Source organism: Eleutherodactylus coqui, chromosome 9 (assembly GCF_035609145.1).
Source record: "Eleutherodactylus coqui strain aEleCoq1 chromosome 9, aEleCoq1.hap1, whole genome shotgun sequence".
NCBI lineage: Eukaryota > Metazoa > Chordata > Amphibia > Anura > Eleutherodactylidae > Eleutherodactylus > Eleutherodactylus coqui.
The window spans coordinates 160,760,468-160,868,063 of record NC_089845.1 but is presented as its reverse complement, the minus strand read 5'-3'; the positions used below and the strand labels follow the sequence as shown (position 1 = coordinate 160,868,063).

Here is a 107,596-nt window from a genome sequence, read left to right as displayed (position 1 = left end):
TAGAGCTTCCATGCCTGCCCATATCACATCTTTTTGCCAGGCTACAGGCGGCACAATATGTTGTTAGTGCCTCCAGCCCCCCCCCCTCCCACCCATATCACATCTCGTATCCAAGCTAGAGGCGGTACAACAGGGATTAGAGCCTCTATACCCATATAACATCTTGTATCCAAGCTAGAGGCGGTACAACAGGGTACTAGAGCCTTTATATTCCCCCTCTTCCCCTGTATCACATATTGTATCCAAGATAGAGGTGGTACAACAGGGTACTAGAGCCTCCATGTGCATATCACATTTGTATCCAAGGTAGAGGCGGTACAACAGGGTACTAGAGCCTCCATGCCCTCCCGTATCACATCTTCTATCCAAGCTAGAGTTGATACAACAGGGTACTACAGCTTCCATGCCCGCCAGTATCACATCTTTTATCCAAGCCAGAGGTGGTACAACAGGGTAATAGAGCCTCCATTCCAGCCCGTTTCACAGCTTGTATCCAAGTTAGAGGCGGTACAACAGAGTACTAGAACCTCCATGCCCTCCGTATCACATCTTTTATCCAAGCTACAGGTAGTACAACAGGGTACTAGATCCTCCATGCCCAACATCATCACATCTTGTATCCAAGTTAGAGGCGGTACAACAGGGTACTATAGCTTCCATGCTCGCCTGTATCACATCTAGTATCCAAGCCAGAGGTTGTACAACAGGGTAATAGAGCCTCCATGCCTGCCTGTATCACATCTTGTATCCAAGTTAGAGGTGGTACAACAGAGTACTGGAGCCTCCATGCCCACCTGTATCACATCTTGTATCCAAGTTAGAGGCGGTACAACAGGGTACTAGAGCCTCCATGCCCGGCCGTGTCACATCTTGTATCCAAGCTAGAGGAGGTACAACAGGGTACTAGAGCCTCCATGCCTGCCTGTATCACATCTTGTATCCAAGCTAGAGGCGGTACAAAATGATACTAGAGGCTCCATGTCCGTATCACATCTTGTATCCAAGGTAGAGGCAGTACAACAGGGTACTAGAGCCTCTCTATCCCCTGTATCACATCTTGTATCCAAGGTAGAGGCGGTACAACAGGGTACTAGAGCTTGTATACCCCCCCTTCCTGTATTAAATCTTGTATCTAAGCTAGAGGCAGTACAACAGGATGCAAAAGCCTCCATGCACGCCCGTTTCACATCTTGTATCTAAGCTAAAAGTGTTACAACAGGGTACTAGAGCCTCCATGCCCACCCGTATCACATCTTGTATCCAAGCTGGAGGCGGTCCAACAGGGTACTAGAGCCTCTATGCCTGCCTGTATCACATCTTGAGTCCCAGCTAGAGGCGGTACAACAGGAAACTAGAGCCTCCATGTCCGTATCACATCTTGTATTCAAGCTAGACGCGGTTTAACAGGGTACTAGAGCCTCCTCCCCCCCCTGTATCACACCTTGTATCAAAGCTAGAGGCATTACAACAGGGTACTAGAGCCTCCATGCCCGCCCGTTTCACATCTTGTATCTAAACTAGAGGTGGTACAACAGGGTACTAGAGCTTTTATACCCCCTTCCCCTGTATCATTTCTTGTATCCAAGATAGAGGCGGTAAAACAGGGTACTAGAGCCTCCATGTCTGTATCACATCTTCTATTCAAACTAAAGGGCAGTACAACAGGGTACTAGAGCCCCCATGCCCGCTCGTTTCACATCTTGTATCTAAGCTAGAGGCATTAAAACAGGGTACTAGAGCCTCCATGCCTGCCCGTATCACATCTTGTATTCAAGCTATAGGTGGTACAACAGGGTACTAGAGCCTCCATGCCCACCCAAATCACATCTTGTATCCAAACTAGAGGTGGTACAACAGGGTACTAGAGCCTCCATGCCAACCCGTATCACATCTTGTATCCAAGCTAGAGACAGTACAACAGAGTACTAGAGCCTCCATGCCAACCCGTATCACATCTTATATCCAAGCTAGAGACAGTACAACAGGGTACTAGAGTCTCCATGCCCACCCGTATCACATCTTATATCCAAGCTAGAGACAGTACAACAGGGTAATAGAGCCTCCATGCCCCCTGTATCACATCTTGTATCCAAGCTAGAGGCGGTTCAACTGGGTACAAGAGTGTCCATGCCCACCCGTATCACATCTTGTATCCAAGCTACAGGCGTTACAACAGGGTACTAGAGCCTCCATGCCCCCTGTATCACATCTTGTATCCAAGCTAGAGGTGGTACAACTGGGTACTAGAGCTTCCATGCCCGCCCGTATCATATCTTGTATCCAAGCTACAGGCGTTACAACAGGGTACTAGAGCCTCCATGTCCCCGTATCACATCTTGTATTCAAGCTAGAGGTGGTACAACAGGGTACTAGAGCCTCTATGCCCCCCGTATCACATCTTGTATCTAAGCTACAGACGGTACAACAGGGTACTAGAGCCTCCATGCCCCCCGTATCACATCTTGTATCCAAGCTAGAGGTGGTACAACTGGCTACTAGAGCTTCCATGCCCGCCCGTATCATATCTTGTATCCAAGCTAGAGGCGGTACAACAGGGTACTAGAGCCTTTATGCCCCCCGTATCACATCTTGTATTCAAGCTAGAGGCGGTACAACAGGGTACTAAAGCCACTCTACAAGGGGCCGGTTCTCCACGATAAATCCTACTTTTGCTCTGATATTGGAATCACTTACTTATATCATTGTTGCAATCACAGAGAAAGTTTCACCCATCCGACAACTTTCAGTGGAGGGAGGTTACTGACAATGCGTTTTTAGAAGATGATACATTTTCTCTACAGCGCCACCTAATGGAAGGCGGTATTCCTGCAAATCAGTGTCAGACCTTTTAGTAAGCCTTGTAACAGTGAGGCGGGGCTCAGACGGTCGGACCGGATTCTGCATGCAGGAGGCACGCAGTGGATACCGGATGGGAGCCCGGCCTGCGTACTTGAATTTTACGTTATGCGGATAGTCACGGCACCTCACCGTCGGTCACGCAAAGTACAGTTTTTCATGTTTGTATTTCCTGCAGTGTCGTGGGTACTCACAGCCCATACGCAATGTTACTTGTGTGTGGGCTGCGGATCTAATGGTTTCCATTGACTCCAAGGGAGGAAGTCTGCGCTAAAATAGAGCGCGCTCGCAGAATATGCAATTCATATCCACAAGTGTGTATGAAAAAGCGAAAGTTTATGCTTTTTAATGCCTGCGTTTTGCCGCGGATAATCCACGCGGATTCCGCAAGTGGAATCCACCCGTGTGAGCCGGCCTGACTGGAAGTTATAAGCCAAAGCCAGAGCCTTCTCTAGAAGGAAACGCTAAGCAAGAGCAGGAGGCGGTTTGGGCTTTTCGCTCCAGTATGGTGGTGACTGCATGAGATGCGGGTCGGGAAGGGTACGGCTTCTCCTGGTGAGGAGACTAATAGAGGCTCCTCTGCAAAATGTATGCAAATCGGAGATGGAAAGACCGCAGCCAATCCAGCAACCTACTGATGAGATGCAATCACCCCGGGACAGTCTGTCTGTTCACGGTTGTCTTTTCCTTTTGGAGAAGACTCCGGCTTTGGCTCATAATTCCCGGTCATTGTTACAAGGCTTATTAAAAGGTCTGACACTGACTTGCAGGAATGCTGCCTTCCAATAGGTGGCGCTGTAGAAATATTGTTCCATTTTCCCATTAACATATTTCCCAGTGGAGCATGGATGGCCTTATAAGTCTCCTCATACCTTCTAGGTCCTCTCCCTAACGAGAACCCATACCCTTCCTTATGCATTTGCTCAGGGAAGTAGAACATATGAAACTTATCATGCGGGACCTAATAAACGGGACTGTGGCTGCAGGTTTTTGGAGAGCGGAAAAAGTACAGTAAAAACCGCAGAAGCGCAACCTCTGATGCACAAAAACACACCGCAAATCGGCGCACAAACACACATAAGCTCGTGTGGGTCCGGTCTTGCACTGCAGTTGCAGCTCCACAGTTCGGGTTCGGTCGCACACGCCACAAGTATGTTGTGGATTTTGCAGCAAGTTTGGCTTTTTTATTATTAAACCTCTACGATCAATTATTGCGCTTGAAGTCTTTGTGTGGCCGGTAAGGGACCTTTAACTCAAGATGGACGAGGCCTCACAACGCACCGCAATCCGCAGGAAATTCTGTACCAAATTCCACAAACTTCCTGCTGAAAATGGCTTAAAACCTGCCAGCAATTCTGCACCAAAATCTGCAGTTGGACGTGCTGCGTCCTGCGACGTAATAACATCCCATGTGATTCTAGAAGTTTATTGCATAGTTGAGTTTGACTGAGCTCGCCACAACTCCCGAGGATCCCGAGATGAAGGCTGTACCTGCAGGATGGCCTGAGTTCAGGGAGTTATGAGAGCAGCACCAGGAGCGCTGCACTGAATCACCAGCAGGAAATGTGGCAGTTCTCTAGACCCTCCGACTGCACTCTACTATGGAGCTTGGAAATAGGAATAGTCGTTATAATGGCGCCATCTCATGGACGACTCTTGTACTGCAACTTCTTTAATGTAACTAAACTATTTAAAACGTCAGGACATGCCTGAAATACTGATCGTGGGGTCTGGGTGCTGAGACCCCACCGTTTGCTAAAACAAACAGAGAAGCGCTTGTTTTTGCGCTGTCACCTTTCGTCTATTTCTGCCTTTGCTCGGAGGAGAAAGGACGCATTCACACGATTGAGAAAATCACATGAGATTTTTGCGTGGCAAGATGCACAAATGTCGCACAAATATGTTATTGGACCACACCGGTACCGATCTGATGACCTCGTTGCCAGGTGCCAAATTGGTAGATATGGAAGCCTGCGATGAGGAGATTTTGCTAGCATTATCTATCAATAGCCTGAAATCACTCCATGTTATGTCAAGACACCTCCAGTGAGAATCAATGAATTCTACTTTATTATGAACATTGCCAACTCTTATACAGAAAGAAGAGGGCGTATCCAAATGTTGCTTGGTACAAAGATTAGTATTACGTAGCTTACTGTTACAAAGGTGAAAATACTTATTGATCATAAGACTTATTGACATCTACCAAATAGTCTCAAAGCTCTCAAGGCCCGTCTCAGACATAGAATTACCTAAGTCAGGATATTGCTGTTGCATTAGACAATAGTTCTAGAATAATTGTGTGTCTTCTCTGTTAACATAGCTCAGCCTTATTTAATTTGTCTGTTGACTTCTTATCTTAAAATCCTAGTTCCTGACACTACAAAGCATAGGTTTTAGTCTTCTATTTAAGAGTCAATAGTCCAATACAAGGTAAGAAGCAAACACTTATTGCATTCTGAAACTTAACACTTTATATTCCATGACATTTCCCCCTTTTGTTTCTTATCTTGTCCCAGAACAACAGTAAACATTTGAGGTACTTCAGTCCATCCTAGCGATGTCTGCCAGCCTTTATCAATAACATTTCACTATTCTGACCAATACAAGAATAATCATAGCCGGCTGAACATAAGAGCTGGGCATACATACCATTCTGTGCCATCATAGTGGGTATCACCTTTTTAGCAGATTTTGCCAATATGTGGCATATACAAGATACTACACAACAACCTACTACTACAAAAGCAATTACTATAATAGTCACAGTGGTAAGAAGAGACGTGATCCAAGCAATCCATTGTCCACAAATGTCCTCCAACCATGATGTAAATGGATCAGAAACACCAGAATTTTTTTGAAAGTTCAATAGATAGACTTAGTAGTCTGTGCAAAGCTTTAGTCACTGATCCGTCTGGAGCCGTGTTGTTGGGATGTAGGTGTAGCATGAATCCCCATTCATCTTGCAGACTCCTCCTTTCTCTGCTAGGAACATGTCCAAAGCAAGACGGTTCAGGAAGGCCGTAGAGGATGTTGGTCCTAGTTGTTCCACTAATCCTTGTATGACATCTCTGGTGTAGTTTACAAATCTCTGTTGATTATAATGTATATAATAAATCCAATCAATATTTTTATTAATTGTGCACCAAGGACAAAAGACAGATTAGATTCCTCCTGTAATCTGGTTTCACCCCGGGGTACTCTTATTCCATCAATATAAATACCTTCATCACAAGATCCGCCAGGGAGATTACATGGCAGTCTACGCAGAGATTCTTTATGTCCTGGTGGGGGTGCCTTTGTGTGTCCTGTCCACCCAGCTGTGAACAGGTGAAAGGGGAGGAGTATCTTTTGCAGGTGTGCACTTACCTTTCCAAAATGTGGGCAGGGTTGCACGCATCCTACTATCACCACAAATCCACCAGACATCCTGCAATGGAGGTAACATATGTTCGAATTGAACCCGTAATTGCTGAGGAAAGTATAGGCCTAGACAAGGGGCTGAATCAAACAGAATCTCATAAGGACTGAGACCTGTCTGTTTGGTGAGCGTGTGTCTTATTGACAAGAGAGACAAGGAAAGACACTCAGGCCAAGGTCTATTCAATTTAGTCATTGCTTTTAAAATTTTATCTTATTTATTTATTTTTTTTCTCTGTTCCCATTCAGCCTCTCTACTCCCCCACTGCTTTGAGGATGGTAGGGTGAGTGGAATGCCTGTTCTATGCCTAACATCCCTGCCATCTCACTAAAGGGAGCACCAGGGTCACTCTCAATGGTTTCTGAGACACCAACCCTACAGACCACTTCAGAAAGAAGCTTTTTGGCTGTATTTTTGGCATTAGCCGCAGAAACGGAGTAAATCTCCAGCCAGAGAAGAGAGCAATACATACAAGGACGTATTGAAACGGTCCAGATTTAAGGAAGTTGTATGTAGTCAATCTGCAACCTCTGGAAGGGGTACAAGGTCCTAGGAGTGTGTTTAAAAGGGGTTTTCACAGTCCTACCTGAGTTGGACAATGCACAAGTCATACATCCCTGAGTATAAGAGGCAGAAACTACCGAAAAACCGGGAGCATACCAATACCTGGAAACAAGATCACACATTGCAGTTTTAGAGGCATGCATGGGGCCATGTGTTATGGAGGCTAGCACTGGAAACAAGGCTCTTGGAAGACAAGGCTTCCCGTGAAGTGTCCACATGCCACTGGAATCTGAAGTGGCTCCTTCTGCTTACCAACCCGACACTTCATGGGAAGATGCTTGCTTCTGAGAAGACAAAAAAGATGTTGTGAGACATTTAGCGATGGTGACATGTCATCTTCTTCTTGGCAGGTGGCCAAAACTGCCGGTGTGAAGGGCAGCAGGGCTGCTTCCTTGGTTGCTTGGTCTGCCAAGGCATATCTAGAGTCTGTGTAAATGTTAGCTGTCTTGTGCCAGCATACAGGCGTGTGTAAGGGCCTGCAGTTCAGCTTGTTGGGCTGAGACGTGTGCAAGTAATGACTGTTGATGAAGGACAGGGGTCTGTGTGGTGACCGCATATCCAGTGTGAAATTGTCCATCTACAGCATACCTGGAGCCATACCTGGATGGAATCAAAACCAGAAGTTTCCATCTGCATGAGCTGGGCGCAGTTGCGACATTCTTCTTGAGTCGCTTGGTCAGTGTCATCCTGTTCCGGTAAAAGAGTAGCAGGATTCAAAGTCTGACAACGGGTGATGGTAACGTTGGCAGGCATCAGGAGGGCACATTGGAGTCTCAGGCAACGGGCTGCAGACAAGTACTTGGGCTGAACTTGTCCTACATCCTGGAGACTGCCGCTACTGCTCGTAGGCAGGAAGGTGATCGTCGGACGACGGGGTCTATCCTGCTGGAGTAGTAGGCTATGGGTCGTTGGTGCCCTCCGTGCTGCTGTGTGAGGACTACTGCTGCGTGTCCATTGTTCTCATTGCAGTAGAGCCTGAAGGGTTTGTCGTAGTTGGGCAGGCCCAGGGCTGGGGCTACCAAGATGGCTACTTCTGTAAGTTGGAAGGGTTCTTTCTTGAGACAGTCATACAGCGGCTACATCAGCTGCGAAGCAGTCACAGTCCATGGTCTACAATAAGAAACAAGTCCTAGAAAGGTATGTAGTTTAGAGACAGAAGCGGGTACCTCAATGTCCATAACGGCAGATTTACGGTCCTGGGTGAGATGATGAGCTCCTGACATGAGACAATGTCCAAGAAAAGTCACAGATGAACAACAAAACTGGAGCTTCTTCTTTGACGCCTTACATCCATTCTTTATAAGGAATTGAAGATAAATTGAAGCTTCTACACATTTGGCTTTGTCTGGAGCACAGAGCAAAAATCATCAACGTATCATAACAAAACAACAGCCTGTGATTCAGGATGCCAGCCTTCCAACACTTGACCCATGAGCTGTGAGAACAGGAAGGGTGATATCTGAGCTCCCTGCAGCGTCACAACCAAGGTATATTGCTTGCCTATGTGTGTGAAAGCAAACAAATACCTACTGTCTTTTATACAGAGGGATGGAGAAATACATGGCAATGGGACTCCTGGTTCCAACCTGACCTGAACAGGTGGTACTGCTAGTCTGCCTATATCCGCTGTTCCCTCACTCCAAAGGCGAGGCTGCAACTTGTTGTAAGCATTGTTCCAGCTCCTCCTCTGACAACAAAGGTGTGCATACGGCTATAGGGGTTTCTGAAGACTGACAACATGCAGCTAGTATACAGATTTCTTTCTCAGCTAACTGACCCGTGATTTTACCCAACCCATCCTCCCTGAACTCTAAGAGGTGTGGATTTTCTGCAGCAAATCCGCTCCTAATAGGTTGAGAGAAGTGGTTTCACTAACCAACAATCGAGTAGTCAGAGAATAATTGGTTGTGAACTTCACTTCTACTGGCTTAGACAAAGTAGTATCTTTTGGTGTTTCATCTACTCCTACACATAAAAGGCTTTGTTTACTGACGTCACTCTCTTTGACATGTCTGCTGTGTATTACACTAGTGGCTTCTCCTGTGTCTACCAGAAAGGGGAGAGGACCTTCTAAACCTACAGTCAGAGACAATAGGTACTGGGCCCCTTCTGGATTTGCTAACTTGCAAAGGGCAGACGTCATCAATGAGTACAGACACTGGATTACCTGTTTCCTAACGGTCAGAGGAGGACGGTCTGGATTTGGACTGTCCATTCTGACTCTTAGGAGGTTCCCTACATTGTCTACGCATGTAGCCCTGTTTGCTACAGTTGTAGCAAGTGATAAGTTTACAAGTACCGTGGTACAGGAGCCTAGCTCCAAACTGCTGACAACTTAAAGAAGAGCCTGAGCCTCTAGAGTACGCCATTCAGGACGGGCAGCTTCTAGTTTGTCCTTCTTTATAAGACCTCCCACAAAGGCTTGCGTAAGAAGTTGGGCATGTGCAGGGACATTAGGACTGTATCCCAAGTCCCTCCACACTACCAGAATCCTAGACAAACATTTTTCTGCTGATTCTGTCTCCTCCTGTCTAACATCATGTAGGGTAATTCCTAACTCTGTCATATGCTTTGAAGCCCAGTCTTTCAGATGATGTGGGAAAATAGCCCCTGAACCTGACACCTTAGGGTCAGATGGTGGATTAAATTCCTCCATCATCAAGGGGAAGAAGAAGGGATCAGCCTTATGTCTGGCCACTTCTTCTAGGTCTTTATAACAGCAGTCATAAACTCCTGCTAACTGTAGACAAGCTCTATAGAACCCCATGGGTTGTTTCTCAGGATCTGACATTGTTAATATTATCTTTCCTATTCTGTACTTACTGACACCATCATTTTCAATTCTTTCTTCTATCCTCCCTTTAGCAACCAGGTGGGCACATCTGTCCCAACCTTCAGCTGCCTCCAGGAGTTTAGCATCTTTAAAACTACCTTTATATTCTATCATTGCATTTGACCACAGACGGGGACTAAGGGTCCCATGTCTGGTGTCCTGTTTCATGATAGACATCAAAGTCTTACATTCTTTAGCTATCTCTTTACCTTCCATATTCCTTACTATGTTTTTGGCCATTGTCCATTCTGACTCATCCAAGGTGGCTTTCTTAGACCATCCATTAGCCATGTTTCACTGGTAATCTATATGGGTTTTTAATAACCTTTTTCCTCCTTATTTGAGGAGAGGGTAACCCCATCTGAGGATATCATGTTGACTATGGCAAGAGATTCTTGTCACAAGTCAGACACTTTTCCTACAGACAACATACAGTACAAGTGTCCCCGCTGCGTGACTCTAAAAACTCAGACTTCACAGTGCAGGACCCACCTAAACCATCGGTCCCTCATCAGAGACCGGAACACGTTACCAGTAGATTAAGGAACTTAGATCATAGAATATCCACACTAGGACAATTATTCAACCTATTGATATTATTATGGCCTTTAAACACACTGAGTTACACATTCATTCCAACCTAGACAGCAAGACAGCTTATTTGACATCGTTCTTTGTCATATAAAATAGACCGAGTTTAGACCTTAAATGAACCACTCAATATAAATGAACACACTTACCCAACTTTGACCAGACAGAATCACAGAGACACAATGAGGGATAAGAATAACAGTTTCTTACCAGCCGTCTTTGTCCTGATTATGGGTCCGTGCATTCTGTCAGTTCGAGAGTAAGTCGGGTCAGAGGCTCCAGTCACTCGGTCCCTGCTTTCGGGCGCCAGCTGTTATCGGACCACACCGGTACCGATCTGATGACCTCGTTGCCAGGTGCCAAATTGGTAGATATGGAAGCCCGCGATGAGGAGATTTTGCTAGCATTATCTATCAATAGCATGAAATCACTCCATGTTATGTCAAGACACCTCCAGTGAGAATCAATGAATTCTACTTTATTATGAACATTGCCAACTCTTATACAGAAAGAAGAGGGCGTATCCAAATGTTGCCTGGTACAAAGATTAGTGTTACGTAGCTTACTGTTACAAAGGTGAAAATACTTATTGATCACGAGACTTATTGACATCTACCAAATATTCTCAAAGCTCTCAAGGCCCGTCTCAGACATAGAAATTACTTAAGTCAGGATATTGCTGTTGCATTAGACAATAGTTCTAGAATAATTGTGTGTCTTCTCTGTTAACATAGCTTAGCCTTATTTAATTTGTCTGTTGACTTCTTATCTTAAAATCCTAGTTCCCGGCACTACAAAGCATAGGTTTTAATCTTCTATTTAAGGGTCAATAGTCCAATACAAGGTAAGAAACATACACTTATTGCATTCTGAAACTTAACACTCTATATTCCATGACAAATATAAACAGCACATCCTACCTTTGGTCCTACCTCCCTTGGGACGCCTCGCCTATTGTTTTCAAGGACCCCCTGACCACAGTTACAGGTCCTCCCGAAGTTCAGACCAGGCAGATTACAGGCTGCCGCATTAGGTTAAGTTCACAAGGGACGGACACGCTGCAGAATTTACGTAGCGCAGTTGATAAACTGTCCTTAAATCTGCACAACATAATGTTGCAATTTGTTGCAGATTTCGTGGCGTTTTTCTCGGCTATTGGCGCATTTTTCCGTTCATTTACTTCCCTTTTTCTCTGCATTATTGTAGGAACAATGTGAATTTACATGCGGATCGGCACTAAAACCCGCAATGCAACCAACCCTCACGGAAACACTCGAGGATTTGGCTTTTATGTTACCTCTAAGTTAAGTTTTGCTGCAGAAACGTGCAGAAAAAGCTGCTTATACTTTGCTGCTCTGCAACATTAACCCCTTAACCCTTTGCAATCCAATTTTGGATTCAGGGTTTCCTAGGGGGATTTTCTCTTTCCGCCATTATACAATGGCGCCATCTGCGGGCTAGAGCCAGTACTGCGGTATGGGACATACTGGAGAGGTCCCCGACAACAGAGCAGCCAGTAATATACAGTAAGAATACCCTGCTGGACGTCTTCCGACATCGGAGCCGCACAGGCTTCAATCAGAATGTCTTCAGATGTCAGACAGTGGATTGGAAAGGGTTAATGACGTGGCCCTTTTTTTGTTTCCATTTTTGTTCTTTCCGCGTCTTTTTAAAAAAATCGTAAATCCTTGATTTATCCATCCACGTCACTGTATGAGGGCTTGTTTCTGCGGGACGAGTTGTATTTTCTAATGGTGCTATTTAATGTACCATATAATGTACTGAAAAACATTTAAAAAATTGTAAGCGGTGTACAATTAGAAAAAACAACATTCCGCCATCTTTCGGTGTGTCTTGTTTCTCCGGCGCACAAACTGAAACAAATATGACCTGATCACTTTATTCTCTGGGTTGGTACGATTACTGCGATACCAAACTTGTATAGTTTTATTTTTCCTGTAGTACTTGGATTTTTTTTTCAAAGACATTTATTTTTTGAAATTTATTTTCTGCCGCTATCTTCTGCGCAATAACTTTTTTTTTCCGTCAGCATAGTTGCGCGAGGGCTCATTTGTTGCGGGACGTCCTGCAGTTTACATTGGTACTATTTTGGAATACAAACAACGTTTTGATCGCCTTTTAATGCATTTTTTCTTGAACACAGGGTGACCAAAACGTACATTTCTGGCATTTAGATTTAGATTCTTTTATTATAAATAAAACAACTTTTATTACTTTTTTTTTTTAGCCTTAGTAAAACTTTAATTGATCTTATTTTTACGTTTTTTTTTTAGTTCCCAGAGGCGACAACAACTTGCGATGGTTTGATCGCTCCTGCAGTATAATGTAATGCCATAGCATCACATCATACTGCGTTCGAGCAGGCATTATATCAACTCACCCCACGGGGATGGCTTGATAGGCATTCTGCCAGGACAGGCCTGGGGCCTTTTAGAAGGCTCCCAGCTGCCATGGCAACCGTACATCTCCCTGCGATTTCATCATGGGAGGGGGGAGGGGGCGGCATATGGTACCCCTGAACATCGTTAGGGGGATTTAAAAGGTTAACAGTTCCGATCAGCCGCGCTGCTAATTGCAGCTATTGCCGCCGGGTATTGGCTGTAAAAAATAGCCGGCGCCAGCGCTGTATGAAGGGAGATCACCCCGCGATCTCTCTTCATACATACTCCGACCGCACAGGATGTAACTGCATGTCCCATAGCGGGAAGGGGTTAAAATCTGCTCCGCAAGCACAATTGCGCAGTGCATATTTTCTGCTCCATGTCCATGAAAAATCACTAAAACTCATTCAACTGGGATTCAAAATGTTTTGGGTTGCATACAAGAAAATCTGCAGCGGACATTCTGCAGCGTATCCGTCCCGCGTGAACTGCAGCCAGTCGCAGCATCGCTGGGAGCATAGCGCAGATCGCTTCCTCCCCCTCTACAAAGCACATACTATCCTGCTCTGTACAGTGTATGTACCGTGGAGAGGGGCAGGAGCTGATCAGAGATGCTGCGGCGTCTGGAGGTAACTGCACTGTAATCACTATCACTGCATAGAACTGGTATCTGACTATTACATGGTGACGGCAATATCTAGAACAGAGCTGCTGTATCTGAGCCCGCAGTGTTATAAAAGCCGTCTTAGCTGTCAAAAAATGTGTGTGTGTGTGTGTGTGTATATATATACACTACCGTTCAAAAGTTTGGGGTCACATTGAAATGTCCTTATTTTTGAAGGAAAAGCACTGTACTTTTCAATGAAGATAACTTTAAACTAGTCCTAACTTTAAACAAATGCACTCTATACATTGCTAATGTGGTAAATGACTATTCTAGCTGCAAATGCCTGTTTTTTTGTGCAAAATCTACAAAGGTAAATAGAGGCCCATTTCCAGCAACTATCACTCCAGTGTTCTAATGATACAATGTGTTTGCTCATTGGCTCAGAAGGCTAATTGATGATTAGAAAACCCTTGTGCAATCATGTTCACACATCTGAAAACAGTCTAGCTCGTTAGAGAAGCTACAAAACTGACCTTCCTGTGAGCAGATTGAGTTTCTGGAGCATCACATTTGTGGGGTCAATTAAACGCTCAAAATGGCCAGAAAAAGAGAACTTTCATCTGAAACTCGACAGTCTATTCTTGTTCTTAGAAATTAAGGCTATTCCATGCGAGAAATTGCTAAGAAATTGAAGATTTCCTACAACGGTGTGTACTACTCCCTTCAGAGGACAGCACAAACAGGCTCTAACCAGAGTAGAAAAAGAAGTGGGAGGCCGCGTTGCACAACTAAGCAAGAAGATAAGCACATTAGAGTCTCTAGTTTGAGAAACAGACGCCTCACAGGTACCCAACTGGCATCTTCATTAAATAGTACCTGCAAAACACCAGTGTCAACATCTACAGTGAAGAGGTGGCTGCGGGATTTTGGGCTTCAGGGCAGAGTGGCAAAGAAAAAGCCATATCTGAGACTGGCCAATAAAAGAAAAAGATTAAGATGGGCAAAAGAACACAGACATTGGACAGAGGAAGACTGGAAAAAAGTGTTGTGGACAGATGAATCCAAGTCTGAGGTGTTTGGATCACAAAGAAGAACGTTTGTGAGACGCAGAACAAATGAAAAGATGCTGGAAGAATGCCTGACGCCATCTGTTAAGCATGGTGGAGGTAATGTGATGGTCTGGGGTTGCTTTGGTGCTGGTAAGGTGGGAGATTTGTACAGGGTAAAAGGGATTCTGAATAAGGAAGGCTATCACTCCATTTTGCAATGCCGTGCCATACCCAGTGGACAGCGCTTGATTGGAACCAATTTCATCCTACAACAGGACAATGACCCTAAACACACCTCCAAATTGTGCAAGAACTATTTACAGCAGAAGCAGGCAGCTGGTATTCTATCGGTAATGGAGTGGCCAGCGCAGTCACCAGATCTGAACCCCATTGAGCTGTTGTGGGAGCAGCTTGACCGTATGGTACGCCAGAAGTGCCCATCCAACCAATCCAACTTGTGGGAGATGCTTCTAGAAGCGTGGGTTGCAATTTCACAAGCTTACCTCAACAAATTAACAGCTAGAATGTCAAAGGTGTGCAATGCTGTAATTACTGCAAAAGGAGGATTCTTTGACGAAAGCAAAGTTTGATGTAAAAACAATGTTATTTCAGATACAAATCATTATTTCTAACCTTGTCAATGTCTTGGCTCTATTGTCTATTCATTTCACAACGCATGGTGGTGAATAAGTGTGACTTTTCATGGAAAACACAAAATTGTTTGGGTGACCCCAAACTTTTGAACGGTAGTGTATATACAAACACTGGTTGTCAAAACCGGACATCAGTGTGTGGTTTTATCCATCTAGATGAAGTCGGAAGGGATGAAACTTTCTGTGTGCGATTGTAACGCTGTGTTAGGTGATTACAATATCAGAGCAAAAGGAACATTTATTGTGGAGAACTGACCCCTTGTAGGAGGCTCTAGTACCCTGATGTACCGCCTCTAGCTTGGATACAAGATGTGATACAGTTGGGCATGGAGGCTCTAGTACCCTGGTGTACCGCCTCTAGCTTGGATACAAGATGTGATACAGTTGGGCATGGAGGCTCTAGTACCCTGGTGTACCGCCTCTAGCTTGGATACAAGATGTGATACAGTTGGGCATGGAGGCTCTAGTACCCTGGTGTACCGCCTCTAGCTTGGATACAAGATGTGATACAGTTGGGCATGGAGGCTCTAGTACCCTGGTGTACCGCCTCTAGCTTGGATACAAAATGTGATACAGTTGGGCATGGAGGCTCTAGTACCCTGTTGTACCGCCTCTAGCTTGGATACAAGATATGATACAGGTGGGCATGGAGGCTCTAGTACCCTGGTGTACCGCCTCTAGCTTGGATACAAGATGTGATGCAGGCGGGCATGGAGGCTCTAGTACCCTGTTGTACCGCCTCTAGCTTGGATACAAGATGTGATACAGTTGGGCATGGAGGCTCTAGTACCCTGGTGTACCGCCTCTAGCTTGGATACAAGATGTGATACAGTTGGGCATGGAGGCTCTAGTACCCTGGTGTACCGCCTCTAGCTTGGATACAAAATGTGATACAGTTGGGCATGGAGGCTCTAGTACCCTGTTGTACCGCCTCTAGCTTGGATACAAGATATGATACAGGTGGGCATGGAGGCTCTAGTACCCTGGTGTACCGCCTCTAGCTTGGATACAAGATGTGATGCAGGCGGGCATGGAGGCTCTAGTACCCTGTTGTACCGCCTCTAGCTTGGATACAAGATGTGATACAGGCAGGCATGGAGGCTCTAGTACCCTGGTGTACCGCCTCTAGCTTGGATACAAGATGTGATGCAGGCGGGCATGGAGGCTCTAGTACCCTGTTGTACCGCTTCTAGCTTGGATACAAGATGTGATACAGGCAGGCATGGAGGCTCTAGTACCCTGTTGTACCGCCTCTAGCTTGGATACAAGATGTGATAAAAGTGATCATGGAGGCTTTAGTACCCTGTTGTACTGCTTCTAGCTTGGATACAAGATGTGATACAGGCGGGCATGGAGGCTCTAGTACCCTGTTGTACGCGTCTCTAGCTTGGATACAAGATGTGATACAGTTGGGCATGGAGGCTCTAGTACCCTGGTGTACCGCCTCTAGCTTGGATACAAGATGTGATACAGGCGGGCATGGAGGCTCTAGTACCCTGTTGTACGCGTCTCTAGCTTGGATACAAGATGTGATACAGTTGGGCATGGAGGCTCTAGTACCCTGGTGTACCGCCTCTAGCTTGGATACAAGATGTGATACAGTTGGGCATGGAGGCTCTAGTAACCTGTTGTACCACCTCTAGCTTGGATACAAGATATGATACAGGTGGGCATGGAGGCTCTAGTACCCTGTTGTACCACCTCTAGCTTGGATACAAGATGTGATACAGGCGGGCATGGAGGCTCTAGTACCCTGTTGTACGCGTCTCTAGCTTGGATACAAGATGTGATACAGGCAGGCATGGAGGCTCTAGTACCCTGGTGTACCACCTCTAGCTTGGATACAAGATGTGATGCAGGCGGGCATGGAGGCTCTAGTAACCTGTTGTACCGCCTCTAGCTTGGATACAAGATATGATACAGGTGGGCATGGAGGCTCTAGTACCCTGTTGTACCACCTCTAGCTTGGATACAAGATGTGATACAGGTGGGCATGGAGGCTCTAGTACCCTGTTGTACCGCCTCTAGCTTGGATACAAGATATGATACAGGTGGGCATGGAGGCTCTAGTACCCTGTTGTACCACCTCTAGCTTGGATACAAGATGTGATACAGGTGGGCATGGAGGCTCTAGTACCCTGTTGTACCGCCTCTAGCTTGGATACAAGAAGTGATACAGGCGGGGATCGAGGCTCTAGTACCCTGTTGTACCACCTCTAGCTTGGATACAAGATGTGATACAGGCGGGCATGGAGGCTCTAGTACCCTGTTGTACCGCCTCTAGCTTGGATACAAGATGTGATACAAGTGATCATGGAGGCTCTAGTACCCTGTTGTACCGCCTCTAGCTTGGATACAAGAAGTGATACAGGCGGGGATCGAGGCTCTAGTACCCTGTTGTACCACCTCTAGCTTGGATACAAGATGTGATACAGGCGGGCATGGAGGCTCTAGTACCCTGTTGTACCGCCTCTAGCTTGGATACAAGATGTGATACAGGCAGGCATGGAGGCTCTAGTACCCTGTTGTACGCGTCTCTAGCTTGGATACAAGATGTGATACAGGCAGGCATGGAGGCTCTAGTACCCTGGTGTACCGCCTCTAGCTTGGATACAAGATGTGATGCAGGCGGGCATGGAGGCTCTAGCACCCTGTTGTACCGCCTCTAGCTTGGATACAAGATGTGATACAGGTGGGCATGGAGGCTCTAGTACCCTGTTGTACCACCTCTAGCTTGGATACAAGATGTGATACAGGTGGGCATGGAGGCTCTAGTACCCTGTTGTACCACCTCTAGCTTGGATACAAGATGTGATACGGGCAGGCATGGAGGCTCTAGTACCCTGATGTACTGCCGCTAGCTTGGATACAAGATGTGATACGGGCGGGCATGGAGGCTCTAGTACCCTGTTGTACCACCTCTAGCTTGGATACAAGATGTGATACGGGCAGGCATGGAGGCTCTAGTACCCTGATGTACTGCCGCTAGCTTGGATACAAGATGTGATACGGGCGGGCATGGAGGCTCTAGTACCCTGTTGTACCACCTCTAGCTTGGATACAGGATGTGATATGGCTCCGTATGGTATCCTGCAACATCACTCCACATTTGTTGTAAACTAGCCTTGGCAGTTGGCATCCAATGCATGATCTATTGGTGATAAGTCTGGTGACCGGGCAGCCACAGAAGTGTGACAATGTTGTGGGGGCTCCTGTGACCCCCTTGTGTGTGCGGCCGAGCATTATCCTGCTGGAAGCCGCCATGAGAGGAAGACATGTGGCTGCAGGATGTCCTGAACATATCGCTGAGCTGTCATTGGCCCTCGTACCACTACTAGGCGGGACCGACTGTTGTATGTGATGGTCCCTTCACCACACCAGCAGGGGGCAGTGTGCCGCTCTATAGCAAATGCAGGATTATGGCGCTCAACCCGAGGTCTACAGACACGAAACTGGATTCATCAATGAAGGCAACCCGGTTGCCCTCCACAGCGTCTAGTTTCATCATTCATGATATCACTGCAAATGGAGGTGACGGTGGGTGTCAGAGGCTGTACATGTAATGGCTTAGAGCCTGAAAATGGTTCCGACAGACTCAGGGATGCATCGATGCCCCCTGTCTCTGAATGGTGGATAACGAAATGAAGCTACTGGCGCTTGTCGGTCGATCAGACGCTCCTCTCTACTGGTGGTCTGTAGGGGGCGTCCTGAGCCCGGTCATCCTGTGTGCCCCCATCCACTGGTCTCAACACCTCCTAACAGTCTGATCAGATGCTCCTCTTTACTGGTGGTTTGAAGAGGGTGACCTGATCCAGCTCACCCTGTGTGCCCTCATCCACTTTTCCCAACACTTCCTTACAGTCTGGTCAGATGCTTCTCTCTACTGGTGGTCTGTAGGGGGCGTCCTGAGCCAGCTCACCTTGTCTGCCCCCATCCACTGGTCCCATCACCTCCTAGCAGTATGATCAGACGCTCCTCTCTACTGGTGGTCTGTACGGGGCGTCTTGATCCAGCTCACCGTGTGCCTCCATCCACTGGTCTCAACACCTCCTAGCAGTCTGATCAGATGCTCCTCTTTACTGGTGGTCTGTAGGGGGCGCCCTGAGCCCGGTCACCTTGTGTGCCCTCACACATCCACTGGTCCAAACACTTCCTAACAGTCTGGTCAGATGCTCCTCTCTACTGGTGGTCTGTAGGGGGCGTCCTGAGCCGGTCACCTTGTGTGCTCTCATCCACTGGTCCCAACACTTCCTAACAGTCTGATCAGTCACCCCTCTCTACTGGTGGTCTGTAGGGGGCGTTCTGAGCCGCGTCACCTTGTGTGCCCTCATCTACTGGTCCCAACACCTCCTAACAGACTGCTCAGATGCCCCTCTCTACTGGTGGTCTGTAGGGGGCGTCCTCAGCCCGGTCACCTTGTCTGCCCCCATCCACTGGTCCCATCACCTCCTAGCAGTATGATCAGACGCTCCTCTCTACTGGTGGTCTGTACGGGGCGTCCTGATCCAGCTCACCCTGTGTGCCCCCATCCACTGGTCTCAACACCTCCTAACAGTCTGATCAGATGCTCCTCTTTACTGGTGGTCTGTAGGGGGCGCCCTGAGCCCGGTCACCTTGTGTGCCCTCACACATCCACTGGTCCAAACACTTCCTAACAGTCTGGTCAGATGCTCCTCTCTACTGGTGGTCTGTAGGGGGCGTCCTGAGCCGGTCACCTTGTGTGCTCTCATCCACTGGTCCCAACACTTCCTAACAGTCTGATCAGTCACCCCTCTCTACTGGTGGTCTGTAGGGGGCGTTCTGAGCCGCGTCACCTTGTGTGCCCTCATCTACTGGTCCCAACACCTCCTAACAGACTGCTCAGATGCCCCTCTCTACTGGTGGTCTGTAGGGGGCGTCCTCAGCCCGGTCACCTTGTCTGCCCCCATCCACTGGTCCCATCACCTCCTAGCAGTATGATCAGACGCTCCTCTCTACTGGTGGTCTGTACGGGGCGTCCTGATCCAGCTCACCCTGTGTGCCCCCATCCACTGGTCTCAACACCTCCTAACAGTCTGATCAGATGCTCCTCTTTACTGGTGGTCTGTAGGGGGCACCCTGAGCCCGGTCACCTTGTGTGCCCTCACACATCCACTGGTCCAAACACTTCCTAACACTCTGGTCAGACGCTCCTCTCTACTGGTGGTCTGTCGGGGGTCCTGAGCCCGGTCACCTTGTGTGCCCTCACACATTAACTGGTCCCAACACCTCCTAACAGTCTGGTCAGACAATCCTCTCTACTGGTGGTCTGTCGGGGGTCCTGAGCCCGGTCAGCTTGTGTGTCCTCACACATCCACTGGTCCCAACACCCCCTAACAGTCTGGTCAGATGCTCCTCTCTACTGGTGGTCTGTCGGGGGTCCTGAGCCCGGTCAGCTTGTGTGTCCTCACACATCCACTGGTCCCAACACCTCCTAACAGTCTGGTCAGACGCTCCTCTCTACTGGTGGTCTGTAGGGGGCGTCCTGAGCCCGGTCGCCTTGTGGGCCCTCACACATCCACTGGTCCCAACACCCCCTAACAGTCTGGTCAGACGCTCCTCTCTACTGGTGGTCTGTCGGGGGTCCTGAGCCCGGTTGCCTTGTGGGCCCTCACACACCCACTGGTCCCAACACCTCCTAACAGACTTGAACTTGTGATTGTCTGATCGCTTATCCAGTATAATGCAATACTATATATTCATAGCCTACCTATTAAAGACACGTGACACGTGGTAATAGGCGATTCTTTAATAGGAAAACAGTCATGGCGGTGCAGGGGATCTTCAGAAGGCCCTCGGCTGCCATGACAACCGAATGACATCACCACGATCTTATCGCGGCAAGACAGTTGAGGACTGGGGCGTAATTATAGGGGATGCAGGGGATGCGGTTGCACCCGGCCCAGGAGCCTTAGGGGCCCGTAAGGCATCTTTTTTCCATATAGGGAGCCCAGTACTATGAATAAAGCATTATAGTTGGGGGCCCTGTTACAGGTTTTGCATTGGGGCCCCGGAGCTTCAGGTTACGCCTCTGGTTGAGGACATCTAAGTCCTGATCAGAACATTTAAATACCACTGTCAGAATTATGGCGAGGTGACGCTACTAGCACCCAGCTGACCAACAGCGCTGTGCTCACTAGAGGGCGCCAGGTAGCAGGTGAAAGGCTGTGCTGAAGTTGCAAGGCATTGGGAGGGGAGCGCTATATATGCTGTATCTGCTGCTGACGAGTCGCCATCCGCACTGATGTGGCAGATTTTGATTCTGTTTCTTTTGCGGAAATGTTGTAGATTTTGCTACATATGAAGAGAACCGATCAGATTCCATCCATGATATAAAAGCTGTGATATACGCTGCGCTCACATACGGTGTTTTATGATTGTGGCAGGCACTAGACTAGCGCTTCTCAATTGTTAATCCTCAAGCTGTTGCAAAACTACAACTCCCATCATGCTCTGCAGATTGGAAGCCGTAAAGTCCAGAAGTTCCCAGCAGGCTGTATAGGTTATAGAACTGGACCTGCTTATTTCACAAATGACCGCTAGATGGCGCTATAGTAGATGAAATGCTCAGCTTTCCACGGATGCAGCAGGTGTTAATCAGAGAATTGCGCTAAAATCCAGAAGAACCTTCTTTCTTTTAGGGCTTATTTACACAAACAATATTTTCGCGAACGTTTTGTGCGATGTGCTCAAAACTCGCACGAATATGAAATCCATTCTGTTGAATGGATCCGTTTACAGGCGAAAAAAAAATCGCAGCATGTTCTATCTTTGGGCGTTCCGTCGGAACGCCTCACCCATTGTTTATAATGGGACCTTAAAAGTCATTGAATGACACCTGCAGTCAACGGTGAATCACCTTCGATGCAATCATGCGTGCGAGGATCACAACTTCACAGAAGCAATGCGTTTTTTTGTTTTTTTTAAAGGGATTTTATTTAGCCAGGAATTAACAAGCATATAAACACAAATAGCTGGCAGCACAGGTGTCAGGTCAGCAGGCAGTACATTGCATGAAAAACAGGGTAGAGGCAATCTTCGCCTGCGTACATACGTATATTTCTTCTTGGCATGCTATACCTGGCTAGTACTTTTTTATTTCTTTCGTCCCCCCCCCCTTCCTTTAAACTCTAACTTTATCAGTTATTACTGACAACAGTTTAACCTTTGAATAGATCAATTGTGGTCAATCAGGAAAAAGAAAAGCAAAAACTTAAACTTAGACCCCCCCCCCCCCCCCGACTCCCTGGCGCGACTCTCTTTAAGAAAATTTGTGGGAATAGAGGAGCAAAAAAGAATAGTTTTCTGAGCATTGGGTTTTAACGTAGAAAGCAGATTGAGCAGGTGTCTCTCTTTTTATCCTTCTCTCTCCCTCACTCCCCCCCTACCACCTGGTTTGGCTCTCCCGACGCCGTCGCGGGGCAACTTACCCAGCTACCCCAAATCTTGTAGAATTTTTCAGGGCACCCCCTGGCCATGTACGTCAGTTTGTACATTGGGATTTCGGCGTTAACGACCCGGACCCATGCGCTCCTAGTCGGCCTCCCGGGGTGTTTCCAATTAAGTAGAATCACTTTTTTTGCATAAAAGAGAAGCAGCTTGTACAGTATACGTGTTGCTGCCGCCACCGGCAGGTCTCCCACGAGCCCAAAGAGGCACGTTCCAGGATGCATGATCCTCGGTGCCCCTAAATGAGTTTCCATGAAGACAAGCACTTCTCTCCAGTATTCCTGTAGGACCGTGCACTCCCAGAACACATGCATGACCGTCCCATCCGCCACCAAACATCGTGGGCACGTTGCAGTTGGGAGCAGGCCCATTGTGCACAACCTGGAGGGGGTATAATATATGCGGTGCAGAAACCTAACTTGGATGAGCCTGTCTCTAGCACTAACCAGGGGGGGACCAGATCCACCCAATATATCCTCATCCTCCCCTGAGGTCAGGTCAGGGATGTCCTCCTCCCATCTCTGTACGGCCCTCTCGCCTAGCGGGGCCAGGTGTTGCGCTGTATGGGCATAAAAACTCGACAGCGGTTTGACAAGATTGCACATCTGCGCCAGGCTCTCCAGTCGCGTCATGGATAGCGGGACAGACAAACCTCCAAACTGAGCCCTGGCCACATCTCGCAATTGGTAGTACCTAAAGTAGGAGTTTTCGGGAAGGCCATGGGCTATCCGTAGCTGCATAAAGGTGCAGAACTTGCCCTCGCTGACTATGTCAGAGAGGACATTGACGCCCCGGCGTCTCCAGAAGGCGGACTCCGGGAAGCTCTGGAAGTGTGGCAGTTTGGGGTTATTCCAGAGGGGAGTGTGTGGAGATCGCGCAGTCTCCTCTGCAGTGGACAGTCTCGTGACCCGTTGCCAGACCTCCAGCGTCACCAGCATGGGAATGGGTAGAGGGACGACCGAGGATGAGGGGCCGCTCAGTAGCAGCCCCCGTAGGTTCTGTGCAGGGTCCACAATTCTACGTTCCAGGCCCACTGCTGGGTTGTAATTTGACGAACATAGCCACCATCCCGCGTATACCAGTTGGCTGGCCAGGTAGTAGTAATAGAAGTGCGGTAGGGCCAGTCCCCCTCCGTTCGACGGGAGGCACAGGGTCTCCAATTTAATCCTGGGTGTAGTGCCCCTCCACAGTATGCGCAGCACAATCCCGCGGAGCTTAGTAAAGAATTTTTTTGGGACTAACATAGGGGAATTATGCAGTATGTACAGGAATTTTGGTAGTAGTTTCATTTTTAGCAGGTTTATTCTGCCCACCAGCGTAAGCAATGCGGTTTTTAATCAAAAATGCACCACATCGCCGTGAAAGTCGTAGGTTGGTAAGAGCGGTATTGCGTCTGAGAAACTCGCAGTGTGAGTAGACACCCCGGGCCATCCGTGTAGCGTAGACATCCCGGGACTTCCGTGTAGTGTAGACACCACAGGCCATCCGTGTAGCACAGACACCACTGGCCATCCGTGTAGCGCAGACACCCGGGGCCATCCGTATAGCGCAGACACCCCTGGCCATCCGTATAGCGCAGACACCCCAGGCCATCCGTGTAGCACAGACACCCCTGGCCATCCGTGTAGCGCAGACACCCCGGGCCATCCGTCTAGCGCAGACACCCCAGGCCATCCGTGTAGTGTAGACAACACAGGCCTTTCGTGTAGCGCAGACACCTTGGGTCGTCGGCGTAGCGCAGACACCGTGGGCCATACGTGTAGTGTAGACACCACAGGCCATCCGTGTAGCGCAGACACCCCGGCCATCCATGTAGCACAGACACCCCGGGCCATTCGTATAGTGTAGACACCACAGGCCATCCGTGTAGCGCAGACACCCCTGGCCATCCGTGTAGCGCAGACACCCCAGGCCATCCGTGTAGTGTAGACAACACAGGCCTTTCGTGTAGCGCAGACACCTTGGGTCGTCGGCGTAGCGCAGACACCGTGGGCCATACGTGTAGTGTAGACACCACAGGCCATCCGTGTAGCGCAGACACCCCGGCCATCCATGTAGCACAGACACCCCGGGCCATTCGTATAGTGTAGACACCACAGGCCATCCGTGTAGCGCAGACACCCCTGGCCATCCGTGTAGCGCAGACACCCCTGGCCATCCGTGTAGTGTAGACAACACAGGCCTTTCGTGTAGCGCAGACACCCCAGGCCATCCGTGTAATGTAGACAACACAGGCCATCCGTGTAGCGCAGACACCCTGGTAAGTACACGGGTAAGTACAGTAATGGTTGTTTTTGGGGATCCCATAGATTTCAGTAGAGAGGGCCACATCATGTTAGGTCACCTCTTCTTGGGGGTCCTAGAGGGAGGGGGGCTGGCCCTGATATCATGCACATACTAATGACATATGATTGGGGCGCTGCGCACGGCCAGGGATCGCATTATACTGCTGGCCATGTCTTCATTGTTGGTTTTTCGGATCCTTTGATGCTCCTGATCTCAGTAATCACCGCTGATCTCCGGCATTAAGTCTCAATGACAGCATTATGTAAATCCATCCAAAATCCGCCCGCTGCCTCCTTCCACTGCTTGGAAGAGAGATTCCGAGAAAGTCTCAGCTAAGGAGCCTCAGAAGACGTCTGTTCTCTATGGGGGAGGGGCGACGGGCAATATGTCCCATCCTGGCAGCTGAGCCTCCTTATTGACCATGACCCCATAAGGGACCTTTCACGCGGGACGGAATCATCCGCAGGACGCAGCGCAGATGTGAAGTTTGTCAATTAGTGGGGATCTTGTTGCGTTTTTAACTGCGGAATGCGTTCTGTGGATCTTTTGTGGAGTTTCTTGCGTTTTTCTCTGCAGACTTTATTTACGCAATTCCATCCCTCGTCTGTTAGACATCCACACAACAATTCCACAAGTTGTCCTTAATAACACGGCAGGAAGTTCTTTCGCTACAGAATCAAATTTTGCGCCTTTGAAGTAAAGATGCGAAAATTTTACCAGGTGCGCAATTCAAGCCCCGTAGGGATAACGCTGTGCCGCAGAAATGTCCGTGCGGACTAATTCCACCCCGTGTGTAATGCGATGATTGTGATGTTCCGGTTCCTGAACTATCATTCCTTTATTTGGCTCACAGAGGTGATTGATACTGGGGGTCCAACTGCTGGGATCACAAGAACAGCGCCCCCAGAGTGAATGGAGCAGCGGTGCACGTGTGTGACCATCATGTATGTGTCTGGCAGAGGTGACCAAGTGTGCCACTCAGTTACGTCCATATTCAGAGAATGCAGTGATGGTCGCACATGCACACCGCTGCTGCCCACTAGGGGGACTCAGGGACCCCCGCACCCTCTATTACAATGTAAACAGCACAGCCGCTCAGAGTCTGCGATTGACAGGGACAGCGCCATTTTGTAAAAGCCTCCTAGAGGCTGTGTGTGTGGAGAAGGACCTTTGGGCACGCCTAAGGCTAATTTCACAGGAACGTATTTGCAGAGCCATTTCCACACGTTAAAAAATCGCATGTATAACGCGACCGAGCGAAGCCTTTGATGTGACTTCAGGCGAACATGTTTTTTTTGCGCAAAATATTCGTGGGACCAAAGATGGGATCTTTCTCGGATGTATCTTTCATACGGGGCGTGAAGAAATGGGTCTGGACTTCTCTTTGGCCGTGTTACGCAGAAAGCTGCTATAGACTTCTATGGCAGCAGAAAAAAAGGGGGAGGAGTTACCCAGCGTACAGCGGAGGGAAAAGGAGAGAGCTCACCATACTTAGGCATTTAATTGCCATTGGGAGCATTTCTTGCGATCGGTTCAACGTGTTTTTTTACATGCACACTGCGCAATTACGAACGTGAGGCGAGCATGCTAAAAATTCATTCATGCGTAAATACGTTCCCTTAGGCTAACTTCACTCAGGCGAGGGCGATATTAGACCGTGAATCACAGCGCAATATCGTTCTCGCCATGAGAAATCCCTGAGGATGCGAGGCGTTTTCATGTGAGAACAGCCTGGCATGACTTCGGGGATGCAGGGAACGTCCGAGGAGACTCGCAGAGTTTCTACCATTGTCTTCAATGGGAGACCTCGATTTGCAGCACGTGCCCCTAGAACCTGGTGCGGTGCTGCCGTCAGCCCCATTGAAGACAATGGGCAGTGTGATGCGAGAGCATGCACAAGATAGCACATGCTGCGATTTGAATCCCGCATCGCATCGCGGTGCCATGCAGGAAAACATTTTGGGGTCCAACCATTGCGATCCCTACCAATTCCAATATCTGTGCACCCCAAATCCTCCATGAAAATGGAGCTGGAGTCTGCATGTGTGACCACAGCTCCATTCACGCAGGATGATTGCCCAAAGCATCCATAGAAGTGAATGGCATGATGGTTTCATTCTCATGTAGGATTGGTGGCACACAGATCTCTAGATCTCCGGGGATCTAGGATCAGAACCATTGGCAGTCCACATTAATCCTCCATCCAGTGGATAGCAAATAAATAACATTAGTGGGAAAAAACCCTATAAAATTCTCCCAGCCTTGGTGGATCTTCTCTCCTCACTGACAACCAGAACGTGACAAATCCTATATATTTGAGTAGAGGTTGTCAGCTTTCCTGCCTAGTTCAGGAACGAAAATGTCGATATTCAGCTACCCGAGAAAGCTTTTTGGCATAAAAATGTCACATGACAGGGATGTTCCTCATCTCATTTTTTCAAAGGGAGGGGATCCAAATTTGTTGGTGCTGACGGCACGATGGACCGTTGAGGTCTATGACTGTCTGCAGTAGCCTATGATGTCCCATGAACGGGCTGACTGCAGCCTGTAAACAGAGACGCAGAGCTGGAGCTATATGCACACACGATGGATGAGTAAAGGCTAGTTTATTGTTTTGGGGCACGACCAGCAGGGTTTAAAAAAAACAAAACAGCCCCTTCAAGAGAAGTAATTAGGGTGGTGAAAGAGTTATCGGAGATATTCATATTTTTCTGGCAGCCACCACTAGCAGGAGGTGAGTGCAGAGTTTTACAGCTATTGAACTTAATGGGAGTTGTATACATCTGTATGCAGTGAGCTCCCCCTAGTGGTGGCTAAATGAGACAGAATGTTATCACCATCAACCCTATGATAATTGGGCTTATACTCCCAAGCATCCAAGCAACTGAATGGCCTGCTCAGCTGCAATGACTCCTATTGTTGTACGAAATCTACATGTGAGGCAGAGTAGCTACACAGATAGACAAGGCAGTGCAGACACATGCATATTTACTTGCATAATTGCAGCAATTTCCATTGTATACCTAATGCTCTTCTGGTGTTGTTATGGTTACATTTGGGGGGGGGGGGGGGGGATACCTTAAGTCTGATTTTACAATTGAGTCTCATAATTTGTGAGGGAAATACAATTGGCTCATAATGCCCCAATCTGATTGGTCCTAAACTGCAGTCACGATTGCTGAATCACTCAGATCTATTGCATGAATGGGAACATGTACTGAACAATATGTTTCTGCATTATCTAGTTTTGAAATCCATGACTTCTGTTGTTTTTCTACGTAACTCATTGCAATTCCAAGCTGTTTACAAGGGGGCCAAAACATTAGTACCCAGTAATAACCTAAAAACCCTTTATCACCCAGATGAAGCATGATGGCCATGCCAGTTCTCTGACTACCTGATGCACACTATTTACTGGGGGAGCAACTGCTGACTAGCACAGTAGATGCTACTCTGATTGGCTAATCTAAGCAGCAAGTAGCGTCCTAGACGACCAATGCAGTACCATTGCACAGTGTGCACCAGGTAGTCAGACAAGTGGTGCAGTCATCTTGGTTTGTTCCTGGAGGATTACTGGGGGATTACTTTAAGTAATAAAAACTACATGAAATAGAAAAAAAATAAAATAAGTGATACTGTATAAAAATAAAAAAATAAAAACAAAAAACAAAAATAGAAAAATATAAAATAAAATAGCGACAAAAATAAATGGAAACATACTGAAATAAATAAAATGGCAAAAGACGCCGTAAAAAAGTAAAAAATAAATAATAAGAAAATATAAATACAATAAAAAGCATAAATATAACTAAAATAAAATAGAAAAAGATACAAGAATGAATGACAGAAAAGATATAAAAAACTAAAATAGAAGAAATATAAAAAAATTAATAGAAAAAAACAAAAAGAACTATAATAGAAAAAATGCAAAGATGAATAATTAGAGGCAAAACAAAAATAAATAGAAAAAACACAAACATAATAGAACAGCAAAAAACACAACAATTAAATAGAAAAAAAAATAAAAGCAAAAATAGAAAATAGAAAAAACACAAAATAACATGAATAAACACAAAATAAAATAAAAAACGTACAATAAAATACTGTAGAACAGGTACAAAAAAAATGAGAAGAAAAAAATGCAAACAGAGGAAATACAAAAAATATAATTGAAGAAAATACAAAAATAAATTATAAAAAGGGGTCAAACGAGTTGAAACGCTCTCTATGCAGCTGTCTACTTCTCAGGTAGTCCCTGATGGAGGACGCTCATATAATTTAACGGTCTCCATTATTCAGACTTCCTAGCGCTGGATCTTTTCCAGAGCAGCTTTTGGATGTCAAAAAGTGAAGAACAGAAAAGAACGGCTGATGTTCCCATGTTTAATTCCTGACTATTAATGGAACCAAAGCTAAACACGGATGATAAATATTTGTCTTCGCTCCTCTCCGCTCCGCGCCTGCAGGTGATAAATGCTCCATCATTTGGCCAAAAAGCGAAAGTTTGAAACAATAGAAACAGAAGAGCAGAATGTCAGAGCCCCTCTGCCGCTTCCTTCTCACCTGCAGCAGTAATTACTCTTACTTATGGGCATCGTAAGAGGATTACAGCCCTGAGCTCATGTGGGAGCCAAAGCCGGGATGAGAAGATGTGGATACAAACCTACTAATTAAGGAGAACGTTCTCTTATTCGTCAACTTAATACAAATATTGCAGACATAACACCCCAGAACCACTTCAGAGATTATCTCAACTACTAGCTAATGGAACAGTCATTATTGTTCTTATACCTTTTATCACTAGGCAATTATATTTAGTCTGGACTCAAGGGCCATCTACATAGAATCGTGACTGATAGGGCTATATATTGGGATGATCATATTGACTAGTAGGGCTATATATCGGGATGATCATATTGACTAGTAGGGCTATATATTGGGATAATCATATTGACTAGTAGGGCTGCCTGCTCGAAGTATAATTGTAAATAGTAGGGCTGTCTTATTTACTGTACATTGAGTTTCATCTTAAGTAGCACTCTATTCGACACTGTGTATCATCTTAATTAGTAGGGCTGTCTACACTAAGGCCTCCTGTATACGGGCGGAAATTCCATGGCACGATTTCCCGCAGAATTTCCGCCCGTGGAAGCTGCCATAGGATTGCGTTAGAAAACGCAATCCTAGGCAGACGGCTGCGATTTGTCTGCACAAAATCACGCGCAGAAAACGAATCGCGGCATGCTCTACTTCTGTGTGAGCTCGCAGAGCCCCGCATAGAAATCTCACTCCCCGGACGCTGACTCCGCTCTGCGCATGCGCCGGCACATCAAACAGCCGGAGCCGCGGAAGCAGGTGAGTGACGCGCTGGTCTCTGCAGGGGCTGGCGTCAGGTCCCACTGCGAGAATTCTCGCAGTCGGATCCGACCCGGCCGTCTGCAGGCGGCCTTAATGTCATTTTGACTAGTTGTCTTATCTACAGTATATTCAATTTCATCTTCACTGTTGGTGGTAGCAGCATTGAGTTTCGACTTCACTGGTAGAGCTGTGCACAATGAGTATCATGTTGACTGTCTGTGTTATCTATAATCATTTTAATGCTGACTAGTAGAACTACTGATGTAGCCATATTTACCTTGATCAGTATTGCTTTCTGTGACAAGTTATCTTAAGCCATTAAGAAACTATTGTTATCTTATCTTAACACAACAAAAGCCACTGAAAAGTAAAGGGTAAATTAACTGTGGCACAGAAAGTTATCATAACACATTACGGGCTCTTTCCCAGGAGTGTAGGCATTTTTATGTGCGCCTGCCGGCACCATAAATACACGTGAACTGGTGCACAAATCTAACTTTTGTGCACGCATTCAGACGGCATGGGCCCAATGCATATATGTTGAGGCCACAATGCCGTTGCCTCCCCTTCCCTCCACCTCACGGCTCACCTCCTCTCTCCTTCCCTTCCGCTGTTTGCAATGGGAGTGGGCGGGGCAGGATGGAGCTAAGCACCCACCCCTCCCTGTCCCTTGTATGCAGCCAGCAATGGGAGGGGTGGAGCTAAGCTCCACCCTTGTCCCACCCCATCCCAATGCACACAGCCAGAAGGGAGAAGAGAGGAGGAGAGAAGCAGGAGGGAGTTTAGCAGTCACGCTGCTAAACTCCCTCCCTTCTCCGACCGCTGTCATTAGCTCCCATAGGAACCTATGCAGCGGCCAACGTATCCTGGGGACAAAGATAGTTCCAGGACTATCTTTGCTGCCCAGCGTAAAAGAACCCGGCGCTATATTTGCCGGCCCGGCACTTTTACGCCGTGGGAATATGTCTGTGTGATCTGATGCATTGGAATCCAACGCATCAGATTGTAGCTTATATCGGCTGGCCGTGAAAACGGCTGCCGATATACGCTCGTGTGAATAAGCCCTAAGAGCCATGTTAAACTTTGCAACCTGGGTATCAACACTGACTAGTAGCGTCATCTTCTTTGCCTATCTTCTAGACTAGTAGGGCTATCTAAATTCAGTTTCATCTTAACTAGTAGAGATGTCTACATTGATTATCATTTTGACTAATAGAGCTATCTGCATTAAAGGGGTTGTCCCGAGGCAGCAAGTGGGTCTATACACTTCTGTATGGCCATATTAATGCACTTTGTAATGTACATTGTGCATTAATTATGAGCCATACAGAAGTTATAAAAAGTTTTTTACTTACCTGCTCCGTTGCTAGCGTCCTCGTTCCCATGGAGCCGACTAATTTTCACCCTCCGATGGCCAAATTAGCCGCGCTTGCGCAGTCCGGGTCTTCTGCTCTCTTCAATGGAGCCGCTCGTGCAGAATGCCGGCTCCGTGTAGCTCCGCCCCGTCACGTGCCGATTCCAGCCAATCAGGAGGCTGGAATCGGCAATGGACCGCACAGAAGAGCTGCGGTCCACGGAGGGAGCAGACCCCGGCGGCCATCTTCAGCAGGTAAGTATGAAGACGCCGGACCGCCGGGATTCAGGTAAGCGCTGAGCGGTTTGTTTTTTTAACCCCTGCATCGGGGTTGTCTCGCGCCGAACGGGGGGGGGGGGTTAAAAAAAAAAAAAAAACCGTTTCAGCGCGGGACAACCCCTTTAAGTATCATTTTAACTAGTTGGGTTATGTATATTCATTTTGATCTAGACTAGTAGAACTATCTACACTGAGTTTCAACTTAAATAGTAGGGCTATCTGCATTGAGCTTAACTTGATTACTACAATTATCTAGGTTGATTATCATTTTGACTAGTAGAACTTTCTACATTAAGTATTACCTTGACTAGTAAAGGTATCTACACTGAGCTTCAACTCGACTAGCAGGCCTATCTACTGTACTTTAATTTTCATCTTGACTAGTACTGTTACCTACATTGGACTTGAACATGACTAGTATATATTCAGTTTCACCTTTGCAAGAAGAGCTGTCTACTGTATATATATATATATATATATATATATATATATATATATATATATTCATTTTGATCTTGACTAGTAGAATATCTACATTAAATATCACTTTGACTAGCAGAGTTGTCTACATTGAGCTTCAACTTGACTAATATTGCTACATTCTGTTTAATTTTTGCCCATAGAACTACCCGCTGTACATTGAGCATCAAATCGACTAGTAGGACTATCTACATAGAATACCATCTTGACTAGTAGCTAGAGATGAGCGAGTATACTCACTAAGGCACATTCCTCGAGCGAGTAGTGCCTTAGCCGAGTATCTCCCCGCTCGTCTCTAAAGATTCAGGGGCCGGCAGGGGGCGGGGAGCGGCGGGCTGGGAGGAACGGAGGGGAGATCTCTCTCTCCCCCCTGCTCCCCCCCCGCTCCCCGCCGCACCTCACCTGTAGCCGGCGCCAGCCCCCGAATCTTTAGAGACGAGGGGGAGATACTCGGCTCTACTCGCTCGAGTATTGTGCCTTAGTGAGTATACTCACTCATCTCTATTAGTAGCATTATCAATCTACTGGGTATTATCACTATCAATATGCTGTTTGTGTCTATTGACCCGACAGGTAATGTTATCACCACTGGATTTGATCTTCACCACTAGGGTTGTCTGCATTAAAATACAGTTGATCTGATATTAAAAAATCACCGTCCTTTTCAAAGAAGAGAAATAATTTATTGCAGGTCAGTTTATACACATCAATTAGCTTGTGGATAAATTGTTTTTCATTAGAAAAGAAATAAAATCCCAAAATGTAAAAAAAAACCCAAACTACAGTACGACTGAATTCTCGCTTTATATCTCCATGTACAATAGGTCGTCTTTGGAATGCATCTTGTTCTTGTTTTGGTCTTTATCACCAATTCAGAAGTGTCTCGTCATAAAAAGTCTTCCCTCATACAATACTTGATTCATTGTCCAGTCATGTGACCCGAATGACCACACTATATAATACTGCTACTCTGTAACGGCAAGCTGACTATTGCATTAGAAATTGCTGTGATTGTCCCGGAACCCTTGGAGTTTTTGTGTATACTCAAGATATCCATGCTCGTCGGGTCAGGTCGCTGCTTTCTGAAGATGCTCCTCATGGTAGACTGAAAGTTGTTGGTGACAAAGCAGTAGACTATGGGGTCCATGCAACTATTCAGGCTGCTCAGAGTCACTGTGACATGGTAGACAATGAGTATGACATCCCGAGACATGGAGAGACTGGCACAGAAGACCACTTGGCTAACATGTATGGGTGTGAAGCACACTGTGAATATGATGAGCACGGTAATGAGAAGCTGTACAGCCTTCATGCGCCTCTCCCGGCTTTGGTTCATGAGGGTTGACCTGGACAAGGCCCACATGATCCTTAGGGTGTAAAAAGTGATAATGACAAGCGGCACAAAGTACTCGAAGACAGTCAGGGTAAAGAGCTGAAATAGGCAACACGATTCATGTCTGATGGTTGTGGTCAAGATGGTGAACGTCACCACAACGGCAAATATCCATATAAAAATACATATGCATTTAGCATAGTTGGGATTCCTCCACCTACGCGATGCCTCCACCTGCACGATGGCCATATAGCGGTCAACACATATACATGTCAGGAAGAGAATACTACAGTACATATTCACAAAGTAGGTGAAGCTGTGCACAAACGAGCAAGTTGGACAAGCCTTAGCGCTGTAGTACATGACAATACGGGTCGGCAGAGAGAGGCCCACCAGGAGGTCCGTCACTACCAGGTTGATGGTGTAGATAACTGATGTGGTCTTGGTTTTGGTTCGGAAGCAAAACACATAAATGGCCAAACTGTTTAATACTATCCCCACGAGGAAAATAAGGCTGTTAATGATCAACAGGGCCACCCAGAGCGAGTAAAATCTGTGGTGTAATGTCTCATCTAAGTCTGCCAGTTGGTTCATTGCTTGTTTCTGTGTATTGGCATGAGACGTGTTCAGTTCATAGTCAACAGTTGCGTTGTGGTGGCCAGATGTTTGGCCGAGTAGGCACTCCATGGTCAGTCCCCCAAACCAACCTAAAAAGAGAAGAAAAAGTCAGGCTGGGTTACGTCTGCATCCCTCATATTCACCACAAATAACCTTTTCCATGATTCCCTTCCCCCCACTTGAGAAATTAATAGGCTGAGGAGAGCATGGCCAAACATATTAAAGGCTCCTGAGCACCCAATATCTCTAGAACCGAGGAAATGAGTACTGGTTAAATGCTATCTAAGGCATTAGACATTGACTCACATGATAGCCATCGATACGTGGCACTGCAGAGACAGTCTTTGCATGTAGGGACACCTTTGACACCCTACTATTGGAGTATGAATTGAAAAGCTTTATTGTTCACTATGACGAGTCCAGTGCCCTTTCCTATTGGTCAACAGAGCCTTCATGTCACCTCCCTCAGTCAACAATATTTTATCTGTTAGAGCAGCAGTTTGTGCTCCAAAACTGTTCATCCTACGCTAATAGGGGAGAAGAAGCCGCAACCATAGTCACTCATTTTGGAGCCTAAGAGGACTTTGTCTGGTCAATCGGTCACCTAACGGTATACTCAAACCTTCCTCTCAGTATTTTACTCCATAAGTCATGCCTTTTTGTCTTCTGGGCTTACGAGAATTATTGCACAAGAGTAAGACAATCTTTTAATAAGGTAGATGCGGCCGTCAGTGTGGATGTTAGTTATGGGATTCACACATTTCAATGAAAGAGTAGTCAAGTTTTGTGGCCTTAAGGGAAAGAAAGTACCTTATGAGATAGACGAGGAGCCAATGTAGTCAGTGGAGGTTCGTTATTGCATATATGATAAGTTGCCAAAGATGAAATCGGGCGGCAGAGATTGATACGGTGGAACCTTCATGAAGACAACAGTAGAGTCCCAATCAAGGGTTGGGTGTGCCTGCAAACAGAGAAGGTCAACAGATTAAATTATTATGCCAAGTATAGTGCCAGATCCGGAGTGAGATGTAAGGATTCAGAGAACATGCTGGAAGACACTTCCGAGGAATATGGTGAATGAGTCTGCAGATGCCAAAATACCCTTCCAGCGCCAAAAGAGCATCATTTTGGCAAAGGCAAGGGAGGCATGTTAGGGGATACCTGTTCTGTTTTTTTCTATATATGAAAACGTAGCCTGTTGAGCTTCCCTGTAGAGTGCGCCACCGCACAGAAATAGGTAAAGAATATGTACTGCACATCGACTACACAGTATACGTTCTTCCTAACACGAAGATCTATAGAAGATGTATATCACTATGTAGTATACAGGGATGTTAGGACTAAGGCTAATCTCACATAGCCCGCTTTTTACCATGATTAGCGCAGTGTTTCAAATGCTGCCCTAACCGCGGTGTAACGCTCCCATTCATTTCAATGGGGCTTCGCAGACCAGAACTCCAACATGATATTTCTAATGCTACGATTTTCGAACACAGTCTACTCTATTTTCATGCACTTTAGTGGTTTTAACGCACCTCATCACCCATCACAATGGGGGGGGGGGGGGGGGCGTTAAGAAATGCTGTCAAGCGCTGTTACATGTGTTTGAAAAATGTTGCCAAAATCACAATGAAATTCTGTGAGATTTTCTGAACACATGCGGGAGATAATGTTCGCAGAGTACAATACATTGGGAGATTTTCACGTATGCTGAATGTATCCTCTAAATGTGATGTGAACAAAGACTATATAAAAGGAAAAGTAGGACAGATGTAAAATATGCTATACAACATTCATAACATTGTTCACAGGGGGCAGTATTATAGTAGTTATATTCTTGTACATAGGGGGCAGTATTATAGTAGTTATATTCTTGTACATAGCAACAGTATTATAGTAGTTATATTCTTGTACATAGGAGGCAGTATTATAGTAGTTATATACTTGTACATAGGGGGCAGTATTATAGTAGTTATATTCTTGTACATAGGGGGGCAGTATTATAGTAGTTATACTCTTGTACATAGGGGGCAGTATTATAGTAGTTATATTCTTGTACATAGGAGGCAGTATTATAGTAGTTATATTCTTGTACATAGGGGGCAGTATTATAGTAGTTATATTCTTGTACATAGGGGGCAGTATTATAGTAGTTATATTCTTGTACATAGGGAGCAGTATTATAGTAGTTATATTCTTGTACATAGGGGGCAGTATTATAGTAGTTATATTCTTGTACATAGGAGGCAGTATTATACTAGTTATATTCTTGTACATAGGGGGCAGTATTATAGTAGTTAGATTCTTGTATATAGGGAGCAGTATTATAGTAGTTATATTCTTGTACAGAGGGGGCAATATTACTTTTTTTATGTTGATCTTTGATATTTTTCATTCTGTTCACATCATTATTTATTTGAGTAGCTTGTTCAGCTTTCTACCAGCCTCCCTGCTTTGCTCTATGAAGCTCTTAAATCTTGTGAGTCATTTCTGTCAGATCGCTTCATGTATCTGACAATATCTTGTTAGAACATTTGCTCAGATCACCAAATATGGCTGCACTGAGGGCTCAGTTGCCGCTTTGCGCATGAGGGAGCAAGGTTAATATTGTTGCAATGATAAATTTACAGTAAATGATTACGGCTCACAGTTCTCAGAAATCCCTCATTGCGCTTTACTATTACGTCTTGTAATGATGAGCAGCAACACACAGAGTCTGCAAGATCACAGGCAGAGCATAATCTAGTTTATATATCGCTAATCCATAAGTCCATTAGAAAAACCTCCATATGAAGTCAAAGTGGTTGTATAGTTCCATATATTTCTATGGCTATGGTTGTAATAGTGCACAGTGATGTGTTGTGATAATAGTGGTATATACTATAGCCATGGAGCCTGAGCATTTAGAATCTGTGCAACTTTGCAACCATTTTTTTATTGTTTCAGTGCAAATAAAAATTATGAAGTGGCTTAGCAATTAGTGTTGGTTACAACTCTCCCACCATTTTTCGTATACACCTCCTATGCAGACATATGTGCTTTTACATGGATATATACAGTTACATTCAAAATGATTCAGCCCCCATTGCAAATGAGGTTTGCCAGATGTTCAAACGTTCAGCTGCTTACAAAAAACAATCAAACAAGAAAAATTTGAATATCGAATCCACATAGTATAACAAGGTGTTTCTCAAAACTTATCACAAAATTCCACTTTTACTGACTACTACAGTAGCCAAAAGTATTCACCCCTGAATAGAATCCCTCATAAGAGCACACATTTGTAAATCAGGTCTTGTCTCAACCACACCTGATGCAACTATTCAAGAACCTCATTAGTTGCATCAGGTGTGCTTGAGATAAAACACATCAAATACCTTGATTGGCGAGGGCTTGTTTACTGTGATGTTTAATTGCATGTTAGAAATATGGCAAGAATATAAGTCAAGAGTGTGATCCAAAACATTAGAGGGCACTACCTGGATGTGGCAGACATGTCCAGGGCTATGGATCAGCGGTGTTGCTGGAGCAGGAAGGATGAAGCAGACGCTGAAAAGAACCCTCTGCCTACAATGAAGCATGGATTTCAGGAAATCCTAGGAAAAAATGTCATGTTTTCTGTGAGGAAGCTGAAGCTTGGGCATCATTGGACCTTCCAACAGAACAATGGTCCCAAGCATACCTCAAAGTCTACCAAGGCTTGGCTTCATAATTAGTCCTGTAAGATTCTGGAAGTGGCCGTCAATTACCTGGCTTGAAGCCCATAGCAAATCTTTGGTGAGATGTGAAGAAGGAGGCTGCAGCACACAAACCCAAGAATACTAGTGACCCAGAGGCCATTGCGAGTGAGGAACAGGCTAAGATTCCTCAGGAATGCTGGTAGAAGCTGCTGTCTGGCTATACATCATGTCTGCAGCCGGTCATAACAGCAAAACGGGACCTACTACCGTGTTTCCTGATAATAGGCCCTACCCTTTTTTTTTTTTGGGGGGGGGGTTAAAATATAAGCCCCCCCCAAAAAATTAAGCTCTAGCTACACTACATGAAAAAAAAACAATACTCGCCTCCAATGGATAGCGCCGATTGCATTAAAATGCAAAAAAAATCAAAAAAGTTAAAGATTCAGCTGCCCTCATGGATCGGATCCATGAAGGCAACTGAAAATACTCCCCCCCCCCGATTTCTTCCGCGCTGGCGCGCCAGGCAGCATTATGTCAGCTGCATGCGCAGAAGGCCGGGAGCCCCAAGAAATTTGAGATCTCTTTGCTCCCGGCTACTGAAGGTAGCCGGGAGGCAGGAGATGTCACCGGGGAATGCGGTGACGGTTCCCTGGGCCCGTGATTTCCACTATCCAATGGACAACGTCGATCACGTAAAAGTGAAAAAAAAAAGTTTAAAAAAGTTAAAGCTTCAGCTGCCCCCATGGATTGGATCTTTGAGGGCATCTGAAAATTCTCACCCCCATTCTCTGTGATGTCCTGCAGTGATCTGTACCTGCAGCGGGCTTCTGCGCATGCGCTGATGTGGTGTGCAAATTATAAATCTTCCTGCACCCGGCTGTCAAAGATAGCCAAGTGCAGGGAGATGTCACCTGGGACCGCTGTATGCGGTTCCCGGTCACATGATCACTGTTATCCATCGGATAACGATAATCATGTAAAGTTAAAAAGGGTAAAAAAAAAATGTTAAAAAAGTTAAAGTTTCATCTCCCTTTACGGATCGTATCCATGAGGGGAGATGAAATTACATGCCCAAGATTCCCAGATTTGTCCCCCGATGGGATCTTTAGCCGCAGACTTCTTCCAGCTTTGGCGCATGTGCCCATCAGCATAGTGGCAGACGCATTCGTAAAAGTCAAGGATTGCCCAGGAAATTTAAAATCTCCTTGCTACCAAAGGTAGTCGGGAGCCTGGAGATGTCATGGAGGGCCGTGGTATGTGGTTCCTGGTCATATGATTACTGTTATCTAATGGATAATGGCAATCACATAAAAGTAAAAATAAAGTTGAAGTTTCATCTCCCTCACAGATGGGATCAGTGAGAGGAGATGAAACTTCTTACCGCAGGCCTCCACATTTGAACCCCAATGCAATACTCCCCCTCGGACCTTCCCCGGCTTCTGTGCATGCTCCTGTCGCCAAAATGCTGGACACATGAATAGGAGCCGGGGAGCCCAGGAAATTTAAAATCTCCTTGCTCCTGTCTACCAACGGTCGCTGAGAGCCTGGAGCAGTGACCGGTGGGCTTGCTGAGCGGTCCCTGGTCACGTGATAAAAAGGTATGGATCTTCCTTAGGCTGGTCTCACACGACCGGATAGAAATTGCATATTCTGCATACGTTTGATGCATGGTGATACGCAGAACAATCAAATGCATTAGATAACACAATTCCACTCACATTAGAGGGTCAGAATTATGTAATCCGCTCGCAGAAAACAGATTGTGGCATGTTCCATTTTATCGCAATGATTCTCCGCTCATGGACAGGTGCCGGCGCGATTCACCGGCGGTTTTCCGCCGGCGAATAAACTGCCTTGGACAGGGGGCCTAAGTGAATCCTGCACTGAGCAGGGGGGTCGGACTCGATGACCCTGGAGGTCCCTTCCAACTCTACCGTTATATGAAGGATACCTGGTTTTATTGGCCCATGTACCCATCCCAACCAGCCTCTGTAATTCCCCCTGTCTTTGGAAATACCACACAGCTTACATTATTACTTTTATCTAAGATTTAGGGAATTCCAAAGGGGGGGGGGATTATTTTTAGGGAGTCAATTTGTTTTTCTGCACAAGTGACCAATGGGGCCTGGAATTTATTATAGTTGTGCCCTGAAATCCAACGGGTGTTCCCACTTTATAGGCCTAGCCATGTGTCAAGTAAGTAGATTAGGGACACAATGGGACACATTTTGGGATAAAAGTCTTCATTCATATGTGTGCTGTACAAAAAAAACCTGTTTTTATAATGACATAATTGCCTTCTGCTTTGCTTAGATTCATTCAAAAACTGTCGCGCCAAAATATGTAGTACACCCTTAGGCCTTAGTCACACGGGCGTTTTTTCATGCGATTTGCGGATCGCATGACGGATGCGCATCCGCAAATCGCATGACTGATGCGCGCAAGTCGCCCGCAAATCGCCCGAAAATCTGCTCCTAGCCGCGTTTCATTAGAAACGGGCTGGAGTTGTCCAGCGCATTGCATTCAATGGAGACGGCAATAGAGCCGGCTCCATTTAAAGCAATGCGCTGCGGGCGAGCCAGAGATGAATTGTCGGGAAGGGCTTAAATATATAAGCCCTTTCCTGCAATTCATCCTAAAATGTGTAAAAATAAAAAATATATATATACTCACCTTCTCCCGGCAGCTGGAGCTCCGCGTGGCTGTCCTGCAGTGGGTGTGAAGGGGGTGTGAGTCACACCTGCCCCCTGATTGGCTCAGCGCTGAGCCAATCAGAGGCATGTCTCACTCACACCCATTCATGAATTCATGAATGGATGTGAGTCAGACCTGCCCCTGATTGGCTCAGCGCTGAGAGGCAGCAGTCACTCACCCATTCATGAATTCATGAATGGGTGTGTGAGTGAAATCTGCCTCTGATTGGTCAGGGCTGTGACCAATCAGAGGCAGATCATTCAGCAGGCGGGGATTTTAAAGCCCCGCCGGCTGAATAGTGCCGAGAAGCAGTTCAGGAGAACTGACAGCGGCCGCGGCTGGACTCTGGCTGCAGCGGAAAGGTGAGTATACAATTTTTTTTTATTTTAACACATTTTAGGATGAATTGCAGGGAAGGGCTTATATATTTAACCCCTTCCCGACAATTCACCCCGCGCACGCCGGCAGCCCATTGCTTTCAATGGAGCGGCTGTATTGCCAGCTCCATTGAATTCAATGGGCAAACATCGTTCTTCTCTGCCACAGCTGTTACAGCTGTGGCAGAGAAGAATGATTTGTCTTCTATATGTTCTCAATGGGGTCGGCGCTGCTGCCGCCGTCCCCATTGAGCGCATATAGAGAAGAGAACAGGAATCGCAGATTGCAGATAGGTGCAATCTGCGATTTCTGTTCTATAATTTATCGGACGAGCGCATAAAAAGCGCTCATGTGTCCGATACCATTGCAAAGCAATAGTTTTATAAAATCGCCGGACGCATGCGCAAATCGCGCGAAAAACCGCCCGTCTGACTAAGGCCTTAGATGAATGAGTTAAGGGGTCTAGCTTTCACAACGGGGTCATTTGTGGGGTTCTCCATCGTTTTGGCCGCTCAAGGGCTCTACAAGTGGGCAATGGAGCCTAATCACCTTCAAGCTAAAGATCTGTTCTGAAAGCCACTGGCTGCTCCTTTCATTTTGGGCCCCATTGTGCATCCAGACACAAGATTAGGGCCACAATGGGTATGTGCCTGAACACGGGACAAACAGGGATATCCATTTTGGGGTGTAATTTCTTATTTTCATGTGCACTTTTGTGAAAAAAAAACTGCCTTTAAAATGACATATTTGCAAAAATATGAAATTTTATTTTTTCCCCTCTAAATTGCAATAAGCCTTGTAAAAAAACTGTGTTATCAAAATACCCATGACACCCCTCAGTTAATACATTAAGGGGTGTAGTTTTTAAAATGGGGGGATCTATCTTTCTGACATTTATGAGCCTTTGCAATGTTGGCTTGGTGCAGGAAAACAAAATGTTCCTCAAAATGTTGATAAAATCAATGTTACATTTGTACGTCTCCTAAATGGTTTAAAAAACTAAAGTTTTTCCTGTGTGTGTCCAGAATAAAGTAAACGGATGGAAATATATATCTTATCAAAAATGTCCTAATTTTGGCACTTTTAATAAATATACACAAATTCTATCAGACTATTTTTACCACCTAAATGAAGTACAACATGTGGCAAAAAAACAATGTCAGAATCGCTTGGATCTGCAAAACCTTTACGGAGTTATTCTATGTTAAAGTGACACATGGCAGGTTTCCAAAATTTGGCTTTGTCACTAAGGCGCAAACAGGTTTGGTCACTAAGGGGTTAAATTAATGCTGTTTGGGGTTGTATTTACAAAGGGAAGAGGGGATTATTTAGATTTACATTAGGATTTATTCTATTCAGGCAATGTTAAGGTTTTATTTATTCTTCATTGTACCTCGTCGATGTAACTTCCATCACTCACCAGGAGCAGCGCTCTATTAGGGAGCTTTCACACAAGCGAGTGAAATATCACACTCTTAAACCTGCAATTTTGGCCTGTGAGAGCGATATCTTTTTTCGAAGAAAAATGCATTTTGTCGCAACGCTGCGCTTGTGATTTTCAAGCGTGTGAATATCTCAATTTTTTTCAATAGCAAAGATAGAAAAATCGCACTTGCATGCTGCGTGAGCCATGTGAGGTCTTCTGCCTGCCATAGGAAATAATTGGCGATTCTTAAAGGGGTCTTTATTACAATTACAATTTATTTTATTCTAGATTTTAGGCCCAAAACTATATAAAATAAATCTACTCACTGTGGCGCTGGACCCGGTGACGTCCCGTGAGCCGGTCACAAGGACATCTAATGTAGAAGCCCTGAGGCAAGTTTATGGGAGATGACTGATATCGTTCCTGTCCAGCCTTCTATTGGCCGCAGTGGTCATGTGAGTAAACAGCCCATGTGATCACTACACCACTTGTAAGACCGGAGCGTGGCGGGGGAGTGCGCGGCAATGGGAGGTGACTACTGTTTTTTAATTTTCTATGTGATACATGGCCCCCGCTGCCTCCAATGCTTTCTTTATCAGAAAACCCCTTTAAACCAGAATCATAGGACATGCAGCGATTCCTCTATCACGGACCGTGTGAATAAAAAGATTCAAATTCCTGTATACTTTTAATGTGTGAGTTCTGTCCATATGACATTCGGACTGAACTCACCCGTGTGAATGCACCCTTAGGCCTCATTCACATGGATGATTTTCTGCAGCAAAGTTACATGCGCAAATAAATTGCAACTAATAGAACTAGTGCTTTCCAATGGAAGCGTGCATATCAATCATTTATAGCCGCATCTTGGTCTATGTTTTGACTGAAAAACACAGGAGTGTCCATAGATTCCTATGAGAGCTGGAAAAAAAGGGAGGGGAGAGTGATTTCTGCTGCGCCGCTAAACCCAGATGTACTGTGTCCCTGCAGGGATGAAGGGAAGACCCACAGTGGGGGACTCCCTTCACCCCTGCAGCTGGGGACTCCCTTCATCTTCCCGGGGGTTCCCCTCACCTCCCTGGGGCTTCCCTTCACGACAGGGATCTAGTGGACCATGCAATGCTTCCTGGGTAAAAGATATGGAAATAAATGCCAGAAAAATCCTCCACCTATTGGAAGGCAGCTGCCCGGCAAGTCACTGTCTCACCTTCTAACAGATATTGCAACACAACTAAAAATGTGACTCAAACCGGACCAGCAATGTACAGGCAGCTGTTTTGGGATTCCTGTCCCTCATGGCAGTATGATGGCATTATTCATTCACTGATTTGCATATATACTTTTTTGATGCATTAACCCCTTAGTGATGAAGCCTGTTTGCGCCTTCGTGACGGAGCCAAATTTTGGAAATCTGACATGCGTCATTCAACATAGCATAACTCCGTAAAGGTTTTGCATATCCAAGTGATTCTGACATTGTTTTTTGGCCACATGTTGTACTTCATTTAGGTTGTAAAAATAGACCTATATAATTTGTGTATATTTATTAAAAGTACGAATCTTGGAAAAATTTTGAAAAAATTGTCATTTTTTTCACATTTTCAACTGTAATATCTCAAATATGTCCAAACATACTGTACAAATTTTTGATAGGATATGTATTTCCATCTGTTTACTTTATTCTGGATGCACGTTTGAAAAACTTGTTTTTTTTTAACCATTTAGATGACGTACAAATTTAACATTACTTTTTAGCATTTTGAGGAACACTTTATTTTTCTGCACCAAGCCAAGTTTGCAAAGGCTTATAGGTGTCAGAATGATAGATACCCCCCCCCCCAAATGACCCCATTTTAAAACTACACCCCTTAATGTATCTACTGAGGGGGGTCAGGGGTATTTTGACCCCACCATTTATTTTCAGGAATTAATTCAATTTAGAGGACAAAAAAATAAAATTTCATATTTTTGCAAATATGTCATTTTAAAGACCTCTTTTTTTTCTATAGCGCACATGAAAATGAGGATTGACACCCCAAAATGGATCCCCCTGTTTGTCCTGTGTTCAGAAACATACCCACTGTGGCCCTAATCTTATGTCTGGATGCACAACGGGGCCTAAAATGAAAGGAGTAGTCAGTGTCTTTCAGAACATAAATTTTGCTTTAAGGCGTTTTAGGCCCCATAGCACACTTTTAGAGCTCTTGAGTAGCCAAAACCATAGATAACCCCCACAAATGACCCCATTTTGAAAACTAGACCCCTTAACAAATTTATCTAGGGGTGTACTGCCCATTTTGACCCCAAAATTGTGATTTTCATTTTTTTGGCAATTCTGTCATTTTAAAAACAGCTTTTTTTGTACAGCACACACATGAATGAAGACTTACACCCCAAAATGGATACCCCTGTTTGTCCCGTGTTCAGAGACATACCCATTGGGGCCCTAATCTTATGTTTGGATGCACAACGGGGCCCAAAATGTAAGGAGTAGTTGATGGCTTTCAGAACAGAAATTTAGCATGGAGGTGATTTAGGCCCCATTGCCCACTTGTAGAGCCCTTGAGCGGCCAAAACGACAGGGAAGCCCCACAAATGACCCCATTTTGAAAACTAGACCCCTTAATGAATTTATCTAGGGGTATACTGTGTATTTTTACCCTACAATTTTTGAATAAATCTAAGCAAAGCAGTAGGAAAAAATTACAATTTTCATTTTTTTGGCAGTTGTATCAATTTAAAAACAGTTTTTTTTGTACAGCACACAAATGAATGAAGACTTTCACCCCAAAATGTATACCCCTGTTTGTCCCGTGTTCAGAACCATACCCCTTGTGGCCCTAATCTACTTAAAGGACACATAGCTAGGCCTATAATAGAAGGAGCACCCGTTGGATTTCAGGGTACAACGGAATAAATTCCAGGCCCCATTGCCCACTTGTAGAGCAATTGAGCATCCAAAACGATGAAGAACCCCTACAAATGACCCCATTTTGAAAACTAGACCCCTTAACGAATTAATCTAGCGGTGTACTGCATATTTTGACCGCACAGTATTTGAATGAATCTAAGCAAAGCAGAAGGAAAAAATTACGATTTTCATTTTTTTGGCAATTTTGTCAATTTAAAAACTGTTTTTTTGTACAGTGTACATAGGAATGAAGACGTTCACCCAAAATGGATACCCCCGTTTGTCCCGTGTTCAAAAACATTCCCGTTGTGGCCCTAATCTACTTATAGGACACATGGCAAGGCCTGTAATGGAGGGAACACCTGTTGGATTGCAGGGTACAACTGAATAAATTCCGGGCCCCATTGCTCACTTGTGCGGAATAAAAATTGACACGTTAAAAAAATCCCCCCACCCCCCTCCGCGGAGGCTGGTTGGGATGGGTACATCGGGGAAAATCGGGTATCCCCCCTCCTCTCATGCTTTTTGGGGGGTATTTTGTGATGTCAGCGGCAGGGATGGGGTGTAAAAAGTGGCACCCTGTGAGTCTCCGTAAGCTTGCGGAGGTGCGGCGGTCTCGCACAGAAGACGCTAAACAAGCTGCTCCTGGAACTGCAGGAAGGCAAACGTTCCCGGGGCTTCGTGTAAATTACGTATTACAGGTAGCGGTCTGGATAATGCCGGGCTCACGCAGCCGTAGGCGGAATCCGTTTGCGGAAGCCCGCAGAGGATCCCATCTGTGAGCCCGGCTGTGACCCTGCGTACGGCCGCGTAATGTACTGCGCATAACTGCGTACTCACACAGGCGGTCATGCGCAATACACCTTTTTTTTTGTATGTATTTCCCGCACCGTCGCTTAGCGATGACACGGGTACCCGCAGCCCGTACACAATGTAGTTGCGTATGGGCTGCGGGTATATCCGCGACCATGGAGCACAATGGGCTCTATGCTGCGGATATCCGCAGTAAAATAGAACCTGCTGCGTTCTCTTTTCTGCGAATGGATTACGCAATTCCAACCCACTAATGTGGGCGGAATTGTGTAATCCAATGCGATTGATCTGCGTATTACCGCGGATCAGAAGCATGCGGAATCCGTAATTCCTATCCGGTCATGTGAGACCGGCCTAAGGTAGATCGCTACCTTTTTATCACGTGACGGGGCACCACTCAACAAGGTCACTGCTCCAGGCTCTAGGCGACCATTGGTCGCTGGGAGTAAGGAGATTTTAAATTTCCTGGGCTCCCCGCCTCCTGCGCATGTGTCCGGTGTTTTGCTGGTGATCACATGTGCAGAATCCGTGAAAGTTCACGGAGGAAGATCGCGTCGGGGTTCAAATATGGAGGCTTCCGGTAAAAAGTTTCATCTCCTCTCACCGATCGCATCACTGAGGGAAGAAGAAGCTTCACCTTTTTTTACTTTTACGTGATCGCCATTATCCATTGGATAACGGTGAACATGTGATCAGGAACCGCTTACTGCGGCTCTCCGTGAAATCTCCAGGCTCTCGGCTAAGTTTTGTAGCCAGGAGTAGGGAGATTTTGAATTTCCCGGGCAATCTTTGACTTTTGCAAATGCGTCCGCCATTTTGGCGACGGGCGCGTGCGCAGAAGCTGGGGTAAGGTCCGCGGATAAATCCGGGGGCCTTAGGTATGTCATTTTATCCTCCCTCATGGATATGATCCGTGGGGGGAGATGAAACGTAAGGTTTTTTAACTTTTTTTTAAACTCTTTAAAACTTTTTTTTAACTTTAAATGATCACTGTTATCCACAGGATGACAGTGATCACATGCTTGGTGACATCCCTCTGCTCCTGGCTACACATGGCAGCCAGGAGCAGAGGGATTTTGAATTTCCCGGGGCTCGAGCCCCTCTGTGCACGCGCCTGATGATTGCGCAGAGGGGGACTTCGGGTCCCGGAACACCAGGGACATCGCGGAGGACCTGAGGTGAGTATTTTCACCTCCCCTCATGGATCGGATCCATGAGGGGAGGTGAAACTGGAACTTTTTAAAAACTTTTTTTAACTTTTTCGCGATCGCCGCTATCCACTGGATAGCGGCGATCGCAGTCCCCGGTGACATCTCCTCGTTCCCGGCTACCTTGAGGAGCCGGGAGCCAGGAGATTTTGAATTTGCCGGGGATCCCGGCCTTCTGCGCATGCGCGTGACATCATACGTCTGGTGCGCATGCGCAGAAGAGCGGCGACGGGTCCCGGAGAACCCATTCACCGCGGGACACCTCCATCAAGACGGGTGAGTACTTTCAACTGCCCTGATGGATCCGATCCATCAGGGCAGCTGAATATCTAACTTTTTTTACCACTTTTGTTTACTTCATTGCGATCAGCGCTATCCATTGGATAGCGCCGATCGCAATGCCGGGGGGGACTGCCCGCAGCCCAGTATGACAGCTCCATGCTGTCGGCTACCTGTGGGCACCGACAGCATGGAGCTGTCACATCCTCAGCCAAGTGGGCATTAATTCTAAGAGGACGCATATTTCTACGTCCTCTAGGATTAAAGCCCACTTACTGAGGACGTAGAATCCCGATGGCGCCGTCACTAAGGGGTTAATGTATCTTCAGCTGCACATCCATTAGCAAATCATTTTCTGCAATCTTTTTAAACTCTGCTATAATATTTCTATTCTACGGCTCTCAAGGGGGTGGTACCACAATTACAGGTTATTCCCTCTCCACAGTATAGGGAATAACTCGCTGATCAGTGAGGGTCTCACCAATGAGACCTCTGCCGATCTGGAGAGCCTGACTCCCGTGTCCCGCTCACCTGTCACTGTGGGGGGCACTTTTTCACCCCACAGTGACTTTACTCTGAAGTGAGTGCTGGTCAAGTATGCACAGTCAGTGCTCCATTCATTTCAATGGGAGTGACGGAAATAGTGGACTGGCACCGCTCAAGTATCTCGGCAGTTCGCTGACAGTGAATGGAGTGCTAGTGCGCTTGCACAACCAATGCTCCATTCAGTCTTCTCCTCACTGCAGGGGATGCAGTAAACCCACAGTGAGGAGGACAGGTGACGCAGGACCCCCGTTCTCAAGAAACAGCAGTGAGACCCCCACTGATCAGCAGGGTATACCCTATCCTGTGGACAGGTGGTAACTTGTAATCTTGGTCCAACCCCTTTAAAAAAATATCTTTCAAAGAAGAGCAAAGTCTCTACTCCGCAACTTTCTACTATAATATCCACAATTTTATTTAATAAATAATTACCAGCCGCGTGTAGAACCTGCCGCCCCTTTAAGGTCCTGTAGACTGCCGCCTGAGGCAGCAGTCGCAGGTTGTCTCATGATATGGGTGCCCCTGACTGTACCAGAAAAGCTCATCACATAACAATTATACCAGAAGTGGCGTCACATAATAAGCTATTTTTTAATGCAGTATAATATGTAATGCTTACAGTTGGCCAGTAGGAGGCACAAACCAGCTAAGTTGAAATGCTATCTGGAACTAATCAGCAATGTCCTACAAGTATCTGGCAGTATGACCATGGGAAGCCTTGTATCATACAGCGGGGTGAATATTGTGTGATGAGTTGGAATAGTTTATTAAAATCCCACGATTGATACGTTGTTACTGATTCAGCTTCAACTCTCCAACTGAAACCACAAATAATAATACAAACTACAGAAACATCCTAAACAGTGAACCGTATGAGTGACTCCTGGCGGAAGCAGTAACTTATCTGGACAGCGCCACCTTCAGGATAAACAAATCAGTTATATGAGTTACACTTCTTCGCAAAAAGAAGTTGTCGTTTTGCTGTAAAACCCGGCATGCAGTTCCATCTCAGGCAGATCTGTAAATGATGAGAGTTGTGCTGATTAGATGGACGGTCTTGTCACCGGAGGCCCTAAAAGTGGTTCCCCCCTTGGCCTATAAGAGGCTCTCGGAGGCTCCTTGTATGTAGTGACTTCTTCTTCCGCTTGTAGAGCTTGTTGACCACTAGACGCCTCTACGATGCAGACAAGAAATTTCACCCCATTACCAGAGTCTGAGAGGGGCGCATTATTGGGATGTGAGAAGCTGGATGGTCGTATCCATAAATTGTCCCCCACCGGCTGTTCTAACCAGACTGTTAGGAGGTGTTGGGACCAGTGGATGTGTGAGGACACACAAGGTGACCGGGCTCAGGGCGCCCCCTACAAACCACCAGTAGAGAGGAGGGTCTGATCATACCAGCAGCTCCAACTGTTTCATTGTCCGCCATCCAGAGACAGGTGGCGCCATCGTTACAGTCCCCTATGTCTGTCGGAGCTATTTCCAGGTGCTTGGATGAAGGACATGTCATCTCACGGCACCTATTACATGTACTGCCTTTGGAAACCAACCCACCATCGCCTTCATTTGCAGTGGTGTCAGGAATGACAAAATTGGACTGCTACAAAGTGAAACCGAGTTGTCCTCAATGACAAATCCAGGTTTAGTTTAGGAGCTGACGATAGTTGTTTTCATGTCTGTAGACCTCGGGGTGAGCGCCTCAATCCTTCCTTTGCTGTGGAGTGGCACACTGCCCCCTGCTGGTATGATGGTCTGGGCGGCCATCACATACAACAGTCAGTCCCCCCTAGTAGTGGTACAAGGGACCATGACAGCCCAGCGATGTGTTCAGGACTTTCTGCAGCCACACTTGGTCTTCTCATGGCAGCTTCCAAGAGACAATTTCCAGCAGGATAATGCAATTTGGTGACTTCCAACAGTGGCGACCGAGCGCAGACCTTAGAGGGAAAACAGCGGGGAATAGGATGGTAATCATGGTGGCATTGCTGCTACTCTCAGAAGGTAAAATGCGGCCTGGCTTGGCACTGCACAAGGTGGTGATATCCCAGTGGGGCACGGAGTCGGGTAGAGGAAGATTTATTGATGAATAGCTAAGCACTGCCTGTAATTGGCTGAGCGCTCAGCCAATCAGCACAGCCTTTCAGGAGGCGGGGATTTTTAAATCCCCGCCTGCTGAAATTGCTGGACAGCAGTGCAGGGGAGCCAGCTGGAGGACGCGTCTGAGCGGTGGAGAGGTAAGTAAAGTTTTTTTTAACCAGCTAGGGATTATTTTCAGGGAAGGGCTTATATTTTAAGTCCTTCCCCGAAAATCATGCTGCGGGGGTTGCCACAAAACCACTGCTTTCAATGGGGCCGGCAGCAGCACTGACCCCATTGAAAGCAATGGGATAGCATCCTGGACTTCTGCCACAGCTTTGACAGGGGACCGCGGGGATGAAGGCAATTCCTGCCACAGCTGTGACAGCTGTGGCAGAAGTCCGTGATATTCTCCATATGTTTTCAATGAGACTGGCGCTGCTGCTGCTGGAAACACTGAGCGATATCGCAGATTTTTTCTCTGCGATACGAAGCTCTGCTGAAACATCGCAAATGAGTATGAAGCCATTGAAATTCATTGGTTTCATAATCATCGCATCGCAAGGAAAGAAAATCGCAAGTGGGTGTCCACCCTGGGTGTCAATGACATTCAATAAGAAATTAAGGAAAGTGACAATTCTCATCGTCGGTTCAGAATCCAGATTTTGGGCCATAATACTATCAACCTCAAGACTAATGCTGCGGCGCAGCGCCAGATACTGCAAGAATATGTAAACACTATAATGATTCATTTTCTGTTAGATGAATTCCAAAATCTGTGGTGGTTTGTGACCCTGATTCAGGGAATGAGATGAGTACAATATACACTGTGTCAGTTTCCGTCTAATCACAGATGGGTACATTCTCATATTCAGTTTGACATAAAGTCGTTCTGAGATGTTTACACAACAGTCTCACAAATGAGGGTCAAAGAGTTGTCTTCAGTTATTGCATTCACACGTTGTAAATCAGAGCGAGTGACCGCAGAGCGCAGAACGTAACAAACCATATACAGGAAACAGATATCATGGTTTCCAAAAACCCAATATAAAATGCAACAATCAAAGCTGAACCCCCTAGCATGACAAAATTGTGCCCTATCTGTCCCTTTTTGCACACAGGAATTCACCTGTGAGGGAATAGGAGTCAACTAAGGAACAGCCTATAACATTGTCACAGTGTGGTTCGGTCGGCAGTCTGGCCTTTCCGTCTGTCCATCTGTCATTGTCCAGTCAGTCAATCACCAATTCCATCTGAGTAATAGTGGTTCTTGAGGATGAAGAAGAGAAGTGTTGCAGCATGCGGTCGCCGCAGAGGTACAATGTGTCAAGTGTTGGGAATACCTCAGAGTTCCCCTCTTCTCTTACCTGCTGCATCATCCTCTGTAGTGCATGGTCTGATTGGTTCACTGATCAGCCAATCAGCTCAGCCATAACGTGATGCTATATAATCCGACCATGCCCGGTCATGGTTCCGATCATTCTGCTATGTGCATGCATTCCTGACAGAGCTCTGTCTGTCTGGATCCAATGCTGTCTGTTATGTTGCGGTTGCATGCATGCTATACTGAGCTTTGTCAGTCTGTCTAATGGTTCATCTGTTTGCTTGTCTGTCTATGTCTGATCCACCTGCGCGAATGGTTGTTGGATGCCTGATTCTTGCTCTGTTTATCCTATCCCTATGTTGATGGGTAGAGGTCTGAGCCTTGTTCAGTTTGATCTCCTCCGTCCGTTGATAGGTGGATGTCAGGGCCTTGTCCTGTCTGTTGTCTTCCATCCCCTGTCATGTTCCTGTCCTGTTTGTATTTACGATATAGGGGCAGATCAGGTCACTAGGTTCACAATGTAGATGTTACCGTGCGGCGGCTGCTGGTCCTGCATTCACTGCCAGTTATTTGGTTTCCTTCAGCGTGCTAGCATCCTGCCTCTGTTGGTGTCCAGCGTTGTCAGCTTGTTCTGTCATATCTGCCAGGTTCTCCCATCTGCCTCGGTCTGCTTGTATTTTTCTGTTGGTTGTATCATCTGCCCATCCTGTCGGTATTCTACCTTGTTACATCTTGGTATGCCAGTGTCCTCTCTCGGTCCCTATAAAGAGTAGGGACCGCCGCCCAGTTGCCCGCCTGGGGTTAGACAGGAGTGGAGGCAAGTAGGCTGCGACAGAGGGTTGCGGGTAAGTTCTAGGGCAACGAGGGCTGGAGTACCAGTGGGTAGGATACCGTAACATAATAACTGGCCCTTAAATTATCCTGTGGGTTTTGTTTGGCTCTCCAGTGGAGACTATGAGTGTCCTTGCTAGTCAGTTGCAGGAGCTAGTGGGCGTGATCAAGGACCTGTCCGGTCGTATGGTGGCCCAGGAGCAGCGAGCGTTGCTGCAGGTTTCTGCCGCCCCGTCTATCCCTGAGCCCAAGTGTCCTCTCCCCAAGGTATTTTCAGGGGAGAGTAGCAAGTTTTTTGTTTTTCAGCAGGCATGTAGACTGTATTTTCGGATGCGGCCCTGTTCCTCCGGTTTAGAGTCCCAGAAAGTGGGATTCATTATGTCCCTACTGCAGGGTCCCCCCCAGACATGGGCCTACTCCTTACCCGAGAGTTCGGCTTGCCTGCAGTTAGTGGATTCGTTTTTTCAGGAACTAGGAGGTATTTTTGATGAGCCGGATCGGGCGGGGTTGGCGGTGTCACAGCTCATGTCTCTACATCGGTGCAGCAGTGGGTAGAGGACTATTGCTCTAAGTTTAGACAGTATGCTGGTGAAACCTCCTGGAACGATAGTGCCCTCAAAGATGTGTTTTTGTTGGGTCTGATGATGTCAAGGATCTACTCATTTCTCATCTCGCTCCCGTAACACTCAATGAGGCAATGGAATTGGCAGTAAAAGCTGACAGAAGGCTGAGATCTAGAACAGAGGAACATCAGGCCTGTAAAACTAGGGAATCTTCCAGACCCGCTTCCACTTCTTCCAAGCCAACTCCTGGTACCAAGCCTATGGAAGTGGACCAGCTAAGGCCTGAGGAACGGCGACGGTTCTGGATGAGTCACCATGTTTGCTTCTACTGTGGGGAAGCCAGACATCGTGTAGCGACCTGTCCTCAGAGACATCTGCAACAGCAGTCTGAGCTGGCGGTAAACTACAGATCCTAGGCGATTGTTGGGAGGATGGCCTAGGATCACAGGTACTCCCTAAGTTGTTGGTGCCTTGTCAAGTTGGCTTCCGGAATTTTAGTCGATCCTGGCAAGCCTTCATTGATTAGGGCGCTGCCACCAATTTAATTAATTTAAATTTTGTCAGACCTCTAGTGACTGAATTCTCAGCGCTAAAGTCCCCCATACACTTCACTAGCATTGACTCTACTCCTCTGTCGGCAGGAGTTGTCCAATGGAGGACTCCCATTCTGCAGTTCACTGTGGGTGCTCTCCACTCTGAGAATCTGTCCTTCCTGGTGATGGAAAGGATGTCCGTAGATGTGGTGCTTGGTATGCCCTGGTTGGCATTGCACAACCCCCAAATTGATTGGTCCACCCGGGAATTGAAACATTGGGGGTTGTCCTGTCGTAATCACGTAACTACTGTCTCCATGTGCTCAGCAGATACCGTACTTATCCCAAAATATTTGTCTGACTTTCAGGACATATTCTCCAAGAAACTGTCTGAGACTTTGCCTCCTCCTAGGGAGTGGGACTGTGGTATTGATTTGATCCCCGACAGTCCCATCCCTAAGGGAGCCATTTTCAATTTGTCGGAGCGTGAGCACGAAGCCCTTAAGTCCTATATCTCAGAGTCTCTGGCCAAACGACATATCAGGCCATCCAGGTCCCCGTCCGGAGCAGGTTTCTTCTTTGTGGAGAAGAAGTATGGGACATTGAGGCCTTGTGTGGATTATCAAGCTTTGAATAAAATTACAGTGAAGAACCAGTGCTCCTTGCCCCTGATTCCTGACTTATTGAATCAGGTAGTAGGTGCCCACTGGTTTTCCAAATTGGACTTAAGGGGCGCTTACAATCTAATTCGCATTCGAGAGGGAGATGAGTGGAAGACTGCATTCAACACCCCGTTAGGACATTTTAAATGTCTGGTTATGCCCTTTGGACTTTGTAACGCCCCCGCTGTGTTCCAGCGATTTATGAACGCGGTCTTCCATGACTTCCTGGGGGTATTTATGGTCATATATCTGGATGACATTCTGGTGTACTCCCCAGACTGGGATTCACATGTGCAGCACCTGAGGTTGGTTCTGACCCGTTTGCGTGAATACCAACTTTTTGTCAAGACGGAAAAATGCATATTTGGTACTAAACAAGTGTCGTTCCTTGGTTATGTGATTTCACCCATGGAGATTCAAATAAAATCTGATAAAATGGCAGCAATCTCCCAATGGGTCAGACCAGACAACTTAAAAGCTCTCCAGTGATTTTTGGGTTTCGCAAATTTTTACCGCAAATTCATTAACAATTACTCAACCCCTGACCGATCTTACCAAAAAGGGGTCTGACTTGGTAAGATGGTCACCAGAGGCCCTAGAGGCTTTTAGTCATCTAAAAAGGGCGTTTTCCACTGCCCTGGTGTTAGTACAGCCGGACGCGCAGCAACTGTTTTTTTACTGAAGTCAATGCATCCGAGGTGGGGTCAGGGGCGGTTTTGTCTCAGGAGGTCAGCGGGAGATCCGGGTATAGTCCACGTGCGTTCTTCTCACGGAAGTTTAATTCGGCGGAACGTAATTACGACGTGGGGAACCGTGAGTTATTGGCAATCAAGTGGGCTCTAGAAGAGGGGCGACACCATCTTGAGGGGGCTAGACACCCCATTACTCTGTACACTGATCACAAAAACTTGGTATATCTCGATAATGCTAAAAAACACACAGCTCAGCAAGCCAGGTGGGCGTTATTTTTTGCCAGGTTTAATTTCGTCGTGACATATATTCCAGGAGAGAAGAACGTGAAGGGGGACGCCCCGGCCACGGAGTTTTGGGGCACCAGAAAGTGAGACTATGACTCCCGAGAATATCTTGGTACCTGGGGTGGTGGTGGCAGCTGTAGAATCTGACCTTGTCCCTCAACTACAGAACGGTCAGCAGGACGCTCCCTCGGGGGCTCCGGAGGGCAGATGGTTTGTGCCAGAGACCTTGCGTCTCAGAGTCATTGGAGAATCTCACTCTTTGGTTTCCGCAGGCCATCCGGGGGTTCAGGGTACTCTGGATCTTTGTTCTAGACACTACTGGTGGCCAGGCATGTCTCAGGAGATCCGCGACTTTGTTAAGGGATGCTCTGTCTGTGCACGCAGTAAAAGTCAGTGTCGGCGTCCAGAGCGGCCTCTGAGACTGTTACCTTCTCGGCCGTGGTCGCAGTTACCAGTAGATTTTATCACCGATCTACTGGAATCTCAGAAGTACACCACTATTTTAGTGGTTGTAGACCGTTTCTCAAAAATGGTACATTTTGTGGCGTTAAAAAAGCTACCTTCGGCAATAGAAATTTCCAAGATTTTTGTGAAAGAAATCAACCGTCTACATGGGGTCCCTGAGAACATTGGATCGGATCGAGGGGCTCAGTTTGTTGCGCAGTTTTGGCGAGCCTTCTGCAAAAACCTGGGAACGTCGCTGTCCTTCCCGTCAGCATTCCACCCGCAAACTAATGGTCAGACGGAGCAGAAGAACCAGGATTTAGTGCAATATTTACGGTTGTTTGCCAGTGAAAAAGCTCATCAGTGGACCGAATTTTTGCTGTTGGCAGAGTTTGCGCTAAACAATCGCACTTGTTCTTCTACTGGGGTGTCTCCATTCTTTTGCGTATATGGGCAGCATTCTCGTTTCCTTACGGCTATTCCTACTCCATCTGCCTGTCCTGCAGCTGATGTCACAACAGAGGCACTGCGGGGAGTATGGAAGGAAGTACAGGAACACTTGGAAGCGACGGGGGCTCGTATTCAGTTGCGTACTGGGAGGAGTCTGGTAGTGTCTGAACCTTACAGGGTGGGACTGAAGGTATACCTGACTTCTAAAAATCTCAAATTGAAGTTTCCGTCTTTAAAACAGGCGCCGCGTTATGTGGAGCCCTTTGCCATCACGCGGGTAGTGAATCCTCTGGCTTATGAACTTGATTTGCCAGCTACATGGAGGGTTTACAGGGTGTTTCATGAGTCTTTATTGAAGCCTTTTGTCCCTTTCAGGCAGGGATCACCAAGTCTCAGTTCAGTTAGGGAAATAATTCCCAGTTCTCTGTCTGTTTAGCTCATCTTTGTCACATTTGGTGACACCAAGGCAGGGTATCATGGGCTTTACCCTGCACAGACATGACAAAAATAAGTCATATTAACTTCATCTGATCACTCATAGCTCCCGTTTTGGGCATTAGTGCATTCATTGTCTTGGTCTTTTCCCTCTGGTTGTTTGGACTGCCCAGCATCAATGATGCTGAATGATCAAACCACACTTCAGACTGAGCCAAGTGGACTACTTCGGAGGTGCAGAAAAGCTGGCACTGGGTGAAGGAGGGGGGTGTCAGGACTCAAACTGGGAACCTCCTGCACTCCAAGCAGTAGCCCTTCTTATTGAGCCACCAGTCCTGTGAACAGCCTTATTCCCTGATCCCAGTAATCTAGTCCTGCCTCCTGGTCCTGACCCTGCACCTGTTTCCTGATTAGGCTCATTAGAAAAGCCTGACCCTGCTATTGCACCAGAGAGTGATTATTGTGCTTGATTGGTAGTATCAAGCTTCCTCTCCTCACCTGCTCCTCTTCTTCATATGCGACTACCTGCTGACAACTCCTGGCTTCCAATCTGACTACATTTCCAGCCTCATCCTTTTGTACTGCAAATGTGACTACCTGCTGATGACTCCTGGCTTCCAATCTGACTACATTTCCAGCCTCATCCTTTTGTACTGCAAATGTGACTACCTGCTGATGACTCCTGGCTTTCAATCTGACTACATTTCCAGCCTCATCCTTTTGTACTGCAAATGTGACTACCTGCTGATGACTCCTGGCTTCCAATCTGACTACACTTCCAGCCTCATCCTTTTGTACTGCAAACGTGACTACCTGCTGATGACTCCTGGCTTCCTCCTGATTACTCTCCAATCCCACGCAGCTACTACATGAGCACCTCCTATTCAGTGTTGGTAAGATGTTACAGAGGGGATGCTTATGGCCAACTGGTGCAGTCTGACTGCTGTGTACCTGCGACTGGGAGGAAGAGGAGGTGGTGGTACTTGAGGCATGCTGTTTCATCCACTCTACAACCTGTTCTGAATGCTATGGATGTAACACACAGGCAAAACCAATTTTAAGGAATGGCAGCCAGCTTGCCTCACCTCCTGCAGGGTCTCCGTCACCCTCCCTCACTTGGGGAGTCTAGAGGTGCCCTCCTCAGTCAGACTGGAGACAGACACTAATGGGTGAACATGGACCTCAGGCTCCAGATGCCTGATGGCTGCTGCACAGACACTCATTTTGGCTGGCAACTAAATTTCCCCTGAGTGTGGCAGGAACTGATCCTTTTATCTCACTTCCTGCCACATTACAGGTGTTCTCTCTAATCTCTAGTACCTAAATGCCTGTCTACAGCCCTCTGCAGGCCATTATTTCTACTGCAGCACCACAATAGTTCTAAGATTGCCCCCTTGTTACAGACCTGGGTATAAATAGTTGATGCGAGAGATCTCTGTATTGTCCCCTGATATATTATACATACCGGTAGTTATTAGAACGCTCACTTGTTACAGTTCTGGGTATAAATAGATGATGAGGTAGATCTCTCGATTGTCCCTTGATATATTTATACATAGTTATTAGGTCGCCATCCAGCTGTCTTTTCGTCTTTTTTCTGAACTAAATAACGCCAATTTTGATAACCTCTCTGGGTATTGCCCATCTGCAGAACCTTACATTTATCAATGTTAAACCTCATTTGCCATTTTTCTGCCCAACCCCCAACTAATCGAGATCCTCTTGCAACCGCTTTGTGTCCTTTCTTATGCGTATTTTGATATTTTACTGTGCAATCCCTCTACCAGGTCATTAATAAATATACTAAAAAGAATAGGGCCCAAAAGCAACCCTTGTGGTACCCCTCAAGTAACAGTGACTGATTCAGAGTATGTACCATTTTTACCCACCCTTTGCATCTACATGTAAAGGAGATCTACAAGATGTTCCACATTATAGGACCCAGAGACACTTCTTGGCCTGAGTTGATTTTAGGTAACCGGACCCCAACCTACATTTTGTCAGTTATACTACGGCTGTCTTCTTATGTGGCCAACGAGTCATTAAGCACCCCTAGGCACCAGGGACTGGGTGCAACTGCTACTAATACACTCACTGTTACTATGTCCCTAATATGACCTACTTAAATGTGAGGTTTTGATAACTTTCCCATAATTGTGAAGAAAACTATTTGTCATTCTTCTATTTTAAGAACATTAGCTGCAGTGCCCCCACGGGAGTAAATAAGTATTACATAGTTCTCATTTAAATCAATGGGCTGTTTAGGTAATACACAGCCATACCCAATCGTCTTATAAAAAATTATATGGGCAGGTAATGGTGTAGAATAGAAAAATAAGCCATATTTACCTCTTTAATGGCCCCTATGATCCACTGCAGGAGATCCATTCCGGGATGATCTAATCCCAAAATAAGCTGCAGCGGTCACATGCCTGTGACCATTGAATGACTGTCTTCTGCGGTCACAAGGTGTTCATGGCAGAATCACTGCGGAAGCCTGTGATTGGCTGGGTGGTCACATGCACAATGAATTTGAGCTTTTTCTCGAATCGAAGGGGTGGGGACCAGGTGGCAATGTTGAATTAGAAGGGGCCATTTTAGAGAGGAGAATGGATTTTTTTTTCATTTTGCATCATTTCCTGCCTGGGAAACCCCTTTAAAACCCTCCCATGGTCAACAGAAGAAGAACCACAAAAATGCTCATTTTGAGTCATGTTTACATAAGCTCCATCCACTTTAAATTCTTGGCAAATACAACGTACATGTATGTTAAATGTACACACGGGGTTTATATGGAGCAGGCTCAAGAGCCAAGCCTATTCCATACCTGGCGGGTGTCAACTTTCTTTGACAGCTGACACCCTACCACAAAAGCCTTAATCAGAATTCCCTCTGATCGCAGCTGTTAACCATTTGAATGTCAATGTTAATACTATAGTATTGCAGTATATTGTATATGCAATCAAACGATCGCAGGTTCACATCCCCTATGTAGACTTAAAAAAAAAGTTTTTTTTACCTATTACAAAGAATAAAAAAAGTTGTGGTAGTTAGAAAATGGAAAAACAAAATGGTATTTTTAATTTGGTATTTCTGTAATCGTACTGACCCAATAATAAAGTTACCATGTCATTCTTGCCACAGAGTGTATGCCATAAAAACAAAACCCATAAAAAAATGGCGCAATTGTGTTTTTTTCCCATTTCACTCCACACAGAAATTTTTTTACGTTTTCTACATAAATTATATGGTAGATTAAACAGTGCAAATGAAGAATAGAACTTAACCTGCAATAAGAAGCCATCACACAGCTACGTGGATGAAAAAATAAAAGGGATAGAATTATTTGAAAATAGGGAAAATAAAACAAAAATGAAAAAAAAAAATATATATATGGCTGCCTCCTCAAGAGACTAAGACTCATTTCAATACGCACAAAGGGAACGTTTTGGAGGTGTATTATGTCCCGCAGGTCTGGTCAGCACATCGTAGAGTATAACCCCCCAGGCTAGATTCCTGTAAGCCCTTTAATTACCATGTAGCACCCCAGCTGAAAACAAATGACGTAGCTAATTATGTCTTCCGCAACAATGTATCTCTCTGCGCTCTTGAAAACCAAACGAACTGTATCTTTCCTATGAAATATTCTGGAGGGAAAGGTCTCTGCTAAGATAAACAGAATCGGAGCCGCAGCCTCGAGGACCTGATTTAACGGTAGATCAAATATGATTTGTACCAGGACGTCCCGGCCAAAAATAAACGCTTATTTTTATTGGATTGGCCAGATGGAAAGCTTTAAATTGTTTCTCATGTTGTTAAGTAAAAATACCCTGAACTCGGAATGTACATCCTGAAGGAAACAAGGAGGAAAAGTCCTCCTAAATCAGCAATCTTCAAGTGTTGATTGACAGCTATGAATGAGCCGCGTAAGACATATCACAATACTTAGAGGAATATCTGGGAAAACACTTGTCTACATGTTTTTAGGAATGAAAAGCATGTAAAATGGAAGAAGAATACAAGAAATGTAGTGTATGAAGAGCAGAAGAATAAAGAGATTGGGAATGTGTAGGCAAAAAGTAACTATAATGGAGATCAGGGTGTTCCAATAAATTATCCTCATAATGATTTTTGGCATAGATCCATTGTTCCATGAAACGTGAGAAGCTCCATATAACAAGAACTCTAAAGAATTATCTACTAACACATCCATGATAAATTCTCAGTGCGTCTCTATCATTTTCTCAAGGAGCTTTAAAGCAGCACTGGGAAGCTTGTGTAACAAACACAAGTGGTTATACAGAGCCTAAATAGCATTGCGTAGGCCATAAAACTATATCAGAAAGTATGTATTGAATGATTTCTTATTACAATAATACTGCATCGATCTACAAGAACAGATCTACTATAATACTGCCTCCCATGTACAAGAATATAACTACTATAATGCTGCTTCCTATGTTCAAGAATAAAACTACTATAATACTGCTCCCTATGTACAAGAATATAACTACTATAATACTGCCTCCTATGTACAATAATATAACTACAATAATACTGCCCTCTATGTACAAGAATATAACTACTATAATACTGCCCCTATGTACAAGAATATAACTACTATAATACTGCCCCCTATGTACAAGAATATAACTACTATAATACTGCCTCCTATGTACCAGAATATAACTATTATAATACTGCCCCCTATGTACAAGAATATAACTACTATAATACTGCCTCCTATGTACAAGAATAAACCTACTATAATACTGCTCCTCTATACAAGAATATAACTACTATAATACTTCCCCCTATGTACAAGAATATAACTACTATAATACTACCTCCTATGTACAAGAATATAACTACTATAATACTGCCCGCCATGTACAAGAATATAACTACTATAATACTGTCCCATATGTACAAGAATATAACTACTATAATACTGCCTCCTATGTACAATAATATAACTACAATAATACTGCCCTCTATGTACAAGAATAAACCTACTATAATACTGCTCCTATGTACAAGAATATAACTACTATAATACTGCCCCCTATGTACAAGAATATAACTACTATAATACTGCTCCCTATGTGCAAGAATATACCTACTATAATACTATCCCCTATGTACAAGAATATAACTACTATAATACTGCCCCTATGTACAAGAATATAACTACTATAATACTGCCCCTATGTACAAGAATATAACTACTATAATACTGTCCCCTATGTACAAGAATATAACTACTATAATACTGTCCCCTATGTACAAGAATATAACTACTATAATACTGCCCCTATGTACAAGAATATAACTACTATAATACTGCCCTCTATGTACAAGAATATAACTACTATAATACTGCTCCTCTATACAAGAATATAACTACTATAATACTGTCCCCTATGTACAAGAATATAACTACTATAATACTGCCCCTATGTACAAGAATATACCTAGTATAATACTGCCCTCTATGTACAAGAATATAACTACTATAATACTGCCCCCTCTGTACAAGAATATAACTACTATAATACTGCCCCCTATGTACAAGAATATAACTATTATAATTCTGCTCCTATGTACAAGAATATAACTACTATAATACTGCCCCATATATACAAGATATAACTACTATAATACTGCTCCCTATGTACAAGAATATAACTACTATAATACTGCCTCCTATATACAAGAATATAAGTACTATAATACTGCCTCCTATGTACAAGAATATAACTACTATAATACTGCCTCCTATGTACAAGAATATAACTACTATAATACTGCCTCCTATGTACAAGAATATAACTACTATAATACTACCTCCTATGTACAAGAATATAACTACTATAATACTGCCCGCCATGTACAAGAATATAACTACTATAATACTGTCCCATATGTACAAGAATATAACTACTATAATACTGCCTCCTATATACAAGAATATAAGTACTATAATACTGCCTCCTATGTACAAGAATATAACTACTATAATACTGCCTCCTATGTACAAGAATATAACTACTATAATACTGCCTCCTATGTACAAGAATATAACTACTATAATACTACCTCCTATGTACAAGAATATAACTACTATAATACTGCCCGCCATGTACAAGAATATAACTACTATAATACTGTCCCATATGTACAAGAATATAACTACTATAATACTGCCTCCTATGTACAATAATATAACTACAATAATACTGCCCTCTATGTACAAGAATAAACCTACTATAATACTGCTCCTATGTACAAGAATATAACTACTATAATACTGCCCCCTATGTACAAGAATATAACTACTATAATACTGCTCCCTATGTGCAAGAATATACCTACTATAATACTATCCCCTATGTACAAGAATATAACTACTATAATACTGCCCCTATGTACAAGAATATAACTACTATAATACTGCCCCTATGTACAAGAATATAACTACTATAATACTGTCCCCTATGTACAAGAATATAACTACTATAATACTGTCCCCTATGTACAAGAATATAACTACTATAATACTGCCCCTATGTACAAGAATATAACTACTATAATACTGCCCTCTATGTACAAGAATATAACTACTATAATACTGCTCCTCTATACAAGAATATAACTACTATAATACTGTCCCCTATGTACAAGAATATAACTACTATAATACTGCCCCTATGTACAAGAATATAACTAGTATAATACTGCCCTCCTATGTACAAGAATATAACTACTATAATACTGCCCCCTCTGTACAAGAATATAACTACTATAATACTGCCCCCTATGTACAAGAATATAACTATTATAATACTGCCCACTATGTACAAGAATATAACTATTATAATTCTGCTCCTATGTACAAGAATATAACTACTATAATACTGCCCCATATATACAAGATATAACTACTATAATACTGCTCCCTATGTACAAGAATATAACTACTATAATACTGCCTCCTATATACAAGAATATAAGTACTATAATACTGCCTCCTATGTACAAGAATATAACTACTATAATACTGCCTCCTATGTACAAGAATATAACTACTATAATACTGCCTCCTATGTACAAGAATATAACTACTATAATACTGCCCCTATGTACAAAAATATAACTACTATAATACTATCCCCTATGTACAAGAATATAACTACTATAATACTGCCCCTATGTACAAGAATATAACTACTATAATACTGCCCCTATGTACAAGAATATAACTACTATAATACTGTCCCCTATGTACAAGAATATAACTACTATAATACTGTCCCCTATGTACAAGAATATAACTACTATAATACTGCCCCTATGTACAAGAATATAACTACTATAATACTGCCCTCTATGTACAAGAATATAACTACTATAATACTGCTCCTCTATACAAGAATATAACTACTATAATATTGTCCCCTATGTACAAGAATATAACTACTATAATACTGCCCCTATGTACAAGAATATACCTAGTATAATACTGCCCTCCTATGTACAAGAATATAACTACTATAATACTGCCCCATATATACAAGATATAACTACTATAATACTGCTCCCTATGTACAAGAATATAACTACTATAATACTGCCCCCTATGTACAAGATATAACTACTATAATACTGCTCCCTATGTACAAGAATATAACTACTATAATACTGCCTCCTATATACAAGAATATAAGTACTATAATACTGCCTCCTATGTACAAGAATATAACTACTATAATACTGCCTCCTATGTACAAGAATATAACTACTATAATACTACCTCCTATGTACAAGAATATAACTACTATAATACTGCCCGCCATGTACAAGAATATAACTACTATAATACTGTCCCATATGTACAAGAATATAACTACTATAATACTGCCTCCTATATACAAGAATATAAGTACTATAATACTGCCTCCTATGTACAAGAATATAACTACTATAATACTGCCTCCTATGTACAAGAATATAACTACTATAATACTGCCTCCTATGTACAAGAATATAACTACTATAATACTACCTCCTATGTACAAGAATATAACTACTATAATACTGCCCGCCATGTACAAGAATATAACTACTATAATACTGTCCCATATGTACAAGAATATAACTACTATAATACTGCCTCCTATGTACAATAATATAACTACAATAATACTGCCCTCTATGTACAAGAATAAACCTACTATAATACTGCTCCTATGTACAAGAATATAACTACTATAATACTGCCCCCTATGTACAAGAATATAACTACTATAATACTGCTCCCTATGTGCAAGAATATACCTACTATAATACTATCCCCTATGTACAAGAATATAACTACTATAATACTGCCCCTATGTACAAGAATATAACTACTATAATACTGCCCCTATGTACAAGAATATAACTACTATAATACTGTCCCCTATGTACAAGAATATAACTACTATAATACTGTCCCCTATGTACAAGAATATAACTACTATAATACTGCCCCTATGTACAAGAATATAACTACTATAATACTGCCCTCTATGTACAAGAATATAACTACTATAATACTGCTCCTCTATACAAGAATATAACTACTATAATACTGTCCCCTATGTACAAGAATATAACTACTATAATACTGCCCCTATGTACAAGAATATAACTAGTATAATACTGCCCTCCTATGTACAAGAATATAACTACTATAATACTGCCCCCTCTGTACAAGAATATAACTACTATAATACTGCCCCCTATGTACAAGAATATAACTATTATAATACTGCCCACTATGTACAAGAATATAACTATTATAATTCTGCTCCTATGTACAAGAATATAACTACTATAATACTGCCCCATATATACAAGATATAACTACTATAATACTGCTCCCTATGTACAAGAATATAACTACTATAATACTGCCTCCTATATACAAGAATATAAGTACTATAATACTGCCTCCTATGTACAAGAATATAACTACTATAATACTGCCTCCTATGTACAAGAATATAACTACTATAATACTGCCTCCTATGTACAAGAATATAACTACTATAATACTGCCCCCTATGTACAAAAATATAACTACTATAATACTATCCCCTATGTACAAGAATATAACTACTATAATACTGCCCCTATGTACAAGAATATAACTAGTATAATACTGCCCCTATGTACAAGAATATAACTACTATAATACTGTCCCCTATGTACAAGAATATAACTACTATAATACTGTCCCCTATGTACAAGAATATAACTACTATAATACTGCCCCTATGTACAAGAATATAACTACTATAATACTGCCCTCTATGTACAAGAATATAACTACTATAATACTGCTCCTCTATACAAGAATATAACTACTATAATACTGTCCCCTATGTACAAGAATATAACTACTATAATACTGCCCCTATGTACAAGAATATACCTAGTATAATACTGCCCTCCTATGTACAAGAATATAACTACTATAATACTGCCCCCTCTGTACAAGAATATAACTACTATAATACTGCCCCCTATGTACAAGAATATAACTATTATAATTCTGCTCCTATGTACAAGAATATAACTACTATAATACTGCCCCATATATACAAGATATAACTACTATAATACTGCTCCCTATGTACAAGAATATAACTACTATAATACTGCCTCCTATATACAAGAATATAAGTACTATAATACTGCCTCCTATGTACAAGAATATAACTACTATAATACTGCCTCCTATGTACAAGAATATAACTACTATAATACTGCCTCCTATGTACAAGAATATAACTACTATAATACTACCTCCTATGTACAAGAATATAACTACTATAATACTGCCCGCCATGTACAAGAATATAACTACTATAATACTGTCCCATATGTACAAGAATATAACTACTATAATACTGCCTTCTATATACAAGAATATAAGTACTATAATACTGCCTCCTATGTACAAGAATATAACTACTATAATACTGCCTCCTATGTACAAGAATATAACTACTATAATACTGCCTCCTATGTACAAGAATATAACTACTATAATACTACCTCCTATGTACAAGAATATAACTACTATAATACTGCCCGCCATGTACAAGAATATAACTACTATAATACTGTCCCATATGTACAAGAATATAACTACTATAATACTGCCTCCTATGTACAATAATATAACTACAATAATACTGCCCTCTATGTACAAGAATAAACCTACTATAATACTGCTCCTATGTACAAGAATATAACTACTATAATACTGCCCCCTATGTACAAGAATATAACTACTATAATACTGCTCCCTATGTGCAAGAATATACCTACTATAATACTATCCCCTATGTACAAGAATATAACTACTATAATACTGCCCCTATGTACAAGAATATAACTACTATAATACTGCCCCTATGTACAAGAATATAACTACTATAATACTGTCCCCTATGTACAAGAATATAACTACTATAATACTGTCCCCTATGTACAAGAATATAACTACTATAATACTGCCCCTATGTACAAGAATATAACTACTATAATACTGCCCTCTATGTACAAGAATATAACTACTATAATACTGCTCCTCTATACAAGAATATAACTACTATAATACTGTCCCCTATGTACAAGAATATAACTACTATAATACTGCCCCTATGTACAAGAATATAACTAGTATAATACTGCCCTCCTATGTACAAGAATATAACTACTATAATACTGCCCCCTCTGTACAAGAATATAACTACTATAATACTGCCCCCTATGTACAAGAATATAACTATTATAATACTGCCCACTATGTACAAGAATATAACTATTATAATTCTGCTCCTATGTACAAGAATATAACTACTATAATACTGCCCCATATATACAAGATATAACTACTATAATACTGCTCCCTTTGTACAAGAATATAACTACTATAATACTGCCTCCTATATACAAGAATATAACTACTATAATACTGCCTCCTATGTACAAGAATATAACTACTATATTACTGCCTCCTATGTACAAGAATATAACTACTATAATACTGCCCCCTATGTACAAAAATATAACTACTATAATACTGCCCCCTATGTACAAGAATATAACTACTATAATACTGCCCCCTATGTACAAGAATATATCTACTACAATATTGCCCCTATGTACAAGAATAGAACTACTATAATACTGCTCTTATGTACAAGAATAGAACTACTATAATACTACCCCCAATGTACGAGAATATAACTACTATAAGGCCTTAGTCAGACGGGCGTTTTTTCGCACGATTTGCGCATGCGCATGCGATTCGCGCATATATAGAACCAATGGTTCGCTATGGTATCAGTCACATGTCCGCTTTTTATGCGGATATGCAATAAATTATAGGACACGACGATTCGCAGATCGCGCCTATCTTCGTTCGGCGTTTTATGTGCGCACCAAAATAATTTTTTTCGCCGGCCAGTCTAAGTTTCATGCGCATTTTGATGCGCACGGCGATTTTTCTCCGGTCAGACGGGCGTTTTGCTGCGACGATTAAGGCGGCTAGGTACAGATTTTTCCCGCGATTTTTTGCCTCCGGTTATGCGATTTGCGCATGCGACATGCGATGCGCAAATCACGCAAAAAAACGCCCGTCTGACTAAGGCCTAATTCTGCCCCCTATGTACAATAATACAGCTACTATAACACTGTCCCCTATGTACACGAATATAACTACTATAATACTGTCGCCCATGTACAAGAATATAAATACTATGATACGGCCCCTATGTACAAGAATATAACTACTATAATACTGCCCCCTATGTACAAAAATATAACTACTATAGTACTGCCCCTATGTACAAGAATATAGCTACTATAATACTGTCCCCTATGTACATGAACATAACTACTATAATACTGCCTCCCATGTACAACAATATAACTACTATAATACTGCCCCTATGTACAAGTATATAACTACTATAATACTGCCCCCTATGTACAAGAATATAACTATTATAATACTGCCCCTATGTACAAGAATATAACTACTATAATACTACCCCCTATGTACAAGAATATAACTACTATAATACTGCCCCCTATGTACAAAAATATAACTACTATAGTACTGCCCCTATGTACAAGAATATAGCTACTATAATACTGTCCCCTATGTACATGAACATAACTACTATAATACTGCCTCCCATGTACAACAATATAACTACTATAATACTGCCCCTATGTACAAGTATATAACTACTATAATACTGCCCCCTATGTACAAGAATATAACTATTATAATACTGCTCCTATGTACAAGAATAAACTACTATAATACTGCCCCTATGTATAAGAATATAGCTGCTATAATACTGCTCCCTATGTATAAGAATATAACTACTATAATACTGCCCCCTATGTACAAGAATATAACTACTATAATACTGCCTCCTATTTACAAGAATAGAACTACTATAATACTGCCCCTATGTACAAGAATATGACTACTATAATACTGCCCCCTATGTACAGGAATATAACTACTCTAATACTGCCCCCTATGTACAAGAATATAACTACTATAATACTGCCACCTATGTACAAGAATATAACTACTATAATACTGCCCCCTATGTACCAGAATATAACTACTATAATACTGCCTCCTATGTACAAGAATATTACTACTATAATACTGCTCCTACGTACAAGAATAGAACTACTATTATAGTGCCTCCTGTGTACAAGAATAGAACTACTATAATACTGCCCCCTATGTACAAGAATATAACTACTCTAATACTGCCTCCTATGTACAAGTATATAACCGCTATAATACTGCCGACTATGTACAAGAATATAACTATTATAATACTGCCCCCTCTGTACAAGAATATAACTACTATAATACTGCCCCCTATGTACAAGAATATAACTATTATAATACTGCCCACTATGTACAAGAATATAACTATTATAATTCTGCTCCTATGTACAAGAATATAACTACTATAATACTGCCCCATATATACAAGATATAACTACTATAATACTGCTCCCTATGTACAAGAATATAACTACTATAATACTGCCTCCTATATACAAGAATATAAGTACTATAATACTGCCTCCTATGTACAAGAATATAACTACTATAATACTGCCTCCTATGTACAAGAATATAACTACTATAATACTGCCTCCTATGTACAAGAATATAACTACTATAATACTGCCCCCTATGTACAAAAATATAACTACTATAATACTGCCCCCTATGTACAAGAATATAACTACTATAATACTGCCCCCTATGTACAAGAATATATCTACTACAATATTGCCCCTATGTACAAGAATAGAACTACTATAATACTGCTCTTATGTACAAGAATAGAACTACTATAATACTACCCCCAATGTACGAGAATATAACTACTATAAGGCCTTAGTCAGACGGGCGTTTTTTCGCACGATTTGCGCATGCGCATGCGATTCGCGCATATATAGAACCAATGGTTCGCTATGGTATCAGTCACATGTCCGCTTTTTATGCGGATATGCAATAAATTATAGGACACGACGATTCGCAGATCGCGCCTATCTTCGTTCGGCGTTTTATGTGCGCACCAAAATAATTTTTTTCGCCGGCCAGTCTAAGTTTCATGCGCATTTTGATGCGCACGGCGATTTTTCTCCGGTCAGACGGGCGTTTTGCTGCGACGATTAAGGCGGCTAGGTGCAGATTTTTCCCGCGATTTTTTGCCTCCGGTTATGCGATTTGCGCATGCGACATGCGATGCGCAAATCACGCAAAAAAACGCCCGTCTGACTAAGGCCTAATTCTGCCCCCTATGTACAATAATACAGCTACTATAATACTGTCCCCTATGTACACGAATATAACTACTATAATACTGTCGCCCATGTACAAGAATATAAATACTATGATACGGCCCCTATGTACAAGAATATAACTACTATAATACTGCCCCCTATGTACAAAAATATAACTACTATAGTACTGCCCCTATGTACAAGAATATAGCTACTATAATACTGTCCCCTATGTACATGAACATAACTACTATAATACTGCCTCCCATGTACAACAATATAACTACTATAATACTGCCCCTATGTACAAGTATATAACTACTATAATACTGCCCCCTATGTACAAGAATATAACTATTATAATACTGCCCCTATGTACAAGAATATAACTACTATAATACTACCCCCTATGTACAAGAATATAACTACTATAATACTGCCCCCTATGTACAAAAATATAACTACTATAATACTGCCTCCCATGTACAACAATATAACTATTATAATACTGCCCCTATGTACAAGTATATAACTACTATAATACTGCCCCCTATGTACAAGAATATAACTATTATAATACTGCTCCTATGTACAAGAATATAACTACTATAATACTGCCCCTATGTATAAGAATATAGCTGCTATAATACTGCTCCCTATGTATAAGAATATAACTACTATAATACTGCCCCCTATGTACAAGAATATAACTACTATAATACTGCCTCCTATTTACAAGAATAGAACTACTATAATACTGCCCCTATGTACAAGAATATGACTACTATAATACTGCCCCCTATGTACAGGAATATAACTACTCTAATACTGCCCCCTATGTACAAGAATATAACTACTATAATACTGCCACCTATGTACAAGAATATAACTACTATAATACTGCCCCCTATGTACCAGAATATAACTACTATAATACTGCCTCCTATGTACAAGAATATTACTACTATAATACTGCTCCTACGTACAAGAATAGAACTACTATTATAGTGCCTCCTGTGTACAAGAATAGAACTACTATAATACTGCCCCCTATGTACAAGAATATAACTACTCTAATACTGCCTCCTATGTACAAGTATATAACCGCTATAATACTGCCGACTATGTACAAGAATATAACTATTATAATACTGCCCCCTATGTACAAGAGTATAACTACTATAATACTGCTCCTTATGTACAAGAATATAACTACTATAATACTGCCCCCTATGTACAAGAATATAACTACTATAATACTGCCCCCTATGTAGAAGAATATAACTACTATAATACTGCCCCCTATGTACAAGAATATAACTACTATAATACTGCTCCCTATGTACAAGAATATAACTACTATAATACTGCTCCCTATGTACAAGAATATAACTACTATAATACTGCCCCCTATGTACAAGAATATAACTACTCTAATTTTGCTTCCTATGTACAAGTATATAACCGCTATAATACTGCCCCCTATGTACAAGAATATAACTACTATAATACTGCCCTCTATGTACAAGAATATAACTACTATAATACTGCCCCCTATGTACAAGAATATAACTACTATAATACTGCCCCCTATGTACAAGAATATAACTACTATAATAGTGCCCCCTATGTACAAGAATATAACTACTATAATACTGCCCCCTATGTGCAAGAATATGACTACTATAATACTGCCCCCTATGTACAGGAATATAACTACTCTAATATTGCCCCCTATGTACAAGAATTTAACTACTATAATACTACCTCCTATGTACAAGAATATAACTACTATAATACTGCCTCCCATGTACAAGATTATAACTACTATAATACTGCCCGATATGTACAAGAATATAACTACTCTAATACTGCCTCCTATGTACAAGAATATAACTACTATAACACTGTCCCTATGTACAAGAATATAACTACTATAATACTGCCCCCTATGTGCAAGAATATAACTACTATAATACTGCCCCTATGTACAAGAATATGACCACTATAATACTGCCCCCTATGTACAAGAATATAACTACTATAATACTGCCCCCTATGTACAGGAATATAACTACTATAATACTGCCCCCTATGTACAAGAATATAACTACTATAATACTGCCCCCTATGTACAAGAATATAACTACTATAATACTGCTCCTATGTACAAGAATATAACTACTATAATACTGCCCCTTATGTACAAGAATATAACTACTATAATACTGCCCCCTATGTACAAGAATATAACTACTCTAATACTGCCTCCTATGTACAAGTATATAACCGCTATAATACTGGCTCCCATGTTGGAGATTATGGACGTAACCATGTAGGGGAATTATCCATTTTACTGATATTAAACGTGTTTTTCCCTCCAGTGATGTTTTTCCTGGTGATTTGTTGCCCGTTATTGTTTTCGGTGACTCTTGTGCCAGATATAACATAGTTAGTGTAATGTCAGTAATTATTTGGAATGTGCGCTGGCATCTGAGATCTGTTAGATGATCTGGGTCAGTGGGATGTGTAATTGAACACATACCGCCATTTATTGCTCATCCGCAGCGGTGATTCATCGGTTTATAATGTATTGCACATTTTATTTAAGTTCTTGTAATAAAGAAGCTCAAGAGGCTTACATAAAAAATGATTAACAATATTACCATGTGAAGATACCGCTGAGTGAGCGGTCAGGCCTGATGACAGCAATAATAGTGTCCCATGACAACACTTCCTTTTTTCGTCTTCTGGCAGTGCAGCTTCGTCAGGGGACATTATTGTCTAGAGTAAATCAACAGCCTCATCAGTGTCCAGCTTCTTTTAGGACTGATATCATAAGGGCTCATTCACATACAGGATGGAATGACCCTCCGTATTTTGAATATTTCTACAGTTTTTTAAAACTTTTTTTTCTTAGCAGTGCTGCACTGAAACGCCTAAATGTTTTTAACCCTTTCCATTTCACTGTCTGATGTCTTCCTACATTCTGATTGAAGCTCCAATGTCAGAAGATGTCCGACAAGGTATTCTTACCGTCTATTGACAGCCACTCTGCTGTCAAAGCCACTGTGGCGCACACTCACTGGCTTTAGCCAGCAGATGGCACCGTTGTATAACAGCAAAAAGAGAAACCCTTTTAGGAAACCTTGAAATCAAAATTGGATTGGAAAGGGTTTAAACGTCTATGGACAGAGCTCTGCGAGGGCTTGTTTTTAGTGTGACAAGCTGTAGTTTTTATTGATACTATTTTGGGGTACATATGACTTTTTGATCACTTTTCTTGCATTTTTTGGGAGGCAAAATGAACCAAAAAAGCAATTTGGTGCTATTTTTTTGCCTTTTTTTAAAATCACATTTGCTATGTAGGATAAGGTGTGTACAGTTTGTGTTGCTACGGATGTTGTGATACCAAGTATGTATTTTTTTTAATCCAAATAATTGTTAAAAAATTTTGAAAAAGTGCGCAAAAAGGGTTTTTATTAATTTTTTCAATATTGTATTGATCATGGGGGAAACAGCAGGGATTGGCACTCTCTACAATCCACACCGTCGCAGCGGGACCCTGTATCAATTATTGCTGGATCTTACTACAGATAGCACGGGTTGAGTTCCTGATCGCTTCTCTACCATGACATACATGTACGCCAAAGGGGCAAGGAAGGGTTAAAGGGGAGACCCATCTTCAGCGCCACTTTTTGTAATTATTCCAATGCTTTTAAAAAGCAACTAAGTATATTATTTTTATTAGAAACCTCCTACAATTTAGTGTCTCCAGCTACTATGCATTTGTATGTGTCTCCATGGTAACAGACTACAAATGCACCAAGTGTAGTCTGAAGCTGCAATCACTCTCCTTTATTCAAGAATCCATCTAGTATAACTGTATGAGGGCTTATTTTTTGCATGATGAGCTATTTTTAGTGGCACCAATTCGGGGCAGATACAATGTATTCAAATGTCTTTTGTTAATATATTTTTAGGGATTTATGAAAAATTGGAAGCTTTGCTATGCTTTTAGGATCTATTTATGCGGCATTCACTGTGTGGAATAAATAACCTGATAACGTTATTCTACATGTCATTACAAGGACTGCGATACCTCATTTATACTGTTTTTGTTATTTTTTACCACTTTAACATAATAAAAACACTTTTTTTCCCAGAATGATTTGTTTTTGTGTCGCTGCATTCCACGACTCGTGACACTTTTCCTTTCTTCTCGGCGGCGCTGTGTGAGGGCTTGTTTTCTGAAGAATATGTTGGCGTTTTAACTGGTAGCATTTCCGTGGTTTAATAACTGTGTGATTACATTTTAACCCCGTCAAGGACTAAGTGATTTTTTTTTTTGCCTTTAGACCAAAATGATTTTTATTGTTGATTGCAAGAGCTGTAACTTGTTGACAGCCGTATTTGCACTTTTTTTTATGATGAGTTGTATATTTTAACGACCCCATTCTGGGTACATATAATGTGTTGTAGAACTTTAAGTACATTATTTTGTGTGGGGGGGGGGGGGGGGGGGAGGATGGAAAAAATCTCCAGAAATTCTGCCATTGTTTTGGGGTTTTGTTTTTGCAATGTTCAGTATTCAGTAAAAACAACACAATAACTTTCTCATCTGATCGGCACGATCACTGTGATGACAAGTTTTTAGAGATGTTTTTACTTTTACCTACTTTTACACAATTGAATCTGCACCGCTCCATTCCAAGACCCACAGCAATTTTATTCTTCAGGCAACTGAGCTCTGTGAGGTCTGTGAGGGAAGAGTTTTACTCTTTATTGTTACCATTTTGACTTTTGAATTGCTTTTCCTTTTTTTTTGAGGGAGGCAAACAACAAAAATAGCAATTCTGGCATTAATTTTTTTAATTATTCTAACGGCGTCACCATGTGCGATAAATAACAAAATATTATCATTGTCTGGATCATTATGTATGCGGTGATACCTGTTATACCTATTACTACAGGAGCTACTGTGGCGGGGTCAGTATTACTACTGGGGCCACTGTGGGGGTCATTATTACCACTGGGGCCACTGTGGGGGTCACTATTACTACTGGAGCTACTGTGGGGGGGTCAGTATTACTACTGGGGCCACTGTGGGGGTCACTATTACTACTGAAGCTACTGTGTGGGTTTACTATTACCACTGGGGCCCCTGTGGGATGTCACTATTACTACTGGGGCCACTGTGGGGGTCACTATTACTACTGGGGCCACTGTGGGGGTCACTATTACTACTGGGGCTACTGTGGGGGTCACTATTGCTACTGGGGCCACTTTGCACGTGGCAGTGTATCTCAAACAGACTTACGGTATGTATACATTTGGCGGAAGTGTGGCGGAATTTCCACTGTAAATTCCGTAACATTTCTGCATCCAAAAACCATTTAGACTGAAAATCAGACATGTACCCACAGCTGATTTCATACTATTCGATGCTCCCCCTCACCTCCTCCAAAGGCTTCCTCGCCTGGTCAGGTGATGCCACTACAGACTACTGGGAACTGGATGCAGGGAGCGCTCATGGTAGAAACCCTACGCAGGTAGTGAGGGGGAGCGCCATGAAGCTAATGCAGTTTACATGACACAGCGACAAGCCAAGATTTCACCTAAGCCATCAGCTGAAGTTCGTAAGTCTCGGCAGAGTGAACATGTCTGCTCAGCGAGCTACTGAAGTTCGTGAATCACATGCAGCTCATATGCAAAAGCAAGGTAGTAGAGCTATGTGCGTGTGACGTGCAAGTAGCAGAGCCGTGTGTTATGTGCATGTAGTAGAGCCGTGTGTTATGTGCATGTAGTAGAGCCGTGTGTTATGTGCATGTAGTAGAGCTGTGTGGTGCATTCTGCGATGTTGAAGGCGGCCCAAGAGGTGGGACGCACCCGTTAGGCATTTAGGTGACATGGGAATACTCCTTTAAGACTTTGCTTTACATAAACATGTGTAAGACCACCCGAGGGACCTTTCACGTATCACAAAATTGTTCCACAACATGTAGTGAAATCTGCCGCTGTGGAAATCCACATCAAAATCTAAGGCCTTTTTCACACCAGCGTCATTTTGACACAATGTAGGTGCATCAAAAAAAATAATCGCATCTAAAAGAACCTACGGTTTCATATTGGTAGTTTCAGACGAACGATTTTTAATGAGCCTAAAAAATCATGCGTCATAAGATAGGACTTGTCTTATTTTTTGATGGCACAATGCCGGCTGCTCCATTGTCTCGTATGGGAGTCTATGCGAGTCGGCCGGCAAAGAGAGAGGGAGGAAGTCCTGTGGGAATGAAAGACATCTCTGCAGGGATGAAGGAAGTCCCTGCGGGGATTCCCTTCATCCCCAAAGTGTTAAACTTCCTTCTGTTCCCTTTGCTGGCTGCCAGTACAATGAAGGGAATCCCCACGGGGATGAAGGGATTCCCCCATCGTGGAATTAAAGGGAGTCCCCGGCGAAGACTCCCTTCAAACCATCAGGAATTCCCTTCATGCCTGCGGGGATTCCCTTCATCTTGGGGCTGCAGTGTGAGTGCACTGCAAGACGCTGGAGCCAGCCATGTTAAAATTGTGAAAAATAGCCGCAACCAAGTCATGCGATTTAATCCTATAGCTGTAAATTTTAGGAATGCCTATGGGGGCGCCAAAATGATGTTCATGTGAACGAGGCCTAAATGCGGATTTTGATGCAGAATTGCCAAAACACTTAAGCCATTTTCAATACTGCGTAAAAAAAATGCACATTAGGGCTTTGACAGGTGAGCATAGTCCGCAAAATGCTCTCTCCTGCGCAATTATTTTGGACTGTGAACGAGTGTATTTTGTGCGTGTGCCTTCGTAAATACTATGCATATTTCCACAGGCATTGCTCATTCACATAGATGGGGTAATACCCTGCCCTGATTTAAATGGCTAATTAACCTAACGAGGTGTCGGTGATAGCGGGTATGCACAGCGTTTAGCACATACCCCTGCGTGTAGATGTTTGCGCACCTCCCATAAACCTCCTTGGGGCTCTTTGTTGCTCAAACACAAACAAAATAGAGCAGGTCCCGTTTTCGCGGGCACAAAAAAAAAGACGTGAGAACAAACTCCCTGAAATCAATGGATTCTACCCTCCGCTTTTCGTGTGCGTGATTTTCCAGCACGTAGAAACACGCTCGTCTTTTGAAGCCCCTAGACAGGCTGATTTGGTGCAGAATCTTCCACATGGCGGTAAATTCCGCTGCATGTTGCAGAGCAGTTCCGCCGGTGTAAAGGTCCCTAATACAGATGAGTATCGCCATTTTCGAATACATGCCTGCTTGCCCGAAAAGATTCGGGGGCCGGCGGGGGTGAGCGGTGAGTTGCGGGAGTGAGCAGAGGGGAGAGAGAGAGATCCCCCCCCCCCCGTTCCCCTCCACCGGCCCCCGAATCTTTTCAAGGCAAGCAGGCATGTACTCGAAAATTGTGTAACTCGCTCGAGTAATTTGCCTTAACGGGTACGCTCGCTCATCTCCTCGACCTCTCCGCAGCATTTGACACTGTTGACCACAAACTCCTCCTCAGTATGCTTCACTCCATTGGCCTATAGAACACTGCTCTCTCCTGGTTCTCCTCCTACCTATCTGACCGCTCTTTCAGCGTCTCCTTTGCTGGCTCTACCTCCCCTCCTCTTCCTCTTGCTGTTGGGGTCCCCCAGGGCTCTGTCCTCGGCCCCCTTCTTTTCTCTATCTACACAGCCCCTATTGGACAAACCATCAGGAGATTTGGCCTCCAATACCACCTGTATGCTGATGACACCCAGCTATACACCTCTTCCCGTGACATCTCTGCACCTTTACTCCAAAACATCACCAACTGTCTGTCCGCTGTCTCTAACACCATGTCCTCTCTCTACCTAAAACTAAACCTCTCTAAAACTGACTTACTAGTATTTCCCCCTCCACTAACTGACCTCCTCCTGACATCTCCATCTCAGTGTGTGGCGCCACCATAACTCCTAGACAACATGCCCGCTGCCTTGGGGTCATATTTGACGCCGATCTCCCCTTTACCCCCTACATCCAATCTCTGGCTCGAACCTGTCAGCTGCAGCTTAAGAACGTCGCAAGAATCCGCTCTTTTCTCACTGTAGACACGTTAAAAACGCTCACTGTTGCCCTCATCGACTCCCGGCTCGATTATTGCAACTCGTTGCTGATCGGCCTCCCCTGCACCAGACTCTACCCTCTCCAATCCATCCTGAATGCGGCAGCCAGGCTCATCTTCCTATCCAGCCGCTACTCGGACGCCTCTGCCCTGTGCCAGTCACTGCACTGGCTGCCCGTTAAATACAGAATTCAATTCAAACTCGCTACCTTCATCCACAAAGCCCTCCACAGCGCAGCGCCCCCCTATATCGCCTCCCTCATCTCAATCCATCAACCAGCCCAGGCTCTCCGCTCTGCTAACGAAACCAGACTGAGCGCCCCTTTCATTCGAACTTCTCACTCCCGCCTCCAAGACTTCTCCAGAGCAGCACCGGTCCTCTGGAACGCACTACCAAAGGCTACCCGAGCAATACAGGACTCGCAGAACTTCAGGCGTGCTCTAAAAACGCACCTCTTCAGGGAGGCATACCACATTCCCTAAACCCCTCTGTACTCTGCCTGCTAACATGCTCCCTGACCTACTGACTGCAATCCCTGCTAGCCATCATATGACCTGCAGTCATACTGTTTCTGCCGTCACACGGCTAAATGTCTGACCATTGTCTATGTGTATAGCATCCCTCACTCTCCACCTCGCCATACCGTGCACATCTCCAGCCCTTTACCTTCTGTATCACCCCACTATTCGTAGTATGTAAGCTCGTTGGAGCCGGACCTGCACCCCTATTGTTTCCATCAATTGATTACTATGTATCCGTGGTTCTGTAATGTTTGTACTTTTGTCTTCTGTATTCCCCCTGTCTATGTAAGCGCCGCGGAATATGATGGCGCTATACAAATAAAGATTATTATTATAATTATCTCTAGTCCCTAATAGTATGGGAACCTCCTGTCATAACCGAATGTGACTCTTCTGCTCTCCCTGGTATATTTTTAGTGCGTTAAGGCCAGTTATCATTTTTTTTAACCCAATCAGCTACATTTCCCAGAATGCAACGCGGCTATGTTTTTTTTCCATTGATCCTCAGTGGGGATGAGGCCGTTGACGAATGTCAGCCTTGCATTGATGTCCGGGCTGAGAAGCATCAGACTATGAATATATATTTCCAGACAATGTCACGGGAAACCAGAGACTTCTCAAGTCCAACGCAACTTTTTTTTTTGTACCCCGTGAAGAATTTTTGGACGAAAGCCACCAGATAAATTTCTCATCCTTGTAAACATTGCCCTGGGAGGCGAGCTGCCCACAGGATGGGCCGGGCACTTGTGTCCTATCTGGGAGACAACATGGAAAAATGCAGCCGCTCCGAACATCAATCCTTTCTCCTTCTTTTGTAACTTCTCGTAAATAGAAGAATTGCGGCTCCGTTGTTTTTCTTCCGCCTTCCTGTCCAGAGAGCGCACCGTCTCATAGCAGCTATTTATAATTTCCCCTAAACCCTTATTATGTACGGCTCCAGGGGAAGAGGGAATTGCATTGTAAGCAATTCTTAAAGGGGCTGTATGAGTAAAGACAGTGCCGCTCTCATCCATGACTTGACACTGGCAGGTGCTGACACCCATTGCCGGACTTCAGTTGGACGACACCTGGAATTTTTTTTGCCGTCCTCCTGTCATGAGAAATAAATTATATATATTGCACTGATACAATATAGCAGCATACCCACACCAGAACAGATCAGTGAATTAAATACTATACCAGAGCCAAGCTCATACCATAAATACAGCACCAGAGCCACAAACAGTAAATAAATACTGCAGCAGAATGCCTCAGGGAATAAATACTGTACCAGAGCCAAGCTCATATCATAAATACAGCACCAGAGCCAAGCTCATACCATAAATACAGCACCAGAATCACAAACAGTAAATAAATACAGCACCAGAACGCCTCAGGGAATAAATACTGTACCAGAGCCAAGCTCAGTACATAAATACAGCACCAGAAACATTCCATGAATAAATACTGTACCACAGCTAAATTAGTAGCATAAATTTAAAACCAGAACCAAGCTCATAATATAAAATGCAGCACTGGAGACAAGCCCATAACATACATAGAGTACCAGAAGCCAACACATAACATAAATATAGATCCAGAACCAAGCTCAGTACATAAATAAAATACTAGAACTTAGCTCATACCATAAAGACAGCACAAGAACCAAGCTCAGTATATACATACAGCCCAGTCTATATCTCCCACTCACAGAATTGTGAAAGACAATCAAACATAATCCTTTGATATCTTCGTGGCGTGGAAATCATGGGGCAAGTTACGTTGTGACAGCCAGGCGTCTCCGCGTGTATCTCCATACATCTCATTTGTCAATAATCCCAACTTTCAGGATAATAACCCGCACTACATTTTTTTGGAATGGCAAAGGCAAGGCATTGACTCAATAGATAAACTCCTACATAAAAAAGAGAAACGCGTTTTGTCATATGAGGAAATGAAGCAGAGATGCCCTGAAATATCCCGGTTTTTTCATACCTACAAGCTAGACACTATATCTCGGGACTAGGTGCAGACAGGGGGTACAGGGATCTCTAGGCTGGCGGGCGCGAGGGGAACGATCTCTAAGTTATATAGAGCAAGAAGGAATATGCGGGAACAGAGTGACACTGACCCTGGGATCAAAAAGTGGTCCTTGGACAACCCGAGCCTCACGCCCATACAAATTGTTGAATTTCTGTCGTCAGCTCATAAGTATTTGCCCTCTGCTAGGTTCCTGGAAACAAGATTACAGATTGCTCATAGGTTTTACCTAACCCCAGGGGTGTAACTAAAGGCTCAGGGGCCCTGATGCAAAACGTGAGCTGGGGCCCCCCCTCTATCTCTACCTGTACCCATACCTAAACCATGCTGCACAGAGACATACCTTGAAGCTCCCGGGCCCCAATGCAAAATCTGTAACAGGGCCCCCAACTATAATGCTTTATTCATAGTACTGGGCTCCCTATATGGAGAAGAGAGGCCTTATGGGCCCCCTAAGGCTCCTGGGCCCGGGTGCAACCGGATCCCCTGCATCCTCTATAGTTACGCCCCTGCCTAACCCCTATAAGAGGATATCACATGGGAATATATCTCACCCCAAACTTCTTTACATGCAAAGCACCAAATGCCAATTTATACCATTGTTTGTGGGATTGCCCCTAGATCCAGGTTTTTTGGTCCCGGATTCAGGAATATACCATCACACATTTGACAAATTTCTGCCCACGGGAGCCCTTATGGGTGATTTTTGGATACCTAGATCAAGATCTATATCTTTGCTCAAGGAGAGGATGGTGTAGTCCTTTTTTGAAACATGGGGAAGCTTTGTCCAGCTGCTGCCGCAGAGGGTCAGAGAGAAATTGAGAAACTGTTTTTACCACAAATGGTGTCGGGAGATGATCCCATCTAGAGTGCTATACTGACCGTGCCGTTACCACGAGGGGTCTCTATGTCCTCCGTCGGGTCTCCAAAGTACAAGCAGAAATTTTTATTTATTTATTTATTTTCTGTTTTGTTTTATTAGGATGTTCATTTATAAAATAAGGAAAAAATGTCGAGATTGTGTCCAAATATATATTTGTCAATGGACAATCAAGAACTACTCTGCAATATACTGCTATATGTCTTGATTTGAGCACTGAACTTTGAAAAGGTCAAGAATAACTGAGATGATATTGTAATTTGGATATATGTCTTGATTGTTTAATAAAAACATTAAAAAAAATACAGCACCAGAACAGCTCCATGAATAAATATGATACCAGAACCAAGCTCATAACATAAATACAGCCCTAAAGCCAACCTGAGTGCATAACTACAGCGTCAGAACCAAGATCATAACATAAATATTGAATCAGTACCCAGCTTATAACAAATACAGTACCATAACCAAGCTCACAATATAAATACATCACCACAACCAAGCTCAGTGCATTAATACAATACCAGCACCAAGCGCATAATACATTCAGTAAGATATTCAAGCTCATACCAAAAATATAGCAGCAGAACTAAGCAATTGTGTTATGGGGGCACCAATGGACTGACGGTGGGACCTCAGAACATCAGAGCTGAGCAGACAGAGCCAGGAGCAGGATGATTCACGTAGCTCCCCACAAGCTACCACATGAAGGAGGAAGCTAGTCTGGCCAGGTGGACCTAAGGGGGCGTGATCGCTCCTACCCTACATTTGCCTAGTATGCAACCGCAATTGTCACATGTAGCTAAGGCCGGCCATGCTGACACCCCCAATTGCTAAAACAAAGAGGCAGAAGCGCTTGGCTGAGCTTTGTGACCCCTCGGATGTGATTGGCAAGTGTGTACAGACTCCTAGACCTTATGTTGAGCCTGTACACAGCTCAGCAACACCAAATGGGCACAGTACTCAGATGTCTGCATCTTCCCCTTTGTTCTTCTGATCAGTGGGGATCTCAGCCCCCAGACCCCACTAATCAAATGTGATAGCGAAATGTCAGAAAACTTTTTTGAAAGTTTAGTTATGATTTAGTTAAATTTGATAAGCACTACAGTAGGGCTATATGGCCACATTAGGTCACAGCAGAATCGGCGTAAAATCGTAGGATTACCATAACCTCAATAATTCCCTCTGAAAGCTCCTCTGGGTCGTGCAGAGCTGTATTTTTGCATTCACATAATTTTATTGCATTTCTCAAACATTTTGTTAGAACATGACCCTATCCCTTGGCACAGTCAAACCAGGGCAAAATCACATCAGACAGGTATTTCCAATACATATAATAGAGACTCGATATATGTAACATGGTACAAAAGGTAGAATTCACCTATGTAATTCCTCTTTCCTGTAGTCCAGCACATTCTGTACATATTGAGGGTTAATCCCCATAAGTATGAGCTGCTGTGTAGGACGTCCGGGAAATGCATTTCATGACAAACCATCTATTAGTTACTAAAGTAGAACGCGTCAGGAAAGAGATTGTTACAAATAGACAGAAGAGGATACAATGTATTCTGTTATTACATCTCTCGGTATTACACAGACTGGCCCCTTTACTAGAGTCTCCAACCCTTCCACAATTGGACAATTGGCGCTTCCCTGTATGGGAATTCCCCCCGTGACCCGAGAGTGCAGCATAAAGTCACATGGCATGATTTTCATGGATCAGTTTCAGTGTGAATCCACATTAGATGGGAAAGTCTAATGATCGGAGCGACTTCCAACGAGGCCCGGTCATCTGTGCTAGACTAGCCAGGGCCTCACTGCCAACTGCATGGGGTTTTCTCATGTAACGGTATACCAAGAATGGCGTGATCGAGGAAAACCATGCAGCAAAAGGGGATACTGAGGACGGAAACAACTCATCACCGACAGGGGTCAGAGGAGGATGGAATAAGGAAATAGTGACTGGCAGCATTCAGCAATGTAGAAAAATACAAGATTTATTTCCCCATTACAAAAATTACGGCAACGTTTCGGTCGTAATAGACCTTCCTCAAGCCAATACATATCATACAAAGTGCACCATATATATAGGAAATGTGAACACCATTAACCAATGACATACAAACATGCACAGGAGTGTCTCATCACTGATTACCTCTCTCCACACGTCTCAGCTGTTATCTGGCGCATCGTTGATGATGTCATATGAGCCTCGTGTGGTGCAGAGTGTAAGCTCTCACCTACGACCTGGAGGTTGCAAGTTCGATTCCCACATGAATCAGGCTCAAGGCCGACTCAGCCCTCCATCCTATCACAGGGAGAATATATCTATCCAATATAATATAGATGACCTTTTATCATTACTGTGATGTTCTATATCTAATAAAAAAGGGGTATATCAACAACCTACTGGTATTATCAAGTAATGTCCCCATATTCATCTAGAAAGTCATCCCTTCCAGGTCTATTCACGTTGACAAAGGCTATCTTATCTAATAATATACATTCTCACCCATAGAGTATGAATAGTCCAATGTTAACCCATTGTATAAACCAATAAAAAAGAGCAGAACACCAACTGTTAACTGCCTAGTCAAATTGTGATTTTATTGATACTATACATCACTATGCATGAATCTATATTTTTTCTTCAAGATGATGAAATAATGGACCGTCATATCTCAGACGTGTGGCGAGGGAACCAGCGAGAGACCAACAACCTGTGTAAACAAAACAAAAAGAATACAATTACACATATACCCATAAAAAATTCATTAATAAAACATATGTACAATTCATATACTGATGTGTGTAACAAGATTTACAAGAACGGCTGAAAAATGTACTCCTGATTAAGCCCTTTTGGGTGCATGGTGTCCAACTCGTATATCCATTTTAACTCACGCTTTTTTAATAAAAATTCTCTATCACCCCCCCGTGGAAGTACGGGGACATGATCAATGACCCTAAATTTGAACTGGCTGATGTTGTGTTTAGCCTCCAAAAAATGTCGCGATACAGGTAATTGTAGATTTTCCGTCCGAATTGTACTCTTGTGCTTCACCATACGTGATCTCACCTCCATAGTGGTTTCACCCACATACCCAAGGCCACATGGGCAGGTGATGAGGTAGATCACGTATGGTGAAGCACAAGTATATCTCCCCTGTATCTTGTACCTATTGCCCCTGAGAGGATGCCGAAATTCGTCACCCCTCACCAAATTGTTACAACAACTACAGGCAAGGCATGGGAAGTTCCCCTTTCTAGGGGGTTTAAAGAAACTCTGGACGGCTGATTTGTGTGAAGCAAAGTGTGAGTGGACCAGTTGGTCACCTATGTTTCTACCTCTTCTATATGCATTTATAGGCTTATTTTTAAATTCAGGTATTACAGCCCCATCTAATGTCAGCAGTGGCCAATGTTTTTTGATAATGTTACCAACGGTTCCACTAAGACTATTAAAGGTACTGACAAACGGAATCCTGTCCATTGTCTGTTTCTTTAATTTAGGTGTCAAAAGATCTTGTTGTGGTATTGCCCTAGCTCGTATGGCAGCTTTTGTGATGATTGGTGCAGGGTATCCCCTACCTAGGAACCTCCTACACATCTCATCCAATCTTAAATCAATGGTTTGATCGTGTGCTATTCTTCGCACTCGTAAAAGTTGACTCCATGGTAGTGAGTCCTTCATGGCGACCGGATGGTTGCTACTATAGAGCAATAAACTGTTCCGATCTGTCTTTTTTGTGTAAAGATCCGTTACCAATCCCATTCCTTGTCTTTTAATCAAAACGTCAAGGAATTGGATTTCCACAATGGAGTAAGACATAGTGAACTGAAGTTCTGGGTAAATAGCGTTTAAAAAGGTATGGAATTCCTGTAATGTTTGGAGCGAACCCTTCCATAAAGCAAACACGTCGTCGATGTACCGACCCCAGTACACCAACGACGCCGCATATATGGAGGTATAAATATACTTCTCCTCAAATTGGCGCACAAAAATGTTGGCGTATGTTGGCGCCACATTAGAGCCCATAGCAGTGCCCTGTCGCTGTCTGTAGTACACCCCCCCAAACAAAAAATAATTGTTGCGGAGGATGTACTCCAGCAGCGACAGGGCAAACTGCATGCACTCAGAGGACATATCCGATGCCATCAGAAATTGTCTGACGGCATCTATCCCTTTATCGTGACTGATAGAGGTGTATAGCGCAGTCACATCAAAGGTGACCAAGATAACATCTTCGGTCATATCAAACGATGCAATTTTTTTCAAAAAGTCAGATGTATCCCTGATGTGTGAATCCGCCTCATCTGCAAAACGCCTCAGGACCTTGTCTAAAAATCGTGCGATATTGCAGAAGAGTGAGTTTCTGCCTGAAACAATCGGTCTCCCAGGGGGATTCTGGGGATCCTTGTGGACCTTTGGGAGGGTGTATAAAGTGGGAACAATGGGGTGCTGGATATCAAGGAATTTCAACAGCTTTTTATCGATCAAACCTGCCCATAGTGCCTCATTCAACATTCCCCTTAATTGTAATTGAAACCGTATGGTAGGGTCCGATCGCAATTTTTCATAAACATTTTCATCATTTAATTGTCTGAACACTTCTGTTGTGTACATACTGGTATCCATCACGACTATTGCTCCACCCTTATCGGCTGGTTTAACCACAATCGCATCATCCTGCGCAAGAGAATTAAGGGCTTTCCTTTCCCTCATATTAAGGTTATTCTTAAGCCTCCTCTTGTTACCCAATGTTTTGGATCTCAGTTTTTCAATATCTTTTAATACTAATTTAGCAAATACTTCAATTTGAGGATTTGATGTAGGTGGTTGATACGTACTTTTGTTGCGAAGACCAGTTCCAACCAGGGAAAAAGACCCCGGTGTAGTGGTCTGTGCAACCGTACGTGATGGTTGTGAGGAAAATTGATTTTTAAGCCTTAAATTTCTGAATAAACGCTGTACATCAAGATTAAGATCAAACCAATTCATAGAAGTTACACAGCAAAATGATAGACCCTTGCCCAATACAGTCGTCTCATCTGATGTCAATACCCTGGAAGAAATGTTGATTACAATACCGTCACTGGTAGGTTCACAAGCTCCAACATCCACTATTTCCTGAAGTCCATCAGCGGTGGTCGTTTCGTGGATCGGGTCATCACCCCGTCGGGATCTCTTGTATGCCCTGTGATGTTTTCGTCCGCCTCGGCGGCACCGGAAGGTCCCTCTTTTCTCTTCATCCTGTTTGGGGCCCCCCCTCTATCTGTACCTGTACCCATACCTAAACCATGCTGCACAGAGACATAACTTGAAGCTTCTGGGCCCCAATGCAAAATCTGTAACAGGGCCCCCAACTATAATGCTTTATTCATAGTACTGGGCTCCCTATATGGAGAAGAGAGGCCTTATGGGCCCCCTAAGGCTCCTGGGCCAGGGTGCAACCGCATCCCCTGCATCCTCTATAGTTACGCCCCTGCCTAACCCCTATGAGAGGATATCACATGGGAATATATCTCACCCCAAACTTCTTTACATGCAAAGCACCAAATGCCAATTTATACCATTGTAGGGGCAATCCCAGATCCAGGTTTTTTGGTCCCGGATTCAGGAATATACCATCACACCTTTGACAAATTTCTGCCCACGGGAGCCCTTATGGGTGATTTTTGGATACCTAGATCAAGATCTATATCTTTGCTCAAGGAGAGGATGGTGTAGTCCTTTTATGAAACATGGGGAAGCTTTGTCCAGCTGCTGCCGCAGAGAGTCAGAGAGAAATTGAGAAACTGTTTTTACCACAAATGGTGTCGGGAGATGATCCCATCTGGAGTGCTATACTGACCGTGCCGTTACCACGAGGGGTCTTTATGTCCTCCGTCGGGTCTCCAAAGTACAAGCAGACGTATTTGACATGCCAATACCAAGATAATAAGGAAACTAGACACAGTTCTGGGGTCAGAGCAGGTCCAACTGCTTAATTTTTATTTATTTATTTTCTGTTTTGTTTTATTAGGATGTTCACTTATAAAATAAGGAAAAAATGTCGAGATTGTGTCCAAATATATATTTGTCAATGGACAATCAAGAACTACTCTGCAATATACTGCTATATGTCTTGATTTGAGCACTGAACTTTGAAAAGGTCAAGAATAACTGAGATGATATTGTAATTTGGATATATGTCTTGATTGTTTAATAAAAACATTAAAAAAAAAATACAGCACCAGAACAGCTCCATGAATAAATATTATACCAGAACCAAGCTCATAACATAAATACAGTCCTAAAGCCAACCTGAGTGCATAACTACAGCGTCAGAACCAAGATCATAACATAACTATTGAATCAGTACCCAGCTTATAACAAATGCAGTACCATAACCAAGCTCACAATATAAATACATCACCACAACCAAGCTCAGTGCATTAATACAATACCAGCACCAAGCGCATAATACATTCAGTAAGATATCCAAGCTCATACCAAAAATATAGCAGCAGAACTAAGCAATTGTGTTATGGGGGCACCAATGGACTGACGGTGGGACCTCAGAACATCAGAGCTGAGCAGACAGAGCCAGGAGCAGGATGATTCACGTAGCTCCCCACAAGCTACCACATGAAGGAGGAAGCTAGTCTGGCCAGGTGGACCTAAGGGGGCGTGATCGCTCCTACCCTACATTTGCCTAGTATGCAACCGCAATTGTCACATGTAGCTAAGGCCGGCCATGCTGACACCCCCAATTGCTAAAACAAAGAGGCAGAAGCGCTTGGCTGAGCTTTGTGACCCCTCGGATGTGATTGGCAAGTGTGTACAGACTCCTAGACCTTATGTTGAGCCTGTACACAGCTCAGCAACACCAAATGGGCACAGTACTCAGATGTCTGCATCTTCCCCTTTGTTCTTCTGATCAGTGGGGATCTCAGCCCCCAGACCTCACTAATCAAATGTGATAGCGAAATGTCAGAAAAGTTTTTTGAAAGTTTAGTTATGATTTAGTTAAATTTGATAAGCACTACAGTAGGGCTATATGGCCACATTAGGTCACAGGAGAATCGGCGTAAAATCGTAGGATTACCATAACCTCAATAATTCCCTCTGAAAGCTCCTCTGGGTCGTGCAGAGCTGTATTTTTGCATTCACATAATTTTATTGCATTTCTCAAACATTTTGTTAGAACATGACCCTATCCCTTGGCACAGTCAAACCAGGGCAAAATCACATCAGACAGGTATTTCCAATACATATAATAGAGACTCGATATATGTAACATGGTACAAAAGGTAGAATTCACCTATGTAATTCCTCTTTCCTGTAGTCCAGCACATTCTGTACATACGGACGATTAATCCCCATAAGTATGAGCTGCTGTGTAGGATGTCCGGGAAATGCATTTCATGACAAACCATCTATTAGTTACTAAAGTAGAACGCGTCAGGAAAGAGATTGTTACAAATAGACAGAAGAGGATACAATGTATTCTGTTATTACATCTCTCGTTATTACACAGACTGGCCCTTTTACTAGAGTCCCCAACCCTTCCACAATTGGACAATTGGCGCTTCCCTGTATGGGAATTCCCCCCATGACCCCGGAGTGCAGCATAAAATCATATGACATGATTTTCATGGATCAGTTTTAGTGTGAATCCACATTAGATGGGAAAGTCTAATGATCGGAGCGACTTCCAACGAGGCCCGGTCATCTGTGCTAGACTAGCCAGGGCCTCACTGCCAACTGCATGGGGTTTTCTCATGTAACGGTATACCAAGAATGGCATGATCGAGGAAAACCATGCAGCAAAAGGGGATACTGAGGACGGAAACAACTCATCACCGACAGGGGTCAGAGGAGGATGTCAGGAATCGTTGTGACCAACAGGCGCTGCACAGTCAGGAGCAGCCGAGTGTAACACTGGGGCTCCAACTAACATGTCTGAATGCACAACTCGCCGATCCTCCGCACAGATGGGCTATAACAGCAGACGACCGCTTCCAGCGCCACTAAAAAAAATTGCAATAAGATAGGTCCTTCCCTAGTATTAACCACATGCAAGAAAGATAGGGGTAAGGCCAATCTTTTCTCCCAATTAACGGGCAAGAATCCCAATAGTGAAAGCGAAACCATTGAAATTAATAGTTTCGTTTTGTCCCGTTGTGCGGCCGTGATTATCACAAAAATGGCACAAAAACCAGCCCATCGGTTTAAGCCCTAAGTTCCCCTCATTCCCACACGATCAGCACACTTCTCTCCTGACATACTCTGCGCTGCAGGGAGCCTGGTTCTTCCACCATGAAACACTTAGGGCTCTCTCACACGGGCGTACATGTCCTGCATGCCATGCGCATATTTATTACACGTGTAAAATACATAGTGCACTGCAATTCGTATGTTCATGCATATTTGCTGAGTATGTCCCATCCCCATAGACTATATTGGCATGTAATACACGTGTAATATACACCAAAATAGGACGTGCCGCGTTTTTTTCCCACACCTGTAATACAAGTTGTCCAATAGAAATCAATGGGCTTTTCGCACCACATATTACACGCATGAAGTATAGGGTGCATTCTTAGACCAATATCGCAATGGTCACCGCAACTGTATTGAGATTTGCGAGAAAATCGCATTGCTGAAGAGTCGATTTTAACGAGCGTGCAAATTGCACATATTTTTAATAGGAAAAAATCTTAAATCGCCCTCGCCTGTACCTGTGAGCGTGATGCCACTTTCACACCCATGGGAAACAATTGGCGAGATTTCTGCGGACTTACAGAAAAATTGAACATACTGCGACTCTTCTATCTCGCAGCGAGGCTGTGAGGGAAAAAGCACTCACGGAGCTAATGTAAATCTTTAGCGCTAATCACGTCGCTGTATTTTTTACAGCCATTTTTGGAAAATACCGCATGATCTATTTTTTGCGTATTTGCCTCCGTAAATTTATACGCACGACAGAAAACAATGAAAATACAAAGGCAAAAACGGATAAAAACTGATGACATACGGATCGGAAATCTCGTGAAACACATCCGGAATATAGATCCGTATTACGGATGTTTTTTTATTCGCTCGTCTCACACTGGCCTTAAATAGGATTTTCCAAGCAGCATCTCTCAGCATATCCGCACACATTTATTTCTCTGAGGCTACATTTACATGTACGAGTGTGATATCGGTACAAGAAATTCGAACTGATATCGCACTGGCAAAGCTGCGATGGTCGCTGTGATTGCATCGCCATTCGCCAAACATTCCGTTTTCCCGTATTTCATGTGTGTGAAAAGTAGATGTTATTTCTATTGGAAAAATAAGACTGTCAGGCTGTAATCACACCGCCGAGATGCACAGAAATACAACTCATTATCTGCAGAGAGTATTCATGTGGCTGACTGTTCTCTCTGCTGTGAAATACATCATTTGCAGCTTCTGCTTTTTTTTTAGTAATATCACCCAATATTTTCTATGGGAGTAATTTAAAAAGTGCCCTAAAATTGCACGTGCGAAGATGTGATGCGTTTTCTCTCAGTGCCATGTTGGCCTGGGTTCACACTTGCAATCCTGCGATTTCCGCTGCAAGTGCAATAAGTCTTGCAAGAAAAATGTACCGAGTCTCTGCGACATTCATGTTCATACGGCATGTTGTTTCAATAGTAAAAATAAAACAAATCGCATCGCAATCGCATAAAAATTGCATCAAAGTGCGAGGGCTCGCGAATTATATAATTTAACCCTTTCCAATCCACTGTCTAACGTCTAAAGACATTCCGTTTGATGGCTGTACAGCTCCGATGTCGGAAGATGTCCGGCAGGGTATTCTTACTGTGGATTACTGGCCGCCCTGTTGTCAGGGGGCCTCTCCAGCATGTCATATACTACAGTACTGGTTCTAGCCAGCAGATGGCGCCATTGTATAATAGCAGAAAGAGAAAGAACCCTAGAAAAACCCTGAATACAAAATAGGACTGCAAAGGGTTAAATCCACTGGTCATTTACACGGGTGATATGGGTGATATATGTGAGCAGATTACTATTGACAGCTCACCCAGCGCTCTAACTGTAACTAGTACATATTTCTGGTGTTGTGTGATACAATGTATCCACCGGGGACAAATACTGATGCACCACCGACTGGGCATGACACACAACAAGGTAACATTGCAATACGGACAATTAGTACAAAGAAGGGAGATTACAAAGTGTCGCGCACCGATCACACAGACAAGGCAAAAATATTCTGCTGCACAACTGGCCAAAAATAATCCGCTGATCAGTAACAAACACGTAATGCTCTGAAGACCCGACAGAAACAGCGGGAAATGACAAGTCCAAGAATATCTAGAACAGAAGAATACTGACATTTATTACTTAGCAAAGCAGTGACCCCAAATCAAAGTGTAACTCATACCTGCTTTACACATATATACAGAAGATACCCAGGTTATACCAGCATGGTTCATATTACTACATACTGGGAGATGTATTATTTATACCAGCTGTATATATATAATTATATACAGGAGAGGCCCAGGTTATACCAGCATGCTCAATATTACTATATACAGGAGATGTACAACTTTACCAGCTGTACATATATAATTATGTACAGGAGATACCCAGGTTATACCAGCATGCTCTATATCACTATATACAGGAGATGTATAACTAATACAGCTATACATATATCATTATATACAGAGATACCCAGATTATACCATCATGCTCCATATCACTATATACAGGAGATGTATAACGTTACCAGCTGTACATATATAATTATATACAGATATACCCAGGTTATACCAGTATTCTCCATATCACTATATACAGGAGATGTATAACTTTGCTAGCTGTACATATATAATTATATACAGGAGATACCCAGGTTATACCAGCATGCTCCATATCACTATATGCAGGAGATGTATAAATTATACCAGCTATACATATATCATTATATACAGAGATACCTAGGTTATACCAGCATGCTCCATATCACTATTTACAGGAGATACCCAGGTTATACCAGCATGCTCCATATCACTATATACAGGAAATACCCAGGTTATACCAGTATGCTCCATATTACTCTATATAGAAGATGCATAACTTATACCAGCTGTACATATATAATTATTTACAGAGATACCCAGGTTGTACCAGCATGCTCCATATCACTATATACAGAAGATACCCAGGTTATATCAGTATGCTCCATATGACTATATATAGGAGATATATAATGTTACCAGCTGTACATATATAATTATATACAGAGATACCCAGGTTATACTAGCATTCTCCATATCACTATATACAGGAGATGTATAACTTTGCTAGCTGTACATATATAATTATATACAGGAGATACCCAGGTTATACCAGCATGCTCCATATCACTATATACAGGAGATACCCAGGTTATATCAGCATGCTCCATATCACTATATACAGGAGATGTATAACTTATACCAGCTGTACATATATAATTATATACAAGAAATACCCAGGTTATACCAGCATGCTCAATATTGCTATATACAGGAGATGTACAACTTTACCAGCTGTACATATATAATTATGTACAGGAGATGCACAGGTTATACCAACATTGTCCTTGTCAGTTTATATGGAGAAATATATAACTGATACCAGCGGTAAATAAGTAATTATATACATAAGATATAAAGGTAATACCAGCATGCTCCATATCACTATATACAGGAGATGTATAACTTTGCCAACTGTACATATATAATTATATACAGAGATACCCAGGTTATACCAGCACGCTCCATATCACTATATACAGGAGATACCCAGGTTATACCAGCATACTCCATATCACTATATACAGGAGATGTATAACTTTACCAGCTGTACATATATAATTATATACAGGAGATACCTAGGTTATACCAGGATGCTCCATATCACTATATACAGGAGATGTATAACTTTACCAGCTGTACATATATAATTATATATAGGAGATACCCAGGTTATACCAGCATACTTCATATCACTATATACAGGAGATGTATAACTTTGCCAGCTGTACATATATAATTATATACAGAGATACCCAGGTTATACCAGCATGCTCCATATCACTATATACAGGAGATATCCAGGTTTTACCAGCATGCTCCATATCACTATATACAGGAGATTTATAACTTTACTTGCTGTACATATATAATTATGTACAGGAGATACACAGGTTATACCAGCATCGTCCTTTACACTCTATATGCAGACATATATAACTGATACCACTGGTAAATAAGTAATTATATACAGAAGATACAGAGGTTATCCCAGCATGATACTTATCAAAATATACAGGAGATGTATAACTTCTACCAACGTCTACCATACACTAGTATGTTCCATATGACTATATAGCATCTGTACTTTATAATTATACACTGGAGAAACCCAGGTTATACCAGCATGGTCCGTATTTCATATAAAGGGAATGTAGAACTTATACGAGCTGTACATACATAATCATGCACATTTGAGACTCAGGTTATACCAGCATGGTCCATATCACTATATACAAGAAATATATAACTTCTACTCACTGTATGCATATAATAATATACAAGAGACACCAGGTTACACCAACATTGTCCATATCACTATATACAGAGAGATGTTTAACTTATACCAGCTGTACATATATAATTATATACAGGAGATACCCAGGTTATACCAGCATGCTCCATATCACTATATACATGTAAAACTTATACCAACTGTAGATGTATAATTGTGTACAGAAGGTCCCCAAGTTATACCAGCACGGTCCATATCACTCTATATAGTGAGTTGTATAACGTATACCAGCTGTACATATAGTCCATATCACTATATATTGGGAGATGAATAACTTATACCAGCTGTATATAATTGTATACAAAGATACCCAGGTAATACTAGCATGGCCCATTTCAGAATATGCAAGGAGGTATATAACCTATGCCAGCTGTATATATGTAATCATATACAGAAGATGGCCAGGTTGTACTGTGCATATATAATGATATACAGGAAATATACAGGGTATACGAGCATGGTCTTTATGGTATACCAGCATGGCACTTTATATAGGAGATGTATAACTTATACCATCTGTACATATAAAATTATACACTGGAGAGGCCCAGGGTTTACCAGCATGGTCAATTTCACTATATACAGAATGTATAACTTTTCATAAATATATTTAAAGGGGTTGTCCCGCGCCGAAACGGGTTTGTTTTTTTTTCAACCCCCCCCCCGTTCGGCGCGAGACAACCCCGATGCAGGGACGTACAGACAGCTTACCGGAGCGCTTACCTTGATCCCCGCGCTCCGGTGACTTCTATACTTACCTGTGAAGATGGCCGCCGGGAACCTCTTGCTTCGTGGACCGCAGCTCTTCTGTGCGGTCCACTGCCGATTCCAGCCTCCTGATTGGCTGGAATCGGCACGTGACGGGGCGGAGCTACACGGAGCCGCTCTCTGGCACGAGCGGCTCCATAGAAGACTACAGAAGACCCGGACTGCGCAAGCGCGGCTAATTTGGCCATCGGAGGGCGAAAATTAGTCGGGCTCCATGGGAACGAGGACGCTAACAACGGAGCAGGTAAGTAAAAAACTTTTTATAACTTCTGTATGGCTCATAATTAATGCACAATGTATATTACAAAGTGCATTATTATGGCCATACAGAAGTGTATAGACCCACTTGCTGCCTCGGGACAACCCCTTTAATATCATAAATATATACAGAAGAGACCCAGGTTATACAAGCATCGTCCATATCAAAATATAAAGGGAGATGCATAACGTATATTAGCTGTACATATAGAATTATAGGCAGGAGATGACCAGGTTATACCAGCATGCTCCATATCAATATTTACAGAAAGATGTAAAACTTATTCCAGCTGTACATATATAATTATATACAGGAGATACCCAGGTCATACCAGCATGCTCCATATCACAATATGCAGGGATATGTATAACATATACTAACTGTATATATATAATTATATGCAAGAGATACACATATTTTACCAGCATGGTCCATACATCCATACACAGGGATATATATATATACAGTATACCAGCTGTCCATATATAATTTTATACAGGAAATGTCCATCGTATACCAGCATGATCCATATCACTATACAAAGGAGATGTATAACTTATAGCAGTCATACAAATATAGTTGTATAGAGGAGATGCCCAGGTTATAGCAGCATGGTCCATATACAGGAGATATAAAATTTATACTAGCATGGTCCATACCATTAGATACAGGAGATTGATAACTTATACCAGCTATATTTATATAACTACATACAGGAGATCCCCAGGTTATACTAGCATGATCCATATATCTATATACAGGGGGATGTGTAACTTACACCAGATGTGTGTATATATATATATATATATATATATAATTAGATACAGAAGATACCCAGATTATAACAGCATGGTCTATATTACTATATACAGGAGATCTGTAACTTATACTAGCGGTAAATAAGTAATTATATATAGAAGATACAGAGCTTATACCAGCATGGTCCTTATCAAAATATACAGGAGATATAAAACTTATACTAGCATGGTCCATACCATTAGATACAGGAGATTAATTATTTATACCAGCTATATTTATATAATTACATACAGGAGATACCCAGGTTATACCAGCATGATCCATATATCTATATACAGGGGGATGTGTAACTTACACCAGCAGTATATATATAATTATATATAGTAGATACCCAAGGTTATAACAGCATGGTCTATATCACTATATGCAGGAAATCTGTAACTTATGCTAGCGGTAAATAAGTAATTATATATAGAAGATACAGAGCTTATATCATGGTCCTTATCAAAATATACAGGAGATGTATAACTTCTACTAACTGTATATATATATATATATATATATATACAGGAGAGACCCTGGTTATACCAGTATGTTCCATATTACTATTTACAGGAAGATGTATAGCTTATAGCATCTATACTTATATAATTATACTTCGGAGAGACCGAGAGACCCACGTTATACCAGTATGGTCCATATCACTACATACAGGGAGATGTATAGCTTATACCAGCTGTATATAATTGTAAACATAAGATTCCTAGGTTATACGAACACGATGAATATCACTATATACATCATGCAACAATGGCGCCCCCAGTCTTTGGATTTGGGACAATAAAACAGTTGGAGCTGCTGGTGCTTGTCGGACGATCAGACTCTCCTCTCTACTGCTGGTTTGTAGGGGGCGCCCTGAGCCCGGTCACCTTGTGTGCCCTCACAAGTCCACTGGTCCCAATGCCTCCTAACAGTCTGGTGAGACGCTCCTCTGTACTGGTGGTCTGTAGGGGCATCCTGAGCCCAGTCACCTTGTGTGCCCTCATCCGCTGGTCCCAACACATCCTAACAGTCTGGTCAGACGCTCCTCTCTACTAGTGGTCTGTCGGGGCGTCCCGAGCCCGGTCACCTTATGTGCCCTCACACATCCACTGGTCCGAACACCCCCTAACAGTCTGGTCAGACGCTCCTCTCTACTGGTGGTCTATAGGGGGAGTCCTGAGCCCAGTTACCTTGTGTATCCTCACACATCCGCTGGTCCCAACACCTCCTAACAGTCTGATCAGACGCTCCTCTCTACTGGTGGTTTGTAGGGGGCGTCCTGAGCCTGGTTATCTTGTGTGTCCTCACACATCCACTGGTCCCAACACCTCCTAACAGACTGGTCAGATGCTATTCTCTACTGGTGGTCTGTCAGGTTTCCTGAGCCCGGTCACCTTGTGTGCCCCCACACATCCACTGGTCCCAACACCCCCTAACAGTCTGGTCAGACTCTCCTCTCTACTGGTGGTCTGTCGGGGGCATCCTGAGCCCGGTCACCTTGTGTGCCCCCATCCACTGGTCCCAACACCTCCTAACAGTCTGGTCAGACGCTTCTCTCTACTGATGGTCTGCAGGGGGCGTCCTGAGCCAGCTTACCTTGTCTGCCCCCATCCACTGGTCCCAACACCTCCTAACAGTCTGGTCAGACACTCCTCTCTACTGATGGTCTGTAGGGGGGTCCTGAGCCCAGTCACCTTGTGTGCCCTCAAACATCCACTGGTTCCAATACCTCCTAACAGTCTGGTCAGACGCTTCTCTCTACTGATGGTCTGTAGGGGGGTCCTGAGCCCGGTCACCTTGTGTGCCCTCATACATCCATTGGTCCCAACAGCTCCTAACAGTCTGGTCAGACGCTCCTCTCTACTGATGGTCTGTAGGGGGCGTCCTGAGCCCGGTCACCTTGTGTGCCCCCATCCACTAGTCCCAACACCTTCTAACTGTCCGGTCAGAAAGGTCGGTGGGGACAATTCATCGATACGACCATCCAGCTCCTCACATCCCAATAATACGCCCCTCTCAGACTCTGGTAACGGGGTGAAATCTCTTCTCTGCGTAGTAACGGCATCTAATGGCCAACAAGCTCTACAAACGGATGAAGAGGTCACTACACACAAGGAGCCTCCGAGAGCCTCTTGTAGGCCAAGGGGGGAACTACTTTAAGGTCCTCCGGTGACAAGACTGTTCATCTAATCACCACAACTCTCAGCATTTACAAATCTGCCCAAGGGGTTTTACAGAAAAACAACAACTCCTTCCAGGGCCACAATTGTTTTTGACAAAGCAGTTAACCTGAGCAGGCCGCAGTTTAACTAATGTAATTGTAAGGCTGGGTTCACATGGGGAAGAGCCTTGCAGCAAGGGCTGCTGTATGCTGCTCCAAAAAATCCTTCCTTTGTGGGCTGCTAGGACCTGCAGGCCAGCCAGCTGTGCAGCCAATCACGTACAGGGGGCGTCACCCACCTGTCAATCTTGGCTTCACTAGTACTTCCTTCTGGTAGCGTCAAGATACAATAATACAGATAGATAGATAGATAGATAGATAGATAGATAGATAGATATGAGATAGATAGATAGATAGATAGATAGATAGATAGATATGAGATAGATAGATAGATAGATAGATACATAGATATCAGATGGATGGGTGATAGATAGATGGATAGATAGATAGATATCAGATAGATAGATAGCTTGATAGATATGAGATAGATAGATAGATATGAGATAGATAGATATGAGATAGATATATATGAGATCGATAGATAGATAGATAGATAGATAGATAGATAGATAGATAGATAGATATGGGATAGATAGATAGTATATAGATAGATAGATATCAGATAGATAGATAGATAGATAGATATGAGATAAATAGCTATGAGATAAATATATATGAGATAGATAGATAGATAGATAGATATGAGATAGATAGATAGATATTAGATAGATAGATGGGTGATAGATAGATAGATAGATAGATATGGGATAGATAGATAGATATCAGATAGATAGATATGAGATAGATAGATAGATAGATATCAGATAGATGGGTGATAGATAGATACATAGATAGATAGATATGAGATAGATAGATAGATATGAGATAGATAGATATGAGATAGATAGATAGATATGAGATAGATAGATAGATAGATAGATACATAGATAGATAGATAGATATGAGATAGATAGATACATAGATATGAGATAGATAGATATCAGATAGATATGGGATAAATAGATATGAGAGACACGAAAATGCAAAAATAGAACAGACAGCTCTAGAAAATTTCATTAGAGCGCAGGTTTGATTAACCCCATTAAAATCAATGGAAGCGCTGTTTCGCGGTTAGTACGGCGCTCGGGACACCACGCTAATAGTGATAAAAAGCGGTATGTGTGTGAGAGTGGCCTGCGGGGCTACAAACAAATTTTCACGTAGTGCAGGAAATGCATGACATTTCGAAAGATTACACCTAGGGCTGAATCATGTATAAAAAATTCATTTTGCAGCTATATGCAGCACGATCTAGATATGAGTACAGGGGGGTGGAGGGTTGGAGGCCCGGGGGAAAAGGGGCCCGAGCTGAATTTTTGCACACAGCCCCGTAGCCTTTAGGTACGCCCCTGGCGTTACCTTTAAGGGTAAAAGTGATGAGAGTGGGAGGGGTGGCACATTCTGCAGAGGGGGATCAGTACATGCAGCCTGAAGAGAATCTAACGCTCCTCTATATGTATATACAGATTTTATTCCTCAGTTCCTCTAAAGTAACCACAAACTTATAAAATTTTCCATGCGAACAACACGTAAACACCTGTATTAAAGTAACTTGGGCGAAACCGGGCATATCAGCTAGTTATAAATATGAAAAAAAGTTTTTTTTTAAACTTTTATTACTTTTTATTTATTTTTATTAATAGTAAAACTTTCTTTCAACTAATTTTTACAGTATTTTTTTTAGCCCCAGAGGGGACAAGAACTTTCCCTGCTTTGATCGTTCCTGCAGTATGATTTAATGCCATAGCATTACATCATACCGTGATCTGACAGGCAATCAATCAAGCCATGCCACGGATCATACAGCATGGCAAGACTGAGAACAGCAAGAAGACACAGGGTAGTTATAACTATACAGCCAGACTGCCTATCAGAGCAATATATGCCATTTTCTCATGTGTGTGTGTGTGGGGGGGGGGGGGGGGGGGGGGAGCCAAAAAATGTTCATAACAGGGTGCCATCTAAGCTAAAGCCAGAACTGCATGCACATTCATGCATCTGCAACCCCCTCTGTACAACTCTAGGTTGTGCAGCATGCACATAAGCCGCATGAGCTGAATCACCCGGCAGATATTAGAAGACAGCAGTTATTGTCTAACTGCAGACTAAACGCCACCAGAAAAAGAAACGATGCAACAAATATAAATCTAAAGCCATCCTGAAGACGATTAGAAGCGGGAATAATGTAATAATATTTATATAAACCTCACACGGAGGATGGGAGTATATAATATCACTCTCTGCACTTCTATATACAAGGTATTAAGTATTTTCTAAACAATCCTCGTCTAAACTATCCCTCTGGGGTCATTCCAAACCCCCGCATGAAGCCGTTGCAGCCTCCCTACAGTAGGGATTTTAGGGACCTTTCACACAGGATGGAATAGGCACCGCAAGTCGCAGTAAATTCTGCACCAAGATCCACAGGCTCCCTGCAGAACTTCATGCGGAATTATATAAAACGAATGACAACAATGTATCAGTTCGCCATCACACGGAAAATGGTCTTCTTGTTGTTCGTTGCCTTTGGTTGCGGCAAAAACCACCACATCTACATTTACACACGTGTGCCGATATTGTGACCACCAGACACTTTTTATGAAGTGGGCGGGGCCTTGTGTTGGGCATAGTGACCGTACAAGGCCCATCACATTAGTACTACTTACTCCAGAAACTGGTGTAAGTTGTAGCTGAGGCCCACACCAGCTCAGAGTTGGCATGGGTTCCAGTTTGGCGCAGGTGCTGCCAGATATGACAATGCACTGAGGGCTTGCACCTCCTAATACTATTGTTGCAGTGATGCCAGAGCATGGTATCCTAAGGAGATGTCGGTCTAAGTAAATATGTACATTTATTTTGTGACATGTATTTTGTATGTTCATTGTGTATTTTGAAAATTGCAACATGTTTTGTGTTTGGAAGTTTTGTTGATGTTTTCTCATAGACTTCAATAGGAAAAAACCAACATTGGGGCCCATGTATTATATTTTGTACACCAAATTCAGAGTGTACAATAGTCATAATTTTGATACAACAACCAAAATTACAACTTTTTGAAGTTTTATGCTGGACTCTACAGATTTTTTTCAAAAAGTCTATGGGGCTTAAATTTAGGGGTTGAGGTATCATGTTCATCAGATTCATTATTGCGTATGGGATAAATTATAGCTGAGACCTACATCAGCTCACAGCTTTAGTATGAAGGTGCCGCCAGATGCAACAAATGTATTAAGAGGCTGGAACGGTCACACAGATTATTACTTAGGCCGGTCTCAGTACTGAAACATCCCCAGTATCCCCAGCAGAGCTTGCAATCATTCAGCTGATCATTATATCTACATCTATACATATAGATATTCCGTGCAGATACTGTATAGAAAAGCCGAGATTTGTGCACCTCTATTGTAGACCAGCGAGCTCCATCAGGTGGTCCAGGAATTTATGGGATATTTCCTCCGAATTCTTAAGATTTAAAGATGAAAATCCCTGGATGAAAGTAAAGAAAAAAGTATTTTACATATCCTCAAAGATACTCATAAAACCACAACTATTGTAAAGATTGGTGCTACTATGAAGTCCACCATGTTAGAAACCCTCCCGTATTATGTAGAGATAAATAGATAGATAGGTAGATATGAGATAGATAGATAAATAGATAGGTAGATAGATATGAGATAGATAGATAGATAGATAGATAGATAGATAGATAGATAGATAGATATGAGATAGATAGATAGATAGATAGATATGAGATAGATAGATATGCGATAGATAGATAGATATGAGATAGATAGATAAATAGATAGAAAGATAGATAGATATGAGATAGATAGATAGATATAAGACAGATAGATAGATAGATAGATAGATAGATAGATAGATAGATAGATAGATAGATAGATATGAGATAGAGAGATATGAGATAGATAGATAGATAGATAGATAGGAGATAGATAGATAGATAGATAGATAGATATGAGATAGATAGATAGATAGATACATAGATATGAGATAGATAGATAGATATTCGATAGATACATAGATAGATAGATAGATATTCGATAGATAGATATGAGATAGATATGCGATAGATAGATATGAGATAGAGAGATATGAGATAGATAGATAGATAGATAGATATGGGATAGATATGCGATAGATAGATAGATAGATAGATAGATATGAGATAGATAGATAGATATGGGATAGATATGCGATAGATAGATAGATAGATAGATAGATAGATAGATAGATAGATAGATAGATAGATAGATATGGGATAGATAGATAGATATGAGATAGATAGATAGATAGATATGAGATAGAAATATAGATAGATAGATAGATAGATATGAGATAGATAGATAGATAGATAGATAGATAGATAGATAGGAGATAGATAGATATGAGGATGATAGACAGATAGATAGATATGAGGATGATAGACAGATAGATAGATATGAGATAGATAGATAGATAGGAGATAGATAGATAGATATGAGATAGATATAGATAGATAGATAGATATGAGATAGATAGATAGATAGATAGATAGATAGATAGATAGATAGATAGATAGATAGATAGATATGAGATAGATAGATATGTGATAGATAGATAGATAGATAGATAGATAGATAGATAGATAGATAGATAGATAGATAGATAGGAGATAGATAGATATGAGGATGATAGACAGATAGATAGATATGAGATAGATATGAGATAGATAGATAGATAGATAGATAGATAGGAGATAGATAGATATGAGATAGATATAGATAGATAGATAGATATGAGATAGATAGCTAGATAGATAGATAGATAGGAGATAGATAGATAGATAGATAGATAGATAGATAGATAGATAGATATGAGATAGATAGATAGATAGATAGATAGGAGATAGATAGATAGATAGATATGAGATAGATAGATAGATAGATAGATAGATAGATAGATAGATAGATAGATAGATAGATGGATAGATAGATAGATAGATAGATAGATAGATAGGAGATAGATAGATAGATAGATATTTATAGATAGATAGATAGGAGATAGATAGATAGATAGATATGAGATAGATAGATAGATAGATAGATAAATAGGAGATAGATAGATAGATATAAGATAGATAGGAGATAGATAGATAGATAGATAGATATGAGATAGATATAGATAGATAGATGCAGAGACTGAGCACCAAACAAGAAGTGAACACATTCTCTTTCATCATTCAGTTGCAGCATTTACACTGAATGATAATTCTTCACATTCCCACGGGATCCTGAACACTTTCTCATCCAGTGTAAAAGGGTTATAAATGTATTTGACACAATTTATGGTACTTCCATGCTGAGTGATCTTCAATGTTACATAGGACTGCGGAGAAACCCCATAAAGGACATTATCTGAACTGACGAGAGTTACAATACGCAGGAGGAACGGGACCGTTACAAGCTGGACTGTTAGAGCCCATTCACTCCGGTCTGCTTCTGGAGCAGGAGAACGGAATGAGAACAGGAATAACCATTGCTGTGTTTCTCCATTCATTTCAATGGGTTTTCAAAAAAATGGAAAGCAAATCGAAATCCTTCAGTTTGGAGCATTTAGACAGGCAGAGTTCACCACTGGATAGCGGGTTTCTTGCTCAGCACTTCACATAGCATACGAAGCGCTGAGCGGGGAGCGTTTACACGCAACGACAAGCCAGCGAGCGGCGAAGTTTTTTATGCTGACTGGAAGTCAGCGATAACGAATAGTGGATGAATAGTGAATGATGTTTTTTGCATTTACACTGGACGATTATCACTTGAATTCGTTAGTCTGAAGGAATTTTGAGCTATAATCATCTCATTTAAATGGCCCTTAAGGCTGAGTTCCTCTATACTGAAATAGAAAGAGGTAAACTGCCTGCCAGACACGGACAGATCTGCGACATGACGGATTGCGATGGCGTCGGCTGACCCCGGTGACTGTAGTCGGGTCTGTCAGGTTTCATTAACGTTTCCAGCATTTGTGACGGATTCTGTGATAGAGCCTCCGACAGAAGTGTGAACGGAGCCGTACGAGTTCAGCTCTGCTGCACCTGATGGACGCCGTTCTGCTACAGATTCACATGTTCTAAGAATACAAGAACTGATGCTCTGCTGCAGAAATCAGGACGGTCCAGTGAAAAAGTGACAATCACATATGGAATTCTGCGCTGCGCTCTGCAGCCGGTGCGGACCGCACATCCATCAGCGCTGCTCAGCATCAGCTCTGTAGCCCTGTGCAATGGATGCAGCTGAGTAGTATGTGATAGTCATATATGTACTGGGGACAGCGACACACAGGATAAACCTAGATATAGTAGCTCATCAGACAGTATCACACGTGATAGGATTAGATACACAGCTGAGCACTCAATATTACACATGATACATCACAGCAGTCAGTACTGTATCACACATGATAGGATTAGATACATCATCTCAACAGACAGTATCACACATGATAGGATTAGATACATCATCTCAACAGACAGTATCACACGTGCTAGGATTAGATACATCATCTCAACAGACGGTATCACACATGATAGGGTTAGATACATCATCTCAACAGACAGTATCACACATGCTAGGATTGGATACAAAGCTCAGCAGACAATATCACACATGATAGGATTAGATACATCATCTCAACAGACAGTATCACACATGATAGGGTTAGATACATCAGCTGAGCACTAAATATCACACATGATACATCACAGCAGTCAGTATTCTATCATACATGATAGGATTAGATCCATCAGTTTAGCAGTCAGTATCACACATGGATGGTTTGGAGTATAAGCACACATAGCACACATTTTCCACACTGAAATCCACTGAGTGAATGAGGTTTGTTCCAATCCCATCACTTACATTTACTGTCCATGGATGTGCATTCTGCAATAACTATACTGGGTGAGAACCCATCCAACAATATCATGTATTATAGGCTTAGATACAGCAGCCCAGCAGATGGTATCACCATACCGTAACACACAAGATAAACTTAGATACAGCAGGTTATCAGACAGTATCATACATGATAGCTTCAGATAGAGCGACTTCACACACAGTATCAAACGTGATACACCTAAATACACCAATTTAACAGACTGTAGGATTAGATACAGCAGCTCATCAGACAGTATCACATATGATAACATTAGATACAGCTGCTTAATATCACACATCACAGGATTAGGTACAACATCTCAGACACTGTCACACATGAGTAACTTAGATACAGCAGCTCAGCACACAATATCACACATAGCAGGATTAGATACAAGAACTCAGCAGACAGTATCACACGTGATAGGATTAGATACATAGTTCAGCATACAATGTCATACATGAAAGGATTAGATACAGCAGTTCAACAGGCAGTATCACACATGGTAGGATTAGATACAGCACCCCAGCAGGCAGTATCACACATGGTAGGATTAGATACAGCACCCCAGCAGGCAGTATCACACATGGCAGGATTAGATACAGCACCCCAGCAGGCAGTATCACACATGGTAGGATTAGATACAGCACCCCAGCAGGCAGTATCACACATGGTAGGATTAGATACAGCACCCCAGCAGGCAGTATCACACATGGTAGGATTAGATACAGCACCTCAGCAGGCAGTATCACACATGGTAGGATTAGATACAGCACCCCAGCAGGCAGTATCACACATGGTAGGATTAGATACAGCACCCCAGCAGGCAGTATCACACATGGTAGGATTAGATACAGCACCCCAGCAGGCAGTATCACACATGGCAGGCTTAGCTTTGGATGAGTGACCCAGTAGATGACAGTATGGTTCCGTCTAACATCTGCGCTCTACTTACAGCACGTGTAGACGGTCCGGCCGCAGATGTTCAGTAATGACAGGACGATCTCCGGAGGAGCGCAGGGGTGCAGAACCAGCCCTCCGTTTACTTTGACATTGACGTCAGTAGTTCCTCCGCATCCTCTGCTAAGTTTGGGTAAGGGACGTCCTTAAAAGACAGGAAAAAAAGAGTCTATGTCTGGGAACTGCTGGACTGTCTCCTGACACTGGCTGAGTGACTTAGAGGAGGTCAGAAGGATAGCCTAAGGCACCTGGACCCCATTGCAAAGGTCATAGCACCTAGCCATCATTATATCACACTCCATCAAATTGTTGGCACCTAACAGTAATTAACCTCACAGTCATATATCATCATAATCTACATTATTAGCATCGAGATGCATTGGTGCCCATAAAATGGTTGCAAAAATATACATACCCCTTATGTATAGCAGTAAGTGAATTAGCTATCGCTCCTCTGGCATAGTCATTCAGATTACAGCTACATCCTACAAGACATTCCTGCAGCAGGAGAGTCAAAAAATGGAAACTCTCTCCGTAACGCAATACTTGACCCCATAATAACAGTGACTATTTGTGGCTAACATAGAATTTCTGCAAAGAACATCAGAAAAAGCTTAGATACAAACAATGATCTGCGGTCGTCAGTCCAGATAGATGACTGCAAATCACAAGTCTCAATGCTGCAATGGATGATGAGGGGTATCAGGGGCTCCAAGCAGGAGGTGATGTGCTGTAGAGGGGAGATGCTCTGCACATGGATGTAATTCTGCTGTGAAAGAGGCATGATGTGTGATCTAGAGCAAACGTGTTCAAAGAGTAACACGAAAGAAGGGGTTTGGTCCGGTGTTAGCTGTAGAGCAAAATGTGATTGTTCTCAGTGAGAGAAACCAAGTGATCCTGTAGATATGATACCATTTAATGGCTAACAAAAATACATGATGTTATAGTGAGCTTTCCAAACTACACAGGGTTCTTCCTTAGGCATAATGGAACAAGTCTAAAGACGTATTTAATAAATACACATGATCACATGGGAGGACAGGAACATGGTGAGCTTAATTTGCACTAGATAAATACCAGTGACAGTACCAGGGAGGGATGACCATAACAGTAAATAATTAACCCAGTGACAAGG

At 43.2% G+C, this 107,596-nt stretch overlaps 1 protein-coding gene across 4 annotated transcripts; it reads right to left on the bottom strand.

The window, feature by feature from the left end:
• Nucleotides 1-32,861: 32,861 nt before the first annotated feature.
• GPR20 (G protein-coupled receptor 20) lies at nucleotides 32,862-106,570 on the bottom strand. Of its 4 annotated transcripts, none has more exons than XM_066578736.1 (4): nucleotides 106,457-106,564; nucleotides 101,966-102,054; nucleotides 34,962-35,112; nucleotides 32,862-34,240 (listed from the first exon to the last, which is right to left on the bottom strand). In XM_066578736.1, the coding sequence occupies exon 4, from the start codon at nucleotides 34,218-34,220 to the stop codon at nucleotides 33,153-33,155; it is 1,068 nt and encodes a 355-aa protein (XP_066434833.1). In that variant the 5' UTR covers nucleotides 34,221-34,240; nucleotides 34,962-35,112; nucleotides 101,966-102,054; nucleotides 106,457-106,564; the 3' UTR covers nucleotides 32,862-33,152. The 4 variants fall into 4 exon arrangements, with proteins under 4 accessions (XP_066434833.1, XP_066434835.1, XP_066434836.1 ...); XM_066578738.1 differs by lacking the exon at nucleotides 106,457-106,564 and adding an exon at nucleotides 106,362-106,440; XM_066578739.1 differs by lacking the exon at nucleotides 101,966-102,054 and having other exon boundaries at nucleotides 106,457-106,570.
• Nucleotides 106,571-107,596: the final 1,026 nt, after the last annotated feature.

Coding starts and splice junctions, on each gene's coding strand:
- GPR20 (XM_066578739.1), bottom strand. CDS start 34,220: ATGGAGTGCCTACTCGGCCAAACATCTGGCCACCACAACGCAACTGTT.